General features: G+C 39.0%; 5 protein-coding genes across 6 annotated transcripts in view; 3 read left to right on the forward strand and 2 right to left on the reverse strand.

Annotated features, from left to right (window-relative positions):
* LOC144074794 (transmembrane protein 132C) overlaps positions 1-191 on the forward strand; it is a 103,797-nt gene extending 103,606 nt beyond the window's left edge. Inside the window, exon 9 of the mRNA XM_077601393.1 lies at positions 1-191. This exon is cut by the window's left edge and continues 1,457 nt beyond it. The gene's annotated coding sequence lies outside the window, so the exon portion shown is untranslated.
* A 6,855-nt stretch (positions 192-7,046) lies between these two features.
* slc15a4 (solute carrier family 15 member 4) lies at positions 7,047-28,171 on the reverse strand. The gene is made up of 9 exons (XM_077600246.1): positions 27,857-28,171; positions 26,996-27,629; positions 24,209-24,501; positions 23,506-23,650; positions 23,335-23,415; positions 20,577-20,757; positions 18,555-18,713; positions 15,579-15,737; positions 7,047-8,813 (listed from the first exon to the last, which is right to left on the reverse strand). The coding sequence occupies exons 2-9, from the start codon at positions 27,581-27,583 to the stop codon at positions 8,662-8,664; spliced, it is 1,758 nt and encodes a 585-aa protein (XP_077456372.1). The 5' UTR covers positions 27,584-27,629; positions 27,857-28,171; the 3' UTR covers positions 7,047-8,661.
* glt1d1 (glycosyltransferase 1 domain containing 1) lies at positions 28,145-101,746 on the forward strand. Of its 2 annotated transcripts, XM_077600249.1 has the most exons (14): positions 28,145-28,553; positions 29,833-29,984; positions 30,111-30,216; positions 32,099-32,150; positions 33,396-33,432; positions 33,880-33,936; positions 39,479-39,577; positions 40,324-40,373; positions 41,839-41,882; positions 42,200-42,320; positions 44,271-44,369; positions 45,213-45,337; positions 95,298-95,382; positions 101,685-101,746. In XM_077600249.1, exons 1-13 carry the CDS (start codon positions 28,486-28,488, stop codon positions 95,299-95,301), a joined length of 1,014 nt encoding a protein of 337 aa, XP_077456375.1. In that variant the 5' UTR covers positions 28,145-28,485; the 3' UTR covers positions 95,302-95,382; positions 101,685-101,746. The 2 variants fall into 2 exon arrangements, with proteins under 2 accessions (XP_077456375.1, XP_077456374.1); XM_077600248.1 differs by lacking the exons at positions 95,298-95,382; positions 101,685-101,746 and having other exon boundaries at positions 45,213-45,908.
* Positions 45,652-75,332, reverse strand: LOC144074092 (transmembrane protein 132D). Its single transcript, XM_077600245.1, has 9 exons — positions 74,677-75,332; positions 66,783-67,668; positions 61,443-61,580; positions 55,439-55,625; positions 53,636-53,779; positions 49,636-49,841; positions 49,187-49,451; positions 48,108-48,299; positions 45,652-48,030 (listed from the first exon to the last, which is right to left on the reverse strand). The coding sequence occupies exons 1-9, from the start codon at positions 74,747-74,749 to the stop codon at positions 46,759-46,761; spliced, it is 3,363 nt and encodes a 1,120-aa protein (XP_077456371.1). The 5' UTR covers positions 74,750-75,332; the 3' UTR covers positions 45,652-46,758.
* A 13,246-nt stretch (positions 101,747-114,992) lies between the features above and the next one.
* Positions 114,993-116,857, forward strand: fzd10 (frizzled class receptor 10). The gene has a single exon (XM_077600247.1). It carries the CDS (start codon positions 114,993-114,995, stop codon positions 116,733-116,735), a length of 1,743 nt encoding a protein of 580 aa, XP_077456373.1. The 3' UTR covers positions 116,736-116,857.
* Positions 116,858-121,896: the final 5,039 nt, after the last annotated feature.

Genomic DNA, 121,896 nt, shown 5'->3' on the forward strand with positions numbered 1-121,896 from the left:
TAGCTAAACCAAGGTTGAACAAAATGTGTGCATGTTCCGTAGTTGGAAAGAAATAGGCGCAATGTTTTTGTTCCTTATCCCCCCCAACAAGGCCAAGTGTACAACAACCATATACAATGCATTGTATTGTTCCTCTGTATATTGTATTTTCATATCATTTAAGGAATATACGACAATGTCAAGAGCGTGTATCCGCTTTTACTGAGTGCAGCATTTTAAAACCCCTCATTTGGATAACTTTCGCTGTTTTGTAAGGAGAGAGCTTAACAACGGGGACCAATTACACATTAATCCTTCTGTTAAGAGTTTTGGATGTGATGCAATTTCGCCACACTGCGAGAGCTTTAGTCCTCTATTGCGGACTGGCGACGGAAAAGAGTGGCCATTAAAGCATCCCTGTCCTCAAAATATGTGTCCTCTCAGGACAGCCAGAGCATCGAAGGGCTTTTAAATGGCTGGACAACATGGTAATGTGACATTTCTTATGCTGCCCATGAGTTTTGTGAGCTTTGAAGAAAATACCAATTAAGGTCTTGTTAACCTCTGCCCATAGCTGCCTGGGGAATATACTGAAAAACGAGTGTGCATTTGCAAGTTTTCACCTGAAAAGAAAAGCGGTATAATTACAAGTAAGGTCGAACAGGCTTTTTTTCCTCGCCGTAATTGCGCAAATAATAACAATCTTTCAAAATGTCTCAAACAAAAGCAGCCTTCTGAGAAATTGTATTTTTCGCCGTTATTGTTATTAACGTCACAGTGGTGTCGACTATTTTGGGGCGTTTTTTTTGGAGTGTGTTATTATTTTCCATCAAGGAAAGAAATGTTCCCATTATGTTAACTGTTGCTGCACAATGTGTGCGTCGACTGGTAATGAGCAACACTCGACATACTGCAGTTTGGATGACGGGAGACCTGAGATACTTCATCAGCCACTGGTTTGTGTATAATTGGGAATGTCAAACACATACACATTGGCGTACACACACACACACATTTTTAAAAAAGTTTTGTCTCCACCCCCCATCTCTTTTGCACTTGTTTAATTAGTTCAAGCAGCTCGTTGGTTCTCACTTATCTCCTTCAGTGTTCCTTCAATTATTCCAGAACTTTATCAACCAAAAACATTAGCAAATGGAAAAAAAATCACCAGTTTTCGAGTGGTAAACTACAACTGCTAAAGAAATACCTGACCTGAATATTAAAAGGGATGGATAACACCTAGTATAAATGCCCTTTGTGTGAAGGATATTTGCTCTAAATTAGGGGAGTTAAAATCAGGGGCCACTTTTGGGCTAATTGGATCTCATGTGGGCCGTACCGGTACATTTTTGGCCAAAGAAATAAACTCTCCGGTTGCCATTGTCGGCACGAGATGTCCGATTGACTCTGACTGGGAGGTCCGAATGACCCCCAAGGATGAGCCAGTTGTCCCAGCTTAAGTTCAAGGTACTTATGAGTCACTTCATGTACATTTTGGATCACATTCTGTTGATTTTAGGGCATTTCCAGGTTACATCCTGTTGCTTTGGGGCATTTCGGGGTTACTTCCTTGTTAATAAATTAGCTGTCATTGACAGAGCTAGATGTCCAATCCACTTTGTCTGGGAATAAACGATGGTGACCGCGGGCACAAACGTCTGTAGTATGCAAGCATGCACTCCATCACGCAGATTACAGATCTTCAAAATAAAACAATGTGATTCTGTATGTACGATATGAAAGACTATTAGACAGAATAAGGAATAATGATTGGATTGGACCCCCTGTCGGACCGTTTTCCAGCCGACGGGAGGCTTCCATTCACAAAGAAACACCCTTTAGGAGAAAATTGACAGGGTGGCTGCTCTGCTTAGCTAGCAGACTGTGAAGGGTGAGGAATGGCGGGGATGTCTGGAAAGATTTAAGTGTTGTCCACAAGGCATATGATAGATGAGAGTCCCTGCAATTAAAAATCCACTAACACCTGAGGGGGTAATTTACTGAATCTGATAAGATTGGATTTCACTGTGCCACAACCAGTCGTCCTTTTCCTTGTAAAATAAAGCTAAAAAAGCACAAAGCGCCCATTTGAATCCTGACAAGGAAGTAGAGCAGCTGGTAAGTAGCCGATTCTTTTGTTCTTATTAAAATATTTTACTGAAAACTAGTTTGACCTAGAGACAAAGTTGCCAATGAAGAGTTGGTAACAATGACATGGGAACCAATAAATAGGCGTCGCACAATAAAGACAACGAGTCTCGACTACTGTTTTCCATTGAGTCATGCACCCTCTGCATAGTCGAATCCGAAGGATTCGACTATGCAGAGGCAAACCGCTACATAAGCAATTTTTACTTACAATTTCAAAAGTTATGGATCCGTGCAAGTCTTTCTCATTTATTTTTGAATACTCTGAGAGCATTTTTATCATTTAAATCGTGTGTAAAAACCTGCAATAGTGGGACTTTGAACCAGCACCATTTTTCAGTAAAAAAATAAAGCATTCTGCTATCTTCAACCCCTCGGGTTGGACTCGAAAAAAAAATTACTGGAGAATAATGATTCCATTCTTTTGGAGGATGGCAAGTGAATACTTGGTCAGCTAACGCTACATTTCCCTGGAATCAAAGTGAACAGGAGCTCCCTGAGGCCTCAGTCTTAAATGGACTTTTAATGAAATTAATGATGTGAGTACAAGATCTCACTAATGCTCAGCAGTTCTCCCTGTGGACTCTGTTAGCAATTTCCAAATGATTCGCTGCCTGATTTGTTTTTTTTCCCTCCTGTGACCCCTCTGTGCTTTTTTTTTACGTCAAGGCACTGCGGCTTCGAATTCCATCGAAAAATGTCAAAGTCACTGCCAATCGAACCAAAAATATCAACCATTTTAAAACTGGTTAAAAAATAGATGGCATATTTACTTCGAGGTAAATATTTTACTGAGATATTTTTTAATACATTATCTGAAAACAGCTTCAATGGTGCTGCTTATTCCAAGGATAAAAGATTCCGTCCATTACAGACTTAATGATCGCAGTAATGAGGGAACGCTGCCAATTGGAACAGTGCGGAATTATACGGGTCGGAGATTTACGAAACATCGGATTTAAATCACGTGGCTCTGCGAGACTGAATCGAATAGCGGGAAGAGTCATATCAGGATTCCGATGTACCGCTACACATGAGAAACACTCCAAATAAGGGGCAAACTTTTCCTGCTGACTGGTCGAGACGTACAACCGTAGTCAGGAAAAGTGCAGAATTATACGGGTCGGAGATTGACGAAACATCGGATTTAAATCATGTGGCTCTGCGAGACTGAATCGAATAGCGGGAAGAGTCATATCTGGAAAGGATTCCGATGTACCGCTAGACCTGAGAAACACTCCAAATAGGGGGCAAACTTTTCCTGCTGGCTGGTCGAGACGTACAACCGTAGTCAGGAAAAGTGCGGAATTATACGGGTCGGAGATTCACGAAACATCGGATTTAAATCATGTGTTTCTGCGAGACTGAATCGAATAGCGGGAAGAGTCATATCTGAAAAGGATTCCGATGTACCACTAGACATGAAAAACACTCCAAACAAGGGGTAAACTTTTCCTGCTGACTAGTCGAGATGTACAACCATAGTCAGTAACAGTGCTGAATTATACAGGTTGGCGATTTACGAAACATCGGATTTAAATCACGTGGCTCTGCGAGACTGAATCGTATAGCGGGAAGAGTCATATTTGGAAAGGATTCCGATGTACCACTAGACATGAGAAACACTCCAAACAAGGGGCAAACTTTTCCTGCTGACTGGTCGAGACGTACAACCGTAGTCAGTACAAAGATATATCAAGCTCGACTCTCCAAGCCAAAGGCCAAAACACAATTGCATTTGCTGTTTAAATCCTTCTTGCAGCCGAGGCTAGAACCCTATCCACCTTGTCACCATCAGTCCCGGAGCACCAGTCGGGTCGCAATATATAAACCAAGACAAATCAGAATGTATTTCTGCCTGCTGCAACACAAGAGAAGGTCAGAAGGCTACGAAGAGAAACCTGCCACGAATACGGGAAGGTGAGCTGTATTTATTCTGAGACACGTTCCATCTTATGAAAGTCAAGTTGCTCTGCGAAAATCTTGCAGGGAGACTGAAACCGCACAATCAACTTTCACCTGAAAGCATGCGACTTAACGAGGGCGACTGCTGTTTGTATCATTATTGTCGCGGGTGAGCTGTAGCCATGTCTAAGGCGAACCTGGGTAGGCGGGGATGTCAGTTTGAGCGGTTTCTAACATAACTTGGATTGAAAATGTTTCATATAAGATCATTAACTTGTCCAGACTTTTGACACTGCCATTGTATGTAGTAGGGTTGGAATGAATATAAAAGGCCAACGAAAATTGACAGATGATGCAGGATTAAAATCATGGGTGTATTTTTTTTCCCCTTGAGACATGAGAATGTCATTTAAAATTCCACTGTCACATCAGCTGGTATTTTACTGAATCCCGTATATTGGACTTTACTGGAGTTTTTTTCTTTGTCAAATAAACCAAAAAATACTGTTCTAATCCAATTTCACCATTTGCCAGAGTCAAGGTAGATTTTTTTTAGTATCATTGCTAGGCGACCAGTGATTTACTTGTTTTTTTCCCAAGAAATTCAATCATTTCATCTGAAAAAATTGTACTGTGTTGCGAAGGAAATTGCTTCAAAAAGGAACATTGCTGATATAATCCTCTATTTCTTTTCCATCCTAGCCAAAAGGTAAGATGAGTAAATTCAGCATATGGATGGAAATGGACCAAACGCTAAGTATTCTGTTGCTTTGATCAACTGGCAAATGATGTGGTGCCAATGAAAAGTTGCTTTTGTATTCCACCCGTACAACTTCGACATAACGGCAGTCATTAAGAAGAAAGTAGGATTGTACTCACCCATAAATCGAAGCCCTTTGTTGTGTTACCAAGCGCTTTTTCCTCTTGTCCGAGACTCAACTCGTTGCGAGTACACAAAATCTCTGCTAGCACAAATACTCTCAATTAGCACAAGCACTGTAATGGTATCTATTTAATGAATACAAATAAAAACATCTATATTTAGTCTGTCCCTGTATAAGACAGAGCATATATCTACTACTTCTTTTTCCAGTGAATGCAAAACCCCATGACCTTACTTCCATCTTTCGGATAAGTAATATCTCCATTAGCTTTCCCCCCCAAAAAACCTCAGGCTATAGATGAACAAAGACAGCTCTGATAAGATAATTAGGCTTCTGTAAACGTCAGTGATTAGCACACATAATGGTGACGTCTGCTGGGCAATATTCTTAAACGTTGCGTTGGCAGTAGTTTATCTTAATTATCGTGCTGCTGATACCCACTAATCCCCTAATTACTGAAGGAACATTGTCAGCAGCATCTGCCGCAGTTCATTAGGCAGGTGAGGCCCCGTAATACAATTACAAATCAAATACTAAATGATTTTAGTGGCTCACATGCAATGGGAACGGCATTCATAAAGCATAAAATAGATTTGTGTTTATCAATAAAATGTGAAATTACATTTCACTATGACCACATAAATAATAAACATTGTAAGTCTACCGCGGTTTCAGTTTTGACTTCATTCACCTGTGTTATTTTGTTTTTGTATTGTCCAATTACATCCATCAGCTCGTCAGGTTCGCCCAATCAGCTTCCCCCAGCAAATTGTCTCATCCAGGTGTTCCTCGTTATTTTGCTACCCATTATTACCCGCTGCCTTCTTTATTGTTGTTGCTCTGTTTATGCCCTATTTTAACCCCTAAAAGGAATTGCACTGTCAAATGTACCGTACTTTGCTGTTTAATACACCCGGGCCATTTAATATACCCGGGTATATTAAATGGCAGGGGTATATTAAATGGCGCACAAACGGGAGGCTCAAAAAAAGCAAAAAATCATTTAATATACCCGGGTATATTAAACGGCAAAATACGGTAACGACAACACTAACTCTAACACTAACAACACTCTTAACACTAACACTGTAACTGTTACTCTAACACTAACACTACCGTATTTTGCTGTTTAATATACCCCTCCATTTAATATACCCAGGTATATTAAACGGCAGGGGTATATTAAATGGCGCACAAACGGGAAGGTACGATCCACTACGCACTCTTTATGCCGTGACGGGGTGCATCAACGTTTTGGAGACTAAAACTACTTACTGCTCAGGTTAAAACTACTTACTGCTGAATAAAGTCTGACTTGGAATTTTAATGAACTTAAGTATCTATAATTATGCCCCCATGAACACCATACAAATCTTGCCCAAAAAGCGGAGTTGCCGTTTAATATACCCGGGTATATTAAACGGCAGGGGTATATTAAATGGCGCACAAACGGGAGGCTCAAAAAAGCAAAAATCATTGAATATACCCAGCTATATTAAACAGCAAAATACGGTAGTTTGTTTCTTCATTAGACCTTATTTGCGAGTTCTCAAAAGCAATCCTCCCCATGTTTTGCTCCTCCCCATCACACTTCATCGCCAGATTTCACCATAACGTAGCACGGAGCACCGCGCAACAGTCTCCGTTTCGAGGCCCGAGGCGAGAACGTTACTCAAACATCAGACGGCATGCTCACTCGCGACGACTTACTGATTCGATAAAACAGGAAACCGCTGTCTCCGACGAGCCTTGTCACCGTGAGGCTTTTACATTAAAGAATTTCTGACAATTCACTCATTTCGGTTTGTGCCTGATGAAATTAAGACGTAACACGTGAAATATACGGGAGGGGTTTATAAAAAACGTGGTTGCAACCTTACTCTATTTTTCATTCCGCCTTTAGCCCAAGGCCTCTCCCCCATCTTGTTCTTGTCAGTACTAGCCTAAATAAACTAATTATGAAGAGGAACTATATTATTCGGACGATAAATCCCACTTTTTGTGTATTTTGACTGGGCCTGCGACTTATAGATATTTTATTTTTTTCACTCTGACCACTGATCGAATATTCGAATGGCCAAATATGTCATCAGTCACAAAACAGAAAAGAAAGACACACAAAAAGTCACGTAACATGTAATAGAACATTTGTTTAATGGATCAAACACAAAAAGTAAGTAAGTTAAGGCGGCTGCGATGTAAACACTAATGTAAGCTCTCAAAAAGGCAGTTTTAAATGCATAAAAGGCATCTTAATCTATTGAGAGGTTACTTATTTTGGAGTAAATTGAACAGAAATTGAAACAGAAGATGAAAAACACCACAGCAGATTTCTTCCAAGTCTAACAAAAATGGTGCCAAGACGAGTCCTTTTCACAAAAATAAAAACACAAGATAAATAATATAAAAAAGTCTATGCATAGTTTGGGATAAACTTTTCTGACCAGCATTTTCCAGGGACTTTGCTAACACAGTGTATTTTTGGCTACACTTTGAATTCACTGCTTGATTCATTTCAGTGGTTTCATCAAATATTTCCAGTAATTATTATTTATTATTTTTATAAGCAAACTGACCATGACTATTGGAGCTCACCCCCAACCTTCAAAATAATGAAATAATACTCATCAAGTCAATAATAGGATTTCTATTTCAACATTTGGTTTTCACAGTATAGCCATTCGATTCAAATATATATACTTTAAGAATTAACAAGTTGAAATATTTAAAAAAGCAACTTATGGTCAACGCGACCTTAAACACACATCAAATAATTGCAAAAGTTTACAATTGGAAGTCCTCCTTAATGACAAAATGCATAGTATTTGCGAATCATATTTCTAAATGGTTAAGAAAAAGTATATTTAGCAAATAATGCATAGCTATAAATTATTTCAGTCATTAGACTGGATGTGCATGATTTCAGACCAAAGTCAAGAGTGTAAATGGATAAAAAAAATAGCACGCTGAAACGGAAATGATAATAAAAAGAATTTGGATCGTAAACAGTGGATATAAAAATTGAGAACACCCCAGTTTTGTGTTATTTAAATCAGGCCAAAGTGAATCATTATAAAAAGAAATTGGCCTCATACTTGTGCAACTCAATCAAAAAGTTTGAGAAGTTGTGGGTGCAAAAGTGTACACACCCTTATGTGTTAAGAATGAACACAATCACATAATAATTATAATAATTAATATAAAAATCTGATGTTGAATAGGAATTGGCGGACATGCCATTTTAAAGTGCACCGGATTAACCTGCATAACGTTTGGCTAACTTTTTCTTATGTTTATATCCTTAAACTTGATTTTTTTTACAGTTAACTTAGAATTAAAGCTGTTCCTAATTCTCTCCAACTTGAATAATGACTAAAAGTGACATTTTATGGTTGTTTTCTTCCCCCTATTTAAAAAAAACTGCATTTGACAATGGGAGTTTAGATTTTTATAACTAATCTTGTGGCATAATTGCAGGTCTAGTGCAAATAAAGGCAACAAATGGTGTAAACAGGCAGGTGTAAAAATGATATAGCTCCTGCGTTAAACTAAACATTTTAATGAGAAGCCTTTCCTGCCACAGTCTTTTCGAAGCATTTGACGTTTTAAGGAAAAAAGTAATAAAACCACCCCTAAAACTTTTCTGCACGATAACATTTACTCATTCCTGTGAGTGTAGAATTTCAGGATTTGATTAAATTTAAGCAAATACCAATGGGAACAATTGGGAATCTTACTGGAAGTGTCAAGACGAGATCTGTCTTTGTCTTTTGCTTCCTGCTCGGCCCCTCTGCTTGTCATATTTAAAAGTGACGATGAGGAAGATGAGAAGAGTGACGCCCTGAATCCCAGCCAGGAGGAAAAAGTAATAGTGCAACGAGCAGTCGTTGATGTTTCCTAGAGAGACGGGAGAGTGAAAAGGAGACATTCTTAGTCTTCACATCTGCTCCGAGTTGAAAAGGCAGGTGATGGTGCTTTTTAACTGAGCGAAAGACTGACAAAATGACACGGGTGAAATGTGAAGAACAAAAGAGTCTGTCTGGCATGTTCTGATGCTTTGTGTTATAAAAGAATACGGCTGACATGGAGAGTGGCCAGTTTTTTTTCCCATTTTTTTTAAGAACCAGTTTGGTGGCGTCTCGACAAAGCCCCCTTTTTACTTTTCAACTCTGTCAAATACAAATACAAATTGAGTTCCCACTTTGAAAACCAAAACAACAAAACGACGACTGAAGAATTGCAACATACAGATCAACGAAATAGTCTTTGATACTTATTAAAGGAACCATTTGTTTTCCCCTGAGAATAGGACACAAACAAAATAAACACTTCCTTTTCCCTGCGATGAATAAAACACTAAAAATCAACAACAATGGCAAACCACAGCACTGCTGTTCGTTTTTTTTTCTCCCTGCAAATGCTATGTGGTTGTCAAGAAAAGATACTCTTTAACATGTCAAACTCAAGACAAATGAAGCCCTTGTCTCCCAAGAAGGAAAAAAAAAAACAATAATAAAGTCCTGACTGTTGTTTTAGGCTGGTGTGACAGTGGACTGAGACAGACAGAACAAATATTTAGTTTGTGTAACAAGCTGTGCTTCAGGCACAGTTCCCATAAGTAGATACTGTACATAGAGTATATTGCTTTTCAATGAGAATGTAAAGCCCCCGAAGCGATATTCAGTCTTCCTCAGAAAGCCCCTATTACTTTCTCCAGTGGAGCTGTCACTGCAAATATAGTTCAACGAAGAGCCCCAAGCTTGATGGCAGTAAAATATGCGTGCAAATACTCCCGTTTCACAATCATGATGCTAATCGAGGGAAAGCGAATTTGAAAATGAACTTTTTTTTTAGTTCAAGTCAAATGAAAATGAACCGATTCGCACACTGGTTCGTTAATACGGCAGCTTGTAAGTATGATTTTTGTGTTGACACAGACCTTACTTCGCAAACCGTTCAAGTCCACGACGCTGAACTACTTCAAGTTCATGTAAAGTAAAAATAAGTAATGTTAATTTTCCAACTTTTATTCTCATAATATAAATGAGATCTTTTGACATTATGTAAACCGTATTTTCACGACTATACGGCGCATCGTATTTTTAGCCGCAGTGTCAATAACGAGTGCTATTTCTGTATTTGACACACACAAAGGACGCACCGTTTTTATAGACGCAGCCAGGCATGGCAAAACATACACCAGCTTAAACATACGGACACACGCTAAAAACACGTTTTTAAAAAGGCAACGGAAGCAAAACTGAGTTCTCTTGTACTTTATTTAGCCATTTTACAATAAACTCACGTCATCATCACCCAGAAATCCATCAAAGTCCTCATTTTCTGTGTCCGAAGTTTTATACGTTTGTCCAGGTGGCCACAATCCATTCGCGAATAGTAGTTAGCTAGTAGCTAGCGTAACTTTTCCAAGGCTGCTTTCCATGCTTCGTAAAGCTGTGTTGATGTCGATGTATACAGGCCACAATCCATTGGGTGTATTGACAAAATGACTACATATCCCAGCAGTCACTGCGCAGTACTTTTTCTACGGGAAAATAGTAGAGTCGGGGGCTGCTTGCCGTAGTTGTGAGAGCTGTAGAGGATGGTGTACCCTATCGACGGATTTTTTTTTTTTTTAATCGTGATAACAATTTTAGTATTGGTCCATATATAAAGCACACTGGATTATAAGGCGCCCTGTCTATTTTGGAGAAAATTTAAGACTTTTATGTGTGCCTTATAGTCGTGAAAATACGGTACTTCTAGCAAAAGCAGTTTTGTGTCACCAAAAGTTGGTGTACATGCAGTACCTGTCCTAGCCACCGCTCCTTCTCCATCCATCTCTCAGCAGTACTTGCAAGTACCACTTTTTTATGTTATAACTTCAATTTCAACATTCAGGTGAAATCTGACAAATCTTCGCTACGTGAGGCAGCCCGGGAATGGAACTCGTTCGTAACTCATTGAGTCTATAATCGACTTTTTGATGGATGGATGAAAATCTGTGGATAAACTAATTTGATTAATGTAGAATTTCTAAAAAAATAGATTATTCTTTTCTAAATCTTTGTCGACTTTGCCTGAATGCCAAAAAAGCACCTGAACAGGCACAACGTCGCAAGTTGACCTTTTCAACCGCAGAGGCGGTGATGTCATAATATATTTAGTTTGAACAAAAAACCTTCATGTCCTTGTACTTGATTTAATGCCCCGTTTGGTCCTGCTGATCAAAGTCCAAGATTAACTCATATAAAACGAGATCCTCAAGCTTTTCTTGATCAATCGTCTCCGTCTAACATCACAACATTGCAATGTGCTCGCACAAAGTCTTTCCACCAATCTATCGGTTGTGTGCGCACATCTTTGTCGATAATTAGGAATTCGGCGGGGAAAAAAACAAAAAAACGAACCGGTGCGATGACATATCGCCACATACAGAAATGATGAATCTGTCGATGCGCCTTCAAAAGAATAAAGCGTAAAACATTTGATCTTCGAGGAATTCTGGAGAATGACTGATGTTGTGGCACGGCATTAAAGGAAGAGAAGATGAAAAGACATTTATTCTGTTGTCATCTTCATCTGGTCAACTGTTTTTGATTGTGACAGGTGGACCAAGAAGCCGTGTAAATAATTCATTAAGTACGAAAACTGTGGTTGATGAGAGTTGGTGGGAAAAGAGGGGCATCTGTTGTCAAGATTAACATTCAATGATTGACCTTCACGGTAAGTAATAGTCACAATACAGCGCTTCCTAATCTTAAATGATCAAACCTACAAAAAAAAACACTCACACTTAATGGTTACTTGCACAATACAATGATAGTCTACAGCACGTGTCAAAGTGGCAGCCCGGGGCCAAATCAGGCCCGCCGCATCATTTTGAGTGGCCCGGGAAAGTAAATCATGAGTGCCGACTTTCTGTTTTAGGATCAAATCAAAATGAAGAGTATAGATGTATATTACATTTCCTGATTTTCCCCCTTTTAAATCAATAATTGTATTTTTTTCTGTGTTTTTAGTTCAAAAATAATTTTGTAAAATCTAAAAATATATTTAAAAAAGCTAAAATAAACATTGTTTTAGATCTATAAAAACTGAATATTAAGGGATTTTAATCCAGTTCTTTTAATACATTTATTTTAAAAAAATCTAAATATTATATCTAAAATGGTCTGGCCCACATGAAATCGAGTTGACGTTAAAGCGGCCCGTGCACCAACCCGCCGAGTCTGACACCTTTGGTCTACAGTCACCAACTACAAAACTTTCTCATCTCATTTTCTGAATCGCTTCATCCTCATTAGGATCTCAGGGGGTGCTGGAGCACCTGAATCGGTGGCCAGCCAATCGCAGGGCCCGCAAAACTATTCAATTTGTAAATCTGTAGCGGGTTTGCAATGAAGGCTGTTTTTCCAAGAAGTTTTCTAAATCTGGTAAAGTCACATCAAGTGAGATTTTATGGGTGGAAAATGAATGGTGTAGTGGTTCACTCGCCTGAGTGAATGAATGAAAATGAATGTGTATAACCTGTTAAGTGTGGGTGTTGTGGCTATAATACGTATAAGGTAAAGGGAACGTTCAGATTAAGGGATTTCAGCGAGATTCCGTCTTGTCTTGTCATTTGCTCTGCGCCATGTTTTAGTCTGACAGAATTGACAAAAAAGTGATTATGTGATTAGGTACATCATGTCCTTTAGTGTATAAATCGGACTGGTGTATCCATTACATTCTTGTCATGCATTTTAATCTGGGGGGAAAAAAACCTTCATGAAGCGTAAAAATGTGTTTGCGATACTTGAGTTGCTTAAAAATTCAGGTATTTCCATGACCAGTTTTCATATTAAAAAAACAATTGCGCATTACTAGTGGTAATAGAAATGCAGCTTTTCTGTAAAAATTGTAAATGATGTTAGTAAGAGCAAAATCTGTTATCTAGGCTAGTGGTGATGCTGTGGTCGTTCATGTATTTGTGGAGGATATGGTCATTGGCTTCCCAAATGTTTTTGAGACATTATTGCTTTTGAAGCATTCCGTGTTGGATAATTTTGGTGGAAAAAATGTCTGCTTGGTCTTATTTCCTTGATTCCCCACATCCTTTAATAGGTGCCCCCCTGTGCCTTCGAGTACAAAGCTGAACAAGGAGTCTCTTGAGCTTCACATTTGAGACTTTTCACATACCAAGCTCTTGTTTCTTAAAATGTCACTTCCTGCATCTAATTTGAAACCCTTTTATGTGGTAATTTTTTTTTTGATGTCACAATGAACTCTTTTGAGAGCTGTTTTATTCCCCTGATGACAAATGGTCTTTCGTTTGGCTGGAGGGGGTCAAGTTGTCACTAATCTGAAATCGGATGTCCTGGACTTTCAAGACAAGATGGCATTCACACGTCTCGCTTTAAAGTTTCGGGGTCACATTGAATGAAATGTCAGCGTTCTAATGGAAGCCTTTTTACATCACAAAGCTTAACTTGGGCTATTCGTCCTGAGCTATAGCATAAGTGTACCTTATGGGGCCATGCTACAAACTCTTAGTCCGTTATGCAAGACTTATCAAGTTTTCTGAGCGAGTATAGGTCTGCAGAAAATGATTAAATAGCTGAAACAAACATCCATTGATTTCTTCTCAAATTTGGATCTTCAGCTCAAGATGATATTGAAGGCATCGAAGCATTAAAATGTTCAGTCATGACATTTCAAGCTTTGGATCAATTGGTACATCTTCAAATGTTAATTGCTATTGACCTATTTCATCTAAGTCAGGTACATTGTTCCATATATAATGCACTGTGTGTAATCGTAGTCCTTGTTATTGATTTCTACTTGTTGATGTAAACAGGCAAAAGGAACTCTTAAGAAACATTGCATGTAATCTTTCAAAATCCACCGGATCACGGTATTTCTACCGAATCCTCAGCCCCGATTAGGTTATTATAACGCCGCCATTGCAACCCTAATACCGACTTATCGGACAAATATTTTAGTGGGATTTGCAAAGGATTCCGACAAATTATGAAAATCCACCTGTTAAAACAGTCCTTGAAGCTACCATTTATCTTTGTATTTCTCTGTAAAACATACCTGGCAACGTCATCAATCATGATGAAATTTCGGCTTTTTCCTCTAAGTTGCGAAGCCTCTTTTAAAAGTGGAACTTTTAATGCAACGCCCAACACGGGCCGACTTTTTGGGGATGTGCACATGGAGACGGAGTGACAGCATCAAGCCGTGTGATGCCAGACTAGCAGTTCCATCTCCATGTTAATGCTCAGGGGGAGAGCTTTACTTAAGTCGAGGAGGGAGGTGTAATCAGACCCCCGGCCTGTGATTAATGTTGCTCATCTATCTTCAGGCTAGTGCGACTCAGTAAAATTCCCAACAGTTCACCCGGTAAGATGTTTACTGAACACCATTACGCCAGAAGCCATGAGAATGAGTTCAGTCTTCTCCACCTTAAGAGCGAAGAGGACTCTACATAAAGTGTGCAAATCAGCCACAAAACAAACTATACAATTCCTGACTTTGGATATTACTGAAGCTTTGTGTCACCTGAATTTTTTTTACCCCCAATTGTTCTAATCTGTGGCTAGAAGGCAGTTTTGCTCCATTTCTTCTGCTCATCATTCAAAGGTCTAAAAAAAGAAACAAAAGATGTACTCCAGGCAATCTGGCTCCACTTTACCTGCACTTTGAACGAAGCTAAGATGTGAATCTGATAGATTGACGAAGCATGTAATGCATTTTGCAGTTTTATGATCAACTTCTTGAGTGACACTAAATTAATGAGCTAGGCAACTCGGATTTTGTGTACCATATTTTCCGTGCGCACCTAAAAGCCTTCATTTTTTCAAAATCTGACTATGCGCCTTATAATCCAGTGCGCCTTATATACGGATCAATATTGATCTGCAACAGGTGTCGCAACTACGGTAAGCAGACGGCGACTCCATATTCCCCCGTGCGCGGTGCATACTGGGATATATAGTTCTTTTGTCTATCCACTCACTATGACGGCGAGCAGACTAATTCGGTGTTCACCATCATTCTGGGTGGATTGACGAAAGAACTCCAGCCGCTAGATTGGTGTCAACAGAGCATTCAAAGCTAGACTGCAAACTATATATTATATATGGATCAATACCCTTAAATTTGCCTTAAAATCATAATTTCTCTCATAAGACGTCTCCCGATTCACAAATTTCACGTACATATTCATGGTTTTAATAGGGAGTACAACACACGTGCTATTTCTGACATACTGTATAAATCGATTAATGGATTGCACATTCCTAAAGGGTGTTGCCTGCACGTACACAAATTCAAAAAAGAAGTCATGTGAGCAGTACAACCAGGAAGGGTGTCCGTAGCGGTCTAGTTTGTCATCCCTAGGTAAGATGGCAGCACCCTGAGCCTCTATTTTCAAATAAATGACCGCATTGTCTTGCGTTATGGTGTTTCGTTTATGTCGCCTTGCAGTTCTGTGCATGTCAAGTTTAATTTGTGCACATATAAGCCGTACCCTCGATTCAGTCTTCATGTTTTTGGGTTACAAATACTGAGTTTTTAATGTTTTTGGTTTACATTTGCAAGAACTATCCTCTAGTGTTGTTAATTAATACACGTTTTTGAGTTTGGTCAAGCCAAATTGGAGTGCTTTCTTACCAAAATCTTTGTGAGATGACATCCAGCCAATCGCCTTGAGGGATACGATGGCCAACAAGCCCGATCCGACGAAGGAGCCTATCCCGGAGAAAAAGAAGAAGAGCCCCATGATGGCACTCTGCATAGACTTGGGTGCAGCAGAGTAGGCAAACTCCAAGCCTGCAGGAAAGTGAGGACACATTCATTTCATTAGTGTAATTGAGAAGGGAACAAACACTGCTTGGCTGCTTTCCTAATTGACTGAATGGATGAGGGCAAGGGAAGATAGGTAAGTAGTTGGGATGTACAAAATAATTGATTGATTGTGCAGTGAAAATTCAGAATTATTGTGTCGAGAAGAAATTGGGGCCCAATAGAATACATGACTTGACTGCAAAGCATTTTCACATGTTGCATTCACTGACTTTCAATGTAATCGTCAGGTAGCAAAGGGGGTCTCGCCATCAGTCTGGCATCCGATTCTACTCGCTCGGCTATCTGCTCCAGTCTGGAAGACGAGCTACTTTTCCAGAAGATAAATCACTCTGTTTGCTTTTGTGAAAGGTAAAATACGAAGGAAATCGTCAAGCGAAAGAAAGATGGAAAGCAGACGTCCCATGAGGGCAAAGTGGGTTGGGGAAGGAGGGGGGTTGCGTCTTATTTGTTCCACCAGCAGACCTGTTTGCCTGCAAGCTGACATTGATAATTTCATGGCACCTCATGATCTTTCAAATAAAGGCCGATAGCTACATCTGTCTGGGGAGATTATAGAATGGTGGTTGAATATGTTTGCTTTTTCCAGAGTTTAAAGACGCAGATACCCACTTAATAAAAAAAAAGGTTACAAGCAGGTTAGTAGAAAAGCATTGTTAATTCTTAGAATTCTAAACGTTTTCAATAGTGCATTAATTTTCTTGGTTTAAGCTTTGATTGCATGTACTTTGCAGAACCAGGCAACAAAAGAAACAATGTGCACCTAATATTATTGGGTAAGACCTTAGCAACAATGGTATCGAGTGAAATTAAATGGACATCGCTTAACAAACGAAACCATTTACCGTTAACCGTTGGGGCCGAAGAATAAAAAAATGGAACGCACAATACATTTTTATTCCTAAAAGAAAAGGTGATTTTCTTGCAAATGACATGTCATGGGTAATTTAAAGAGCATAAAATAAATTGGCATGTATAAAAGTAAAAGCTTGTCGTTTTAAGGCAGGGGTGTCAGACTCAGGTTGGTTCGCGGGCCGCTTTAACGTCAACTTGATTTCACGTGGGCCGAAACATTTTAGATATAATATTTATTATAATATACTTATTTTTTATAAATGGATTAAAAGAACTGGATTAAAAACCCTGAATATTCAGTTTTTTATAGATCTAAAACAATGTTTATTTTAGCTTTTTATATATTTTTTTAGAGTTTATAACATGATTTTTGAACTAAAAACACAGAAAAAAATGATTAAAAAAATAATTATTGATTTAAAAGGGGGAAAATCTGGAAAATTAATATACATCTATTCTCTTCATTTTAATTTGATCCTAAAACAGAAAGTTGGCACTCATGAATTACTTTCCCGGGCCACACAAAATGATGCGGCGGGCCAGATTTGGCCCCCGGGCCGCCACTTTGGCACGTTTTAAGTGCGATCAAGGTTTGACGGTGGTGGATTTGGGAAGATTTATTCAAACAAAAGAGGACTAAAGAAACATTAGTCATCATTTCACTTTCTTAATGTCACAATTCTGACAAATTACTTTCCTTCTTGTATCTGTAAACCCTTGTTTATGTAGCCTAATCATAATAATACCATTATTATTATTATTAATCATTTAAATTTCCAGTTTAAACAACATTTTCTTTTGCCTACCAAAATGATTATTGATGTTGACTTCAAATTTACAGGACCTTTAAAGGTTATCTGTTTAGATCTCTCTACTTCCCTAAAAAAAAATAGCAAGCCTCATTTTAGGCCATCGTGGACAAAAGAGGAAGGTGGTCAGACATGGAGAAGGGATAGAATGGGTTAGCGTGACAGACTGCTTTCGATGCGTGATCAAATTTTTAAACTGCCAAAAAATGTATCACGCCAGACACATTGCAGATGAAGGACCAAGTCAATGGTAGCAAAATGGGTGGAGACCTGAGAGTACATATTAAGTTATTCAAACCTAGAAGGTGAAATGGAATAAATTCCATCTGTGCCACCATGAACTAATATTAGTTTTCATCATGTGATGAACAGAACATTTGAGGTTGATTTATTTAATAAGGGACAGCACATGTTAATGAACATCTTTATATTCATGTTAATGAACATTTATATGTAAGACTGTAGCCGAGGGCTAATTTCCATCTTTAGTCCCTTGTGTAGGTTGAAGATAAAGGATGACACATACACACACGCGTAGCAGTTTTAGACAGCGTTGTGATCGCAATTTTGTTTGTCTAACAGTCAGGCTTTAAGATGATTGGCCAAGAGGTTCAGAGATGGAAGTTCACATATGCTAAATGCTATTGAGTTCCAGGTATGAAGAGAGAAGGGGCTTTGGTTGAATGCACTCTTTTTAAAGGGAATTACACAGTCACCTCTAGAGCCAGCCCTTGTTGATGTGTTGGAATATTTTTGTACAAAATCTTGCAGTGGAGGAGGAGCTTTGTGTTGGAATGTTTTGTAAACTAAGGTGGGATCTCCATATTTAACAATATTCTCCCAGTTCAGGCATTTGTGGTTTTTTTTAAATATCTGACATTGGTGGTGTTTTTTGGCTTTCTATACAATACTTTCAGAGCTTGCTTATAAATAGTTTCAATTGGTTTTAGTGTTGTTTTGCAGGTTTTACAGTTCAAACAAAGCGTGTCATGAATAAGAGTCAAGTTTAGTCTGACTGATCACTACACGTGAGTAGACATTTGTCAGGTGAGAGTCACACAAGTAGTTTGCACTCGTTTCATCGATCTTAAACTAAAAGTGATACACTATCACCAAGTACCTGCAATGCTGGCAAATATTTCACTGATTCCGATCAGCACATATTGAGGCACTTGCCACCAAATGGGTAAATCTGCTGCGTAGTAGATTACATTCCCAAGCACTTGATCAATGGGACCATTCGCTTTGATGATCTCCAGTCGTTTTGTCTCCAGAATACCTGAAGGGCAGACAGACATAGAAAGTTTGACTGCAAATATCAGTACATACCTAAATATATATATATATATATATATATATATATATATATATATATATATATATATATATATATATATATATATATATATATATATATATATATATATATATATATATATATATATATATATATATATATATATATATATATATATATATATATATATATATATATATATATATATATATATATATATATATATATATATAGTGTTAAAAGAGAAAATGTAAGCCCACCGCCACTACTGCATTTATGATTTTATTTGATGGCTATTTTCATGGCACCAGCAGCTACAGTATTTGTAGATAACACCCCAAGGAAGCCTCACATCATAACTGCACTTTGAGAGCCGTTGTAATCCCATGCAATAATACCAGCCGTCCATCTCAGGCCATGCGGCGACTGGGCTACAGAGACTTACAAACTCCAACCTCTCCCTATCCCCTTCTTACTAAACACCATAAAAGCCCAACACAATACTTTCAGCATTCATTAAAAGGCAATTGGGTTCCAAAAGAATTACATTACATCATTCACTTAAAAACGAAAGACAGTCCAAAAATCCATGATTTCTTTAGCCTCCCCTCAGTGAGTGTCAAAAAATTTAACGACAGCTGCATATGACTAGACACATACATGCATATACCGTATTTTCACGACTATAAGGCGCACTTAAGTCTTAAATTTTCTCCAAAATAGACAAGCGCCTCATAATCCAGTGTGCTTTATATATGGAAAAATAAATAAAATGTGTCATTCATTGAGGGTGCGCCTTATAATGCAGTGCGCCTTATAGTCGTGAAAATGTGGTAATTGTTGTTGCCATGAATAGTAATTACACAGTAAAATATTAGGCAGTCGACACTAACGCTCACATGTGATTTGTCTTCATACTGCCTTCCCTACTATGCATCAATAGCACTACTTGCTCACTCACCCTGCCCCATCACACTCTTATCCGACCTATCTTCCCTTTACTTGACGAGTAAAAACGATATTGGTAAAATGCGAGTGAGTCAATCCAGCCACACGGCTTGTGTGCAAACGCACTGTTCTGTGACCAATACCCACATCGCAGCTCCATCGTAAACCCTTTCACTCCACCGCTAAGAATTGCTTACTGCAATATTCAGAATTCATTTTGCAGTGAAATGGCTTTATTCTCGCGGCCCTCCCAAGAACTGTGGTGATAAACGCAAATAACAAAGTGGTATTTTAACGCCACGACTGAATGTTAGGACATTTATCCATCTTAATTTTTTTTTTTTTAAAACCTGTGTCTTCTGAAAAGAAACTATTTTCAATCTCGCCACATCACATAATTCAACAACTTTCACAACAACGTTAAAAGGGTCGAGAGCTAAATTATTCATCCACAGCAGCGTCTTACCTCACACCTGCCAATTTGGAAAAAAAATATCAAAGATACAAGGCCGCTTTTCCTAATAAATACCAAAATCCGCCTCTCCTAAAAAAAGGACGAAATGTTCAAATAATCAAGGATTCAAACTGAAAAGGACACATTTATACAGGTAAAAACATCTGAATAGAATGGAGTACTTGCTATGTAAATTCCTATTTTGATTAATATCATAACATACAGTGAGTGCCTGATTCTAAATGTATGCCTTTTATATAGGTTCCAAGTTTTATTGTCTTTTTTAATAGTCATGAATATATGACGTGCTGTGGACATTGTTTCGCCATAACGTGTGTTTTGAAAAGTGACAAAATGATCCCTAACGTTGTCGTTGTGGTGTTGAGTCTGCAAGGTCAGCTAGAAGAAGCGTGAGCGCACTGGAGGTCCGTTGGTGTACTCACCCGCTGCCACAGCTGACCACATGACAAAGAACATCCCCACTGCAATCCTCTTCAGAGAGGAGGGCAGCAGGCCACGGCGTTTCAAAATGGGGTCCACCACTTTGTCTTTGAGGGGAATCAGCATCAGGATGAGCACAGCATCAAACATGGTGAGCCAAGCTGCTGGGAAGCGAAATGTCATCTGAAAGATTCAGAGGAAATAAATGAGATCAAACTGGGGGGGAAATTCAATAAAGTGTGAAAACGAAAGAATTTCTGCAAAGTCTAATGTATGAGATGGCCCTGCATTTTGGGCTTGCTGTTACTTTGGCGCCTCCAGGTGGTCACACTTACTCTGTCCAAAACATCTGAAAACCATCACATTTTACATTATATTAAGAGAATATATGTACCTTTCATCTCTGAATGGACACAAAACCAAAAGGCTTAAATTCTCAACAAAGAAACAGCTACATTTAAATCTCACGGCAAGTTTTGTTGTATCTTGGTTTTGAAAAATATGTTTCCCAAGATAAATTGAATTTTCAAGTGCATCAATTTTCTTTTCTAAGTAAAAAAAAACCTCTGCAATTCACACAAGTTTAAATTCCTCTTCACTAATCCATTTGCATGCCAGAATTGTGCAACAAATCCACAGGAGAGTTTTTTACTAAACTAAAATGGGGTTCGATCCCAGGTGGGTTCTCACTTTGTGGAGTTTGTTCTCGCGTGGGTTGTCTCCGGGTACTCCGGTTTCCCAAAAACATGCAGAGTAGGCTAGTTAAGCACTCTATATTGCCCCCATCTATGATTGGTTGTCCGTCTCCTTGTGCCCCCTGGTGTTTCCTGCCTGTTTCCCACAATTACCTGGGATAGGCTCCAGCACCCCCCGCGAACCTTATGAAAATAAACGTTTCAGAAAATGAATGAATGAATAAAATGTATGATTATTTTTTCTACAACAAAGAAAGTCACATCCGAAGCTAATACATGCCCTCTGGTGGATTTTCTTTAAAAATATAAATGTATGCTAAAAGATGATGAAAATGTACCCCCTAAAAAAAAAATCAGGGAAATGGGATTTCTTAAAATTCTGAATGCTTTCATTTCATTCGGCGCAATGTGCTCAACATTGCAATACACCTTTGAACAGACGCCTTGTGGCTGATTCTGCTGCAAAAGTAGAGTACATGATAAATTGCTCTATTCCTACTCATACATATGTATTCACAAGAGAGCCCCCAAAAAAGCGTGGGTTTCGTGCAAAAAGGATGAGGAAGCATAAAGAGACACTGATATTCTATTCTATTATATCTACGAAAACAGTGGGGGGGAAGTTCGTATTAGTATATAGTATCAGTTTTAAGATAACTAAACTTCGGGATTTGTTTGTGCGACAAGTGCTGTCATTTACATCCAGCTGTCTGTATTAAAAAAACATTTTAAAGGCGGGACGGCTAAGCAATGCAGATTTCTAAATTAGATTCCGACTCACATTTAGGTAGCTGAGAGCATCGAGCAATTGCATTTAGTTTGGATTGTAACGCATCATGAATAATTGCAACGCAGTCACTGGCAACTCTACCCGGAGTGTGCTTTGTCACCTTGAATAGATCTAATTTGTTCAGTTGTACCAGTGAACTGTGTCAGGTGAGGAAGTAACACAGTGCGGCATGTAATTTCATTTCCCTTTTGATTTTGAGAAGTATTAAGACTTGTACCAAAGTCGGGCTTTCAGTTTTGACATGACAATAGCCATTTGGAGGAAAACATCGGTTCACACGCGATTATACTCAAGATTCACAAAATATACTTTTTGGGGAGAAGAGTTAAGGCAGACAGATAAGCAAATTGAATATTAGCTAAAAATCACTCGAGCGGAGCTGGCAAACATCAAAAATCATATTTCGTAGTGTGTAAAAATAATTTTCTGATTTTGTGACCCTTTTTGTAGCATTTAGCAGCGACGAGTCCAAAAATAAAGGTCATAATTATCTATTTTTCTGATACTTTTGAAATTGTTTCACTTTTTTAATAGTTAATTTTTGCAAAGAAATAAAAAACAATTTTTAGTGACATTTTCATTTTGTGGACCTAACTAACACATCTACACTGCTTAAAACAACTGTTGTGAATACACATGTTGGACAAAAAGTGAACGTGCTCCTTTCAAAATAATTGAAAATTTAACCCCAAAAAAACATGGCTTGTTTTTTGTTATAGTTTTTTGTTTGTTTTGATATAAAAATCCATATTTAGTAGTTTGGAAAAGACTAGCGAAGTAAACTAGGGAAAATCCGTAGTATTTGCCAGCTCTGCTTCCTTATTTTGAAAAGGTGCCTGAGGGCAATAGTTTCGACATACACAATTGCTCCAGTTTTATTTTGTAGATTTGTATAATGCCAATGCTAATAAATTCCTCCTAAAAAATATGTAAACGGGGTATATGTCAGACTTCCTCATCAAACATAATCCAACGGAGGCGCTGTTGTGAAGTATTCCAACAACAAACAGGTTGCTAATCTGCAAGGTATTAAGTGTTAAGTAAAATTCTGACTTAATCTCCCAGGCTTTACCACAACATTTACGGCACCCTCCAGCTGTTCTACCTTCTACTCTCACTGTGCCAGTGACCTACAGTTTGAATTGAGAACAACCTATTTAAACCTTCATAATGCGGGAAACATCACAATAAGTCTTTGAGTTGATGTACAACACACAAAAAAATGATCAATCTCCACCGAGAAATGTTTTGAAGCATTTTTGTGTTTGAAATTACCGTGTGGGAGTCAATGGTGCTATTCATAGCAGCAACTGGTATCTTTAAATGAAGCCCCTGCAGAATATAGGTTGTCTGCATCTGCAACATAAGAGAAGATTAGGATTGCAAATACATGTACCTCATTTTTTTTTGTTCCTATATATTTTGTAAGGATTCGGATTTATTTACCTGGAAATAAACTGTCCAATATGGAATAAGGGCTAAGAAAACGGGTAGAATTTTCAGCAAAGATTTCAGTTCTTCTACTTTCTCTTCTGGGAATTTTCCTCCATGGCTGATTTTCGCACCATCCAATAGTGTGGGTTGGCTGGTTCTAAAAAAAAAAAAAAAAAAAAAAAAAAAAAATACCATTAAATAAAATCAAAAAATAATGAAATAACCATTTCCACATGGGACTGATAATATTAAATGCCTCATTTCATTAAAAAAGTAATACGTTTGTAAACTCTTAAAGGGGTTTTCCTGCCTTTTACATTACATATTACCCTTTAAATAACTTGATTTAACAGAGAAATTTATATGCCTATAATCTCATAGGAAATACTTTAATAAGCATTTCGTGACAGGCAAGAAACCTTGTTAATTTAAGATTTTTGCACATTTCAGTTATTTACTTCAGGATTTAGGTCAAGTATAGATGCACTTCAGAACATTATAGTATTACAAGATGGAAAGCTGGACGCCTTGCATAGGAGAAAAATGTATAAAATGATCAATGAGATAAAGGTTTAACTGCAACAAGCTGCATTTTTCTGTATAAACCTTTTCATGTGCATACAATGCATTATAGTTCACATTGAAGTCATTTGACATGGAAATATATTATTCTGTTTCTCAGTGTATGTTAGACTTGGAAAGGGTGATGTATTACCGAAGCAAGTCAGGTTCCTTGGCTTTTGATGAGCAACAAGCAAAGCTCAGTATCTTGAACATATCAGTGAAAGCGCTACCATCAGCAGGCTTGGTGATGAAAACTGTTCGACCCAGGAGGAAAACCAGAAAGGAAATCCCCAGGCACACGGTAGGAATGATGTAGCCCACTTCAAAGCTGAAATTTTGCTGGATATAGGCCACACCCCCAAGTGACAGGATGGCACCTAAGTTAATGCACCAGTAGAACCAGTTGAAGAATCGGCGCGTGGCTTCTGGACCTCGGTCTTTGACCTAATGTATAAAAAGAAGACATTAGTGCTTCACAATAAACTTCTGGTCCGCTATTATTTTTTGGATTAGATAACTTTATTCATCCCGTATTCGGGAAATTCCGTTGTCACAGTGGCAAGAGGGTGAGAATGCAGATATAGGAAAGGCATTTTAGACATAAATAGATGGGTAATAAGTAAGTTAATAAATAAAATAAATATATAAATAAATAAGCGTGTTTCTGAAATATATATATATTTTTTTTCATTATATATATTTTTAATTTATATATATTTATTTTATATTATAAAATTAGTTTGAATTCCATTGAAGTTTTTGTCCCGATTTACCCTAATATGAACTAAATCAATTAAATTATATTAAATAAGTGTATTATCTTCAACTGAAATGATCATGACCATTATCTGTTCACTGAAATGGTGCTTCTTTAGTTGTAAATTAACGATGATGTTAATAAAACATTAAAAACTATTGTTTGACAGAAGGCAATTTAAATTATCACTTCTGCTATTTTGCACAGGTCGCAAAATAAACACAAATTAGGAAAATAAGACATTTCAGACAAATGTACACGAGGTAATTGAATTGAATTCAATTTTTCATCCATTATTCTATACATAAACAGATGGATTTTGTGTGTTAAAAAATAAAAATAAACTATAGGAGCATACAGAGGATGTTAGTGATGGGTTTGTGTTTATTTTATGTTGCGGTCTGTTTTTTTCCCTGGCACAATGAATTTTTTTTTTAAAAGTGGTATGCTGGAAAATGATCAAAAGCCTTGACACAAAGCCAGAAATGTGTAATGAGCATTGGCTGCTCAGTGATGTAAAGCCCTCTTGTAATAGTGCTCCCATAACGAGTCAAGTTTATTCGTATTTCCATAAATCAACAAAATATCCCAAAGGCCTTGCAGTCTAAACAGCTGACATTAAAATATAAAAGATGTAATGGACAGCAAATTAAACAAGTCAATAGTCGAAATCTGCCGATTTCCAATACCAATTGACAGCTTGGCAATTGAACTTTTTAACAATTTCTTTGTTTAGATATCTTTTAACATCTTATTCTATTGAATTGTATCCTTAAAAATTGTTTTAAATTTAACACATTCCGTGATTGGCTCTGATTTGCAATCATGTGATCGAATCGTCGACATCCATTTGACCGGGGCCTAATTTCCGATCAGGTGATCAGGTTTGGTGCATCACCTAATAAAACTGTAACAAAAAACAACCAATGCATTCAATTATGACGTCTTCTGATCTAAAAGTCAAGCACCAACAAAAAAACTTGGGTCACTTTTGATGAATGACTATGATTGTATTTTTGTGAGGGCGTGTATAATACAATTAACTCGCCGTGATGATGAAGAATATGCTCGTCTAAGTGAACCCTCATGTCAAAGATAACGTAAATCACATGTCTGACCGCACAAATCAATGTCTCACAACATTCCCAATTATACAGGCCCAGGTCCAAAGATGGATCACCTTCAGACATTACCATAACGGTATTGGCATTAGTATTTACATTCTAAATTAAAAGCTATTGATATCTGCTAGACATCCAATCGGTTTTGACAGGCGATATCATTGACAGGCCACAGACATTCCATTTTCCCATAACAGATTGAACTTCTATCACCGTCAACGGCACTGAATCATGACCATTCGTAGCCAGTCCTGCCAGCTTAAACAAATTGGAAGTCCACCATTGTCAATGCAATCAATACCAGAAAACGAGCTAAGACAAAATACAATACATATCATGGCTTCCACAACTTCAACCTGCTACCTTCTGGCAGGCGCTACAGGGCCATAACAGCCAAGACAAACAGACTCGAGTTTTTTTCCCAAGAGCCGTCACCATTCTCGACTCAAGTTCTGAACCTAGGACCTAATCAAGACTTATTGCTAGCCACTTTAGTGACTTTGTGCCACTTACCTATGTTGACTACCACTTATACTACTTATTTATTATGTTGACTACTTATTTATCTATTACTTCTTCATTATTTATTCATCATTATCATTTATTATCTATCTGTTTAATTGTTTGTTGTTGAGTCCATAGACTCAGCGAGTGGTGCACTCTCAACAACTTGGCACTGAATGTCTCCAAAACCATGGAACTCATCATCCTGGACTTCAGACGGAACAAGACCGATCTCACTTGGACTACTACCGTATTTTCACGACTATAAGGCGCATTTAAAAGTCTTACATTTTCTCCAAAATACACAGGGCGCCTTGTATATGGAAAACACATAAAATGTGTCATTCAATGAGGGTGCGCCTTATAATGCGGTGCGCCTTATAGTCGTGAAAATAAGGTGATTTATTTATTGATGATTTATTAATTATGTATTTATTTGTGTTTGTTTGTTGTTGTTATTTGTGCAATTTGTGGTGAAAGCTTTAAATCTCATTACCATACTTTTATAATGACAATAAACGCATTCAATTCAATACAAATGCTGTTCGTACTATACCTGGTCTGCCCCAAATGGAGTGATGTTCGACTTAACAGTCCCCACACCCAATGCGATGATAAAAAGCCCGCTGTAGAGGACCGGTCCACAATAAGCTGCACGAATCGGGCAGGTCACGTTGCTCGGCGGGGTACCGTTTGTGTTAAGACACTCAGCCGGTTGCACTGGAAATGCTGCTTCTTCTCCACACATGCTTATCCTGGTGTTTTCATTCGAAATTAAAGGGAAAAAGACAATGCCGATAAAGTACAAAATCAAACTTGAGGCGATGGTCCAAAACTTTCCCAGGTATGCATCTGCCAACCATCCCCCAAATGGTGATATGAGGTAGGTGACCCCCATGAACATCAGAGGAGCCTGGCTGGCTTGTGTCCCCTCCCAATAGAATGGACTGCTATTTAAAAACAGAACCAGATTGGATGTGACCCCATAGAATGCAATCCTTTCCAATGATTCAGCCAGAAGAATAGCAGCACATGCTAGTCTTCTTCCCTGAAAAACTGATGGGGTGGATGGCCTCACATTAGTCCCAGGATCGGAATCCAAAAGTGGGGTGTTCTCATCAGCATGTTTGTTGTTCATAGCCATCTTCTATTGAATTGATAGCTTCCTTCCCTATACTAAGAGTTCAGTCCTGTGGAGGAAAAAAATGGTGTTCAATTCATACTGATTGGATGAGAACATCGACGATATTAAAACATAGTAATCACTGTCTACTTGAGAGGACAAACGAGATATTATACTCATATCACGTTAATAATGGTACATAACGGTCATCAACTTAACATGAACGATCTTATTTCGTAAGCTACATATAGCATAATGACAAATCGGTACGGTTTTAAGTGAGGAATACATTACCGTAAATTTTAATGACACATATCCGAAGGCTGGTTGATCTCCATGAACCTTGAGGAAGTTGATCTTTAAAATGTTTACTTTGTCGATGGAGAACTGGAAGTCAAACAAATATGTCACAGCAGTACCCTCGTGACATACAGGCGCAGTCAACAAGCTGTTGGATTTGCGTGTGGATTTACAGCGAGTTATAAAACTGGAGTTACACGCTAACATGCACATTTCAGCGAATCCACGTGTTATACAGATCTACAAAGTATATGTGACGTCACAGTTTTGAAACAGGAATTGGAGATACGGCGTTTATACACGCACGTGTAGTATAACTATATACCGCCACCTCCTGCTGTGATAAATTAGCGAGAAATGTCGATCATCTGTGGTATTTGTGTTTAGTTCGTGACTTATTAAAAGTGCAGATCTGATGGAGGAAGAGTTTCATTTTTTTTAAGTTGTTTCCAGGGAATCAATTGACGGACGTACTCGTAAACCTGCTCAAGTGAAGACTTGTACAGTAAATACTCAAGTGATGAGTAAGCCAACAGGAGACGCGATCAACCATTCTTGCTTGTTTGTAACATTAGCATACAGATTTTCTTTTTCTTATATTTATTGGCTATTAGGGGTGAAAAATGAAATTACTTTTTCTGGCTGTTCTCGATCCCAAATCAGGAAATCACACCACAGCAGAGCGAATAAGGTACATTTTGGCTGAAAATAGTTGCATGTTGCATGGTGGTGTTTCAGGTGCGTTTAAAAATGGACGAGAGGTTAATGAGTTCATCGTTAACCCGGGCACTGCAGACTGCATGCTTGCCTGCCATTGACAACTATGGCTGTCCATCTCATTTTAAGTGGGAAGTCTGGCTGTGAATATTTATCACTCACTGCCATTGACGGGATTAGACGTCACTGTTTTGACTGTCAGCGACTATTGGATGCTTTTCCTTCCACGTCTAGTGCCGTCACTGGCAGACGATAATATAAGTTACAGTCTTAGTTTATTAACATTTTTGATTCTTCATCTAAATCATCAGGGATTATGTGAGGGAAACCGTACTCATGTTCATATTTATATATATACATTTCAAATTAAGTACAGAGAAAAAAATATATATATATTTTTATATGTATATATATATATATATATATATATATATATATATATATATATATATATATATATGTATATATGTATATATGTATATTTATATATACACATGTATACACATACATATATATACACATATACATATATATACATATATATATATATATATATATATATATATATATATATATATATATATATATATATATTTATATATATATATATATATATATATATATATATATATATATGTATATGTATATATGTATATTTATATATATACACATGTATACACATACATATATATATACACATATACATATATACATATATATATATATATATATATATATATATATATATATATATATATATACATATATACATATATATATATATATACACAAATATATACATATATACACATATATACAGATACATATATACACATATATACATATATATACACATATATATATACATATATTCATAAATATTGGGTACAACGACGAGATCGGTTTACAAAAAAAAACTTTTAGATTTTTTTTCCGTACTTAATTTGAAATGATCATCATGATATATAAAGAAATGTAGGGTGCATTAACTATACAAAGAGCACATGGTTAATGCTATTAACTCATGTTAAAACTTGGAAGAATCTTACTTTTTTTTTTCATACCGCCAGCCAGATAGGCTTGTATTTCTTTCCCTAAAAATAAAAGTATCATCTTCTCCTGACTTGAGTTCAGTTTTATAGGGTATAACATGACTTGATGGTCCACAGTGTGATAATATGCATGGAAAATTCAGAAGAGAGGAAATAATTTCTCATAAAACTCATTTTAAAATGAATTCCCCTCATTTCCAGGTCCTACATTGAATCAGCAGGACACACATGTGAGCTCAGACACGTGCATGAATTTCAGTCCTCTTCTGACATAGCCAACCTGCTATCGCAAAATCCTCAATTTGATGGCGTGCTGGCCATCCATTTGTACAAAGCAGGCCGACTTCTCCTAGGTAAATACATCTTTTTTTCACCATTTCATTGATGTGATGGAATGCAACCTTCAAAAAGATCAGCCAACCTGTTACATTTCTCCAATACGCCTGAATAAATCTATTTATGCGTAACCTTCGCCACAGACATCCAAGTACCTTTTGGCATCATCTTTGGCGGAACAGACATCAACGAAGATGTGAAGGTTGAGACCAGACGTGGGGTCATGGAAAAAGTTCTACATAAAGCACGGTGATATCAGTATATTATTGTGCATGCACAGTGGCGGTCCGTACATTTTCTCGTAGCGCCTTCAACGAATCAATCCAACCCTCAAAAACTATTTTATGGCTATAAAACCTCTACTGCAGCTACAGCTGCGACATATAAAAAAACAATCAATAAATCAATGCACAAAAATGGGGTAAAATCCACTTCCTAGCAGTATTTAATGATTAAATACAAATACTGGAGCTTTTCAGACATTACAACCGGGCCAGGGAGGTGATTTTCCGGGGGAAAGACAGCGATGAACGTCAATGGCGTACCGGCAAACACTGCCCAAAAATGGGGTAAAATCCAGCCGAAAACAGCATTTATTGATTAAATACAAATACTGGAGCTTTTTAGACATCAGAACCGTCCGGGCCCAGAGTATCATTTCCCCGGGAAACGGCAATTTCCATACGCAAAACGGCAAAAATTGCACTAAAATGTGGTAAAATCCACTTCCTAGCAGCATTTACCGGGAATTTCATATAATTGAAATATTATTTAGGAATATAGCCATATATTACTCACCAAAAATCCTTTTTAACTGTACACAATATCCATCCTCCTTTCTTTCTTCCTTCTTTTCTATCGCCATCTTAGCTAATGCTGAAAGACGAGCCTGTCCTGTCGTATTTCTGGCATAGTCCGTCTTGAAAATGGCTTTAAATCAACACAACAATATATTTGCTTGTGCAGCTCGCTCCAGATACAGTTTGGTAGCTCTGGCTAATCACTAGCCAATCCTAGTTGACGAAAGCGATGACGTATCCCTACGCCTGCGAGAAGGCAATGACGTATCCCTACGCCTGCGAGAAGGCAATGACGTATCCCTACGCCTGCGAGAAGGCATTGTGGTGTTGCCAACTCGAAATCTGATTGGTTAAAGCAACAGTCTTATCGACGCTTGTTTAATGCAGCAGAGCCTGCAGAATTGATTGTGAAGGCATTGAGGCAGGTTTCTGACCCTGGCAACAAATAATGGCTGAAATGTGATTGGTTAAATGCTTCAATATGAAAACACACATCTGGAAGCAGTGCAACCAGGGGGGGAAAGCAATGAAAGGAAGCTAACAGACCATTTGGAATTATTTAACAAGTATTAATGGACAAAATATAATATGATTCAGATATTTCTTAGGCCAGCAGAGAAGGCCTTGAAGGCCCTGACGGCCCGCCACTGCGCATGCATGTATCTCGTTTTTGTATGTCAGGTCCGCGCTAGACATTCAATAAAGTCGAACACAAGTAAGCACACTAAGACAGTTGTAATGAGATTTTTAACCGCTTCTGCAGGAGGAGGGGTAAAAAAGGTATTGAAATACAGTGCAATATTTGTTTCTCTGGCACTGCCCTGTAGGTAACGAGTCGGAGTTCATTTGTATTCCTGGCTCTTTGATTAACTCGGCTCTAATGTGGTGGCAAGCACATCTTCCCCGGTTCACAAAGACTTAGTTAAGATAAAAACAGACAAAGGGTATCTGTTGTATAAATCAAAGGGACCTGTGGGAAGTACACAGGAAGGTCTGAAAATGTCGGAATCCATGCAATTCCCTTAAACTAACCTGACATGCAAGGCTTGGTGATGAAATGTAGTCGTTTCCGTTCACTTACTGGCCTCTTTTTGTAACTCACAAATCCATACGAATCACCTTTATTCTTTTAGAACCTGCTTACATTTTGCCTCACCTTTAAAAACGGGTTTTATTAGCTTCGTAACTCAAATATGACGGCATTTTTGTTGCTTCCATTTCATCTTTTAACATTGTTCCCGCGTATGAACAGCATTAGGTGAAATGTTTTTTTTACTGAAATGGCTTCGAGGCAAAGGCAGAATGACAATAAAATGTGTTTTTTTGAACAGGTTTGCAGTTGCATTTACAGACAGACTGAAAAAAGATGCCGAGCTATATTTGGTAGGTTTTTACTTTTGAAATTGTATGCAACCAGTTGCTGTCTTTAAAATGTCCTAATTGCTTTAAAGCTCAGCATGTGGCTTAGATTTTCTTTTTCAAATGTCTTTAAAAAAAATCTTCACTCTTGAAAGGCAATTTATTCACATTCTAAATTATTCATAACTGTTTACTGTCTGCGTATTCATCACCGTTCAAACTCACACAAAGCTACATCTAATATAAATATTGAAATTAAGGGAATGCCACTGCTGTATTTGAATCTGCATACATTTAAGCGTTTTATAGTACTCATTTAGTACATTAAAAGTCTATATATTAAGGAGAAAATGTTTTTTAACATATTCTTGCATCCATGGGACATTAACAAAAGGGAGGAGCCAAACTACTTCAATAAAAACAAGATGTAAAGATGTCAACTTGATTCCACGTCGGCCGGACCATTTTAGATATAATATTTAGATTATTTTTTATATAAATGGATTAAAAGAACTGGATTAAAAGCCTTGAATATTCAGTTGTTTTATAGATGTAAAACAATGTTTATTTTAGCTTTTTTTAATATATATTTTTAGATTTTACAAAATGATTTTTGAACTAAAAACACAGAAAAATTGATTAAAAAATTACAATTATTGATTTAAAAGGGGGAAAATCAGGAAATTTAATATACATCTATACTCTTCATTTTAATTTGATCCTAAAACAGAAAGTCGGCACTCATGGCCACACAAAATGATGCGGTGGGCCAGATTTGGCCCCCGGGCCGCCACTTTGACACATGTGACATAGACAATTGGTTCCACACAACATTATTTTAGTTTCTGATTACATCACCACCATAAATTGCTGATTGAGGATTGGAGAATTGTGTCATTTAGTGCAAACACTAGCTTGACAGAACACACATTCAGTCACCATCTTATTATGGTGACTTATTATTATAATTTTTTGGACAGGAAAAAAAACATGAGTGCACCCACTGTGATAACTCGCAGTCAATTTCCTTTCTATCAACTCTTGATTAATGATGTTGAAAGGGCAATTACCATAACTACCTAAGTTTACCTTTTCAAAGAGTCAAATCTTGACAGCATACGATAATTGCTTTGTCGGTCATTTTATTTCCTTATTTCTTATATCCTGTATGGATAACGTGTTACACAAAATGAAAATAACTTTGCATTTTTTCCTGTCTTTTGATGGTAATTTTCTGTCCCTATGTGTCCCCCCGCGCGCTATCCATAGCATTCCCAGAGCAGCAAAATCTGTGTGCAGCCTCAAGGTAAGTTCTAATAGAAGAACATTCATGTTCAAAATGTGCATGCATCCCTGACTCACTTAAGCGCTGCATTAATCATCCGCATATCCATATTTATTCCTTTTGCTATTATACTAAATTGCATATTTACTTTTGAATAGCATGCTGTTTTGGACCCAGTTTTTTTCAGTTCATCTTATCTCACGCCGAATAATGTTGTGTCTTTCTCTTCATGTGTGTTATTTTTTGGCATTGAGAGTTGATGAAATTGGCAATGGATTTATTTTGATTTAATGTAAAATATGGTGAACGGTAGCTTTACTGCAATATAGAAAGCAGATCTTGCATTTTTAAATGGCAAGGTCAAAAGGTCAATATCATATTGATTAGGTTTAGAAGAGCCTAGTTTGTATTATTTTCCTTTTTGCCCACAGATATTGATGTTGCTTTTTTTCTGCTTTAATGTTAAAGGTATTAAGACACAATTGATGGATGATTTCAGCTGGGCAGAATTTTTACAGCGATCAGGTAACTTTTTGTTCTTAAATATAGATTCATGAACGTTCCTTTTCTAAGCATTTGTCTCAAAGTTGGAATATTTTTTATATAAATTTACAAGACCGCATTGAATTGGTAAAATGCGTTAATTACATGACAGGACAGATTTTGTAGGGATTTTTTAATTATGGTGGACAAAATTGGTCATGATATTGATTAAAAACATTTGTGCTAATGAAAATGAGAATGTTAGAAGCCGTTTTAACACTGACTAAAAATCCTTCTGGACCATTGTTGTTTAATGACTTGGAAATTGAAAATATTTAGAATGAATATTGCGTGATAGATGTTAAAAATGCACGGAAAGAAAAACAGGAGGAGGTAATGTCAAACATTTCTAGAGCAATAAGACTAAGTCAACGATCATAAAGTTCAGCAACAACCTCCAGAGGGCAGAAGAGAAGGTTTCATGACACAGCGTTTTCAAAGGACTTGACAAACGGAACTACAGGGGACGATGGCCATATGCAACTCAATCATTGATAAGAAGCAAAGCACTTTCAAAACTTTTGGGATAATTCCTATGGATTAAAGATAAAAGATTATATTTTTGTCAACGTGATTGAAAGGCTCAAATTTGGAGAAAGAATGAGTCGATTCAGGCTCCTATAACACGTTTATCTGTGAGGCATGCTTGAAATGATTTCATGGCTTCATCTGGGATCGGCTCGCTAATCTAAAATGATAATGGAATGCCAGGACAGAAATGTACTCAAAAGTGTCCGATAGTATTTTGTGTTCTAATTTAAATGAAGATTTCACTAAATTTGGGAGGAGATTCTTCAATTTGTGGTAATATCATGAACAAAACACAAGTATGTTATTTTTTACTCTAAATGCCTCATCTGACTTCCTCTTACAATACACTGTTTAATTTCAACTATGAAAAATGTCAACAAAGTCGGGCTATAATTGAGTGTGCGGGATCATATTTGTTTTGCAATCAAATATTTTATGTTTGAATTCCAGTTCTATGTTAAATTTACGTGTATATGACAGGTTTTCTTTTTAATTTATGAGAAACCAAGAACAAACGTTATGCATTAAAGCAATAGTAAAATAAAGAACAAGAGACAAAATGAGCACCTGCTAATGTAACGTACTAAGTTTTTTTTTAATTACTATATCCGAAAACACAAATCAGACTGAAAATAAAATGACATAGGTTCCACTTGAGTATAAGTCACAGGCCCAGCCGAACTATGATAAGGTGCGACTTATAGTCCGGATAATACTGTAATTGTCGGCTCTAATTTACCACAAATGTGAATTTGAGGTTGAATTTAATGTATTAAGTTATTTTTTTTATTATTACTATATCTGAAAACACACAATTCAGACTGAAAATAAAATGACATATAGGTTCCACTTGACTATAAATCACAGGCCCAGCCAAACTATGATAAGGTGCGATTTATAGTCTGTAAGATACCGTAATTATCGGCTCTAATTTACCACAAATGTGAACTTGAGGTTGAATTTAATGTATTAAGTTATTTTTTTCATTACTATAGCTGAAAACACCCAATTTTGAATGAAAATAAAATGACATATAGGTTCCACTTGACTATAAGTCACAAGCCCAGCCAAACAATGATAAGGTGCGACTTATAGTCCGTAAAATACTGTAATTGTCGGCTCTAATTTACCACAAACGCGAACCTGAGGTTGAATTTTTTTGCTTAACTATCGTTGCCGTGTGGTTATCTCATCCAAGGTGTACGTTGCGTCATAATAGTTCCATCCATCCGTTCTGGTTTATCATCTCATGGATCGTCACAAGGAAACAGTCAATCCACAAATGCCAAATCACAACACAAAAGAAGGTCACAGCGTGAGCAACCACAATAGTTCAACACTCAAAGAGCTGAGCCGCCCGCCAAAATAGTTGTAAACTCAATCTGCAATCCAACATTTCCGATCCAATCTAAATGAGGAATGCATATTTAAGTAACCCTTGAACAAGGACTCTGGGTACCAGCCTCGGAAGATCAAGGAACACTTGATTAATCACGCTCATGCTTCCAGCCATTTTTCACAAAACTTCAAAACTGGCGCAAGTCATGCTAATTGCCTCATCTCCTTAAGTTATTCTTGAAATTTGACTTGCAAGTACTTTGTTATAACTAAATGTGCCCTATTGTTTTGTCGTGGTTGCAATTATTAAAACCGGCTAGTAAATTGGGGGAGCGGTGACGTTACAAGAGAAAGTGGAAATCTGAGGAAAAGACAGGAGGCGGAGCTTGAAGTAGCCAAAATAAAGATGCTTAGGGGTGACCAGGTTTGTTAGGATTAGGATTTACACCACAGGTGTCAAAGTGGTGGCTCGGGGGCCAAATCTGGCCCGCCACATCATTTTGTGCGGCCCCAGAAAGTAAAGAATGAATGCCGACTTTCTGTTTTAGGATCAAATTACAATCAAGATTATAGATGTATATTATATTGCCTGATTTTCCCCTTTTTACATTAATATTAGCAATTTTGAATCCATTTGTTCTCTTTTAGTGTTTTTAGTTCAAAAAGCATGTTGTAAAATCTAAAAATAAATATATTATAATAAGATATTTATTATTGAACATAATTTCAAAAGGATGTTGTTTAATTTTGAAATGAAAAACGAATGATTAAAATATGTTTTCCCTTGCTAAGAATAAAAAAGCTCAAATAAACTTTCTTTTAGATCTATAAAAAAATGAATATTTAGGGCTTTTGATCTAGTTATTTTAATCCGATTAAAAAAAGAAATATATATATATATATATATATATATATATATATATATATTATTTATATTTCTTTAAAAACGAAAAAGAACTATATATATAAAAATATATAGATATATATTAGATATATATTTCTTTTTTTTTAATCGGATTAAAATAACTGGATCAAAAGCCCTAAATATTATATAATATATATTTATATAAATATTATATGTAAAATGGTCTGGCCCACCTGAAATGGAGTTGACATTAATGCGGCCCGTGAGCCAACCTGGGTTAGACGTTACAAAGACAAGGTCAGAGAGACCAGACTTGGATAGGAGGACAGATGCCGCTTAACGGATGCTGAGGGTGGAACTACATACCAGTAACATGGCTAGAAGTCGACCTCGGAGAAGATACATGGATGTAGTGAGGGAGGATATGAAATTGGCTGCTGTGGGGGGAGGATGATGCAAAGGACAGGGTAAAGTGGAAAAGTTAATTCGTTGTGGCACCCCCTGATGGGACAATCCCAAAGTGTAGTAGACTGTGTTTATGGCGGACAACACTTGTCAATAGTTTTTATTGGAAATTGTGTGGCCCATTGATTTTGTGTCCTCATAACATCATGTTTTGAACTTTGACCACATGAAAAGTGCCTAAAATAATACACTCTTCCGCATCTGAGCTTTTAGTTTGGAGCAACGTGACAGAAATCCATTGCTACAATTCTCATTCTCAATTTGAGTGACTGCATACACTTGCGGGATGACTCATTCTACTGTGTGGGTTTTTGTTGGTTAGTATAACAGTTGCTAGCAACAGAATTGGAACAAAGATTTTATTTGTGCCTTCTACTTATGGAAAATTGTCATAAATACTACTATATGATATAGTACATGCACTATTTTGCCAAAAGTACTACATGAAAGTATTTGGAAATTTAAAGTTGTTAGTACAGAAAAAGGTAAGAACAACAATTTTTTTAGGCTCACCCAAATTCTTCCTCTTTTAAAAGTCACATGAATAAAAGCAAGGTAACTGTTTCCATTGCAATCGTAGAAGGTTTCATCATTTAAGTCCTCGCCAACCTTTATGGCATAAATTGGAAGTGGAGAAGAGATTAATTTGAGCAGTTCGAATAAAAACAATTTTCATGCATACATGTATAGTCCAGTTCCCAATCTAATCTTCTGTTCCAAGCATCAGAGGATTGTTCAAAAAGCCCCTCTAAAGTCAAATACAAAAAAAAAAGAACTTTCTTTTTTTAGGAGAGGGGGTGGTGCAAATGGCATACTCGATTATATTAGATTAGATTAGATACATTTAGAAATTCACTGTCGCAGTAGCAGGAAGGTGAGAACGCAGACACAGGGAAAGACATTGTAGACATAAATAAATATGTCATAAATAAGTAAATAGATAAGGTAATAATGGTTTTTGGGTTGTAAAGGCTTTGCTGATTCTGGCCATCCGGACCATTATTTCCAGGCCGGTTGTTGTTAGAATTTGCGTGTTAAGTCATGTTTTTTTTATGCTTGCTCACCACCCAACTCGCTGCAAGGACTAAGGAGAATGACGTGCTACATTGACAATAGGCTCCTAGGATCAGGGTCAATGCCAGACTCCACGCTGTCACGTTTAGATCCTCTTTAATAGCTTTAAAGGACAGCCTCAGCCTCCTGATCTGGACTTAACTGGCAGCAGGGGATTTCTCTTGACTCTCGTGCTACGTGTGACGTGTATGTACGCGATTTGACGTCGTCTTGATCACTTTCTCAGGTTAAGTGAAAACTCCATCTGCTACATTATTAGCCTTCATTTGCATATTGTTTTTTTGTAATGCACCAACAGCAAGTCTACTAATGCCATTCTTTAGGTTATTGCCTTATCACCTCTACTGTACTGGGAATATGTCTTGAATATGCAGTAGTGTTTCTTTTTGTTCTTCATTAATTCATTTTTTGAACCACTTTTGCCTCACTGGGGTCGCGGGGAGTGCTAGAGCCTATCTCAGCTGACTACTGGCATGAGGTAGCAGGGCACGAGGATACAAACAACCATTCACACTTGTTCCTAGGAGCAATTTAGATTGTCTAATTAGCCTATCATGCATGTTTTTTTGAAAGTGGGCGGAAACCGGAGTACCCAGAGAAAACCCACGCAGTCATCTGCAAGCTCCACATATGTTGACCGACCTGGATTTGAACCCAGGACCCCAGAACTGTGAGGCTGACACACTAACCACTACAGTGTTTTTTATACTAGATAATATCGTAGCTTAGAACTTCTGAACTGTTTGTCGAAGACAAATTTCTAATTATAGTACATCGTTCGGTTTTCCGTGCGCTGGCGTGTGTGTGCTCTGCAATCATGATTTGAGTTATTGCGATCTATACCTTGTGAAGGTCAGTTTCTAAGCAGTGCCATTGTTCTCCTGTTCGTCTCGCAATAATCTCTGGATTGCGTCCAACGTCCAAACAGCTGACTCGCGGGTTTCCTGGAGAAATTTGACGTCATGGCTTGTTTTTCACCAATTTAAAGCTGGTCTTGACGCGTCCATGCCTTGGCTGGGTAGTTACGGCTTACAGTGATTAGGCCACAGCCTTTTCACTACTGGCAATTTCCCTGCTGAGCATTCCAACTCTGATCAGGGAATTGCACAAACACATTAGTCATTGCTGTCTTATTTTCTTCATGACCTTGGGTGATATATCGCTTTCATTACCTGCCAGTGCTTTGGATGTTCATTATGCAGCGTTTTGTTATTTTAGCACTGTCGTTGTGTGTGTCTGGCGCCTTTCCAGGTGTGAGCGGTTGCCATGTGGAACGGCTTCATGTCTTCCTGTTGATCTGTGGCCTTAGAAGAGTCAAGGACCCGCTCTATTTAGTGAAGAGCTTTTCAGGTATATCGCCCACTGCTTTTTAAAGTAGGACTCGCACCAACTCTCCTTGTAAAGCAATTATTTCTTTTTTGTAAGCTTTTGATAATCGCCAGAATTCTGACTTACTGCCAAGTCTCAGTGGAGATTTTCTGAAAACGCTTTCATTATTGCCTTTACTTTGCTTCAGATGGTCATAATTGTAAATAAATAATTAATGACTACCATCTTTTTGGAATCAGACTTCGTCTCATTTCGTGACCGGACGTTTGGTCGGTGGACGTTTGGTCGCCCGGACGTTTGGTCGCCCGGACGTTTGGTCGCCGGACGTTTGGTCGCAAGGGGTGAATATAATTTTTTGAGCTGGTTTCTACAGTATATATTTAGATATTAAACTCTCTCTCATCAATATAATTTTGAGAGCTGGTTTCAACAGTAAACTCTCTGTCATGTTGTCAAACGTCCGGCGATCAAACGTCCGGCTACCAAACGTCCGGCGACCAAACGTCCGGCGACCAAACGTCCGGGCGACCAAACGTCCGGGCGACCAAACGTCCACCGACCAAACGTCCGGGCGACCAAACGTCCGGTGACCAAACATCCGGCGACCAAACATCCGAGTACCGTCTCATTTGATTGGAATCAACATTGTTGCCATACTACGTCACCAGAAGTGGCACATTTTATTTAGTATATAAAAAAGATCAGTTTTCAAACGTTAAAATAAATATTTACCGCGAGCTAAAGCACCCTTTTTTCATCCCTTACAGAGTGGCATCGTGACAATCCCCAGAATGTGCTCATCATAATTGGTCCAAGGGTAAGTACACAGGCGTAAATGTTGCTATCCTTCTCTTTGTGTCCCGTTTTTTTACATACGGGTGCCGTCACTCAGAGACACAACATTGGCCTCCAGGCAGCATCTAAGTGGACAAAGTAGCGATAGCGCTTTAACTATTTAGCTGCAATTCTAGTCAGCGCCGTGCATAAATCTTCTAACTGGCTGAGTGTCATCAGCCATAGTGCCTGTTCAATTCCCTTTTGTCTCAAACTGCCATCTGCTTATTGCATATTTTAGATGAGCACTTACCTAACTAGTCATATATACAGTGGAGCTCTCTTTTGAAATGCACCAATTTTTAGAGGCACTGACGTGACATGACATAAATCACCTGTTCTCTGTCTCACACACTGTCCAATGAATTTGCATGGTTTATTCACCTTTAACAGTCCATCAAAATCTTCATAATTTGAATCACATAGTCGCAAAGTCAGAAAAAAAGCAATCGCATCATCTTGCCCTATTTCTCCTCTGGTTTATTTTGCGTGGATCAATCAACGATTCTTCACTACCTTCGTCTCCTACCCAACTTTTCTCGATATGACACCAGTATTTGTGTAAGTGATCCCAGTTTCAAACCAGTGTCAGGTAAAAAGTTGCGTCGCTTCTGGAAAACAACACCATTAAACACGGCCAAGGGCTTATCCAGCGTCTCCCGCTGCAACGCTCTCCTCTGCGCTGTCTTCCTTTGATAAAACGATTCCATTGAAGCAAAGATGCATGATTTATCTCAACATGTTGGAATCACAGCAGAAGGTTGTTTATTTGTTTCTTTGAGAAATGGAAAGGTGTATATTTTATTAAAAGAACTGTGTTCATTGGCTTGTCAAGTCTGGCGCTCTTTTTTTTTGGGCACTCGTAAAAATGTTTAAAAAAAAACAGTGTCAACATGAATTATTGAGATAACCTAAAATAAAAGACTAGTGATTGTTTCTAAAATACAAGCTTTAAGATGTCGTATTGCACTATAAATTCTGAAGGGGGAAAAATGAGGTCACTTTGTCAATGATGACACATTTCACTCTTAATTGCAAGATTGAGAATTCATTTATTGCTCCATAGAACAGGTTATAAGCACGATAATCCAATTTCTGGCACAACTCTTAACTCCTGCTATTGTAGGACACTAAAATGTGGCTTCCATTCTTAAATGTTTAACCACTCTTAATTTAACTAAACAAGGCATGTGCTTTAATGAAAAAGCATGCTTGGCAACATCTTTGACCTAAATTGATATGTGACTTTTCTGAGCTAATGCACACAAATCCCACATTGCAATTAATCAGATTGGCCATCCACCTCACCCTGACCCCAATCTCTAAAAAAAGACGGGATTTTCCGAAAATGGTTTGCTTTCCCGGCCGAGTCATCAATTGTGTCATCGTTTAGTTTAGCTCTCTTTTTGCATTCTTAATGATAATGAAGCTTTTTTTCCTTCTCTCAGATCGATCCCGTGCTTACTGACGAAGTCGAAGCTGTTGTAAAGAAGTATGTGCTCATTTCATTTTCCTAGTCAGTTGCACACTTTATAAAAGAACTTGGGAAGCTTTTCAAGAAGCTGCTTTGTTCCCCCCTTTCACCTGAAACTTTAATGAAATGGCAGATAAAACTGAATGAAAGGAATAGGAAATGAAAGGCAAATCTCCAGTGTACTTTTTTGCACATCTTTCGCCCCAACAAATGTCTTGCTCCTTGGTTAGGATTCACCGAGAAGTAGTTCAACCGTGTTTCTTGCCTTGACCTCGTCTTTTTGTACGCCTTGAGTCAACCCACCCACAACTGAGATTTGTCATTTCTTCTACCAGATCTGCGGGGGTATTCTTAACCCGGGAACGGAGCCAGCCGGAGCTCCACGCCGCCATGAAAAGGTGTTTTGCATTGGTCAACAGTTCCGTCTCAGAGGGCATGTCGGCAGCCATCTTGGAGGTAAACATCTCAATCCGTCAATGGACGATAGCCGTATTTTCACGACTATAAGGTGCACTTAAAAGTCTTAAATTTTCTACAAAATAGACAGGGCGCCTTAGTGTGCTTTATATATGGAAAAAAAATTAAAATGTGTCATCATTGAAGGTTCGCCTTATAATGTGGTGCGCCTTATAATGCGGTGCGCCTTATAGTCGTGAAAATACGGCTTAACATTTTCTAACAATCAAAAGTAGCACTTTTGACGATGGAGAAAAATTTGCAAATCCGTTTTTATCTCGTCTACGCACACTTAAGGCAATCTATTGTATGCTTGGAGTTGGATGATGACGTTAGCGTGTCTGTCCCAACAATCTGCTGAAGGCATGAGCTGACACACATTCAAAATTCTGAAGGAGCTAAATTAATCAAATTATTAAGGATTATTCCAAAAGTTCCCCTCGCTCATGTACTTGTACTTGTAGGTTTGGTGTTTAAATCCCACCTGATTCAATATTCTCAGCTTAACTTTGCACAGAGCGACTTTCTCTTATGCACAAATATAAAATACATTTTGTCGGAAATGGCAAATTCTTTCACATGAAATTAACTATTACTATTCACTGTATAAACCTGATAAAGTGTCACCTTCATTTGACACTGCTGCATTTAATGCTTAATATGCACTGTGTGGATTTGCATTTTAATCATTCATTACAGCTTTTCTTACGCATGGAATTTCCCTGAAAACGGGCTGAAGGCTTAGCGACCTGCCTTGAGGCCTCTCACTCAAATGGGCATGATATTGACAAGACTAGAAATGCACTTTATTTCACTGCAGAAGTTTTTTTTTAAATACCACCACTGCTTTTCATTTCTCTTAAAGTTATATTCATTTTTTTTTCTCCAATTGTCCTTGCCATGTTGTCCATGATAGGTTTATAAATGTCCATAATAGAGTGGAATGGTTATGAAAACATTAATTTTCCATCTGATTTAGAATGATGGTTTAGGTTTAAGAATTTGTAGTATTTTGGATTTTAATCCGCGCAGGGTCAAAATTTGACATAAGAGCTCCATACATAAGCTTTATACGTAAATTCATTCCGGTTTTAAACCAGTTATGTTTTGTTTTCTCCTCACACTCAAACACAGAACAGACTAAAACTAAATCTTGCTCACTACAAAAATATCGGACAAAATCCACAAAGTAAAAATATAAAATCAAATATACTAAAAATGAAAAGCCTTGATTTTCTCCTTTATAATTAGATTGACGGTTTACATCACATGTGTCAAAGTGGCGGCCCGGGGGCCAAATCTGGCCCGCCGCATCATTTTGTGTGGCCCGGGAAAGTAAATCATGAGTGCCGACTTTCTGTTTTAGGATCAAATTAAAATGAAGAGTATAGATGTGTATTAAATTTCCTGATTTTTCCCCTTTCAAATCAATAATTCTAATTTTTTAATCCATTTTTTCTGTGTTTTTAGTTCAAAAATCATAATAAACTGAATATTCAGGGCTTTTAATCGAGTTCTTTTAATCCATTTATTTAAAACAATCAAAATATTATATCTAAAATGGTTCGTCCCACATGAAATCGAGTTGACGTTAACGCGGCCCGCGAACCAACCCGAGTCTGACACCCTTGCTTTGCATGTTTTCTTGGTAAACGGTAATTATATGCTTAGGCACGGCTATATTTTCTTTGCCCTCTCAGGATGGACTGGAGGTGTCCATCTGTGAGATCAAGACTCTTGTGCGTTGTTGTGTTAGCTTTCGTCACATACCAGCTGCTATGCGCTCATATAGATTTGTTCTCCTCTCCCAAAGATACGCAGCATTTGAGTGGTTTCGCCGCGTTATGGGATTTGTATATGGGAGCCTACATATATTGAATTGAAATTATTGTTTTCATTTTTTTTTAAATGCAAAAAAAATAAAATAAACAATATTCTGTTTTTCGACAGGCAATGGATTTGGGGCTACCTGTTGTAGCCAGAGACATACCGGGAAATAAAGCTGTTGTGCAACACGAGGTCAATGGCCTGCTATATTCTTCCCCAAAGGTAAACACTAATCACGTTCCCTGTTAAGATTTAATTTTAAATTCTGGTTGGCAACTTCAAATTCTGCTGCCGAAACTTAGGCCTCCTCCTCCCCCCAAAAAAATACAAAACAAAAATTTAACAGAGTAGAAACAAATTGCCATGATTGTGTCTATTTCTGATAAAGTCTGACAGAGTCAGCTTTAGCCATTTCGTTTCCGTGTCTGCTCCTATTGTCATTTGTGTAATTCAGACAGAACTGGGTTTGAAAGTAGAACAATTCCAAACAAAGACTTGCAGCAAGGGCTGGAGATACTGTATCCCCGATATATAGTACAATAAAAACAATGGGAGATAAGTACTCACCACGGGTGGCATAGCCGGGGGTTAGAGTAGATGGGCTTTCAGCTGTTTTTGGCCCAACTGCTATTGTATTCGGTCAATTGAATGCAACATATGTCAAATAACAGACCTTCAATAAACATTGATCATGTTTTACAGTAATTAGTCCAATTTTCATCCTCAGTCTTTCCACCCAGCAGCTCGCCGCGACAGATGGTGGGTGCCGTTCTTTAAAGTTGCCCATTTTGTTTTTCCTCTTCTTTTGCGAAGAAAATTAGAAGTGACAACCATTGTGGACTCAACTGAAAAAGTCCATTGGACTTGAATTGGGCCCGCAGCTGCAAATAGATCCTTCCTTTTGAAGTGTTTACTTCTCAATGCAAATACTTTTATCTGCATTCTACTCTCGTGTGTTGTAATATGGCTTTCTGCTTTAAACACCTCTTCGGGCGACTTCAATGGCAAGTCTTCAAGTGGCATTTGGCAGGAAATGAGATTAATTTTGCCTTTTATTCCTGCCAGGAATTTGTACATCAATCTCAGAGGCTGTTGTCAGATCACGGGCTAAGAGAGAAAGTGATACGGGACGCTAAAGTCTACGTGATGAAACGTCACAGCCTAAAACAAGAGAGAGAAACGTACCAGAGGTTGGTGGACACGCTACACTAAGACCACATCTCAAAACTCCTACATTTACTTTGGGAAAATAGTTTCTGGATATTTTTGGATGCAATATTTTACCTGAATCACTGCCATTAATGGTGCTAAAAGTCATATCCACTTTTACGGGAAAGGCTGGCAGCAAATGAGTGTTACAATGTTAATGTCGCTGGGTTTGAGTACTCTCGGGAACTTTACCAAAAAAAGCTAACTGCACTTATATATATATATATGTCAATGTGGGATATACGGGTATTCTTAATAAAGGCTGCTGTACTTTTTCAATAACTTGGTGTCAAGGTGTAGTAAAAAGTTTTATTGGTGCTTAGATCCAAAAGGATAACTGATGCAATACAACAGCAAAATGTTTGTTTGCCACAGTAATAATGGGTTTATAAATTTGCAACACTATTTATTTCAAATAAATACATGTTAAAGGTTGGTGTGCTACTTTCGTAATTCAAGGTGTGGAATTATCTTATTCCAATTTGTATTTCGGTTTTTGTCCGTGCACCCACTTCTGTAAATAAGAATTCATTTTCAAAGCAAAGCAGCCATTTCTGCTTAGATGTACAGTTCAGACTTTTGTTGCAGCTATAAAAATATATACATATACGCCAACATACTGTAATCTGACTCATTTCAGAGGGGGAAAAAAATGAAGTCTTTCCATCAAAAATTATTCTTTGAAAAAGTTAAAAGGCTCGTTCTTGAGTTGCCTGCAGAGGCATTTTATCTACATAAATTTTCACTTCCAACATTGTTCACAACAGTTAGAACCTCCATCAGGTTGTATTTTTCTCTCTCGTAGCATCCTGGATTAAATACACATGGAAACATTTGCACATTAGGAACACACTTTAACATAATGCACCTCATACCTCATTTAACCCCCATCATAAAGACTTGTGTCTTTTTCAAAAGGCTCAATAAAATAGTTGATCAGTAGGAAAGAATAATAAGAAAGAAAAGTCTAAATACCTTTCATATGTATAACAGCTTTAAAAAAAACAAATCCCCAAACCTTGGCTACTACTGCTCATTCCAAAAGCACTACTCGTACTCGTACTGAGCATATGTATTTAAAACACTTGTGAACTTTGTAACACAACAGTTTTATAAGCGCTTCGATGAAAGTAGTGTAGGTTGGTCAAGAAGTGCAAATATTTAAGGAAATTGGTATCTACATGCGGCATAGCATTTGGTGGCTTTATCAATGTGTAAATTTGGACATTGGCTCATTTGTACAGTACTATACAGTCCGGGTACAGTTCCTCTTAAAGGCCTTGACGGGTAATGAAATGGGTTGTCTTGTTTTTCTTTTTTAAATCCCATGTTTGAGACACAGAGTCAACAAAGGCATTGAGGTGATCAAAGCCTGCATTGTGAGATCTGACCATACTCACTATTATAAGCCCTCCCTAAGCTGTGCAATGGGTACTTGGGGTCCCCCCTGATTACCGTCTTCCTTCCCAACCCAGTGGATGCCATGTCCGTTCTCCCTTTGGGAGAGATGCGGTGAATGCTGATGCTCCAGTGTAGAAAAGGTGGTGAAGTGAACTCGCTTCCTTTTGCTGGTTGGCGAGTGGAGGGATTCCGCAGGCATCGATTTGCTCCGAAAGGATCCCACGCAACTAACGGGAGAGTCCGTGACCGATGCCAAGCAACTGGGCCTTCTGGAGAGTGAAGACGTTTTACCGGGCCCAATGTCTATCACGGTGGTCATAGTCTGCGAGTCGTGTTGAACCGGACTTCCCGGGACGCTCATGACTAGTTCCGCATCCGTACCCAGCCACACCCAATCGTGCCTATGACCTGTGGGCTCCTGGCCATTGGAAGGCGACTTCTTATGTCGAAACTTGACCACATATGATATACAATTGATGAGAAATACCATGATGGCCAAGCAAAAAACGCCCAGCAAAGCATACATACCGATCTCCAAGTCTGTCAGGGGCCTGTTTGTCAAAATGTCGTCCTCGCTGCTGATCTTAACCTCCACCGACTCTTGTCCAGGCATGACCATTTTAGTAGGAAAATTGTTTGAGTTGACTAGGTTACCAGGAGCCTTCACAGTACTTGTGAGTTGAACCCTGTCCACGATCACATTGTCAGAGCCGTATGCTTTACTGCTGCCACCAGGGCTTCCCATTCTTATATTGACCGTGCTGGTGGGACTGCTCCCCGAATTGCCTGTTTTGGCCACACCTCCAAGGCTCCCGCTGGGCATGAAGGTCCATTCTGTAGATCCAATTGTGGTCTTTCCCGAAGGGTTCTCATCTCTCGCCGATGCTGTGATGCGTGGTGATGGACCTTTCCTGTCACCATCCATCTCTCCCCCATCGTTTCTGAAGCCACCGTTATTCTTCTTATCTGTGGCGACAACTCTGCCGTCTGGTCGCCGACCTTTAGCCTGAAACTTGACCTTGAGACTGCCATTGCCCACTGCGACCGTACTTTTACGTTTGGACTTTTGGCAGGTCTCGCAAATAGACATTTCCACTCGGACCAGAACTCCTTCACCCTCCCCTTCCGCAACCACGGCCGGAAGGGTGCCTCGCACTGATACCACACCCTGATCCAGAGATGACACCGTCATGCGGTAAAAGGCAGGATCGTAAATGTCAAGCGGCGTCTGGCTGCCATCACTGAACTGGACCCATGCGCTGACCACGGCTTCCTAACAAAAAGAAATTGTTATTGTGTTTCGCAAGAACCCTTTGCTCATATTTCGTTTAAGTTGATAAATAATGTAACCTGTTTTGGCAAGCGCAGTATTTCCTGTGTGGTCGTAGTTGCTACGATGGCTCGGTTGCTTCCGGGGCTGAGCTGTAGAGTCATTGAGAGGCTTGCAACCATCTGGACACCCAGTTCAGTCATTGTCACTTTTTCATCTGTGACTCTCACCGCTGTTTTTGCCAAGATTGTGTCAGAAAGTGGAGAAAACACCTGCCCAGGGACCAAGACACAAACAGTCAATAGACTTATACTTACTATACAGTTCCTTTCCACTCAAGCGCATAGTAAGTGTAATGACCAGTTTGTTTCATCAGTTTCGAAACACATCACGGGGTTGTTTTTAGTGATTACTCCAGCAAGGATTTTATCATTGTCAGACAATCGTATGCTTGGTCAGTATTTGAAAAGAGCAATTTGAATGCAGGATTCCGTTGTCAACATCTCTTGTAGGAACGAGTAACTATCTGGCATGCATAATCCAAACTTTGTAATTGACTTTCTGTGGTCCCGTCTGCTCTAGTCGCCTCTTTTAATTCCATTTGCATAAGCCACTAGGACAGCTGTTTCAGTCTGGGAATGTAGCTCTACTTTGAGCTTACTTTTGCTTTTCTCCATTCCGTAAATATTGCATTAAGGAAAGAAATATATTGGTTTACTAATTAGGTTGACACTTTTCTTTATGCGAACTAAGTAAACGATGCCAGAGTTATTCTGTTTGAAAATGTTGCTCATTCGTCTCCCATTTTCAGAGTATTAAGAATCCTACCAACCACATTAAATTTTGAAACCAGAAATTAACGCCCATCCAGGATCTTATGGAATATAGTCTTAAATAAAATTGACAGAAATGGACCTGATGGAAATTGCTAGATAGACAGTATTATCTTTGTGGGAAATTATTTGATATAGTGTATTTTTTACAATATACTGGCTGAACACAGACTACATTTTTTTTTAAAGACGACTGAGTCAATACGGATACATCTGCAGTTCCTTTGCTCTTTGTTTTCGCCGACCTATACAGACGGTTCGGAAACAATCCTCACACAGTCCTCCAGGGATTTACATTTATCGGTCCGATGTTCATCCTCAGTTACCTGGATAACAGTGGTCCCAATGTCTCGGCCTGATAGCACCCTCCCCGCCTGTAGCCTGGCGACCCGAGGGTCTTCCACTTTCATAAAGTATCGAACCAGTCTCGTTACATCCACCTGCCAGTCAGACCCCAGGAAATATGCCTTAGGCTCCCGAGGGTCTGCCTGCTCGGCCACAAAGTGGGTTAACACACGCACCAGGGCGTGCTGAAACTGCAGTGTGCAGCCTTTTCCCTTTTTATCATCGGTTTCACTCTTCCAGCCAGACCTGAAACAAAGAAAACGCACAACCCGTTAGATTATTTTCATCAGTTAACCCTGCCGTTGTTGCAGTCCGGGGAAAAACATGGGTCACTCCAGAATTCATGGACATTTTGCATCCATTTTAAATGCTGAGGAATGGTCCGTGGGCAAACAAGCTTGGCTTTGATTGTCCAAAATGTGTTACCCACCTCTTGGTAGTCAGTATAGGGACCCTCCAGCTTTTGATTTGACTCAGTTCTGTGTCGGACACCTCTATCTGGAGGGGAAGTCGGGGCATCCACACATTCAGCTCAAGTTGAGCGCTGAGGTAGCTATAGGTGAAGTTTACCACCATCTTGACTTTGCCTTTTGTCTCTTTGCCATCTAAAAAAACATAGTCGCACCTCTCCGAGACCTGATAAGAAGACAGATAGGGATACCGGATCATTACATTGTCCTTGATTATCTCAATAGGTTTGTCCAGTACACCGATAGCCAGAATTTAGTTGTCCATAAGGATTATATTTGTTAATTAACTAGTGACAAACGCGATTACATCGTCTCATAAATGTCACCCGTTTGAACAAACAGCCGATTCGGCCCGCAACAAATGTCCTTGTTGCAGTTTCACACTGCGTGCGTTACATCGCCGATGTCAGTCGGTCATAATAAACTACTGCGATGATCAACGCTCGAAAGCTTTAGGAAGACGTGGCATTGCGGTTTTATGTTAATCAAAATACCATGTGGTACGGCGGTAAGCATCAGTTCTTCACAATCCAGTGCGCATTCATTACGCCATGATTGCAAAAGTGACCTTGCTAAGTTGAAGTTAAAACCGAAAGATCGCTTGGACACTCCAAGATGGCAATCAAGAGCGTTTTGGTGGCCCTCTTCGCAGCCACCGCACTCAAAAACCTGGATAATTATAACACTGCATTTAAATTCAACCACCCGCCTCTGGAAATGCACACAGGAGTGGAAAAAAAATAATGTGACTTTGACTGATAGCCTAAGGTGGAATACAAATAGCAAATCTCACTCTTATTTGCACGAAAGCAGCACTCGGTCGGCTACACGATGCGCTGCCATGTGGACGTTATTTTTTTGCAAAGGATCATCAGGGCATTTCAGAATCACCCCGTCCACAGCTAAAGCTTTCCAATGACCACATCACCATGTGTCATCGTGCTATGGCCTAATGTCCTGACAAATAATCTCATGCCTGAGTTCCGTCTAAGCAGTGCATTTGTAGTGTTATAGTGATGGGGAATTCCTAATGCAAGCATGGATCAATAGAGAAGATTTGAGTTGTTTTTTTACTGTTTCAAGCTGTGCGGAACCCTCATATTTTCATTCATAGTGAGTGCAGTGAGCCATTCATCCATATTCGGAGACACTTTCTTCATTTCGTCTTTTTTTTACGAGAACATCAACTAAAAGCTTCATGCCTTAACTGAACTCGGAGTCACGTTCAAAAGAAATTTGGACACATCATTTGAAATGGAATACATTTTAATGCAGAAGCTGCCCACTCTTCTTAGTCATCATCTCATTCTGGCAACAATAACAGCACCCATTCGGGGTGCTTGTCTGCGTCCCATGAATCAAAGTTTGCTTAAAATTGCGTGTCTTATTTTACAGAGTGAACTGTTAATATTCACTGACATATTTAGCTTTGATAGAAAAACATTATTGTTGCTTTATTTACAGGCGTAAATTGAAGAAAATTGCCTTTTCATTGAAATGTTCTTTTTCTATCTTTGTCACCCTCTTTACAAATCCTCTCCATTTATTGCCAGCAGATTTGATATCGCTCGGTTACTTCAGGTGAAATAAACGACATCCATTTAAGCCGCTAGAATTAGAAGATTAAAAGATATATTGTTGGTGGAGTTGCTGTCTGGTCGGCACGGGAAGTAAGAGCACGCTAAGCTTTGAACAGCAATCCACGTGGGATCATTTAATGCACAGACCGTCTGTTTACATTGATGCATAATGCTCTCATCTTACAATTGACACGACTGAATGTTAAGGACAAAGAAAGCATAAAAGAAAATCACAATTAAGAGATCTTAATGTAACATATTGCATTCTTTCTTATATAAATTCAAATAGTCCAGAGGTATAGTGCAGAAAATACTGTAGTTTTTTTACTACATATTTATATTTAGACTGGTGAAACTAAATTTGCAGAAGAAAGTGATTGTAAAAGTCAAGGAAATCACAATCAAGAGAGCTCAATTTATCACAATGAGCTAATTTTGATCTACGTTTATGAGAACCAAATACTTAAATGTAATTTGTTAGCAACTTTATTTTATGTGACACAACTGATTCACCCCAAAAATGTTTTGTCGCTATTTTTCTTTCTTTATTACAATTCCGATTTATCGGATCGGGACTCGACTCGCATGGAATATGATCCAATCAGAAAATCCCTATTAAGAATTGTATGTTATGTTAATCAATGTACATGCAAGTCATCAGTAAATCCTGTTCTGAAATAGTACCAAAAACACTTATTTATTTTACATTTATTGGAACATAACGGCGCAAGTCTACTTGTAATTTGATTTAACTCTGCCATGTGCTCGAACCTATTTTATCGTCGCAATTGTACCGTCTATGTTTGCTTCAGGCTTGGCTCCATTGTACATTTTTTTTCATGAAAATGGTTACATTCTGTGAGCCTACAGTCCTGGCCCCCGACTTTCAATTTCATCAGTCAAAACCGCCATCTTTTGGCAGCCGGCCATGTGTAGGTTCACAGGATAAAAGGTAAAAGTCACCGGATAAGAGCGGCGTGGCAGGCTGCGAGGTAATTTGTGCTGAGCGATTTAGCTGAGCGGCTGTTCATTGAGGAAGAGATTGATGGCTGATGCTGTTGAAGCCCGACTAACAGTTTGCCTTAGCGAGTAGAAAAGAAATTGAGAGAAAAGGTGACTTTGCTGGACCGTTTATCTACTATTGTCCTTGGTGTCACGCACATGGCCTACCGCTTCTCTGAAGAACGGGGGTGAACAATTTGTCTGTCGGGTCATTTTATAAGCTTGTGTGAAGGGGAGATAAAGGGCATTGAATTATGGTCTTGATTCCTTAAAAAAAGTTTTCGAATCTGTGACTGGCTAGCAAACAGTTCGGCGTATAGTCTGAGTTTGACTTTGACTTTGATTTATTTAATAAGGGACAGCATATATAAATGAACATTTTCATATTCATGTTAATGAACAGATACATGTAAATATGTGAGATTGTAGCCGGGGACTAATTTCCATCTTTAATCGCTTGTGCAGATTAAAGGTAAACAATGACGCGGACAAACATACACACACACACACACACACACACACACACACACACACACACTCACTCAAGTAGCATGGTTTTAGACAGTGTTGTGATCACAATTTTGTTCGTCTAGCAGCCAGGCTTTAACATGATTGGCCAAAAGGGTCATAGTATGGAAATTGGTATTGAGTTTCAGGCAATGTTCCCTCTAAGCTGCGCGCGTGCGCAATTGCGCACTACTCTCGTCTTCTCTGCGCACAGCAAATCATATGGAGCGCACAAAATAAAATCCCAATTTTGTATTTTTTAATTTTTGTATTTTTTTTTTTGCTGTGAGGACGACACACGAACCACTCATCCGCCGGGCCGCCCATTCATAAATATTAATCATTACATTTTATTATTACTAAATCATTTATGTGTAGTAGACATGCACCTGCTTATGGCAGGTGTGATACTGGTGTGTGCCCATAGCGAGCAATGATGATGTTGCTCACACCGGTACTCAGTGTGCTCAAGGAGGTTGTCTTTCTGCCCAGACAAACAAAAAATTAGAGGGAACATTGGTTTCAGGTATGGACAGAGAAGGTGCTTTGGCTGAATGCATTGTTTTTGAATGGAACTACATAGTCACCTCTAGAGCCAGCCCTTGTTGATGTGTTGGAATTTGTTTGTACAAAATCTTGCAATGGAGCTATGTTATGGAAGATTTTGTAAACTAAGGTGGCATCTGTATATTTAACAGTATTGTCCTAGTTCGGGCGTTTGTGTTTTTTAATATCTGGTGGTGCGTTTTAGGTTTTCTGTCCAATACTTTTAGAGCTTGCTTATACATTCCAACTTTCCCCGTGAGTGTAAGCGCTAAAGATAATGAAGGAAACTTCTAAATATGTCAAATAGTAATGTGAATAAAAATACCTTGAGGGCATCTTCGTCAGTAGAGCTGCATTCGGTATAATCGGAAACGTCAGTGACACTGCCGTCCTCTTCCACAGCGACCGTTCTTACTGGCACCACCACCTTCTTTCCGGTCAAAATTGCAGTGTTTAGTACCTCAGTGTCCTGCAATTAAACCAATACAATCTGTTTTTTGGGGGGGTTCAATTAAATATTTTACAGACAAAAATGGAAGATGGTACACTAAACCAGAAATTAGGTTGACCGAAAAGCCTTATTTTGTGTGCAAAAGAAGTAGTCGTTGGATAAATGAGAACTAACAAAGTTCTTGCCAAGCAATGTTTAAAACAAAACTGAGTCATACAGTATCTGAATAAACTCTCAACCCAGAAACATTCACTTGAAGATTTGCAACCATGTTTGCGTATATTTTGATTAGCCGGCCATTATAGGCATTATGAAATTTCAAATTGACCTTAAATCCTGTTTTTTTAACATTTTGATGGACAAAATGAGAATCAGAAGTCCATTTAATATAATACATTTTCAAAGCACCATGGTTCATGGCTTCTTTGCTTATTTTCTCGTATTTTATGATCTTGGATTTCCTCAAACTTGAAGGCAAAAGTACTGCAATTTTAATCATGTTAATCATCTTAACACTCTTTAAAGCCTTTTATTTTTCATTATTGCAATTATTCTTAGTTTCAACTTGAAAACCATATCCCTCAACATATGTAATTGTAGATAAATTACTACACTTTGTGGACATACTTACCGAACATGGCATAGTAGTGACTTTATTTTTTTTCTTTGACTGAAAGTATGCATGACACACATGCACGGCTGTGTGCAGTCATGAATAATCAAATTGAAGCAGATGGATGTGTGTCTTTCCTGTGTAAAATCATGCTGTCTAAATGAAGTTGACATAATTGTGTGTGTCTGTGTGTGTGTGTTTAAGTGCTCACATGTGCATGACAGTTTGAGAAATGCAGAGAAGAGCTGTGTCGGGTTCTATGAATGATCAGTGAAATTCACCCAGAGGACAAAATAAAGCAGATGGATGCTAGTTTCTCAACTGTAAAACTGGTTGAAATGAGGCAGAAGTAACTTGTCTTCTTGTTTAGTTTTTTTCTCTTGACTGGCATTTCATTTGATGCTTGTTTTAAAAAAAAAACGGCACTGGAATAATTCCAGAATAGTTCAAACGCAGGTCTACATAAAGCTTGTAACTTTTGGCATTTGGAATTGCCGGGTATGTCGGTATTGAGAAGCAAGTCTCGTGTTCGGTCCACCGCTTGAATTGAATATCTAATCCTTAAGAGTAGATGCGGACTATGTCAAATTCCCGACTAGGGATAAGACGACCTCATAACTTTGGCCTCTTAGTATGATTACAGTGCAAATGAAGTAGACCGCCATGCGAATGTGACCCACTGCGAAACCCTGACTCAAATGACAAATAAATCAGTTTAAGTGCCACTGTCACTCAAAGTGGTGTTAATAAAATGTTATTAATCTCGTAGTTAGATTAAATGGATTACTTAAGAGAGGTAGTAGCATGCCGGAGGCCCAACGTTAAAGAAGGAACTACGAAATGCACGTCTGAAAACCGCTTGGGGGGGCGGAGGAACAGCTGTCAGTCAACAACTCAAGGTCATTCTTCTCCTAAAATAGAAGCCATTTGGGGAACAGTCCAAATCATAGACTGGATTAGATCAAAGTATGAAAGTGAGGCTCAAAGGATGCAATCCAAGCTTTGGAATTATTGGAAATGCTATAGGCAGTAGTAATATCAGCACCAAGTTGATTCCCACTCACTGTTATAAGAGGAGCCAGGCCGACAAAGTCTCTCTGAGTGGTGTAGATTCTCATCGCTCCTTCAGTCTTTGCTGTCGTGGTTGACGGGAGCTCCAACTTCCAGATGATCACCTGGCTGTCGGCGGGGCCGCTCAGTTCGTCGACTTCGAACTCCATTTGAAGCACCTCCAGCAGACTGCTTTCCAGTCTGGGTGGGGGACACGGACATCTTGTTAGGTGGTTGTTTTGATGAGACTTGGGAAATGGAAGGAGTACTAATCTCACGGTTTGGTTTGTTGTCACAAAAAAAAATGGCCACTTTAGTTTGAATTGATTTGTATTTCAGTACACCGCCTGAAAAATGATCTCTTCAAGTAAAACTATAAAAAGTTGTTTTAAGATACAGTACTGGAGACCTGGTTACATCCATTATGGCAAGGGTGTCAGACTCGGGTTGGTTCGCGGGCCGCTTTAACGTCAACTTGATTTCACGTGGGCAGGACCATTTTAGATATAATATTTAGATTTTTTTTTATAAATGGATTAAAAGAGCTGGATTAAAAGCCCTGAATATTCTGTTTTTATAGATCTAAAACAATGTTTATTTGAGCTTTTTAATATATATTTTTAGATTTTACAAAATGATTTTTGAACTAAAAACACAGAGGAAAAAATGATTAAAAAATTACAATTATTGATTTAAAAGGGGGAAAATCAGGAAATGTAATATACATCTATACTCCATTTTAATTTCATCCTAAACCAGAAAGTTGACACTCAGGATTTACTTTCCCGGGCCACACAAAATGATGCGGCGGGCCAGATTTGGCCCCCGGGCCGCCATGTGCATTGTGGGATAATATTGACGTTAATTTTTCAAACTTTTACATGATTGGATTGGATTGGATAACTTTATTCATCCCGTATTTGCGAAATTTCATTGTCACAGTAGCAAGAGGGTGAGAATACAGATACAGCAAAAGACATTGTAGACATAAATAGATCGGTAATAAGTAAGTTAATAAATAAATATATAAATAAATGTCAAATAATACGTAGTCATAACACTACAAGGTGAAAACAAACTGGAAAAATGTTGACATTGGAAAAAACAACATGAAATGAATTATGAAACATTACCATATATATAGTATAGTATATAAAACAAGACCATTTAAGATGGACAGAAATCTTGTTTTTACTTTACATTAACATTTCAATTTGAATAATAATTGATGTAACAGTCACAATCTTACTCCTTTCCACCATGATTGCCAAAGTAAAGAACCTTTTTAATGAAATTGGAAAATTTGGATGACATTTTACTTGGACTGTGTCCGATTTGGGGGCGAGAATTCCTCAGAGAAACACAGTTTGAGTGCTGTTGTGCAGCAGTACACTGATGTACACACATAAAGTATCCTGTTTGTGTTTGTCCATCTGCTCGATACTTAGCAGGCAACTTTGCGGTTCACGGAGGATGACAAACAAACAGACTTTCAGTGTTTTTTGGCCGAGTTCCATTGCTGCCAGGCTAATGTGGAAGAAAATTAATTGAAGTTTTCATGAAAACAGAATTTGTAACGTTAATTGTTTTGCCATGTCAAATGATTAAGGGAGTTAAAACAACACAGAAATTTGTTTGGAATATTTATTGTCTCAGTAGCAGCCGGAAAATGTTCCACATGTCTATTTTGGAATAAGTTATTCTGTTTGACCACCCCTGATGTATGTTATCAGTGGGAATTACTCAAATCATTCATTAACTACTATAAATAATTGCAGTTGAGAAACAGTCAAATAATTTTGCTGCTCTGTGTTGAGTTTTTTATTATTGGCTCTCACCAAACAAAAATGATTGCTTTATTAGGAGTACAATTTCCTGTGAATTTTGATCATTGCCAAGCAGAAATATTTTCGGAAAATCTAACGGACAGCAAGTTTTCAAGATGTAAACATGTTATTTATGACACTAAATTTGAACATTTGGCATTTAATTATCAGGCATTTCAGGGAATAAATGAGCAAGGACCAAATAGTGTGTGCAAGAAGATGCTAAACATGGACATATTGATACTGTAGATTCACTCTATGCCACATGTGTCAAAGTGGCGGCCCGGGGGCCAAATCTGGCCCGCCGCATCCTTTTGTGCGGCCCGGGAAAGTAAATCATGAGTGCCGACTTTCTGTTTTAGGATCAAATTAAAATGAAGAGTATAGATGTATATTACATTTCCTGATTTTCCAACTTTAAAATCAATAATTGTAATTTTTTAATCATTTTTTCTGTGTTTTTAGTTCAAAAATCATCTTGTAAAATCTAAAAAAATATATAAAAAAGCTAAAATAAACATTGTTTTAGATCTATAAAAACTGAATATTCAGGGCTTTTAATGCAGTTCTTTTAATCCATTTAATATCAATAATTGTATTTTTTTAATCAATTTTTCTGTTTTTAGTTCAAAAATCATTTTGTAAAATCTAAAAATATATTTAAAAAAAAATCTAAAATAAACATTTTTTTAGATCTATAAAACTGAATATTCAGGGATTTTAGTCCAGTTCTTTTAATCCATTTATTAAAAAAAAACGTGAAATCAAGTTGACGTTAATGCGGCCCGCGAACCAACCCGAGTTTGACACCCTTGCATGCGATTAATGGCATGAATTAAATGATTTTGGATTTTTAAAAAGCCATTTCCCCATCTTGCCTTAACGAATCTGGACATTTTTTTTAACTGAAATGCAATCCCTGAAATTCAAAATAATGCTACGCTTTTTGCCCTTTTTTCGTATTTTATTACACAAGAAAGTTACAAGAAAAGCCAACACCTCCCCTGCATCAAATTCAGAGGGTCAGCACTTGCTGGTACAGTGAAATAAGTCCCGAATAATAACTGGTTTGAGGACACTAGCGAAGAACAGGCCTTCGTGACCTTTCTATAATGGCTTCCCAAGAATGTCGGCCTGAATCGTTACTCGTCTGTGGATTCAATTTTCTCACATGGCCAAAGTTCCCATCGCGCCATGCAATTCTGGACAAACAATGAGCAACAAAACGTATATTGGTTTAGGAAAACACAAGCCGCGTGTGCATATTAAAGCCTGTTATTATGGAAATTAGATTGAAGATTGTTTGAGGAAAAACATCACTGCAGTTAGTTTGGAAAATAGTCGTTTTAGTCCGGCGAGCGAATTTTTTTTTTAGTCTTTAATGCCTATATTTCCCTCCAATTTTCTCCACGATAATCACATAATAAACACCAATCCCAGATCTTTGTTTACGTATACACAACCGACTATAGCCGAACAACAATATGAAAAAACAGCAGTGATCGTTTGTTAATCCTCCATTAGTTCCTTCCTCAACAACAACAGAAAAGCTTTCTTCTCACTCGATAATTCATTACTTTAGTCAAGTAAAAACAAGGATTTAATGTAATTGAATAATCTTAACATATTGCAGCGAGACCTGGCATTAAAAGATAATGTCATTCTAACCAAGTATCAAAACAAAAAAAGGCTATTGATTTGACATAAGCATGCCGTATCCCCTTAAGTATGCATTAGCACAGATGCGCATAAGATGGGATGAAGCTATATTTACATACTTTGAAGCCATAGCGTCTTGTTTTTTTTTCGTTTTTCACGAGTCGCCATCCTTAGCAATGATCACAGACTGCGTAGGCAGGATAAATAAGCTTAAATGTAAAGATGCAGAGATGCTTTTACAGACAAAGTCAAGGTTTCCAGTCTGATGTGACCTCGGATAGACTCTGCAGGGGTTTTTGTTTATTCCATAGCATCGAAAGGATTAGTTGCTGTGATCTATATTTATGATAACTCGTAAAGACGCGGTGGTGAACAATGTTTTCAATCCGTGCCAGATAGAGAAAACAAATTAATGAGGTAAAATCAATAATAGAAGAGAGGGGATGGTAAAAATATAAAAATATGGTCGAAATATTTTCGTCAACTGCCAAGTGATAAAAGAAGCTGTTTTGACAAACAAGATTTTCTGGCCGTAATTGTGCCTTTCTGTATCTTGTTAAAGGTGTGAAATATTGGAAAATTGGCATTCTTTTGGCAGCTCGCGCACTTTTTTTTTTCGAAGGGCCAACCTTTCATGCACAGATTAGAGCTTCACTTTTCCGAGTATTTCTCAGAGGCGGAATTAATCTTGCAGTTTGAGTTTGAACCTCCGCGTGTCTTTTGGGGGAAGCTGGTAAGCTTGAATGAGCCTGCATGAATAAAAAATAAAAAACAACAACTATATGCTCTACATGATTAAATGTGTTCGCTGACAAAGTTAAGAAGCCAAAAAGGGCATTTAAAAAAAATGCCACGTTTTCTCATAGACTAGTATTGTGTTTTTCTGGCTTATACGTACATATATGAGGTGTTTTTATCCAATCAGATTTCAGTATGTGAATTCTGAGTGTCGCCATGTCAATGTAGTTACTAATGAGAAACCTAGCCAATGGTATACACATATTTTGTTTGTGTTTAACATTGTAACAGAACAGTTTTGAGCAATTTTAACAATTTTATATGACCAAATGTGAGACACATTTTGGTCACATATTCAAATATGAGATTTATAGCTGTCCTTTTTCTGGTTTTGGCAGATAAACTGCAAGGATATTTGAAATCAGTTCAGAAGTCTTATCGTCAAATTTGAAAGTTCAAGATTGTGAACCTTAAGAAATTCAATCAATAATACTTAGCAACTTCAAACTCTCACTTTAAATTGTCTCTACCATCTTAGCGGCGATAACTGAAAACATTGTCAAAGCTTTTTAAATTCGGGAACATTTTGGCGGAGTACCTGTTTTCTAAACGCTTTCTTGAAACCTTGAACTGAAAGTTTGTGGGTGTTGGTTCACTTTTTAATCTGTTTTTGTTGGAACAGGGCCCAATCAAACCATTTTAGGGGTCCTCTTTTCTACCATCTATCACCACTTTTTCATTTAGGCGATGATTTGGCTTCCCCGTCGAAAAATAAAAGCAGTTTCCATGTCTTTGAATCGTTCATTTTTGAATTTAGCTCTGGGTCCACATGGGACCGCTTCTGAAACTATGGTTTGCCAGTTAGTTAACTCTGCTTTACGGGATAACAAACAAGCACTGCATGGTTTTTTGAGTTTAGCTCAGTTCCTATGGGACGGCTTTCTTGTCTTTTATTCAAAGACTGCTAGTAAACAAACACCGTTCGTTCTATGCCACAAGGGACACACGGCCAAAGAATGCTTTAAAAGCCTGATTTCCTTTATACTCTTGAACCTTTAATTTAGGTAGTTGGAATATAAACCTAGTAGGGAGGCTAGGCTAAGGACAGGGATCTGCAAACCGGTCTTTAAGGGCCTGGTTTTCGTTCCAACCGATCCAGCACAAAGACCAATGGGATTTCTGCTAAAATAAGCAGCACCTGACTGAAATCAATGGATGGCGCTGATTGGTGAATTGGTGTCGTCTTATTTGGTTGGGACGAAATCCTACACCCATTGTAGCCCTCTCTATGTGGAATAGTTTAGTTTACATGTGTCAAAGTGGCGGCCCGGGGGCCCAATCTGGCCCGCCGCATCATTTTGTGTGGCCCGGGAAAGTAAATCATGAGTGCCGACTTTCTGTTTTAGGATCAAATTAAAATGAAGAGTATAGCTGTATATTAAATTTCCTGATTTTCCCCCTTTTAAATCAATAATTGTAATTTTTTAATCCATTTTTTCTGTGTTTTTAGTTCAAAAATCATTTTGTAAAATCTAAAAATATATTTTAAAAAAGCTAAAATAAACATTGTTTTAGATCTAGAAAAAAACTGAATATTCAGGGCTTTTAATCCAGTTCTTTTAATCCATTTATAAAAAAAAAAAATCTAAATATTATATCTAAAATGGTCCAGCCCACGTGAAATCAAGTTGACGTTAAAGCGGCCCGCGAACCAACCCGAGTCTGACACCCCTGGTTTAGTTGTTACCCCTGTTCTCAGATATTCCACTGGATTATTACATCGAGATATACTTGCCTTTTTCCAGGAATCGGCGCCTTCCTCTGACAAATAACAGAAATGGCTGAATCCGCGCCTGCTTCCAGCGTGATGTCCCATAGTAAAGAGTTACTTGGTGTTGCTGTCCGAAAGGTCACACCATCCTTTATTTTTGCTCTGTAAAGATTAAAAAGAAAAGGTCAAGAACGTAAATAAAGATGTCCCACGTTGAGAGCCAATGAAATACGGCCTAATAACTAACCTCACCTTACACATTCAAACGGCACTTGTTCATCCATAGGTGTAATCACTACATTTAAATCAATTATGTTATTAATCTTCCGCATGTAAATCTACCGGGTCTTGTCATTCGAGGATTCCTTCCCATAATTCCTAGCGCCAAAGGAGTTACGACTGTCCTAAGGGATGTGATCTGTGTTTAGGCAACAACAGTGACTGTCACGGAACCAGTAAAAGTAGAGACAAATTTTGGCTCAATTTAAATATTTCAAATTACCCTGACAATGTCTTTCTGCTAGCTTTCCATGCGCATTTGTGTATGGGTGTCTGTGAGAGACCATCTGCATGTGCAGCTTTACTGCACTCTAAGGAGGTCTCAAATGGGAAAATCTTGGCATGCAAGCTTCTGCTGTATCATCATACTGTGGAACGGTGCTGCATGCTTCCACTTCAGCAGAGCCAAGGCTTCTGTTTTGTCCAATCTGACTGTTGGTTGGCTTTTTTGTAACATTTGTAGTCAAGAAGCTTGCGGTAAAGCCTAATGTAGGGCATACTTAAAGTCCCACCATCACCTCAGGGGCTACTTTACTGAATTCGATAGAGGAGACTTTGCGGGAGCCACAGCCTGTAGTCGTTTTCTTTGTAAAATAAATCAAAACGGGGCAAAATGCAGTTTGAATCCCTTTTCGCTGATGGCCAGGAAGCCGCGGTGGTTGGGATGTAGCGGGAGTTAGGCTTTTTCATACGTTGGATTTCTTTGTTGTGTGTTTTGATTGTTTTTTCAAGAACATTCACTTGCTCATTTGCGCCTTGTTATGGTGATTCTTCCTTGGTTTGGACTAAAATCTTGAATCGTGTTCTTCGGAATCGTCACAAAATAACGATTCGTCTCGAGTGCTGTTTTCTTTGGAGTCATATGCCCTCAGCTTTTGACCATGACATCGGTTTCAACTATGCAGAGGCAAGCCTTTGACATAAATTATTTATATTGTATAATACAACAGTTATGGGCCTCTGTGAGTCCTAAAAAATTGTCTTTTTGACCTCTGACAAAATTCTATCATTTAATTAGTCTGTAAAAACTCGTGAGAATTGGATTTTAATATACAGTAAGGAACCTGGGTGGTGCTTCAATTGTTGCACTGCAGGAAGTAGGTTCGTGATTTGATTACTGCATGAACCAATGGTCATTGAAGAATTGTATTCATTGTACCCCGTTGTAGAAAAGTCTACAGAGTCTTATAATTATTAGTTTAATATGTTAGCAATCACTTCAATGCCTTCAGCATTCACTCATAACTACGTTTGCTTAATAATAATGTGTAGTGTTTGCATTAGGTGATTGCGCTTGTACGGTACCAGAATGCTAAAGAGCTACCACCTACCAACAAAAGAACCATATTTAGACTAAAAACTTGCAGTTTCTAGTTGATAGACTACATAATCAAAAATAATTTGATTGCTAATGCTTGCACTCATAGCATTACTGAACCATTATAATTCTCAATATCACGATATTGCGCCAAAAAAGATAGTCTTGAATCAACCTGGCATATTTTATCATATGTGTTTTGCTCAAATACTTTTCTCGTGTTTGGAAAGTGGAAATCCAAAACCCACAGGAGCAGCTTGAGGACAACATGCAAAATCTACACAGCAAGGATGAATTCAAATCCACAACTAATATTTTAATCCCGAATTATTTATTTCGCATCATCAATCAGCATCCAGATGCTAAATCTGAAGGCAACGCAAGCAGCTACCAAATTGCAAATGCACACCAAAAGTATTAATCTAGACTTCGCCATAATAATCAAGGCCATATTTCGGAAGGTCCAGCAAATAGTCGCCTGTAAGATTATTTCTTCCAAGTGGTTTTCATGCTTTTTCTCGCATGACGTCAGACTCCATGTCGGAATGAGAAAACCAAGGTGGCGTTCCAGGCGGACATGGCGCTGTATTAAGCCAAAAGGAATGGGATTAAACTAATAAAAAGCGACAGCAACAAGAAGACTTATCCGCCCCTTTCCCCTTTTTCCTCTTCCCTGGGAAGAATAAAATCCCCCGTGGTTTGAGGAGGGTTTTTTTATGAGCTGTGGGGAGTAGAAGCCGTGTCCATGGTGCTGGTTAGTGGGGCCCTAGGAGGTGGAAGGCAGGGGGAGGCACCAGGGCAGGCAAGATGGATGGCCATGGAGACAGAAGCTGACAGTGTGTGAGGAAAAACAGCTCTCAGGTGCTGCACCTGCCATCCATCTCACTTCTGAACAGGCAATGCATGAGCGGCAACTTGGTTCACTTTCTATATACTCGTCAGCTTCTCAACTATGGAAGTTGATCTTAGGGCTCAAGTACTGTACAGTCTTGTGTAGACGACTTAAACATGGCGGAATGGTGTCAAAGGGTATTCAAAAGTAAATTATCAAGACTAATAAATCTGTGACTATTGGAATTTGTTCATTAGTTTGAAACAGTGGTTATTCTTGTCAGACTCGCGGGGTGCTGGAGCTTATCCCAGCAGTCTAAACCCTAGAATGGTTGTCGGGTTGGGTCTCCATACTCGCACTCGCAATCACGCCGCCACCAAGTGGAAATCGAACCCACGCTCGGTGCAGTGAAATCAGCCGAAAGACCTTTTCACCTATTGAATGTATTTTCTTTTTAAAAAAAGAACATTAGCTAAAGCAAGGGTGTCAGACTCAGGTTGGTTCGCGGGCCGCTTTAACGTCAACTTGATTTCACGTGGGCCGGACCATTTTAGATATAATATTTAGATTTTTTGTTTTATAAATGGATTAAAAGAACTGGATTAAAAGCCCTGAATATTCAGTTTTTTTTATAGATCTAAAACAATGTTTATTTTAGTTTTTTCATAATATTTTTTTAGATTTTACAAAATGATTTTAGAACTAAAAACACTTAAAAATATGATTTAAAAATTACAATGATTGATTTAAAAGGGGAAAATCAGGAAATTTAATATACATCTATACTCTTCATTTTAATTTGATCCTAAAACAGAAAGTCGGCACTCATGATTTACTTTCCCGGGCCACACAAAATGATGCGGCGGGCCAGATTTGGCCCCAGGGCCGCCACTTTGACACACATGTCAAGCTTGCCTCTCCATAGTTGAAACCAACGCATACTGTGACCTTGACCAATATAAGCAGTGTTGAAAATAACTGTATTTCAGAAAAACGATTATATGTTTAAAGGAAAAAAACTGCCACTGATCATATCATATTTTAAACTAACTGTTGGGAAAGTAATTTGTTAAAAAATGAAATACCGCTGATTCCAACTTCAATCTCATTGTACAGATGGTATAAAAGCAATTTGTCGCAGAGTCTAATTTCAAGATACCGCACAGGGTGTGTAATTATTCCTCAAATTCCTATAAATTATTTGTCATCCGTATCTCTGGTTTAGTGCATCACTGCTGGGCCGCTCAAATAGACAGTCATGAACAGATGCAATCATTTATGCAGCCAAGTGTTTAGTATTTAGCCAGTCTGAGGGCCAGCTATCAGCAACGTGCTTATCCAGCAGTTTAGAGGCTGGACAACTAGCATCGCTGCCAGATGGCCGTCACCGCGGCATTAAAAAAAAACGGTTGTAAAAGTCCCAAAAGTCTGTCTCCGAGGTAAAAGATGAAGCTCCCCCCGTTGGAAGAGAAAAATCGCACAATGTCAAGCCACAAGACGGATAAACCTCTAGGTGTTGACATTTCCGATTGAATTAAGTCACTGGCTGAACCGATCTGTTTCAAGTGCAGGTGTAGATATATAAAAAGACGCATGAATACCCTTTTCTCCCCTAACCTACTCATCTCTACTGAAGCAAGTGGTGGCAACACCCAATGATTTGTCTTTGATGGAGTATTGATTGGTCCTTTCACTAGGTGGACTCTAAAAATCTCTTCTCTCGTCCAATGTATGCAATGATGTTGTTGTGCCGTATTTTTCGGAACATTCTTCCACCAATTTCTTTCAAACACCTAACAAGTCAACCCTTGATCATACAAAGCAGCGTATAATTGGAATCAGTAAGTGAGAGCTAATCAGACTAAGATATTCAAACTATTTCACACATTGTAAGCATTGTGGTAAAAAAAAAAGCACACCGGCAGTACCAAATCTGTTAGCCGTAATGGTACGATTCCAACACCGCTAAGCCAAATATAACTATACTTGAAATTGTTTGGCGCGAAAAATCGTCCATTGTCGTCCTTATGATTGACTTTATGGAATTTGATTCGATCCACATCAATCTTGAGCGATATGATGGCTGAGCCCTTGATATCATCACGTTGTCCAAGCGTAAACATGAATTTATTCCTCAACCAAGTTTCCCGGAAAGAACCTAGCCTTAGCTTCCAAGTACCGTATTTTCACGACTATAAGGCACACTTAAAAGTCTTAAATTTTCTCCAAAATAGACAGGGCGCCTTATAATCCAATGCGCTTTATATATGGACCAATACTAAAATTGTTATCACGATAAAATAAAATAAATCAGTCGAGAGGGTACACCATCCTCTACAGCTCTCACAACTAGGGCAAGCATCCCCCGACTACTATTTTCCCGTAGAAAAAGTACTGCGCAGTGACTGCTGGGATATATAGTTCTTTTGTCAATACACCCAATGGATTGTGGCCTGGCGATCGGCATCAACACAGCTTTACGAAGCAACTTTGATGGATTTGTGGGTGATGATGACGTGAGTACATTGTAAAATGGCTAAATAAAGTACAACCGAACTCAGTTTTGCTTCCGTTGCCTTTTTAAAAACGTGTTTTTAGCGTGTGGGTGTAGCGTGTATGTTTAAGCTGGTGTATGTTTTGCCATGCCTGGCTGCGTCTATAAAAACGGTGCGTCCTTTGTGTGTGTAAAATACAGAAATAGCACTCGTTACTGACACTGCGGCTAAAAATACGACGTGGCGTATAGTCGTGAAAATACGGTAATGTCTAGCGTTTTCTCAAAGTCCTTTGTGAGACGTGTAGATGCGCGTTAGCAACCATCACTTCTCTTTTTCGAATACTTGATGAGCTTCGGAAGTTTCGAGAATCAACACAGCAAAATAAATTCTGAGCAAGAAACACTGGAAGACGGCAGATCAGAGAAACGCAATCTTACCTGAGAGTGAAGTTAGTCAGCTGGGCAGAGCTAGCCATGAGGATGTAGAAGGTGGCAATGTCCGTCGTCTTCAGCGGTTTGGAGGACGTCCGTATGACGATGGAATTGCCCAGTTTTAGTCGAGAAAGCGTGGCCATTCCTTTGGGTACCTGCAGGAGACGCACGCTGCCGATCCTCTGCATGGTCGTGATGGGAACATATTCGGCCTGCTGTTGTTGGGAGCTTGCCCAACGACTCCCCTCCAGGCCGTTGCACTTTCCGCTAACTTTGGGCTGCGCCTGGTAGTAGATCTCTACCAGGTTACCCGCCAGGGGATCCTGTTTCTCCCCGCTGGTGCTTTCCGAAGCCTGTGCAAACCAACCGGGCAACGGCTGTAGCTCAGCCATGCAAGTTCCTCTCTTCCCCGCCCCTCCCATGGCACAAGAACATCTGACCTCCTGGGTTTGCCAAAAGGCAAAGACCGTCACGCAGGGTAGTTCATCCTTAGCGCTTTCCTCCCTGTTCCAGTCCCTGCCCCCCACATAGAAGAGAACTCGTACTTTGGGCTTGGTGGAGAAGACCCGAGGTGTTAGCACGAAGGCTTGAATCTTCCAGTTGAAGGTGAAGGCATCCGGGGCGTTGAAGAGCTGCACCGACTCGACCAGGTCCAGAGGCACCAGCTGCTCCGTGGACACGGGGCCGTAACTGGCGTTGACGGCCGGCTGGCGGTTGGCCCCCAAGATAACGAAGGGTTGCGTGTTAGTCCGCATACTGAAATTCCTCATGAAGTCCTGCCCCGCTTCCTTTAAGAAGAGGTAGTCAGCGTCCCGGACCTCGTAGCTAACAGGCAAGAAGACGGGGAAAGGCACTGGGCTCTTTGTGTCGGTCAGCGCCTTCGTGTTTAAGTCTAAAAAGTCAAAGACAAAAGGGAAAATAAGAATAAAGTAATCACTCAAATACCGCAGATAATGTAGACCAAGGGTGTCAGACTCGGGTTGGTTTGCGGGCCGCTTTAACGTCAACTTGATTTCACGTGGGCCGAACCATTTTGCATATAATATTTAGATTTTTTTAATAAATTGATTAAAAGAACTGGATTAAAATCCCTGAATATTCAGTTTTTTATAGATCTAATGAATGTTTATTTGAGCTTTTTTATATATATTTTTAGATTTTACAAAATGATTTTTGAACTAAAAACAGAAAAAATGGATTAAAAATTACAATTTTTGATTTAAAAAGGGGTAAATCAGGAAATTTAATATATATCTATACTCTTCATTTTAATTTGATCCTAAAACAGAAAGTCGGCACTCATGATTTACTTTCCCGGGCCACACAAAATGATGCGGCGGGCCAGATTTGGCCCTCGGGCCGCCCCTTTGACACATGTGATGTAGACCAAACATGGCCGCGATAATTAAAAAAAACGTGAAGTAGCATCACCCCTATTATTAACACCACACTATATCAAATTTGATCTTCTTACAAATACATACATTTAAAAATAGGAATTCCGGATAGTGAAGAGATTTTAATTGACCAGAAATTGAGGACATTTTGTCTATAAAATTCTTGAATGGTAAACTTTCATTTTTATGTTTTTTTTTTTGTGCCTATATACGTGTCAGTAATTGGAAACAAAGGATTGATATTAGTTCATTGTACAGATAGACGGTAAAACTTTAATGAGATGATTTTTTTATTTGATTTGCTATATAACAGGATTGGAAGTGACAGGGTTGCAAATCTGCAGGAAAATTAGCTTTTTTTCTCGGAAATGGAAGGTCGCTGTTTAACGGACTGACGAGACATTTATGGAAATTAATAAAGAGAAAATATAATTCATCTTATTCTGATCATAACTGGATTTCATGAGGTAGAACCAGACATTCAATCATGGCTAACTATAAGATAGAAAAGAGGACATTTGTTCTATCCATTCTTTTTGAAAGCGGTCTGACAATGGAAAATCCAAACTATCTTTTATTATTATAATAAAAAAAGGTTATGCCTACACGGATAATATTCATATTTGGAAAAACATACATTTCCACACTTTAACAAATAACACTCAAAAAATAGCATCAATCATTTCATTTTAATTTGTATTTTTTGAGTCAATGTGGTCATTAGGACCAGTTGAAAAGGTGAAAATGACATTTTGCTGTTTACTAAAGACACTCGTATTTTCAAATATATATAAATAAATGTAAGCGGCATGTTTTAGTATTTTTTTTTAGATGGATTATTTACTCTAAAGCTTAATGGGTGTGATGTAAAAAGCCCTCCAATTCAAATTATAAATGGATATACAGTATTATTGCAGCTATTTTCAAATGACGAGGAAATAAAACAGTTTAAAAACAAACCCTGTTTTAATCACACCGACGATCTCCGGGTTATTGTTAACACAAAGTAAAAAAATAATAATTCTGTTGGCCTTTACAGACTCATTTTGATTGCTCCAAAATCATTTTAAGAGAGTTATCTTTACTATCTCAGAGTTAAGAGCACACATGCGTTCAAACCTCATTCTGGTAGAATCTAATGTTCCGAATAAACATGTTTACTTAATGCTTATTCTAGTGTATTCATCATTTTCCATAGTTCTTTCTTCTCGACTGTCCTAGTTTCCTCTCGCTCACGGTTGATCTGCTTGCTCTTTGTGTGTGTGTGTGTGCGTGTGCGTGTGCCTACGCAAGTGTGTGTGTGTGTGGTTGGGGGTGTGGGAGGGGCTAGTGGGCTAGGGGGTTGGTTGAAGTTGGGATCTGATACATCTGGCTCAAAAATGAACTTAACCATCATAAAGCGGGATTAAAACAGCTTTTCTGATTCAGTCAGTGGGCTGTGAATAACCGGCAGATCAAAACAAGCTGTATCGTGTAAATGACAATCTCACGTGCGAAAAGGGAATATTAAGATAACTAAACTCATGATATATGGCAAAAAGCCATAATTGTGCATTGCGCATACTGGTCAGTATCAGCACCATCACTAATAATCGTAATAACTAATAAGTCGTACATATACTATGGTAGAATTTTTAGTCATTTTTTGTTGTTGTTGTTTCTCGCTCATTGAATGAACATTTTTTTCCCAAATCACAACGACGATTTTCGTACGAAAATCATTTAGATCATGCAAATACTCCTTATTGTCACTCCTTACTGAAATATTTAATTTTAATTCATTTAAATAGTGTCTGCTTTCGCAGTATATTCATGTAAAGCCTTATCAGTTTTTTGTCTTTCCTTAAAAATGTCAGGCTAACACACGCTTATTTAAGCCGCCCCATTGAATAAAAACAAACTGGTTTAGTCAATATTAAAATCTGCTTTTAGTGCCTAAGTGTACCCTCTATTGTGCCTTCTGTCTAATTGATGGAACCAGCACGCGTGGCGTTTATCATGAGGGATAATTTCCTTAGTCAGCGAATTAAGGACAAAAAACACCAGTGTTTACTCTACAGATTATCAGAAAATGGATCTGGCTCCCCTAAACACGGTCTTGCATTGGGAAAAACAATCATTAGAGGCAACTCCGCATCCCAACGAAGCGAAACGGCACTCAACACAAAGTGTCACAGTACTCTCGATGTTGTGCGAGCGAGGCACGCTGGCAGGATGTCAGCCTTTTAGCAAAAGCGTGAATGGAAGCTCGGAGCTTCTCTGCGTCAAACTCAAGTCATCGTGGCCCTCCGAGGAAGTTGACATTTAAGTCGTTCCTCTGCCGTGGTCTCCCCTGGTTTTCATCTCGACTCATCTAAAAAGCCCGCAACAGCGTCTGACAGTTCATAGGACACGCCAGCGCCGTATGCGTCACCCTCGTGACATCCAAGAAGCCTTGGGAAGAGCACCATGGCTTCTTCAGCCCCGCGATTTTCACCTTGCTGCATGCTTGACAAAGTGCAAGGAGGCAGAGAAGGCAGCCAGAAACGAGGTTGTCCTGACTTGGCCCAGCGGGCCTCGCCGTGACAGATGTGCAGTTTAATACCAGCGCTGGCAGGGTCTCTGACCAGAGGAATATAAACTGGATCACCGTCTCCAGAGCGAGAATGCGGTACAACAAGCTACTTAACATGCAAGATCATCCCTTCGCGGCCCGTATCTGCCCTTCTCTCCACCAGACTTGTTAACTTTCGGCATTTCGACATGGGGAGATGTTTTGATCAGAAACTATTTACGTACTGGATGAAAGACAGCAGCTTCTGTCAACCTCGGCCAATTGCTCCCCTTATTAATGATTGCAATTCCCCTTATTAAGCGATTTAAAAAAATGTACAAATGCAATGAGGCATATATTTACTCGCATAGGGCGCACTTGAAAGTCTAAAATTTTCTCCAAAGCGGACTAAATTCAAGATTCTGTAGATGTCACTGGTCGGCGCTCACAGCTTGACTGTCTGGGTACATTGCTTGCTGACGCGCTATATTTATCGTGACCGGACGTTTGGTCGCCGGACGTTTGGTCGCCGGACGTTTGATCGCCCGGACGTTTGGTCGCCCGGACGTTTGGTCGCCTGGGTGAATATAATTTTGAGAGCTGGTTTCAACAGTAGATATTTAGATATTAAACTCTCTCTCATGAATATAATTTTGAGAGCTGGTTTCAACAGTAAACTCTCTGTCATGTTGTCAAATGTCCGGCGACCAAATGTCCGGGCGACCAAACGTCCGGGCGACCAAACGTCCGGGCGACCAAACGTCCGGGCGACCAAACTTCCGGCGACCAAACGTCCGGCAACCAAACGTCCGAGTACCATATTTATATAGTGAAAAAGGGGAATGCACGTGGGCATATCATGCCATACCTGTCAACCTCTGCCGATAACTGCCCTTATAAATGATTATGATTCCCCTTACAAACCCGAAAAAAACCTTACAAACACCGTACGACTCGTACGGTGTTTGTAAGGTTTTTTCGGATTTGTAAGGGGAATCATAATCATTTATAAGGGCAGTTATCGGCAGAGGTTGACAGGTATGAGTCATGCTTAAAGCATGACAATGTTAGCGGTCGACAATGACATTTTCGTCTGCTACCAGTGACCGAAACGATCCGAATTAGAGCCAAAATGGGTAAAATGCGATCGCTTTTACAAAAAAACGTACTTAAAAATCCTGTACAAAAGATGTTATGCGGCGTACACAATTTGAAATGATCAAAAAACTTATAAAATACGGGAAAATCGTATGTGTTGACAGGTTGATGGCACCCTTAGCAAGCCTGACCAAAATGACATTTATTTATTTTTCGTTCCCTAAATTGTTGTTTAATCCCTATGTGAACTAAAGAAAGGTTGCACAATGAAAACTTATCACCTCTTATCACACTCACTAATAAAAGGAAAGACTTTTTGCTATCTGATTCAGCCATTTAGCAACTTGACTCCCATAGTAGGAGTGCAAATGTCTTCCATTAAAATGGAAATAAAAAGTAATACGACAGTCCGGGTAAGGTTGAAACTTTATTTCATTATGTATTCTCACAAATGCATTCCTAAATAAGGTTCTACATTAACAATACGAGCTGATTTACTTTATTCATTAAAAATGTTATTTAAAAAAAGCAAACAAACAGAAAACAAAGGCTTTGCGAACGTTGCTTCTTTCAACTTTTGCATTCGGTTTGCTTGTTTGAATGGACAACCTTGACTCAACGTTGGGAATTCTAATGAGCCGTAATTGCTTTTACCATATGTACCAAACAGCTGGCGTACACACCAATTGCCTCCCAAAAGCATCATTGACAAAAAAATAAATAAATAAATTCTCTTACAGTAGGCGGAATCTCTTTGATGCTGTCAGTCATTTTTATAGGCATAAACAAAGATGCAACATTTCTCCAAATCAAGTTTCTAATGCGCAAGTTATTTCAGATTGTCCAGTTTACAACAGTTAGACAGTTTTTGGGGGAAAGTTTTTTTCTAATCTGGTTCAAGTTAATTAAGTCTTCCAAGTAATTATCCTTTCACGTCCATGAAAAGCGAATTGTATGCACTTGCTAATGCTAACATATATTCACACGCAAAATATAATCCTTTTATGCTTTTTTTTCGATCTGTAAACGTACTCGAGCATCCCGGAAACTGTTGTCCGCAATTGTCTACGTGAGGGCGAGGGAACCTATGGCTCAGGAGCCAAATGTGGCTCTTTTGATCGTTGCGTATTTGATTTGATGACTCTCATTGATACTCATTGATTAGCAGTAGTGTAACAATGTTTTCAAAAGAATTCAGAGACCTTTTGTACTTAAAAAGTGGTGAAATGACTAAAAAATGGGGTACACGGTCGATTGGTCGCCGGTCTTTTGGTCGCCGATCTTTTGGTCGCCGGTCTTTTGGTCGCCGATCTTTTGGTCGCCGGTCTTTTGGTCGCCCGGTAGGTAATTGATAATTACCATTTAAATCGTTGCTCAAAATCCCTGAATACAAACTGCGAATTACTATTTAGTCATACTTAATTCCCTAGTAATTATTAGGCTAAAGAAAAGCTCAAAATTTCCCAGACTTTTATTGTTTTTTTGTTGGAGAACTTGTTAAGACCCTGACTGACGTACCTTCTTAAAGGGACAACACATGTACATACAAACTCTTCTACACTCACACGTCGGCTCAGTGAAACTGCTCATGGCCATTGTTGGCTTTTATTGATGTTGTTTTACCTTGTATTGTCGCCGGTCTTTTGGTCGTCGGTCTTTTGGTCGCCGGTCTTGTGGTCGCCTGTTGTCGCGGTCGGGGCGACCAAAAGACCGCGACCAAAAGACCGCGACCAAAAGACCGCGACCAAAAGACCGCGACCAAAAGACCGCGACCAAAAGACCGCGACCAAAAGACCGCGACCAAAAGACCGGCGACCAAAAGACCGGCAACCAATCGACCGCACACGAAAAAATGGCACCTATTTTTATGAATTTTGAATTCTCAATTCCAACTTTGGCTCTCAAGGAACACTATTTGAGAATATAAATGGTTTATAGCCCCCTCCATCAAAAAAAGGGTCCCGACCCCTGCCGTACGTGATCTGGCAATTGAGTTTTAATGATTGTTTAAGAGCGCAATTGATATAACAAGCAGCCCTATTGGGAAAAACACTTGGCTTGACTTGATGGTACTTTAAATATCCCCCATTTGCCGTTGCCATAAATTATAAATCACACTCCGACTTTTGAAGCTTTCAAAAGAGAATTTTAACGGCTGGATTTCCACGTTAGGACCGGTCAAATCCTCCTGAATCGCATCAGGTCGTTTGACAGCCTCACACACTCGACGTATATCGTTTTACGTGCTCTCGCAGGTGCTTTATAAAACCATAAACAGGATGATGTATACGGCGCTCGCAGCTCGAGGGCTGCAAAGTGAGAAGCTGGGAAAGATAAACAGCAAGGGGGAGGGAGACTGAGCCAAGCTTAAGCTTGCACGGTGATTGGGCTCCAGACTGTCGTGCCCAATAAGATCGGTAAAGCTGATTTAGAGGTGGAGGGGGAATGAATATATATTTCATAATATCGCAGGTTTTTTTCCCCTTCTCCTGACATTGTATCCATATAATTTTAAGAAAAAATCACATTTTTGCATTAGGTTTTCACTTCAAAGCTTGTGTGTTTTTAGACGCTGATGCATTATGCATGTGTCGTGGTATAAGTTGCAATACATTACATTTTGCTCTCTTGCCTTATTCAATTTTAAATGTTTTATACGTCTCCCGACACGTGTAAGGACGTCGGAATGCTGTATTACTGCAGAGAGAGAGAGATGTAAGTTTGTGTCACCAATGAGGACATATATTTATTATTTAGACTTGCTGGTTTTTGCCTCGCATGACAACACGCACGGAGGAACGTGCAGAAAATAAACAGTTGATTGGCAGGAATACATTTGGGAGGATATTGAATGATATTTGCATGGGCTTACCTTGGGTGAGAAGTGTGGTAAAGGTGGTTAATTTTAGGAGTAAGATCCTCCAGATGAGGCAATTCCAGCTCATTTTGGCACCCGGCGCAGCGGCTCTCGTTTCCAGATAACTTTCAAGCCTCGCGAGTTGGCTGCGACTTCATTAAATCGCAACGCGATATTGATCAGCCATGCCGACACGTGACGCACCCGACAGCCGTCGCACCTGTTGTGCGCTCGCCGGGGAAGGCACGTCGTCGCGAGACGCTCATCCGACGATCGTCTGTGCGTAAAAGTTGTGCGCAAAAAGCAGCCGTCGTGAAAATTAAATAAATAAATAAATAAAAAAATATAATTAAAACGTCGCTGGTCCCAGATCAGATCAATCCTGAAGAGAAAAAAGACGGGGGGGAAAGGCGCGCGTGCGTTGAGGTCAAATGTTTGAGATCGACGCCCGGTTTTCGGCGAGGCGGTCGGGGTGCCGATGCGGTCGGGAGGGAGCTGTCGGCGGGCGGATCGGCGCAAAGCTCGGGGGCACCCAAGTCATCATCTGTCACTGCTCATCCGCTCGGGAAAAGCAGGGCCACTGCGCAGCTGGTAGGGGGGGATTAAGCAAGCCTTGACTGGCGAGCCAAACGTGACGCGTTTGCTTCGTTCCGGAGGAAATTCACGCGTTCATCGCTCTCTCTCTCACATTGGAGTTGTTGACTCCTGCGTTATAAGTCTTACAAGTGACTCGTTTAACTCCTGCTGCGCCCAGTCTAACAATGGAGGACAACTTTAGATTGGGTTAAAGTCATTGGCTGCCTTTGACGGGGATATACGTCGAATTTGTTTGGGCTGGGATGGTTGACAATCACATTTGTTCTCTTAGGTCACATGTGTCAAAGTGGCGGCCCGGGGGCCAAATCTGTCCCGCTGCATCATTTTATGTGGCCCGGGAAAGTAAATCATGAGTGCCGACTTTCTGTTTTAGGATCAAATTACAATGAAGATTGTAGATCTATATTAAATTTCCTGATTTTCCCCCTTTTAAATCAATAATTGTCATTTTTAATCCATTTTTTCTGTGTTTTTAGTTCAAAATTATTTTGTAAAATCTAAAAATATATTTAAAAAGCTCAAATAAGCATTGTTTTAGATCTATAAAAAAACTGAATATTCAGGGCTTTTCATCCAGTTCTTTTAATCCATTTATTTAAAAAAATCTAAATATTATATCTAAAATGGTCCGGCCCACCTGAAATCGAGTTCACGTTAACGCGACCCGCGAACCAACCCGAGTCTGACACCCTTGTCTTAGATGATTTTATGACATTCATGTAGGACAGGGGTTTCAAATTAGTGGGTTAAGGGCCAGTTCGAGCATTTAGTGGTCCCCGTTTTACTTCCAATTGTAGTACCATTGACAGCATTAGTTGACACGTGTTTGGGATTGGCATATATATGTATGTGTATATATGTATGTGTGTATATATATATATATATATATATATATATATATACACATACATACGTTTATATATATATATATTTTGTTTTATTTTTTTGGGGGAGGAATAGTTATTGACATTTTTATATATTACATGCAGCCAATCTGACACATTTAAGGCAGATAAGCACCATCTTTAAAAATATATATATTATTTTTATTATTTTATATCTTAAATGCAGATAATCCCAAACATCCGTATCCGTAGTTGTTTAGACAGTTAATCACCAGAGGAAAAAAATATTGCATTTTTTTCTGCTGAAATTAATTATTAGGTGGGTTTTAGTGCCCCCTGACGGCTTAGAGGAGCTCACTAGTCAATACATATTCAAATACGACTTGTATTATAATTAAACTCCAAAAGCCTTCAATGTAACCTTATTTCACAACTCAATCGAGGTTGTGAACGCATCTGGTAGGATGAAATGGAGTGCATTATTTAGGATTACTAACAAGTCTCATTGCATCTTTTCTTTCAAAAAGTCTTACCATCTGCTCAAACTCAACAAATGTCTCTGATCAATCAAAATAATGAAACAATATCGCATGACCAGTACAGCTGCCCCACACCTCTGAGGCTCGAATGTCATCATGTGACCTTTATGTGTAAAAGCATACAGAAATAGAAAATATTCTCTTTTTTATAAGGAATCACAGAACGTCGCATTCGAAAAAATGAATTGAAGAATCCAGGTGGGAATACACATGTGGATAGTGGCTAGGTTGCTGCGTACCTTGCAGTCAACTCGCACCCGATGCTAATAGAAAATAGATGAGCGGACCCAGAGTTCCAATTGCCAGCAGCTATTGCCGACTGCCTCTTGGAGCTCCTCCCTCCCACTGCAGCACTTTGATAAGCGGGCCATGGCCTTTGTTTGTTCAGGTTGCGCCGTGGGCTACCATGTGCTACTCTAGATCCACCCCTGTTTCTGTTTACCGTCAGCCCGTAGCGCCACGTAAACATTCACCTGTCAATCCGTTTCCCATGGCGAGCTACGACTGTGGGCCGCGGGATGGCTCCGCGCTCACATATTTTACAACAGCAGTGTCCAAACTCCCTTCATCGGCCCGCAGCCAAACATAAAAATATGGAATATGGCCCGCGCAAGAAGCTTAAACTCAGCCTACATTACGCCCTTCAGCTTTAACATTGACGCGTTGAAAAAAAGTGAGATTCTGTTTGCCAATAATGGGACAAGGATGTGCCCACATTTGTGCACTTGTCATTGGTGATTTTTAACGATTAGCAAAGAGAAAATTCACGTTAAAAAAAACTTGATTTATGACATTGTTGTTTTTTGTGTGTTTTCATCGAAAAATGTGTCAATACAATCTGAAAACATGTTGAAACTAAATTAGATGTTATTTTTTCATTCATCACTAACTGGGAACAAAAAAAATGTGAATTTAGCAATAGAAAAATGGAAAACAGGCTAAATAGGCATCTGTTAAAATAGCACTTTTCAGTTAACAATACCCAAAAAAAACAATATAGCAGGCTTTCAGTTAGTCACAGAGAAAAAATAACATACTTGAGTATTAATTAATGGCAGGCCCAGCCAAAGAAGGAAAAAAACTGTGATTTATAGTCCATAAAATACAGTACGTTAAGGGACCCATAAGTGTCAGTGTCAGTGTGTCGCTACCTTTTACAAATTGCGTTTACAAATTGCCGAGTCGTTCTGTAACCTTAACTGAGAGCACACGACACATTTTATTTGTTGATGTAAGCAAGATGCGTCCCGGTTCTGAAAATCTGTCAAGTAAATCATTTATTTAAGTGGCTAACGCTCAAGATGTTTGTGTCACCTGATGTAGCACATGCGCCCAATCGCTTACCACCAGTGTCACGCATTCCTCCATCATTTTTCATTTATGCAACATCTAAAAAAAAGAGGGCCTTCCTTTGAATCCAAACACACCCATTGATTGACTGGAAGAGAAATCAGCCGGTAAAGGCAGACTATGTTATCAACGCAGAACAGCTAAATAAAGCCTGGGGACGTACGCGACTTGGTTTGTTGACACAGATGGATGTCACGGGGGAGATGCGTTAGTGTGGGAAGAGAAGCCATAAACTGGTGATAGATGGGAGTGCCATGGGGAAAGCTATGTGGGTTGTTTTTTGTTTTGTTTTGATTTGGGTTTGTTTTTTTTATTCCACAACGTGCATTGTTCCTTAGCTTGATGCATCGTTCTAGCTCCTGCTTACGCACATTTAAGCATCCTAAATGCACTAATGTCTTCGTCGTCATCCTCTATAAAGCAAACGGTGCGATGAAAGATCATCTCCTTTAATATAATATAGTTGGAGGAGTCTAGTTAAGATATTCAGAGTTGATTGGACTTGATTTTCGGAGTGATAAATCGGTTAAATGTGCTCACTTAGAGTTTTTTCATGGTTTCATTTGTGGATAACGGCTAGGTTAGAACTTTATTTCAGCAATAGACTGCTGCACCCTCATTGCAGGAAGGAGCGCTTCTGCAGATCCTTCCTCCCATCAGCTGTCAGGCTCTTTAACAAAACAAATGGCTGAGTGTTAAGACCTACCATATGCATGCATTTAAATCTGTGTATGAATGTATATATGTGCTTATATATATGTATGTGTATGTATGTATATATGTCTATGTACACGTGTGTATATATATATTTTTTCTTTCTTTTTTCCAGCAACACTCCTATTTATTTATATATTTATTCATGTTGGTATTTATTTATTAACTTACTTATTACCTATCTATTTATGTCTAAAATGCCTTTCCTATTTCTGCATCCTTACCCTCTTGCTACTGTGACAACGAAATTTCCCGAATACGGGATAAATAAAGTTATCCAATCCAATCCCGTATTCGGGAAATTTCTTGGTTGCAGTAGCAAGACAGACACAAAGACAGAAAACATTGTAGACCTAGTTAAAAAAAACTGGAGCCACACAGGAAATCCACAAGGATTAAAACCGAGGTCACCGCACAGTCCCTCAGTAGTCTGGAGGTTTTAAAGATCATCTTCCTTGCCTAGATTCTCCTAAAATGTCCTATCACCCAATCAGCAGCAGCGGATTTGTTCTTGAATTCTTTTGGTTCATTTATTGCAGCTTTTTGTGCTTTTTAGTTTTTGATTTAAGTGATTTTTTGATTGAAATCTGGAGGTAATCATGCTTAATTTTGGGTCACTTAATGAATTAAACTTATTGACTTTTTCATACAATGCCAAAATAGCCTTTTATAGTTTAAAAGCATATTTTCTGTACACTGGGGTTATCCTTGTCAGATGTTTTTGATCATCCCAAACAATTAGGTGGAGAAACTATGCAAAACGGAGGGATTTTGACAAGGAGGCAAATACTTTACCACGCCACTTTAATAAGAATACCAGCAAGATTTGCCAACTAAATCGAGGGATCAACCAGAATGCCTGGCAATTAGAGCCGCTTCTTCCCGCACAAGGATTTATTTGTTCTTTCTCACCCACTAAACCTTCAAAAAGTATCTTCCTCAGCCTACAGTGAATAATGAGCTCTCTGCTTATCTTGTTAAAGCGCCTTTTCCCCCCAGTCTTTTCTGGTAGTCTATGTTCTTCCATGGAAACAATAGTGATAGAGACATTTGATATGCGGGGAGCATTCTACCCATTATCGCAACAGAGGAAATGGCTTTTCCGTCCTTCACAGAAGGGAGGTTTTGGGATTTTTTTTGCGGCCAGGTCCCAAATTTTGACTTATTTAAATGATTAAGTCAGGAAAGGTTTGAAAGTGCAAAGGAGAGGGCTAAAAATCAACTACTGTGAAACAACACGGTTTTGATCCCTTTAGATCAGGCCACATTAAAGGCAACTAGATCTTATGTGGAAAAGTTAACTAACTTTAATACGTTTTTTCAGCCCTCCCAGTAAAAATGGATTGGACGCCTGGCAATTAAATATGAGCATTCACAGGCAGTTTAAGCGAATTGGACATATAGCAATGTCAATAGTGGGCACTTTTGTGTCACTTCTTTGATTTTAGGGTGCTTACAGATGGCTTCTGGGAAATTTTGGATGGTTTCCTATTGATTGGGAGGGTATTTCTTTTTCGTTTGTCGGTTCCTGCTGATTTTGGGCCATTTCCAGGTGACTTCTTGTTGGTTTTGGGGCATTTTATAGTTCTTTATTAACTCATTGGCTGCCATTGAAGGCGCTGTTTTGACGGCAGGGAGCGAATGGACGAATGGAATTGCGGATAGGAAATTGAGCAAAGTGCATGCACTTGATTACAAAAGTCACGAACATCGAAAAAAAATGAAATTATACCTAATTATGTACCTACAGCACATGTGTCAAATTGGCGGCCCGGGGGCCAAATCTGGCCCGCCGCATCATTTTGTGTGGCCCGGGAAATTAAATCATGAGTGCCGACTTTCTGTTTTAGGATCAAATTAAAATGAAGAGTATATATGTATATTACATTTCCTGATTTCCCCCCCTTTACATCAATAATAGTAATTTTTTAATCCATTTTTTCTGTTTTTAGTTCAAAAATCATTTTGTAAAATCTAAAAATATATAACAAAAGCTAAAATAAACATTGTTTTAGATCTATAAAAAAAACTGAATATTCAGGGCTTTTAATCCAGTTCTTTTAATCCATTTATTAAAAAAAAATCTAAATATTATATCTAAAATGTCCGGCCCACGTGAAATCAAGTTGACGTTAACGCGGCCCGCGAACCAACCCGAGTCTGACACCCTTGACCTACAGTATGAATGAGCTTCAAGGTACCGGTTAGGTTAATCAGAACAACCTGGTGGTCCGGATGGCGCCACATAGCAGGCCATTCCCAGCCTACGCGCCTACTTTCGATGGTCATGGCTGCTTAGGGAAATTGGTTGATTGCTTTAGTAGTGTAGTTAGTCAAAAAAATTGAAGTGACGTGAAACTTGTGTGGAAATGTGTTGTGTCTGGAGGTAGCGTTACCTGCTAAGGATGGTGTCATCATCATCATCATCATCATCATTGTGTCTTAGCTTGAGTGAAAGTCCCGTTGAGTAAAATGACAACGGTCTATTCATTTTGCTGTCAAAAGAACACGACAAGGCCATTAATCCGGCATACCGAGAAGTCTAGCCCAAGCAATCATAGCCTCCTTAGTTAGATAACAGGAAAATAGAGCATCCATCATAGCAAACAGTTGGGAAGTGAAATAGCATCAGTCACCAAAAGCTAAATCACTCAATTGTAGGGTCGCTCCATTTGCAAATGATTGGTCGTACGCTAGACCGTGACCGAGGTTTCGTCATTTCATTTATCGCCAGCTTCTTAATTAATTAGCCTGTCTTCAGTGATCATGTTTACGCCGTTCTTCAATCAACTTATCTTTTGAAATGTTATTGGAATTGATGTTAAGGTGCTGCTATCGCCTAGGGGGGTGCTTTACTGAATTTGATAGATTGGACTTCACTGAGTGACAACTTTTTTTTTGTAATGTACTGAGGGTTTTTTTCCATTGAGTGGGCGGGCATATGGCCCTCTGGCAGAATCCCAGCCTTCAACCATGTCATCGGTTTCATCTATGCAGTGGCAAACATTCACATAAGTTATTTCTATTGTACAATTTCAATAGTGATTGATCTGTATGAGTCTTGATCATATATTTTTGAATGCTCTTTCATGTTTATGTCTATAAAAAGTGGTGAAAGTGGGACAGACAGTCAAGCTAACGTCGCTAATTGCGCAGTCACAATGTGGGTGACCAGACAAGTGAGACTTTTGACGTTTAGAGCATTTTGGTGATTCAGTTTTTTTGAAAATGAGTAACACAGATCAGGAATACAGTTAAGGAATATTGTTATCCTAACATGTGCAAGACCAATCGGCATGGCCGCCCATGCGGCGGTGACAAACCTGTAGAGCAAGGGTGTCAGACTCGGGTTGGTTCGTGGGCCGCTTAAACGTCAACTTGATTTCACGTGGACCGGACCATTTTACATATAATATTTAGATTTTTTTTTATAAATGGATTAGAAAGCCCTGAATATTCAGTCTTTTATAGATCTAAAACAATGTTTATTTTAGCTTTTTAAAATATATTTTTAGATTTTACTAAATGATTTTTGAACTAAAAACACAGAAAAAATGGATTAAAAATGACCATTATTTATTTAAAAGGGGGACAATCAGGAAATTTAATATACATCGATACTCTTCGTTTTAATTTGATCCTAAAACAGAAAGTCGGCACTTATGATTTACTTTCCCGGGCCACACAAAATGATGTGGCGGGCCAGATTTGGCCCCCGGGCCGCCACTTTGACACGTGTGCCGTAGACTTTATTTACTTTGTAATAGACGCTAACATTGCCATTTTGCGGGGCAAATTTCAAATGACGGCGAGGTGTGATTTCCTCTGCTACGGCGTGTCTATAATCAAGCGCATGTTTTCATAGCGAGTGGCTGAAGCGCGAGACAACATGATGGGAACTGTCATCTGTGTCCCGTCAACATCTGCTGCCAGTATTCCGATAATCCCCGGAGTAATCCCAACGCTACAACAGAGACATCAGAATCACCCAGGCAGGACAGGGCCGCCGCGGCGAACGCACGCCAGAGCATCTTCGCTCTTAGCAGGGTGACAGCCGCCACTTCACGTGAAAATTGGTACCCACGCCCGGCTGGGGCTTGAATTGATGTTTACACGGCCTGACAAATGCGGGTGAAACGCATGAATAGACTCTGATTGTTTGAACTGAGGAAGGAATAGTGTCGATTAATGTGATGTTACTTTGATTTTTTTAGCCAAAGTGTTGGCGATCCCTGAGGAGGAGAACGGTCTTTTTTTTTAGAGGAAAACATCAAATGGTTAAATTTTCAAAGGGAGTCTTGTCTTTTTTTTTTTTACCAACGTGTTTTGCTTGGCGTCTAAAGGATGGTCGGCGAAATAGGAACAGTCTGATGTCAGTTCTGTGTCTTCTTGCAGATTGTTAAAACGGCTTTTTCGATAGAACTGGAAAACAGTTTGGACCTAATGAGGACCATCTGACAGTTTCGCTGGGAAAATCAAGTACGCCTATGTTACACCCTGCATTTTATCTTGAAACACAGGGAGAAATAATCACAATAGTGATTCGTTGTTGCTTCTTCAATCCAACTTTACTGGTATCTTTATCAACACAAAACCCCATAATATACAATTACACCCATATATATATATATATATATATATATATGTATGTATATACATATATATATTTATTTATATATATATGTATATACACATATATACATTTATACATATATATATATATATATATTTTTTTTTTTTTTCCACGACAACACACTCGTAAACGGAACAAACAAATTTAAATTCACTTGGATTAATATGTACAGACACACTCAAACATGCGTTTAATGTAACTTTACACAAAACTGAATTCTAATTTTGTTTTCATTTTTTTACCTTCGTTCTCTTCGGGTTAGTTGTTTGCCACGCCTCCCCCCTCACGTTCGCTATCGATGGGCTGTTTGCTGTTGTATTGCCTTCAAAATATTCCGAAAATGATGCACACAAATGTCCTCACAATAGGATGACGCACGGCCACTTGCCAACGAGAAATAGTCTTGTAGTACATGTTAGCGATCGCTCCGCTGCTCATAAGAACATCAGTGGCTCGCAACTCCCTCGTTGTAATAGCTCTGGTCGCAACCGCTTTGAACGGCGCCTATGAGAGAGAGCTAAAATATGGAAATCGCTGGTGACAGAACTGAGATATTATATCTAGGACTGCTTTAATCTTCATTTTCTTTTTCAGTAGACTCTTCTGGAATGCATCCTCTCATTGATTAGCAACAGCATAAGAATCTTTAAAAAAATAATAAAATTTCCACTTTAAAAGTGGTGAAATTAACACCCAAAAATTGAAAAGGCACTCGTTTACATGTATGTATTTTGACTTTTAAATTCGTAGTATGGCTCACAAGGAATAACATTGGAAAATATGAATTGTTTGTGGCTCTCTTCGTCAAAAAGGTTCCCGACCCCTGCTTTAGCATGTCACACCTACAAAATAAAGCGTGACGGAAACAAGTCGAGGGAACATTTTTTTTCACCTTGACAACAAAAGGGAAAATTAATGTCACGCCAAATATTGGAAAAGTTGATTATTTCCCTCAGAATGATTAGGCGTGATTCATCATCACCTCGTTAATTTCCAATTTAATTGTCCAGGGGGGGGGGACGGAAAAAATCAATGATGCAATATAATTGAATTAAGATTACAATCACGGCTTCTCCCATTCGTCTTAATCATTTGTTCATTTTACAGCAATTGTCCAAAATGTGATTTTACTCAAGGATAATATTTGTTTATGATCAGTCGTTGACTGAAAAACAGAAAAGAAACGACATCTATTTAATTTCAGTTAGATTCAAGTTGAAAGTCATGGAAACAAAAGTCAATTTAACAAAAGTTAAACTCACACCAGGTCGTCAAATCATTACATTCCGAGAAAAAAACCAAAAAAACTGGCCTTGTCTACAAATAAAGGCCAAACAATGTGTTACTTGAGTGCAAGGGCAGTTAAGATATTATTAATCCAGCGTCAGATCGGCCTGTAAAGGCCACTCAAATGACCTACGAGTCTGATGAGGTTTATAGAAGGGTCACCGCCAGCGAATGGTAACACCCCATTGGTTAAACATTAAGGTCACGCCGAAATCAGACTTTCAAGGATGAAAGGTGCTGAGGGCAACGTTCAATAAAACATGAGAGTAATCTTCTCATCATGAGTAGATTTGCTTTGCGCTTCCACTCCTAAGCAGCACAAAAAGATTTCCCCTGCGAGCCCAAAAAAGAGAAAACATGGCTGCATTCAACACCAAAAATAGTTTGGTCCAACTACCGCATGAAATGGGACTTCAGACAAAGCTTATCTTCAACTCCTACATTCCCCCATTTTTTTTATTTATATATATATGATTGCGAGATTATAGTGTCTGTCTGCTAGACTTCTTCTTTCTGCCTCATTAGCTGCTGATATTGGCTCGGTTATCTCACTTTATAAGACATTTTAAGGTTGGAGGCTGCTGAGTTACTGTCTCCTGAAGACACCATAGTGGAAAAGGTTAAATCTGTGTGTAGTGTGTGTGTGTGTGGGGGGGGGGGGTCTATTGAGGGGGGAGAAACATGCCTGAATGTCATTCTGAATCAGATGGGAGAGACTATAGGTCTTTTTTTTGTTTGCTTCCCTCTACTGTGTAATTTGTCGTACGTCAATGATGGCTCCATCTCGATTTTTTTTCTTCTTCCATGGCGTGCGAAGCAGAAGGGAGATGATCATCTTCTCGCTTATGCGCCAGGAGGCACGTGAAAAGTGATGGAATGACTCCTGACGGGAAAGTCCATCTAGTGAGGGAACATAGTGGGTTGTATGTAAACGTATTTGGTAAAAGAAAAAAATTGGAGAAAATCTGGGTGCAAAATGTTTAACGTTTGAATCAAGGGTGTCAGGGTTGGTTCGCAGGCCGCTTTAATGTCAACTTGATTTCACGTGGGCCGGACCAATATTTAGATTTGTTTTTATAAATGGATTAAAGGAACTGGATTAAAAGCCCTGAATATTCCGTTTTTTATAGATCTAAAACAATGTTTATTTTAGCTTTTTTTATATATTTTTTTAGATTTTACCAAATGATTTTTGAACTAAAAACACAGAAAAATGGATTAAAAAATGACAATTATTTATTTAAAAGGGGGAAAATCAGGAAATTTAATATACATTTATACTCTTCATTTTAATTTGATCCTAAAACAGAAAGTCGGCACTCATCAGTTACTTTACAAAATCAGTTTGGTTCGCGGGCCATGTTCATGCCTAGATCATTGTAGCGCACTGTCTTTTTTGCCGCATCTCTTTCGTGTATAACAGATATCTACGAGGGGCAAATAGAGCCAACCCGGAAGAAGAAAGGTATCAAACTTAAATACAAAATTAGAATTAAGTTTAGTGTAAGGTTAGATTAAACTTATTTTTGAGTGTGTCTGCATCGTAATCCAAGTTCATTTAAATTTGTTTATGTTATATTACGATTCACCGGTGCAAAAAGTTTTGTAAAATGAATATTTCGTAAGTAGACACATTCTAAAGTGCCAGGTATCGCTATATCGGCAACAGATGGACTTTATATGGACACTGGATTAGTATTTTAGGACATTTTAGGAAAGGCTTGCTGTGATATACTGTGAGTAGGTGAATGGAATAAAAAAATAATAATAAAAAACAAAGTTTTCTTGAGGCAGCAATCCATCGCACAAGTAGAAACTGCACCACAAACAGTAAACACCTGCAGTATTCATCAAAATAGTTTACAGGACGAGAGGGCCTTCACGTCCTACGCCTATAGAAAATTCTTTTTTTAGCCGATAGGGCCGACTTTTAGGAATTAGCCGGCAAACGGCAATCAAGTCCAAGGGATTAACAGGAATATTCTTGTTAGTCCAAGTTCTTACAACTCCACAGGGTGGTTTAGTTGACGACCCGTTGCTAGAAATCAACTTTAATTTATGCATATTTCTTTCAAGCGAGCTGAAAACAGCACGCCACGCAGGCTGAGCAGTTAGTCAGCCGTGTTATTAGATTTTTCTCCTTACCGGGATGACGGTGAACACGTGAGGAGTTTTTAGGGCAGGCGCCGTGGCAATCTAACAGTGCAGGTGTCATCACGTTATGTCGTACAAATAATCAGGGAATAAGTGAGGGGTGTCCAAACTTTCGCTTGAAGCCAGTGCTGCTATGCTGCCATCTAGTGACAAAGTTCTTCTGTGTGCTTGGAAAATGGAAATGACATCCAACATACCCAGCTAATATGGCACCCATTTTTGAACAATTAAAATCCCTATTACTGTTTTTCTGTCTATCTATCCATCCATGTATCTTCAATTGAGTATTGGACTTCTGTCCTTGTCCATGGCAGGCTATGAGTTCATTTTGCGTCACTTTCTTGTCATTTTTGGTTACCGAAAGGTCATTTTCTGTACATTTTGAATTATTTCCTATTGATTTGGGAGGAATTTCCAAAATGTTCGTGTGTTGGTCGCTTTCTGCTCATTTTTTAGCCATTTCCAGGATAATTCCTGTTCATTTTGGAGCAGTTTAAGGTTCCTTGTTAACTCATTAGGTGCCATTGATGGCGCTAGACCACAGGTGTCAAAGTGGCGGCCCGGGGGCCAAATCTGGCCCACCGCATCATTTTGTGCGGCCCGAGTAAGTAAATCATGAGTGCCAACTTTCTGTTTTTGGATCAAATTCAAATGAAGATTGTCGATGTATATTATATTTCCTGATTTTCCCCCTTTTAAATCAATAATTGCATTTTTTTATCCATTTTTTTCTTTTGGTGTTTTTAGGTCAAAAAGCATTTTGTAAAATCTAAAAATAAATATATAAAAAAAATTGGGTTTTCCACTTTAATATTGAATATAATTTTTAATAGAAATGTTTCCATTTTAAATGAAAAACAAATTATTATTAGATGTTTTCCCTGACTAAGAAAAAAAAGTTCAAATAAACTGTTTTATATCTATAAAAAAACTGAATATTTAGGGATTCTTATAATCCAATTTAAAAAAAAAAATCTAAATATTATATCTAAAATGGTCCGGCCCACATGAAATCGAGTGGATGTTATTGCGGCCCGCAAACCAACCCGAGTTTGACACCCTTGCGCTAGACCAAAAAAAAAACCCTCATCTTATCATATCACATCCACTAGAGTGTGAGGACCGCTCATTGAATGTGGACAGGCCAGATGTGGGCCTCAGGCCGTACTTTACTTTTACTAAAGATGTGATTAAGTGAGATCACACCATTAAAAATGATGTTTTTATCTTAGGTTAAAGTCTGGGAGGGGTCAACTTCACTCCAATTTAGAAGGTCTCTGTAGCTTTGGTGATGGGGAATCCACTTTTAGCTCCTCCCCAATCATTAGAATAATAATTCCAGCACCCGGCCTGGCCTGATTAATCCTCGCAAAAAAGAGCACTGGCAAAGACTTGATGTAGCATCCAAGACCTGAGACTGCCAGTTTCCATCTGCCTGGCTTTGGCGTGTCCACATCTTGTTAGACTAAACGTTTTGGAATATTACTAAAAGATGAAATCCAAGAAGATGATCGGGCATCAGGCAAGCATCTCCTGAGCACGCTTGTGCCTGCCTGCCTGCCCCAGGCCTATGGAAATGAGCATCAAATATAAAACACCGCTAGATGGCAATATTAGACTCAAAAAGAATTTTTGATTCCATTTGCCACAACATGAAAATTCATTATTAAATCTATCTATCGAATTAGGATGATGACGTCACCTGTTTGTGATGGTTCAGTCAGAGGGGAAAAAAATGAATGCCATACCTTAAGATAAACAGCAGGTTTTTTTGTTACTAAAGATGTAATATGCTTATAAAAAAAGCCAAATTTACATTCCTTCAACACAATCCATTTTCATAATAATATAGTACTTTTCAAATGTGTATATATATATATGCATTTATCTTTTTTTAAATTACAGTGGGGAAATTAAGAAATTGCATATTGTATTGTCTGAATATATTTTACACTATTAATATAATAACAATTTTTAAATTATGACATCTAACAGTGAAAACCGCATAGCCAAAACAGACCATTTTTGTTGGAATATTTCATTGTAGACTTTACCAGGGCACTTTTAGTCCACTTAAATGTACTGTAGGAGTTATTAATTTGTCAATATTTCAAATACTTGTTCTATTTAGCAGTAATTATATTAGCGACAGGATCATGGCCTCAACTCCATATTCAAATGAGTCCTCACAGTCAACATTTTCATGCCTCTAATGGTTATTTCAGCTGAAAGCTTGTTGCAAACCCGTTTTCACGTTTACCAATCAACTTTTCTGGAGAATATTTTCATTTTGAATTGTCCTCTTTCTACAAAAACTCTTCCAAGGAGCTCAATGAACTTGACTCCAGCCAGAAGACCACTCACCAGCTTTGTGTCTCCATTTGGGCTATTAATAACAATCGTTGCTGGACTTCTCCACCACTAAAAAAAATGTCTGACCTCCCTCCTGCTTTCAGTTTGAAACGTAACAAACTGCCACATCTTGGCGTCTCACTCTGGTCAAAGGCTACCCTAAATGTCCATCTGAACCGGCCCACCTCTCCAAAGAATTATTATCTCTTTCTGAGCATGAGATCAGAGTTCTAGTTCAAGATGGGGGTGAGTATTTGGATCGTTTGTATCTCCTATCTATCGAAGCATAAGTCTCATTCTCCTCGACGGCTTTGCCGGTCCACCAGAAGACGTTTTATCCGGCGTGCCCCTCCCTCCTCTCTCTCCAAGAAGATGAGTGACACATCAGAGATAGCCTTCAACTAATCCTATCCTTTATGCTCTGTGAGAGTAAGCTCCGAGCCTGTCGCCCTTTCACACTTTATTTGCCGCCGTTTGAAATCATACGAAATGTCATGCTCGGCGTCAGATGAGGAGCTCGGGGCCTTTTTTTAAAGTTCACTTTTCCAGGAACAGAAGAAACAGAGACATCAAAGCTGAAGAGATACCAGCACTTTAATTGTTGCCTTTCTCCAGGAAAATCTTGATATGAATACACTGGCTCAAAGTCTTTTGATTATAGTACATTAAAATATTCAAACACGAGCAGTATTTGAAAGAAAACCAGGTTGTCGTATGCCTTCCCAATATAAAAATATCATCCATATTAATTCAATCAACTAAATTAAAATAAAAGAACAGATTTTTTGAAAAATTTCAAAATTATTATTGGATGTAGATTTGTTTACTTAATTTCTCATCTATCTTTTTATGCATTTCCTTTTTAATCTATTTTTTTCCTCAAAAAGTTGAAATATTGACAGAAACAAGCCCCAAAAAACTCATAGTAATTGTAAATTTACAATTCCTAACACCAACTAACTCTTTAAATGTTGATTTAAAAAATATTTTTTAAAAACCATCCCAAAATTCCAATAGCAAAATTCCATCTTAAAAAAAAGTGATAAAATGAAAGCCAAGAAAACATTCCTACCAGACATTATTTTTCTCGTCAAAAACAATTGTGTAGCGCCATTAGTTCAATTATGAAGTCAAATATATTTATTTACAACTGACCAAAGTTATTGGTCAGTACAAAAACAATGTATTTTAAGAGCAATCCATTTCTGTCACTTGTAGGCTTTTTTAACAGTCGATGATTAAGAAAATATCATCTTATTTATACTATTAGCCTTATCCATAAAGAATTTACATCTCTCACAACATTTACAGACGCAAACAAGCTAAAAGGTAGAACTGAATTCCACTTTTTATAGTGAATTTCTTCAAAATGTCCATTTTCAACCACAAAGGCTGCGATTTTAAGAATTATCTTACTTCATTTCAACATTGAGTAAATTAAGCAAAACGTGTGGTGGTTCATAAACTCCAGCAGGTGGAGCTAGCAGGTTAGGCATTCATTTTATTCCATCTTTTCCTCTTCTTATCCTTCAGTGTCCCCTCATCCTATAGAAATGTAGTCATATAGAAAAAGCAATGCTACTTCCATTAGGCAGCATGTCAATTCAATGTTTTTAACACTTATTTTCTATTTTTTTCTCTGTCTTTCTGCCTAAATAACAATAGCACAAAGTAATATTTTGCATAATTGGCTTCAGGTTGCGTTCTTATCTCACCTCTCGTGCAATGATATTTAAATTTAACACCAGGTCACCCTAATGAGGACACCCAGAAAATGGATAGATTGTCGTTTGGACAATTCAAAGTGAAAGGCACAGATTTCAACACAAGTGTGTTTATTTATTTTGTGGTCAAAGCAACAAAAATGCTTGTCAAAGCATATGAATGTCTTTGTTATCTTCATACAACGGGCCATTGCATTTAACTCTTTTGTGTAGGTGGAGATACACACAGCTGTGCACTCCATAGTATTGAATTTGATTGAACTCAAACATATAAATCATCCTTAGGCTCTCACCGAACAGAAGCATCTGAACGAACAACAAAATCGCAATGTACACAATGTAAGCCTTAAATTGTTTGATGGCTTTACGTTCAAGGGTTATAGATGGAATAAAAAGCACAATGACAGCAGGTTAAATACAGTATGTTAAAGTGCTCACAGAAAGAGTAAATAGGTGAAATAGACAAATCACAAGGGTGTCAGAATCGGGTTGCTTCGCGGGCCGCATTAACGTCAACTCGGTTTTGTGTGGGCTGGGCCATTTTAGATATAATATTTAGATTTTTTAAAAAATAAATTGATTAAAAGAACTGGATCAAAAGCCCTGAATATTCAGTTTTTTATAGATCTAAAACAAGGTTTATATGAGCTTTTTTTTCTTAGTAAGGGAAAATCATTTATTTAATCATTTGTTTTTCATTGCAAAAGGAAACCACATTTTTCCTTAATTATGTTCCATATTAAAGTGGGAAATAGAAAATATTTTTAAGTATTTTTAGATTTTACTAAATGATTTTTTAACTAAAAACTGAAAAAAATGATTTAAAAATTGCTGTTATTGATTTAAAAGGGGGGAAATCAGGAAATATAATATACATCTATAATCTTCATTTTAATTTGATCCTAAAACAGAAAGTCGGCACTCATGATTTACTTTCTCGGGTCGCACAAAATGATGCGGCGGGCCAGATTTGGCCCCCAGGCCGCCACTTTGACACATGTGCTGTACTACACCATTAGCTTAGCTAGATAGCAAGTGTTCTAGCTGGATCGATAGACATACACAGACCTATTTTAATAGTGTTCAACTTAAAATATTGATAATCTCGTCAAAATATATTATTCAGCCCCGGCCCAGCCAATGATGCGCATTGCCCCCCGGTCTCGGTCACATGACCTCTGGCAATGAAGTGTGATTTTCTCCACAAAAATAATCTTAACTTGCCCAATTCTTGATGACTTTACAAATGCTTTGGTTTACAGCAAATCAGCATGGTTTAGATCCAGTCTGGTTTTAAGTATGCGGTTATTTACTGTATCGCTGATGATGAAAATTGAGCAATTTGTAGTATTCCAAAGTACACGCTCCATTGACTATAATGTCCTATTTCACAATGTCACGTCTCATGTAAATTTTACCTGGTTGAGTTGAGGATTATTTTTGTTTTTGTTTTTTTGGCATCACATAGTAAGTTCTTCTCCCCAAAAATATAGGTTAGGACTTTGTTCTCTATGAAAGAAACCAGGCAGTCAAGTTTCAAAGTCGTCTTTGGAATTAGGAGACACTTCCCCAAGCCAGAATGCAATAACTGTCCATCAAAAAGTTCACCGCTTGCGTGAGGAGGGCTGGCATTTGCCTTTGATTCTAATGCTAAGAGCATAATTTATGTAAGATGTTTGAATGGCTTTTTGCAAGAATAGATTAAAAGGAGTTTCATGTCGGAGGAGCCTGGAAAAAAAAAGTGCACGCCAAGCAGTCTTGTCAAAACTCCCGGGGCCGCCGCACGTAGGTTGACGAGTCGGGCGAGCGGCGATTAGCTCACGCCATTTATTGCACCAAACAACAGCGTGCCAATCAGAGACTTCCCTCGAGTTTTCCTGCCTTTCCCGTAAATATGAAAGACCTTGTCCCGACAGCGACTTCAAAGGTGGCAGCAGCAGCAGGCCTCATACCAGGCCGCCAAGTCTTCGTCAAGCCTTCCCCTTCTCCACATCAAAAACCGCTTGACAAAGGAAGCTCTTGGTGGCATAATGAGACGTATCGCTTCTTTCGACCATGTGTGAAGTGTGACATTGACTTTCTTGTGGTGGCCTGTGTTGACATTGCAGCTTGGTGTCTTTGGAAGCAGACTGGACAGTCGCAAATTCTGCCAATTCCTCGGTTCAACGGTCACATCTGTTTGTGCTGAATAGAAACAAATAGAAATTGGCTATATTGCTGAATTTGGGCTATTTATAGCAGATTTTTTTCAACCCAAAACTGGTAGAACAATCAAAATGACTGCAGTAATCCCTCGAATATCGCGGTTAATGTAGACCAGACATGGCCGCGATAATTGAAAAATCGCGAGGTAGCGTCACCCTTAATATGAATATAACTTTTTTAACTTCAGTAGCAAGAGTGGCTTCTGCTTATGAGTTTCAGCATGGATTTTCACATTTTTATGAACTTTAAAAAAAGAAAAAATAATGATAATAAATAGAAAAATCGCGAAGTAGTTCGCAATAAGTGAAGACGCGATAATCGAGGGATTACTGTATTTATTTATCTTATTTTTTATATTTATTTGTATTATCTTGAAGCCAGTCTCTAAAGCAGGGGTTGAGAACCTATGGCTCCCGAGCAACATTTGTTTCTTTTGTTGCGTGGATATGGCTCTCTGCTAACCTGTAAGCTAAAATGTTTTGGTTTTTTTTAAATGCTAAACAATTGAATTCCATGTACCCCAAACAACTTCGATTTCATGTAATATGAAAACCGCTGAAATAAGCACTTAAATCTCATCATTTCACGTCATTTTTCTTCCAATCTTCGGTTCGATACACTTGTCGTTTTGTATTTTTGTTAGTTTGTGTTTTGTAAATCAAATATATTGCATTTGAGTTTGGCCCAAGTTCCTTTGGATTGGATTGGATTGGATAACTTTATTCATCCCGTATTCGGGAAATTTCATTGTGACAGTAGCAAGAAAAGGCATAGTTATAAGTTAGACGGTACAGTCGCCAAGGCCACAGAACAACAAAGCAAAAGCACAAAGTACAAAGCAAATGAAAGTAAATGGGATCATTAAGAATCACCAAATCAAATCATTAAGACAGAAAAGCAGCAAAAACACAAAACGAGCAAGAGTGGACGGAGCTACCGCCACCGGCTGCCACTTGAACGGCGCCATTTTGGTTACGGTAAGAGGGTGAGAATGCAGATATATGAAAGGCATTTTAGACATAAATAGATAGGTAATAAGTAAGTTAATTAATAAATAAATACATGAATAAATAAATAAGTGTGTTGCTATATATATATATATATATATATATATATATATATATATATATATATATATATATATATATATATATATATATATGCCTACGGTTATGGTTCGCTCCACTTTTGCACAACCTGCAGTTTGTGACACCTTTAATTCATGTAAATACTCCGTGTACTATAAAAGTAGTGTTACACATTGCATGTCCGGAACAATATGCCTCAAAAGTATTCATCTTGACTTGAAGCAGTTCACACAAATGTAAATTTCAGATGATCCATCCAAAAGCAAGCGGTAATTACAGGTTTAGTCTACAAACTCACATGTCGCAAACCATAAGAGAAGCCATACCTTGTGATGAAGACTATTGCCAGCCAATTAAGCTGAGACAAAACAATGCTCTAATTACCTTTGACAATGATCTCTTTAGAGCCAGGATACACAATCTGTCATCCATTATTAATATGAAAACGAGGTCAAAGCCAAAAACGGAAGTGACATGAGGAAGCGTATCCTAAAATCGACATTTTTTTAATCCTATAATCACCAAAAAACAATTTGTAGTCATCATCATCTACGAAATTTGACGGGAGCATCCATCGTGAAAATGACGGGATTGTGTTCTATCATTCCGTCCCGGTTAAGTTTTGGCGTGTCTTTTTGGTGTCCCGAGATTTACCTCGAATTGTGCTCTACCAAAGATGGAGGCGAGTATTGTTTTCATGACAGAGATCAATGGACGGGTGAATATGCTTTAATTCTGCAGGAGCTTCTCTCCCAGGCTAATAAATGCAAGCCTCCCTGCTGACTGGGCTGTCGTGCTGAGCCCAGCGGGGGTTTGCCTTTTTGTGTTCCTGTGCCCAAATTATGGAACCATCAATACGCTGCCTGGAACCAGTCAATAGAAGCTCGCTTTGTGGCTGAAGGGAGAGCAACTTCAAGGCTGATCAAAAAGAGAGACAAACGCTAAGCTCTGACACATTTGCCCGATAGAACGGGGAACAAAAATGCTAAAGTGTTCATTCGGCGTGAATAAATGTTGCAAAGTCGAGGAAAATAAGTTTTAAAATAAAATTTTCATCATAGTTGCACACCTTGATGACTGAAATAATCTTAAATAACTTGTGAATTGTGCCGTGAAAATAACTTTTGTTACGGTTTGCCTCTGCATAGGTGAAACTTATGACGAGATTGAGAGTGCCTGACATGGAAGCATCTTTGACTCTTAAATCGTCGGATCTCAGTCGACTACTGAATGGTAAATATGTTACATTTATGCCTTTATTTAAAGCGGCTGCCGAACTAACTTGTTATTGTTTAAAAATGTTAAAACCAGGATTTTTTGTTGGTACACTTTTGGTAGAAAGGTGGTAGTTTTGAAAAATCTCTTAGTTATTCCACATGAAAAAATGCATTGGCAACGCCATCTTAAGGTTAGCAATTCTGGTTGTGACATCACAAATCAATTCTGGTTGTGACATCACAACCAGAATTGATGATCATTTCTAGCATTCTAGTGCGACTCTACCTAAAACATGTTAATATAATGACAGAACAACCACATTGCAACAAAAGAATAGAACATAAATAGTTGGCATACTAGCCCCTGGCTGTGTGATATCTTCTATTAAAAAAATTCTAGTGGGCGGAGCCAAGGCAGCCAAGAAAGGCTTTTATTATGAATTTTTGGGGTGAATTTGTGTCCCAAATTTGGCCTGCTATCATTTTACAGTCAATCCCTTTAGCTTCTCATAGAACCTCAACTTAACTACAAAATCTGCACCAATATTACATTTAGAAATCATTTCAAACTGCCGATAAAAAAACTTTATTATTATTGGCATCATTTGATTTCGCTGCAGGAAATCCTTTAATGACTACTTCATCATTAAATTTAGTTTTCCTGGCCTCCAAATTGTGATACTCGTGCTTTCCTTATTTTAGCGTGAGTCAATGATTATGTTACCCTACATTTCTCAATTGAACTTCCCTCTCGAAATGCTCAAATAAAAGCCAAATTCCGCTTCCTGATCGAGATCTCGTCACACGCCTTTTGACAATGCACAGGCGATGAACGCCATTGTTGTGCGCGAGTATTTTTCCACGCCGCCGCTTGTAGCATCAAGTGAATTATTAAGTATCCGGCATCAAATAGCTTGTAAAACTCAGCGCGCCACCCCCCCTTCAACATGGAAAACTTTCTTTCCTTTTCCCCCATACACTTTTATTTTTGTTGGCTTCTCAAATATGGAGTTGTCTCGCTATTTTCAAAGGGCTTAAAAAATAAGAGTTTCCCCAGCTTGCAAGCGCATTCAAAGGGCGCCTCCTTCAGATGTGCCACCTTGCAGCGTGGCGGTGGCTGTGCGGGAACGGGATCATTCAGATATGCTAATGGATCAGCGGGGTAGCTCGGAGCGCGGCTTACCCCGCTTTAAAAGACAGCTGCCTTCTCCCTTTCTTTTCATGCCCTACTCTCCTCCCGCTTCTCTTTTGCCCACTCCACGCTGATAGCAGGTTGAAATGTAATAAGCAATTACATTTCTACTAATTACACAGATCCAGCAATTAGCGCCGCGCGTGTAATTCCAGGTCGTGCGATATGGGCCAGAACGGGAGTTCAGACGACGGGTTTTTGGGCGGTCATCTGCCGTCATGATATCACGCTCACTGAGGAAACGTGGAGATAATGGAGCCAATGCCCGCCGGCCCTCCCCCTCGGTCGTCCCCCGCCCCCCCATGTCATTGCCTGTGGACGAACCGTGGTCTCCGCCGGTCCCACACTCTCCTGGGTTATCTTTTCTCTCCAGCCAGAGTCATGCTGCGCAGGAATCCTGGGTGATTGGGTTTCTTTCAGGGGCCTTATAGTCAGTCATAAATCGGAGGGGATCCCGCCCGGCCCCTCGCTCTCGCCCGTAACCCTGGCTCCAGCTGGCAGGGGACGATTGTTGCCGAGCCGGGGTCGTAGCGGGGTCGCTCTCTGTGGCGTTTCTTGCCTCGCTTTTTTCAAGTCTTGCTCTGCACTATAGCCCCCTTTTCTCCGCGTCTCCGGGCTGAGGTTGCTAGGGCTTGGTATTTGCTTTTAGGACTGGGTTGTAATTACAGAGAAGCTCAACTTCCAACGCCGAATCCGGCTCAACAAATTCTTTCACTGCCGATCGGTAGCGAGAAGCTGCTCGAGCTAGCCGAAATGGTAATACAGTGGTACCTCGATCTACGATCAGCTCTACCTACGACATGCTCGAAGTACGATGACAATTTTGATCGAATAATTCGCCCGAGATACGATCAAAATTTCGAGATGCGACCAAGCCAGGTGGCCATGACATGAGAGGCTGTTTATCATTTTTGTCGCATCTCTTTCGTGTATAACAGATATCTATGAGCACTGAACGATTTATTCAGACGAGTTTGTCCTAGCATCGACCAGGAAACGCACAACGCGCATACACAGGCAAAAAGAGGGCTTTCTGCGGATTGAAGTATACTCGTGTACACAACACCGATAGCCAATGGCACCCTTTCTCGGAATAAAACTTCATTACCCACAATCAATCATATTAATAATGTAATAATAATAATAACAATAAACCGATTTTTAAAAAAATCTAAATATTATATCTAAAATGGTCCGGCCCACATGAAAGTGAGTTGACGTTAATGCGGCCCGCAAACTAACTCGAGTTTGACACCCTTGATGTAGGTTATGTAGACTTGAGTAAAATTAGAAACACTCACAAGCTCACATCAACTCATTTCTACCATTCTTTTCACCATTTATCTATTGTATATTGTGTTGTTTTTGGGCACCAGAAGACACCAGTTAGTTCCAGCTGCAATTTTCTTTGGAGTGAGATTGCGTCAGTCTGCCAACATCTGGGACCACAAATTAAAACAAAACCAACACAATAACAGTATTGTCACATCCTAATTTATGTCTCCCTTTTATCCTCTTGCAAAGTGGCTTGAATCCAAACATGTTTGCAATAAACATCGAGAAAACGCTTCATGTTGAAATCACAGAATATATTAGAGCAAGGGTGTCAGACTCGGGTTGGTTCGCGGGCCGCTTTAACGTCAACTTGATTTCACGTGGGGCGGACCATTTTAGATATGATATTTAGATTTTTTTATAAATGGATTAAAAGAACTGGATTAAAAGCCCTGAACATTCCGTTTTTTATCGATCTAAAACAATGTTTATCTTAGCTTTTTTTTAAACATATTTTTAGATTTTACAAAATGATTTTTGAACTAAAAACACAGAAAAAATGGATTAAAAAATGACAATTGATTTAAAAGTGGGAAAATCAGGAAATTTAATATACATCTATACTCTTCATTTTAATTTGATCCTAAAGCAGAAAGTCAGCACTCATGATTTACTTTCCCGGGCCACACAAAACGATGCGGCGGGCCAGATTTGGCCCCTGGGCCGCCACTTTGACACATGTGTATTAGAGAGACTGTACTCTGCGTGTAACACATTAAAATTCAGTCTGGAATAAAAGGATTTTATCGACATCCTAAATCCTTTAGATTAAGCCAACCGTTTGTGGCAAAGCAACGGCGTGCGTTATTGTCTGGCCTACTTCAAAGAGACTGGAACTAAAATATCATCATGCTACGGAAGCATGACACGACTTTCCTGGCTAAAATGGAACAACCTAGACCGTGTTCCCTGTGAAATAGGATGCAGGCTTGGAGGGTGCATTGTTCTATTTCAGTTGGCTCGCCATTCTGACTTGTGACAAACAGCATCTGTACCAGAGACTCGCCTTCCTCCCACGAGGCAGATGGGAACAAACCCAGTATAATCACTTCAAATAAACAGGATGCCATTTATTTGTGCGCCCCACCAATTGAAGTCTGTCCCTGGGTATCTAATGAGGTTTTTTGCTATTAATCATTTTAATGTTTTGACTTCATTCGTGCCAGTAAGGAGAGATGGAATGAGAAATTCTATATTTAAGACGCACGTGAACTAAACTCAATTAAGCATTGGAGGGTTCTTTTATCTTTCGGTTTGACCGCCACTAGATGTGAATGTTGTGGGCCGTCTTTGAAATTGGATTGGATAATTTTATTCATCCCGTATTTGGAAAATTTCATTGTCACAGTAGCAAGAGGGTGAGAATGCAGATATATGAAAGGCATTTTAGACATAAATAGATAGGTAATAAGTAAGTTAATTAATAAATAAATACATGAATAAATAAATAAGTGTGTTGCTATATATATATATATATATATATATATATATATATATATATATATATATATGTATATATATATATATATATATATATATATATATATATATATATATATAAGTGTGTATATATATATATATATATATATGCCTGAAAATGACACCGCAATTTCAGCCTAAATTTGAATTTAACTTCATTGCTCTTTAACAAAACAAATGGCTGTGTTAAGACCTACCGTATGTATACATGTACATCTGTGTATGTATATATGTATATATACATATATACATATACATATATATACATATATATATATATATATATATATATATATATATATATACATATATATACATATATATATATACATATATATATATATATATATATATATATATATATATATATATATATATATATATATATATATATATATATATATATACATAGATATACATACATAGATATACATGTATACATATGGTAGGTCTTAACACTCAGCCATTTGTTTTGTTAAAGAGCAATGAAGTTAAATTCAAATTTAGGCTGAAATTGCGTTGTCATTATTCCACATATGAAAGGAATACAATTCCACACGCCCACTGGACTTCAACGCGGGGATTTCCTGCTCCAGGGTATTACAAAATCTAATTCCGCCCGGTAAATTTATCGCTAAGCAACAATTGGTGCCATTTGACAGAACTTTTTGAAGAAGTCGGTTTTCAATGCGTGGCTGACAGTAAAAAAAAAAACTCTTTAAAGCAGACTACAGTATAATATCCCCCAGACATACACAATTTAAAGTATTTTTCCTGGTGTTTTTGCTAACATGCTTGAGCACGTTTATGCCAAAATACCCAGCTTTGTGAGTTCGACTGGATCTCGCTGGCGTGTTGCTACTTGCGTTCGGCTTTCGCTTTTCAGGGTCACCTGGCGAGTGTTGGCTGCTGAAAACTTGATGTTGCTTTGGTGATGTCATTATTTACATTTCTCGGCTTGTGTCATAGCAGCGTGTGGCCAGAACCATTTAACTTTACATGTAGCTCCATTGTTGCGAGGAGGATTTAGCACGCTTGCTGGGTGATCGTTTGCATGGGCCGTTGGGAACCTGATTTAAAAAAAAAAAGCTTTTATCTCGAATTTCCACCTGTAAGGACCTCAATAAACCAAAGAAATAGCCGTAGGAGATGACACCTGGTGTTACGTCTGTGGGATTAGCATAGCTGTATTCTTGTCTGAAAGAACACGCCACGATACAAAGAAAGTGGCAAGACTGGACTCAGAGTAAGACTCAGATGCCGAGTTTTCTTTAGTTCATTCAAAAATGTCTTGATTTTCCAGACCTTCGCTTAAAGGGAGAGATAGAAAACTGAAACTTCTCACCGAGGAGGACTGAAAAATGCCTAAAACCAACGTATACACAAACAAAAATGCTCAGTCACTCTTTCAGGGAAAGATTCTCTTGAACAAATAGTGTAGATCATAGGTGTCAAAGTGGCGGCCCAGGGGCCAAATCTGCCCCGCCGCATCATTTTGTGCGGCCCGAGAAAGTAAATCATGAGTGCTGACTTTCTGTTTTAGGATCAAATTAAAATGAAGAGTAATAGATGTATATTAAATATCCTGAGTTTCCCCCTTTTAAATCAATAATTGTAATTTTTTAATCCATTTTTTCTGTGTTTTTAGTTCAAAAATCATTTTGTAAAATCTAAAAATATATATATAAAAAGCTAAAATAAACATTGTTTTAGATCTATAAAAAAACGGAATATTCAGGGATTTTAATCCAGTTCTTTTAATCCATTTATGAACATATTTGATGGACAGTTGCTTGGGTTACAGTTTCAAATCATTCAGTGGAAGTACAATTGTATTTACATTGATTTGAAAGAAGACAGATTGCTTTTTTTATCACAATTGAGTGTTGAGAGGCCAAAAAATAATTCAAATTGTGGGATTGAAGCAATATTAAATAACTCGCAATATGATGAAATTCTATTGTTTGTCAAAGAAACTGGACCAGTGAGCCAATAATCTGAATTGACATTTCTAGGAGAACCTAAAGTGATCTATCGAGTTGTTTTTATGCTATTTGGCAAAATAAATTCCGCTTTGTTGCAGTCTTTCCAGAGAATTTTCATTGCCAGACAATACAATTATTTTTTCATTAGTCAAAAGTTGCCAGGTTTGTGAACAACACAATTTTCTTTGGCGTTTCACATTGCTTATTGATGTTGATTTCTGTTTTGCTGGCCAATAACATTTTTGGGCCACATTACATTAGTGACGATTGCTACAAGACATGTTCAGTCAAAAATGGCAGCTGGTGTTTGTGTGTCATCTCCCACAGATGCCGAGATGTCAAGAAGATCTGTGCCTTTTCCAGTTTCCTTCAGAGGAAGACCAAAGGGATGAAGATGTCGCCAAGGCTGTTTCTGCTGTCACAAGCCGTTAATGTGTGTGGAGCAATTTCTCAAAAGGGCGAGCACTGACAACTCTCTGTAGATCAGGTAGGTAAGCATGAATAGAAAGTCAACGGCAATCTAAGTGACCCCGGTGCTCATTCAGCTGACCCAACGTGTTGTATGGTTGGCCAAAAAATAGCAATTCCCATGGAAAAGAAGCTTAGCGTCATAAAATGCACGATGGAATCACAGACACCAGTAAAGACCAAAGTTAAATGTACTTAAAAAAAATAATAATAATAATAACAGACCTTACGTCGCCAACAGTCAAAGACCAGGAAACCTCCTGTTAACGTGCCGCCAAAATGAGGACGATATTGTCATGAAAACTGAACTCGTTTGTAACTCGAGGTCTCACAATACTTAACAAATTGATGAGTTTGGTACCCGGACATTTCGTCAACGGACAATTTGTCGCCGGACACTTCGTCGCCAGACGAAGAGCGTTTTTGTCGAATGGTTGCTTCCTCGCAAACGATTGTTTTGTTGCATAAATAATTTGTTGAAAGTGATCAAACAGGTAATCTCTCTCTCTCAAAATTATAATCACCCTAACCTTAACCATTAACCTTAACCACTATCCCCTAACCCTAATTCTAACCACTAACCTTAACCACTATCCCCTAACCCTAATTCTAACCACTAACCTAAACCGCTATCCCCTAGCCCGTGACAAAATGTCCGGTCAATGAACTGTCTGGCGACGAAGTGTCCGGCGACGAATTGTCCGTCGGCGAGATGTCCGGTCACAATGAGTTTTATGATAAAAATGTGATTCCTCATCGATTCAATAGAGTTTGCTTTTAAGAATGAATACAAACAGAAACGGAATATGTTGCTTGTCAAAAATTATCACTTTGGTTTGGACTTATTTTTGAACCATGTCTTTTGCTCGGTCAAAGAGTACGCTTTATTTATACACTAGCCCTAAATCAAAACAACTGCGTAAAAAGGCTACATTGAAGGTAACGTGAGTTTTCAGTTGGGTATCTTGTGTCTGGAGCATGTTTTGATCACCACAATACAAAGCAATCAAACAGCTATTGCACTTGCAATGAAAAAATAAAAGCACGAGTTGGGAATAAAGCCCACTAGCACATTCCGTAACTGGGTTAGCGACAGCTGTTGCTGTGCTTTGACAAGATCTTCCATTTGTGTGAAGGCATTATGTTATGCAGAGCTTTTTTACTTTCTCGCAGCATTTCTTTTTGACTCCTATTTGACTTCACGTTTTCCTCCACGGTCCTCCCTTGATATTTTTTGAAGTTAAGTCGTCACACATTTTAGCGCCGTTGTTGTTGTTGTCGCGCTGGTTTATGTTTTATGATGTACGAAACCAAGAGAAGTAGGGCAGGTCTACCGTTATTGATTAGCATGTTAGCAAAAATACAATTTCCCTTTAGCTACGAATGGGAGGAGTAGGAAAGACCAAGAAGTTATTTCGTGCTGTTTTGATATTTGAGCTTGAGGAATGCCTTCAGATAAACGATACGCTATCTGAGGAGGAAGCCGCTAAGGGCGCTTACAGTGATGAAACAATATCTTGGAACAGATGAGAAAACATTTTCCCCAACATAACGCAGGTTCCTGTTAGCTCACACCTTACGACAACAAGGTGAAGAGATCGGGGCGAACTAGAGCGTGTATTCCGGACGCGGAAAGTTCATTTTGCGGGTTGTTGTAACCCCCCTAGTGTCGGCTGACAGACATTTGAGATTTCTGTTCAGCTGTCTGACATCTCCGCTTCATTGTTCTTGAATGACGTGCAAGAATGCGCAAAGATCCAGAATAAGAAAAATTACCCAAGAATGACAAACACCAGACCGCAGACAGTCTCTCTTCTCTCTTCGGTCTTCGGTCTTGTCTTTAAACATGTTCAGGTTTCACTGTGATGAAGTCAATCCCTCCAAGGCCCTCAAACATAGTGTTGAATTCCGAAACGGCAACCTTACTTATCTTTTCGCGCCTTGTTGAAATCCTGCACAATGAGGGATCGTAAATAACCCCTACTTGTCTACATTTGACTTCAATGAAGCCCATTTTCTTGGCTTTGGGGGTTTATCGCCGCTAGCAGACGGAGAAGGAGCGTTTCTTTCTATTTTAAGGATGACGACTATCCGATATGCCGATTATGGCGAGCCGTGTTTGGCTCTTTGTGCTGCAATCAAAGACACTCCAAACGGACAGAGAAATGCAGTGGGTAGCGAAATGTGACGGAATTGTGTCAATAAACTTTGCGGCGATGTGCTTGCGTAAAAAGGATTTTTTTTTCACTTGTGAATGATCACCCCATGCAAAAATGCAGGTTATTATTATCACCGCTTGGTGAAGTGGGAGAAGATCGCTTTGTTGACAATCGGGGAATTCAAACGTAAATCTTTTTTTAAATCTAATTTTTGTAAATATCCCTTTAAATATACAGTTTACATAAAATACAGTATAATTTCCTTTAATTCGTTGAAAAATACTCATTGAACGTAAATAGAAACTGAAGGAAAAAGGTAAACATAAATAAATATACGGTTTATATGACAGTATATTATTTTTATCGGACAATATATTCAATAGTTATGGATTTGTGGAAGTCTTGATCATTTATTTTGGAATACCATATTTTCACGACTATAAGGCGCACTTAAAAGTCTTAAATTTTCTCCAAAATAGACAGGGCGCCTTATAATCCAGTGTTCTTTTTATATGGAAAAAAACATAAAATGTGTCATTGATTGAGGGTGCGCCTTATAATGCGTCGTGAAAATACGGTACCCTAACAAGATTTATTTCATGAGTGGTTAAAAAATCATTTTAGTGGGACTTTAAAACATTGTTTTGCCGTTTCCCATGTTGATGTTAATTACGTATTTTTAAATGGTAACCCGTCATTTTTTTACTTGGTCAAAGCAACAGATTTTTTACTGGGTTGTCCGCTACCTCATTTGTTCTTAGTCAGGGTAAAAATAGGGGTTTATATCAGCATTTTTTGTGTTGAAGCAATTTCCTACATGACACGTATTTACCAATTAAAAATGAATGAATATGAGAATGAATTTCTTGGAAAAACTACTAAGAGATAGGCTTCTGTAGCAATGAAACTAAATGACGAATAAAGCCAGACTTAACCCAAATCACTTGCGATAAGTGAACTGAAATGAGATTAAAACTGGTTTGGAATTTTTGGTTTATTTTACAAACAAAATGACCAATTCCAATCTACCAAATTCTGTCAAGTGAATTGTGGGACTTAAAAATAGCAGGCAGTGAAAAAAAATGTATATCAACATACAGTGTGTGTGAGCTTCTTTGTCTGCGTTTAGTGTAACAGTCTAACTGGAGTTGAGTGCAAGAAACTGGAGGCTTATCGAGGTGCTATTCGCTATGGGACAAGCTGCAGTCAGTTTGCATTTCATCCGTGTTTGGTCGATTGTTATGGGTGTAATGGATTATTTTGGATTAGTCCAGTGGAGACTTCAGTTTGTTAGAAGCAAACATGCTACAGCTGTGGAGCTGTCACTCAAATGCTGCAAAGAGAGGCTTTATAAGGGAGGGAGATTTGCTTCCCAGATGCCTTTTGGCATCACTGGTTTCAGTTTTTTGGGCTGCTCTTGTTTTTGGAGGGCCATTTTTTTGTAGAGATGGGCGAAAATTACCTGCTTGCATTGTTTTCTATTCAAATGGACAAGCAAGAAAAGTAAAGCCGACGCAGGATTAATGACATCTGAAGGCGTTTGGAGTCAAATGAGGCTTCAAAATGTCTTAGTGGTGTGACACTTGTTTGATTAAAGCTGTCTGACATTTTGTGCCCAAATTGTGACGTTCGGTAGAGTGACACCAGCTTCGACGTGTCACTTTTGTTTGCCCATTTTTAATTTTGCTGTCAAAGCCATCAGATTGTTAGACCCTCAAACGCTGTAAAAGTGTTAGGTTAATTAATAGATATACTTTAATATAAGAAAGACATCGGAGAACATATATCCAGTTTTACTTGCAAGTGAGAATCAATCCTGACTCGTCCTCGTCACAGATCATTCTAAAGAAACCAATCCTCTCCTGTCCATTTAGTTGCATTAGAATCTAAAGAATTAAGGTTATCTTATTCAAAACAATTGCATAAGTGTTCAACCCGAACAACACAATTAAGGTCAAAAGTCGAAAACAACTGCGGAACAACAATTGTATATCAGGTAAACCGAGCAACACTATTTTAAAACAATTGTGAGTATTTTCGGAGGTTTGATTCGATATCGCCATCTGCTCCGGAATCCAAGTCAAAACAATTTAAGAGTCCTTCACCGATCTTCATTGCGAACTTGCGACTGGGTGAAGGGTCGAGGTTTTAATCCAAGTCCAATAGTCCTCGGATCCAGGGTCTGGGTGAGGTGTCAAGTCAACAGTCCTCGGATCCAGGGCAAAACAATTAAATGTCCTCGGATCCAGGGCAAAACAATTAAATGTCCTCGGAGCCAGCTGCAGGGGGAAGTGTCCTTCGGTAACAATTATACTAAGCGTTTGTCAAGCTTATAATGATTAATACATCACACATACTGTTGGGTTTATTCTGGGATGTTACTATATGTTCATTAAGCATTTAATAGGTAATGAAGCTATAATTTAATTTGTGCTATACTTTATGTTGGGACCGAGTAAGCTTGAGGACACTTTCCCCCCACAGCTGCTTTCGAGGCCAGTTAATTGTTTTCAGGACTATTGACTGAACAGGACACCATGTTCCAGGCCGAGACTGTTGATCTGAGTTGACAATGAAGATCTACAAGGGACTCTTAAATTGCTTTGACTTGGATTCCGGCAGATGGCGATAATCGAATCAACTTCCGAAAATACTCGCATTATTGTTTAAAAAATATGGTCGCTCTGTTTACCTTATAAAAAAATTATTATGCTTATTCGTGTAAAAAGTTGTTTTGGTTTCCGATCCGCTCGGGTCACCTTGTATGCTTACTTGTGCAAATTCTTACGCAGGTGTTTTTGGTTCCGATCTAATATGAGCAGTTGTTTTTTGACCTTAATGGTGTTATTCGGTTATCTTATGTAATTGTTTCAATCAGATTACCTCAAATGTTTTGATTATGCGCCGACTAAATTGACAGAGGGAGATGCCGTTTCTTTAGAATCATCTTGGACGAAGGCGAGTCGGGAGTGATTTTCCTTGCAAGTTGTAGCCACAGTATGTTAATGATGTCTCCCTGTTTTGTTTAAAGTGTATTGATAATAAATCTATCATGATTAATATTTCACATATACATATAATGATTAATATTCCACACATACATATAATGATTAATATTTCTTCATTGTACACACATATATAATAGTACCAAAAATAACTCCAACAAATTGTCTAAATAAAAGCAGTCCCAAATCCTAAAAAGAAAAATACACCTTCTGCTTTTCTGTTATCTTCCCTTTTGTTATTCTATATTAGTTTTGTATTCTGTCCCCTACACAAAAAAATCCATATTTTGATCTTCCAATCACTCCCATTCTCATTCCGAGCTCGCCCCATTTCCCCCCTACGACTTGACATTGATGAGAACGGAACAAATCACTTAAGAACCCGAGCACAACGCTGCAAAATCTGTCTGTTGGCGTCGATTACGACAAGGTTTTCCTGTCTGCATTGATAGCCGCTTCCTCTTTCCCCTCCAAAGAGTGTCGGCATTGGCGCTCCGTCCCACGGAGTGCGAGCAAAGGAAGAAATCAATAGAGAAAATATTGCTGCAGGCTGACTCATTTTTATCTGTCTTTGAACGAGTCAGCTTTAATTTTGCCTTTGATCTCAATTTGCCGCTTTTGGGATCGTTTCCCTGCGCGTAGACGCAACGGCGGGGGCGGCGAAGGGGCTCTTCATACAAAAGACCACTTCACTCCAAGCCTTGATTTTTGTCAGCGTCCGCTACAGGTCAAAAAAAGAGCGACGTTACAGGACCCACGGTGGTGCTTAAGCACCGCCGATGGAAAGCGACGCCGTCCAAAGCGGCTCGGGGGGCGATGCGTGCTAACGGGTTGACGTGGCGCACAGCTGGCGGCGTTCTGGGCGCGGGGTCAAGCTCCGCCCTGCCAGCCTTCCTTCATCCGCACATCATTAGAAGCGACACACCAAAGGGGATGATGATATTATAGCATCACCTCAGGCCGGCTAAAAAAGACGCCCTTGCTTCAACCTTTTTCCAAACCAGTGAATTCTTGAAAGAGGAGGTGTTGGGGAATTTGTTTCTCTTTTCATACAGCCGAGACAAAAGAGGAGGATAAATGACCGGGGCAGAGAAAAGACAGCGCCTTGCTGGGGAGAGAGGGAAGGGTCTAATCTAATTTGGACAGAGCAGGATATGCCTGTGTTTGTGCGTGAACATATGTGTGTGTGAGTGTGTGTGGGTGTATGTGGGTGTGTGTGGGTGTGTGAGTAGACATGCACGGCTCCGCCGCACAGTGTGAAGGGACTGTGGGAATGGGACAGGAGGGCCGTGCTATTGAATGGTGCCCCCAGAGCCAGGAGCAGTGGGGAGTCTCCCCTGACGCGCCGATTCCGGCCGGCCACTCAAAGAGGGATTAGGCTAGCGAAGGCCTTCCTGATTAACAATTCACACTCAAGTACCCCCACAAGGACCTTGGGTAATAATATGGCCGTCGGTGTCCTTCGCCGGGAGCAGACGCTAAAAAAAAATCCTTGCTTTTATGGCGTAAAAGGCCATGGAGGACTCTGGTGAGCTGGGGTTGGAAAGGAAAATGAGCCAAAATGGCGGGAAGTATTACTAAATCAATAGGTGATGTCTAAAACAAGGGTGTCAGCTTCGTGGGCCGCTTTAACGTCAGCTTGATTTCACGTGGGCCGGACCATTTTAGATATAATATTTAGATATTTTTTTATAAATGGATTAAAAGCCCTGAATATTCAGTTTTTTTATAGATCTAAAACAATGTTTTTTAGCTTTTTTATGTATTTTTAGTTTTACAAAATGATTTTTGAACTAAAAACACAGAAAAAATGATTAAAAAATTACAATTATTGATTTAAAAGGTGGAAAATCAGGATATTTAATATACATCTATACTCTTCATTTTAATTTGATCCTAAAACAGAAAGTCGGCACTCATGATATACTTTCCCGGGCCACACAAAATGATGTGGCGGGCCAGATTTGGCCCCCGGGCCGCCACTTTGACACATGTGGTCTAAAAGATCGGAGTGTAAAAGTGTTTATGGGGGAAAATTTGGATTTTTTTTTAATCGCAGGTTTATGTAATAATGGGTATTGATGACTTCGCAAGGAAAGGCGGGTACGGTGGAGATTTGCATTTTGATTGGCTAGATTAAAGTCCCTCTGTTACCTCATTGGTTAGTGGACTGAATTCAATCAGTTGGATTTTACTGAGGCACTTGTGAAATCAGACAAAAAAGAGCCAAACTAACTTGATTTGATTTTGCTGGTGTCCAGGAAGCCAGACAGAGTCGTTACCGGAATTGATGTAGCGGTTCAGTTAGTTTTCAATTGTTTCTATCTGAGAAACGGTAATAGTCGTTATGTAAATCCTGGCTTTAAGATTTTCCCACTTATTGTTTTTTGAATTCCTACGCTTGCTTGTAGAGTAGAGAGGCGTGAATGTAAGATTTAGCAGATCAAATTAACAGAAGAAGCTTCTGTATGTTTTCAATTTCATCGTGCACCCTCTGCCGGAAGGCAGCTTGGTTTCAACTATGCAGAGGCAAACCATTGAATAGTTAAAAGAGGTCAAATTTCCATCGATATGAACTACCATTTTGTTTCTGACGTTGCTGCAAGTCCGCAACATTTTTAAAGTGTTTTAATTTTATACTGCTTTTTTTTTTTACCAAATAAAGCAATTACTTATGCATCAATAGACTCAAATCGCAAATAGCCGAGTTATGCTGCTGTCAAAAAGGAGGCAGCCACTCCCCCTTAAATAATTGCCCTTTAATATACGTCTCAAAAATGAACAAAATTCAGTTTTTCCATTTTATTAAACATAGTCATCATTTCCATTTACATTGCAAAATCAACTGCCGTTGAAAAAGGCTTTCATGGCAAACAGTTGCTCAAATCTATAATTGAATTGAATCCCTTTATTGTCATTATTTATATATAAGCACCAAATGTGATTCTCTGAAACAAAGCCCATTTTTCAACGAAAAACGCAAATTAGCCTTCATTAAAAAGTCACTTCCCTCAACTATTTTAACCACACAAGGATGAATATCGCAGCCTTTGATGTCGATCGGCCCGCTTAATATTTAATCACTCCACTCGTATGCATTTCCTCCAAACATCTGACCTTTTTTTTTTAACGAAAACTAGTCCACATCTTAAAGCTTCATCAACTCAGACCAAAATGAACAAAAAATTTGCCCAAAAGCAAACATCTGCAGTCGGTCAAATTACAACAGAAAAAAACCAAATACTCTCTGGTTCTTGAGCTCCAATAGCCACGAAAAAAAAAGAAAAATGTCAGTCATTATATCAGAGGGGGAGAAGAGGATCTGTGGACAATGCGCGGGGCATATGAACAAATACTCTCACCTCCAGCTGAGTGTGTTGTTTCTTGTCATTGTGCACTGTGAAAGAGGAGAGGAGGGTCTTGCTTAAGAAGATTAGAGCCTTACCCCACCCGTACATTTAATCAACACGGCCTTTCAATGCTGCCAACAATACCAAACATGTCCAAAGTGTCCCCCATGCATACCTCACATGTTGGAATAGACGACAAATCACTCAATAGCCACCCCAAAAACCACCAAATCATTTTAAAATCATCTAAATTCCCAATTTATCGAATTCAAAGCAAGAAAAATTGCAACCCAATTGGAAGAATTTCCCCTTTAAATCCGAACGGCTTTTCTCGGCCTGCGTTTTTCTTTCATCGGCGGTTAAATATGTAAATAAAATGTCTAAAGTCATTCTTCAAAGGGAACAAAAGAAAAAAAAAGGGGGGGTTTGAGGGAAAAGACAGCCATAAAATTCCTCCGATTTCTCCATAACATTAGCCGGGGGGGTGTGGTGGGGGGGCCGGTTTGGAGCCAGAGCCTAGCAGCAGGGGAGCCAGCCAGCCAGCTCCATAGAATGGCACCTCGCAAATCCCACACACACAAAAAAAATAAAATATCTTTTCAGCCTTAGCCATCAAAGACCGCCTCTTTTCATTTTATTAGTTACACAATTATCTCACAGTTGCCGATTTTGCCGAGATGGAGATTAAATCAAGTTTTTGATAAGTGGGGGTGATCCATAGGAGGTGGAGGGTATATGAAATTGGGGTCTGGGATGGAACAATTGGGAATATAAATATGAAACTGTAAAACAAAAAAAGGAAAGGAAAAAAAGAGACTTGGTTCATGCTGTGTATGTCGAAATTTCAAAGACATCATTGTCATTGTGATCGAAGCATACAGGAGGGGAAAAAAAGGAAAAAAAACGACCAAGACAATTCATTATTACAAGACGTGTCTTTTGAAGATGTGTCAAAGTCATGCTGTCAGTTTCATCCTACAAGAATGTAGATCAGAAAGAAAAATGGAGAGATGGATTTCTTTTAGAGTATTTAACGTGCCTTGGCTAAGAAATCAGGTCAGAAGTTAAATGACTGACAGCTTGCTTTACTGTTTTACATGTGAATTTTATTTTTTTAATTTGATTCAATTTTTTTTTACGTTGACGCATAATATGGGAAATTTCAACCTTGTATTTCAGAATAAAAAACACACCAGGCCAAATAATTGCATTATCAGGAAGGGTTAAATTACCAAAAAATTGTGTATTTCAATTTTAAGGGGATTTTATTCCATCAGAAAGCAAGAACAAACTATATTTTATAGTTTATTATATAACCGTATGTTTTACATGTGAATTTTTATTTTTATTTTTATTTTATTTTTATTTTTTTACGCCTACGTATAATATGGGAAATTTCAACTTGTATTTCAGACTAAAAATCACACCACACCAAATTATTGCATTATCATGAATGGTTAAAATACCCCCAAAAATGTGTATTTCAATTTTGAGGGGATTTTCTTCCATCAGAAAGCAAGAAAAAAAAAATTATAATAACAACAATAAAGTGGATGGGAAAAAGGCGAATATTTATGGTAAAAAAAATGATACTTGTCAGCTGTCGCCCGTTATAAACTTTATTATATAACTGTATTTTTCAGACTATAAGTCACAGCAGGCACTATTTTACATGTAATATATTTTTTTAATTTAATTTAATTTTGTATTTTTTTACGTTCACACATATTATGGGAAATTTCAACCTTGTATTTCAGACTAAAAATCACACCAGGCCAAAATATTGCATTATCAGGAAGGGTTAAACTACAAACAAAAATGGTGTATTTCAATTTTGAGGGGATTTTCTTCCATCAGAATGCTAGAATATATATATATATATATATATATATATATATATATATATATATATATATATATATATATATATATATATATATATATATATATATATATATATATATATATATATATATATATATATATATATATATATATATATATTATAGTAAAAACAATAAAGGGGAGGGAGGGAAAGGCAAATATTTATGGTAAAAAAATGATACTTGTCAGCTATCGCCAGTTATATAACCATATTTTTCAGACTATAAGTCACAGCAGGCAAAGAATACACAATAACGACGAAAAAATATATAAAAAGGTCGCACTGGAGTTTAAGTTACGTTTTTGGAAGGGCATTTTTTTAATTTTATTGGATCAAACGTTGAAGTAAAAATAGTCAAATAGAGAACACCAAGCTAAATAAGCATTTGTTAACATGACAGTTTTTCAGATAACTATAGCCTTTAAAAAAATAATTTAAAAAAACAGGCTGTTTGTTGTCAGAGAGGGAGAAAAAAAAAATCAAATAGATCAAAAGCTGTGGGGGGAAAAAAACATAAATCGCACTTGAGTGTTAATCGCAGGCCAAACTATGGAAAAAAAGTGCAACTTATAGTCCGGAAAATTCGGTAAATATCCCATTATATATCACAATACACATTACATTTCCTCCCCTGCAAACAAATAGCTGGTTATATTTTTACATTTTCAACACAAGTGCCACAGGGAACGTGCATTATTTTCATACACGCACATATACACACATGTAGTATACGTTCCTGATCCACACACTGAGCCCAAACAGCTGAAATGCCACCACTAAGATGGATTGCGCTTAAACCATTTAGCCACAGTGCTAGCAGGTTTCTCATCTTGCACAGACACATTGCTAAAATGCCTCTCAAAGCACTTTAGGTCCTCTTGTAAAAATGCACTTAAGGCTTCGCTGCTACGTGTGATCCGTATTTCATAGCCAGAGAATACCGCGGATAAATCTCGGGCTTGAAAACATGTTACAAGGTCATGAGTGAAGTCTGGATGAGGCGCCATAAACATGCAGAAAGCGGACGGCGTCTTTTTAGCCAACAAGTGACGTAAAATAGCTTTTTATAAGGCTCATCCCAGTCATGATTTGCACGGTGTCTTTTACGTCTGTTTTGAAGTTTTAGTACTCCCGTTCTTTGGGAATTTCACGCCGAAAAAGAAATGTTTGGCTTTAACGGGGGGCAATAAATGGCAGGGGTTTCATTTTTTTGTCCTTGAATGTGGGTGGCATGGAGGCATCATAAATGTCGTCTGGACTTGACATTTAGGATCCTTTCAATCACGGCTATGATGCGACACAATTTTATGTTATGGGAGGTGGGGAGTTCAAAATATTACAAAAATTATTGAATTATCTATCACTGATATGCACTAAATCTGGAATTTGAGTAAATGGCAACCCTTTTGTCCACGTTTTTTTTAATTTATGATTTTTAAATCCACAAAATGTTCACTAACATAAAGAAAGGTTTTTAGTTTTTATAGTCCTTGAAAGGGTTCATTTATTATTATTTTTTAAATAGAAAAATGATTCATAATTTTTTTTTTGAAATGGCCAGTGTCGAAAAAAATATTACAAAAATAGTCACTTGCCCCAGAAAGGGTTAATTTTTTAATTGCTGCCCCACTTTAGTGACTTGAAATGGTTCATTTATAATTGTTAATTATATAATAATTAAAAAAATAATATATATTTATGTGTTGATTACGTTTTTATGACCCAAAAATTAAGGGTTTAGTGTCAAAGTGAGTGTTTGGTTTATTTAAATGACCAAAACTTGCTCAAGAAAAGGTTAAAAGTCATGTGTCAACTTTCTGTTCATTTATTAATGTATTTATAATGATCAAAAATAATCCGAAAAAAAAACATTAATAGAGTTTTATGACCAAAAAATGTGTCAATTTTTTTTTTTATAATCAAAAATTGCTCTAGAGACCGTGAATAAACTTTAATCTAATCTAATCATCGTCTCCAGTGCCAATTTCTCAGTTTTAACGTCCCCCGATAAGATGAAAACCTCCCAAAATGCGTAAAACGGTCGACCAAGCCGTTCATTCTCCAGCAAACAAGTGCCATTTCCCAGGATTTTGTCCACAAATTGCCCTAAAAAGTGAAGTTTGTCTTCTTGCCCAGCCTTTTAAAAAGCAGTCATGAACAAGCTGTTCCACACGATTAGGAAATAATCCGCGTGTCAGTGTCATCTTTCTTATGCTAAGTGGCTGCCTTTTGAAGGCGGATCTTTTGGCAGGTCGGACCGGGACGGGACGGAGCGGCGAGGAGCGCAGAGGAGCGCCTCAGACCAGCGCTGCCACTGAACGCATCAACATCTCCGACATCTCGCCTCCCACCAGCCTTTTCAGCGCTTCCACACTTCCTCGTGGCAAGCCAGGATGTTTATTGCCGTCGGATGTCCTGATTTGTAAGGAAAAAAAAGGCACTCGATCTGAGTCAGGCTCCCCCACACCCAACTTCTGAACACTTTGAACGCGGAACGGACGGAGCACGACGCAAACGGGGGGAATCCCGCGGGATGGATTACTTTGACTTTTCCCTCTGGGAGACGTCCTCGCACGTTTTGGGACGCGCCGGCTGCGACTCTTGAGCAAACATGGGTTGGAAGTCGCCCTTCCGAGTGGAAAACTCCTCTTTGGGGGAGACCGTTGTGGGATTTACGTTTTTATCCGAGTTCAGACGCCCTGGTCCGGTTTAACGACAGACTTTGACGAGTGACCATGAACGATTCGCTCGTGGTTTGAGCGCTCAGAATGAGTTCCGGACTCCACCTCGCGCTGTTCGTCGGGCTGCTGCGCATCGGCGGGGGCTCGGCCATCGGCTCCGTCGACCCGGAATGGCCGGGAGAAGGCAAGTGTCAACAGATCGCCATCCCTCTGTGCAAGGACATCGGCTACAACAGCACCCGCATGCCCAACCTGATGGGCCACGACAACCAGAAAGAGGCGGCCATGCAGCTGCAGGAATTCGCCACGCTGATCCAGTTCGGTTGCCACAGTCACCTTCGCTTCTTCCTTTGTTCGCTCTACGCCCCCATGTGCACCGAGCAGGTGTCCAACCCCATCCCGGCTTGCCGGGTGATGTGCGAGCAGGTGAAAGTCAAGTGCTCTCCCATCTTGGAACAGTTTAAATTCCCCTGGCCCGAGTCGCTGGACTGCTCGCGGCTCCCCACCAAGAACGACCCCAACTACCTGTGCATGGAGGCCCCCAACAACGGCTCCGACGAGCCCCCCAAGGTCTCGCACACCCAGCCGCCGGATTTCCGTCCGCACCGGCCCGCCATGGGGCCGGACCCTCGCCCCAAGGACCCGGACGGCGGCAAGGCGTGCGGCAAATCCGGCAAGTTCCACTACGTGGAGAAGAGCGACTCGTGCGCCCCCAAGTGTTACCCCGGAGTGGACGTTTACTGGAGCCAAGGAGACAAGCGCTTCTCCTTGGTGTGGATCGCCATCTGGTCCATCCTGTGCTTCGTCTCCAGCGCCTTCACCGTGCTGACCTTCCTCATCGACCCCCAGCGCTTCAGGTACCCCGAGAGGCCCATCATCTTCCTCTCCATGTCCTACTGCGTTTACTCGGTGGGCTACCTGGTCCGCCTCTTCGTTGGGGCCGACCGGATCGCCTGCGACCGAGACGACGGGGTCCAGTACGTCATCCGGGAGGGTCTGGAGAGCACGGGCTGCACTATCGTCTTCCTCATCCTGTATTACTTCGGCATGGCCAGTTCCCTCTGGTGGGTCATCCTGACCCTGACCTGGTTCCTGGCCGCCGGAAAGAAGTGGGGTCACGAGGCCATCGAGGCCAACAGCAGCTACTTCCACTTGGCGGCCTGGGCCATCCCGGCCGTCAAGACCATCGTGATCCTGGTGATGAGGAAGGTGGCCGGGGACGAGCTGACGGGGGTCTGCTATGTCGGGAGCATGGACGTCAAAGCTCTCACGGCTTTTGTGCTCATCCCCCTTTCCTGCTACCTGGTGGCGGGCACTTCCTTCCTCCTGTCCGGCTTCGTGGCGCTCTTCAACATCCGCAAGATCATGAAAACCGAAGGGGAGAACACGGACAAGCTGGAGAAGCTGATGGTCCGCATCGGGGTCTTCTCCGTGCTCTACACCGTCCCGGCCACGTGCGTCATCGCCTGCTACTTCTACGAGCGCCTCAACATGGACTACTGGCGCGTCCTGGCCACGGAGAAAAAGTGCAAGGACGGCGGCGGCCCCGAGTCCGAGTGCCTTTTGAAGACGTCCATCCCCGCCGTGGAGGTCTTCATGGTCAAGATCTTTATGCTGCTGGTGGTGGGCATCACCAGCGGCATGTGGATCTGGACCTCCAAGACGCTACAGTCGTGGCAGAACGTATTCAGCAGGAAACTCAGAAAGCGGACCAGGAGGAAGGCGAGCGGCGTGTTTACTAGCGCTCGGCCTTGCGTCAAGCCTCACCCGTCCCTCAAAGGGTTGGCCACCAAGTACGAACCCACGCGGCCCCCTCCCACGTGCGTGTGAGCCGAAAAAAACACTTTTAAAAGCCCTTAGCGCCGGACATTTTTAATGAAGAGCGCCACGATGTATTTATGCAAGCCGCATTTCACGTCACGCAACGTGTTTTTGTTGTGTAACGCGCAACAAGTGCCGCCTTTGTTTGGCGGGGTGGGGAGGGGGTTTTGATGGGGGGGGAAAAAAACACTTTGCTGTTATCCCGCCGAGAAAAATGTTTTAATTTCGAGTGGAATAACCAATTGAGCTGTGCCGTGGGGTTGCGTGAATAATGTGCAATAGATGTTTTGCTCCCGCGCGACAAAGACACTCGGACGGTTTTAGTGGAAGATTACAAAGATGGAACCCCACAGACAATGGCGGTAAATGGTCGGCGCCATGAGTGTTGTGTTTAGAGGCTTTTTTCATGGAAATGGAAACAGGCCGTGTCATTTATGTTGGAACTGTTGAAAAGCAGCCCTGACCTTCTCAACTGACCTTTTGTGAGGAAAATTCATATGCTGTAAATTAACCAAGCAGTCTGTATGGAAAAATCGGGTTTTCGCTTGTCGTTTGGTAGCGCCAGGAAATGTTTCCACGTATTTCCAAAAGGTTTTATTAAAACTGACGTTTTTTTTAAAGTTGGGCAAGTTCGTAGTGTGTTGGAGTTTGATGTATATTCGTTTTTGGGTTGAATATTTATGCTCGTTGAACGTTTAAACCGGGAGAGGTCAGATCGTTTTACATTTTGTGGCTATTTCAAAGATTGGTCGCAAAGGTTATCAGTCAGGAAAACATTTTTTCGCCCACAAAAGGCAACAAAAGACATTTGATAATCGCTCAACCGCCATTTAAATCCAGCTTTAATTGACCAGTTTCATTTTATTTTCATTAATACAAGAGTATTCTTAGCATTCTGTAGCTAGCAATCGTATTTTAATTGGTACATTTAGTTTTTCTTACATAAGAAGAACAAAATATTAGACGACTCTGTATGATAGTGATAAATTTGCATTAAAAACACAGTAAAAAAACTTTAAAGATACAGTTCAAACCTCCAAAATTCTGAACATGACATTTTCCAAGCCATATTTTATGCTTTATGTCTTCTTTTATACTACTGTATTTAAATGTTTTCATTCATCAACGCAATGAAATCAGTATTCTCCAAGCCTAAAAGTGAAAAAAATGTTAAACATGTTCATAGAAGCTTTGCGAAACTCCTTGCACAGCACGTACACAACTTTTTGTTTCAGTGAATTCTCGCTTTCTTCTCTAGAATGCGTTGATGCGTATCAATGGGGGTGGGGGAGGGTCCGGGTTTGGCTAATAATCCAGTTCTCATTCAGTGCAGGATTAGACAGTTTGAAGAGTTTGACTTTGAAAAGAGGATTTCTGCCAAACCAAAACACCAAATATCTGTCATCTCGTCTCCGCTTTATCGCCAAAACATGGCGACATTTCCAAAGACACATCTGGTTGGGCTTTAACCGCTATTATTGAGTAGATTATGCTTCTAAATCCTTAAAAGTAAACTGAGATGTCATAATATCTGGTATTTTATAAATATAATTTATATTATTATCAAATGAGAACATTTCAGGGTGCTCCAGCACCCCCTCGTGAGGATTAGTGTCTCGGTAAATGAATTAATATTGATTTAAACTCAAAGTATTTGTTAAATCACTGTGTATTCTTGTAAGAAAAACAACGTGGGGGTGGAAAAAAACATATTTATGGGATAAATGGCTTGAAATCCACTTTGCAGAGTTGAAATGTGTTGCATACAATCCTGTTTTTTTTTTGATAGAAGAGTCTCAGAAAAACCACATAATGCTTTTTGTTCCTGAGGGCATTCAAGTTCCGGCTTCAACCCAACCTGTTTTCACAGTCAAAAGTCAAAAAAGCACATGACTCACAACCTCAATGTGGCCGAATCAAAGTACAGGAGTGTCTATTGATACTTTTAACTTGCAAAAAAAAAAAAACATGATGAGCTCTTCTGAGAACTTCCAGCAAGCCCACCTGGATAAGAGCCCCCAAGGTGTCTAAGAAGGCTGTAAATATACGTGACAGTTCACACCCCCCTTCCCCCCCTTCAGCCATGCAGGCTTCACTTTTCTTTTTCTTTCTTCAAAGGGAAGAAATTCCGCTCAGAGCAACGGTGAATGTAACGCTGTTAAAAAAAGGACCCCCCATCTAAACCCCCTTTTTTTCCACCTTATGTAAGTCTTAGCGAATTGAAACTTTTTTTTTAAGCCTATGCCTTAATTTACGAGCTAAAGTGTACATATTTATTTATTTATTAGCCTTGGGTCACATTTGTTTTTTCTTTATTTTGGTCATTAAATCATTAAATATTAATAAATCAGGATTTTTTTTTAGGCTGAAAATGGCCTCTCGCTTGTGGAAACAACCACTGAGGGTTATTGATTTGTTATTGATTATTTTAACCCAACATGGCGGAAAGGACCACCAGATCTTTTAATTGTGCCCCCGGCTTTTTTCTGGTCTCGGTAATGGTTCCCATACAAAACATGTGTCAAAGTGGCGGCCCGGGGGCCAAATCTGGCCCGCCGCATCATTTTGTGTGGCCCGGGAAAGTAAATGATGAGTGCCGACTTTCTGTTTTAGGATCAGATTAAAATGAAGAGTAGAGATGTATATTACATTTCCTGATTTTCCCCCTTTTAAATCAATAACTGTAATTTTTTAATCCATTTTTCTGTGTTTTTAGTTCAAAAATCAGTTTGTAAAATCTAAAAATATATATTAAAAAAGCTTCGTCATGTATTCACGGAAGGGAGAGAGGCGGCCTCGCGAGTTTGACTAGATAGGCCACGCCCCCGTATTCAATTTTTCGCACGGTAGCTGATGGCTGAGTTGATTTTTTTTTTGGCAAGAAATTTATGCGGGGGCGAGGAAACGGCCAATCAAATATGTCTTCTAAAACACATGACTTCAGTTTTTAGAATCTATAAATAATCTAGAAACCGGAACTTGAATGCCCTCAGGAACAAAAATCATGATGTGGTTTCTGAGACACTATCGAAAACAGGATTGTATGCAACACATTTAAATCCCATTATATTTGTATAATGACAATAAAGGTGATCAATTCAAAGTGGATTTCAAGCGATTGATCCGATAAATGCCTTGTTTCAACCCCATTTGGATTTTTTTAAGGTTATCCAGTGATTCAACACTGATTTTGTGTTAAAATCAATGTTAATTTATTAATGTGTCTAGTATAGCCAAAATATAAGAAGATCCAGGCTAAGATTACATTGGAACTTTACCAGATTAAATGTGGTTTCTGGTTCATTTTGACTTGACGTGAATCGTAATTTGTTTGGTTTCAGGAGCTGAGACTTTTGGTGACATGTCAACGCAGGAGATGGAAGTCATTCAGGTAAAAAATGTAAAATATTGAAGTTAAAAGTCCTTATTTCGCGACGTGATCTAAAACTTGTTCGGCGTAGTTCCACTTTTGTGACGTAAAGGTCAGCCCGAACGAAGCTACACGTTAGCGTACGACCACGGCTGTCGAACAACCCGTGACGTTGTCCGCCTTTGTTTTGCGAGCAGCCGCAAAGTCCTCTGACACCGAGACATAAATCACGCTGGCGGGATGACTGGCGTCTGATGCGACTTCTCTTTGATCCGACTTTTGGGAAACGCCCCGTGTCCTCATCCTCAGCTGCCGCAACGGCACCTGTTTACCAGTTCGGGCCTGCCTGTTTTTGCAAAGCTGTTCCGAGCCTCTCAATGTCAAAAAAAAAACTTCCACATGACACGCCGACATATACACAAAGGAATCTGACTAGCGCTCGGGGGTAAGCGGATGCCTCCTTTGAGCCAACGTGCTCGACCCGTACGCTCCTTTGCAGATGGCTACTCTGAATATAATTCTGTTCCACTTTAAAAGACACAGAAACAAAAAAGTTAGGGTTTGTTTTCTCGGTGTACCCACAGCATAATACTACCACCACCATGCTTGACGGTAGGCACGGTGTACTTGTTCCACTTTAAAAGACACAGAAACAAAAAAGTTCCGGTTTGTTTTCTCGCCGAAGAGCTATTTGTAAGCGCCAGAGGAGAAAGGTTTCACAGACCCAAAGAGTTATCAAAGAATGCTATGAAAGCAAATCCAATCTTCGGCCTGATGACTTTAGGTTATCTTGAAGAATTTGAAGGTAATCCTCCTTCATTATCCCATTTACTCTCTGTAAAGCACCAGTTCCATTGGCAGCAAAACAGCCCCACAGCATAATACTACCACCCACCGTGCTTGACGGTAGACATGGTGTACTTCCACTTTAAAAGACACGGAAACAAAAAAGTTAGGGTTTGTTTTCTCGCCAAAGAGCTATTGGTAACTTGGAGCAAGATTGATATCGCACCCAAAAATTAGCGCCAGAGGAGAAAAGTTTCACAGACCCAAAGAGTTATCAAAGAACGCCATGAAAGCCCCTTCACATCCCTCAAGTTCTTCTGGTGCGCAAATCCACATTTCAGAGGATTACGGTTCAAGCGTATGTGGGTGGCCTTCATGTTCACAAACCATCTGCCGAGCGACGAATCAAGGGCGACACGAGTACTGTATTCGTACCCGACGTGCTGCTAAAGCAGAAGCTAATAGGTCCCAGAAACGTAAAACACAAAAGCTCGCCCACTCCGAGGTGCGAGTCATTACACCAAAACGAGCAACAATGAGATCTTCACGAGCAATGAGATCTTCAAACGCGTAATGAAGCGCCTCGCAGGCCCGCTTTTGATCAAACGCGAGTCTGATAGCGGCTTTGGTTGGAAAGACGACGGAATATGTTTACTTGCATCCGCAGAAACGAGCGACTTTGAGGGGGAGATCAGGCAGATTAGTGTTAACTGATGGAGACCTGAGCAAACAGACCCTCCCCCTTCCATACAAGCAAGGGCAGCGTCGCACTTCCTCTGAGGACCAGTTAGTCGGGCTGAATAAAACATCAGTCAGGCGGCAAGTTCTGACACTTTCCGCTAGCCTGACTTTGCCCTTTAACAGCGCTGGAGACTATTGTGTCTCCCTTCAGAAACACGCTACGCATGCTTAGCCTGAAGCATGGATAGCAAAGTCTTTCAAAATGTACAATAACATTATTTGTTCAGCAACAACTGTCATAAATCTAAAGGGTTGTCTTGGAAAGACTCTGGA

This window comes from Stigmatopora argus, chromosome 5 (assembly GCF_051989625.1).
Source record: "Stigmatopora argus isolate UIUO_Sarg chromosome 5, RoL_Sarg_1.0, whole genome shotgun sequence".
NCBI classification, from domain to species: domain Eukaryota; kingdom Metazoa; phylum Chordata; class Actinopteri; order Syngnathiformes; family Syngnathidae; genus Stigmatopora; species Stigmatopora argus.

What these genes read in the sequence shown, in the direction of transcription:
- slc15a4 (XM_077600246.1), bottom strand. Translation starts at nt 27,583, where the DNA reads ATGGCTATGAACAACAAACATGCTGATGAGAACACCCCACTTTTGGAT. An exon ending in AAGGAACCTGACTTGCTTCG is followed by an intron (nt 23,651 to 24,208) that starts GTAATACATCAC and finishes TTTTTTTTTTAG; the next exon opens with AACCAGCCAACCCACACTAT. An exon ending in GTGGTCAGCTGTGGCAGCGG is followed by an intron (nt 18,714 to 20,576) that starts GTGAGTACACCA and finishes TCTGCCCTTCAG; the next exon opens with GTATTCTGGAGACAAAACGA.
- glt1d1 (XM_077600248.1), top strand. Translation starts at nt 28,486, where the DNA reads ATGAAATTACTTTTTCTGGCTGTTCTCGATCCCAAATCAGGAAATCAC. An exon ending in AAGATGCCGAGCTATATTTG is followed by an intron (nt 32,151 to 33,395) that starts GTAGGTTTTTAC and finishes CGCTATCCATAG; the next exon opens with CATTCCCAGAGCAGCAAAAT. An exon ending in TGTCGGCAGCCATCTTGGAG is followed by an intron (nt 42,321 to 44,270) that starts GTAAACATCTCA and finishes GTTTTTCGACAG; the next exon opens with GCAATGGATTTGGGGCTACC.
- LOC144074092 (XM_077600245.1), bottom strand. Translation starts at nt 74,749, where the DNA reads ATGAGCTGGAATTGCCTCATCTGGAGGATCTTACTCCTAAAATTAACC. An exon ending in CTGACTAACTTCACTCTCAG is followed by an intron (nt 61,581 to 66,782) that starts GTAAGATTGCGT and finishes TAATCTTTACAG; the next exon opens with AGCAAAAATAAAGGATGGTG. An exon ending in TACTGCGCTTGCCAAAACAG is followed by an intron (nt 48,031 to 48,107) that starts GTTACATTATTT and finishes TCTTTTTGTTAG; the next exon opens with GAAGCCGTGGTCAGCGCATG.
- fzd10 (XM_077600247.1), top strand. Translation starts at nt 114,993, where the DNA reads ATGAGTTCCGGACTCCACCTCGCGCTGTTCGTCGGGCTGCTGCGCATC.